The sequence below is a fragment of the Eleginops maclovinus genome, chromosome 5 (assembly GCF_036324505.1).
Source record: "Eleginops maclovinus isolate JMC-PN-2008 ecotype Puerto Natales chromosome 5, JC_Emac_rtc_rv5, whole genome shotgun sequence".
NCBI classification, from domain to species: Eukaryota; Metazoa; Chordata; class Actinopteri; order Perciformes; family Eleginopidae; genus Eleginops; species Eleginops maclovinus.
Window position 1 is genome coordinate 23,338,830 of NC_086353.1, and position 121,896 is coordinate 23,460,725.

The window sequence follows — 121,896 nt, forward strand, 5'->3', positions numbered from 1 at the left end:
TAATTCTAGCTTGAATTGGCTTTGAATATTGTATAGACATCTTGTGAAATCAGGAAACATGTTGCAAACTTAAGCTTGCCATTAAATCATGTCCCCTTCAGTTGTATTTTTGGGATCTCATCACTTTTACAGCAACCTAAATTCAATTATTTTATTTGTCCAATACTTTGGTTTAAAGGGGCCCTTTTATGCATATTTTCAGGTTCATATTTGTATTTTGTGTCTCTACTGGGACATGTCTCCATACTTTAATATTCAAAAAGCTCTTTATTTGTCTCATACTGCCTGTGCTGTAGCACCTTTGTTCACCCTCTGTCTGAAACCAAACCAGAGCCCAGTCTGCTCTGATTGGTTAGCTGCCGGGCTCTGTAATGTTTGGTCGACTTCTAAGCAATGTTATTAGCCTATTACACACAATGTTTTAGAGCACTAGCCAATAGAAGCACGAGTGTCATTATGTCGCGGAAGTAAACAAAGGACTAAAATCGATGTGTTTCAGGCAGTTTGTGGGACAGAAATGGGACCTTCTGGATTTTAGCCTTTGCAAATCATTTACATGCACACAAACCTAACACACCACAAGAAAGCGAAAACCCTCAAAAGGATAAAAGGCCCCTTTAAGACGAAATACATGTGGGACGAATGGCATTGCATCAGCCTCAGTTGTAGATTGTGTTGCGCTAACTTGCATGCTAACTCGTTAAACTAACATTGTGAACGTAGTAAACGTTATCGCCTTACCTGCCAATGTTAGCAGTAAACCTAAAACTCTGCTGTACAGACTCACAGAGATGCTGCATGGCGTATGTTATCTAATGTTAGCATGCGTTAGCATTAGCACTGTCCTGTCATAAACTGGACCGTTACCAATAGACAACCTCCAGTTCTTAAAAAGGGAAAGCAATGTAAAAGCGCCATCAACTTGCTAGTCTGTTTGTCTAAAGGTCGATGACAAAGTCCGATTGTATAAAGGTCTATTACAAAATCACACTAATAATAACTTCATTTAATAAATATTTCCTTACTCCTTATGGTCTCAGTTCATAGTGTCAAGCCTTCCTCTACACAGCATTATGATCAGTTAGTGAATTATGATCCCACTTAGAGAAAATAAGACGATACAGCGGTGTATGCTCTAGGGTGGGACTACATGTTGCTAGAACGCTATTCCCTTCACAGGTTCTTTCATGTCATGAAGATTAATAGAAAAAAATATTCTAACTAAATCCTTTTGTGTCAGTTGTTCTGCCCCCCTCTCTCACTGCATCTTGCCGCAAGCAAGATGGCAGAGGCCAAACCTTAAAATTGTAATACACAAACTCACTCTCTACAATGGTCTTGTTCACAAATGTAATCTATTAAAATCCCTATAAAATAACTAAAAAGGTCATAGTCTTACATGCTGCATACTTTATTGAATGTAGAGGTTTGTAACCCCCTAACCCTAACCTTAAACGCCTGAATTTCCCAAAGGGGATAAATAAAGTTCCACCTTATCTTATTTTAATTGAACTGAAACATTGCACTTTCATTACACACATTTTATCTTCTCATGTAATCAAATGAGGATATGATCACGCAACAAACAGAGGCTATGCACACTCCCTGCTCTGACAAAAATGTTTTAATACCTGTGGTTTATGTGCTGAAAGTGATTTATGCTGCCTCTGTGTGTGGCGGCAGTGCAACGTGTGGCCGTGGTTCTCCGGTTTGCAGCTAAGTATGAAATGTGCATGCTTTTGCAAACTGGTGTATCTCTACTCAAACTAAAAGTAATCTTCAGCTTTATAAGATAACATTTACACATATTTTAACCCCACTGCGGAACAATTGATTAACACTGTGTCGGTGACAACGTGCTCGGCAATGGCATGTGAGGGAGTAGTACCAAGTGGCACCCCAAATCCACTTTTCATGTGAGCAGGAATGAGTTCTCAAACTGAAGTGAGCCTATTCAAGTCTGAGTTCGAAGTGCCTCGCTGACTCAAATACCTGCAGCTTGGGGTGAAACGGGAACGGTATGTCTGAATGTGTTGTGGCATGAGAAATAGCCCGGAGAGATTTTACCTGGGTGTGTCACTGTCATTTATGAGCCAACATTGAACAATATCTCATGAGGAAGGAGGTGAGATGACTCATCACAACGTGAGCTGTTATTTGGCAATGCTACTCTGCACTTGTGTTTATTTTATTTCAGGCTTGGACTGGTTTCTGCTGCATCTTGCAAAGCCCTGCAGGTATCAACCACACCCTTTACAGCTTCCTGCAAATCAAACCTAGCGCCTCTGATTGTCAGATGTAATGCAGAGGTCTGGAAATGTACTGCCAAGAATTCCTGTCTTTGAGCAGATTCACAAATTATATTTAGCATTTCTAAATAAAAAAGTAACCCAGATCTTCATTGTCTCTTTGATTTTCTTCTGAAAGAGCCCATATGCACAAAATGATGCACTTAATTGCTTGTGTGTTGGTATTAATCAAAATAACTGCACTGAGTTGAGAGAAAATGTACATTTCCTCATGAGATTTCCTGTGTTTTCTATGTCTGTGAAACAAATTTGCAGAGTTGATGCAAAGGCAATCAGGTTTCTTTTACAATTTGGCATGAACTTGACTGCAGGAGGGCAAATTTAATGTGAGGATTTTTCTTAAAACTGGACATTTTGTTGGAGCAAGTTGCAAGGGTAAAACAATGTTATGCAAGGTTGCTTGCTGCTGATTTTGTCCTGTGTGTTCATGGAGGTTACTTTCAGGGAAAAATAAATCCAGTCCTCTTCGCTTAAACTCAATATTTCTCTGCTGCTCAGAGCTGTTGCAATATAATGATAATAAATCATGGTTGAAATTACGTTTAATAACACCGTTGACAAATAGCATCGATGTCTCAATAGAGTGGTGCAGAAAAGCAGTGAAAGGAAGGGAGACTTTCATTCTGAAAACAGAATTAATTCTAAGGTGGAGGTTTGAAAGTCTCTGCTTGGTTCAACTCATCCCAATGATGCAGCTTCTGTTGACCTCACAGAATTAAAAAAAATACAGTATTTTCTTCTCTGCATGTTCTGTGAATTCATACTGAATGTCATGCATGGGTTAGGGTAATATGTACTTTTCCTAGAGTGTCCAACATGGCTTCAACATTCTGTCTTATTCTGCGGGCTAGTTTATAGTAACAGTACAAATAATAGTGGCTCTAAATGTGTCTTGTGCAGCTAAAATCTGTTTCCACTTTGAAAAATTACATTACGCAACACAAAAAGGTCGTGGAGGTCTTCCCTCGGAGAGAATAGGAGAATGGTGACATCTAGTGGCCATGAAGGAAATTACACTATCAACATTTTCATTTAAATTAGTCCGATTTTGCTTTATTGTGACGTATTGGGTTAATTTTAAGCAGAAGATTCACACAGTAAAGATACAAAGAAACCCTACCACAAGTTGGGTTTTAGTTTTAATAGTTTTTTTTTGCATGAGCTAAAACGTGCTCAAATCCTGACACCTCAGTTATAAAACAAAACGTTTTTGAATTTTAATACACATTTGAGAGGAACAATGCATTTTTTCATCTTAGCTTTTTATGTATGTCATATTTTGGTGTGGACAGTAACTAATTACATCTACATCAAACACAATTTGAATCACTTGTTCTCTAGTTGACTAGCTGTCTATTTCCTACTACTTTATACTTCTACTCTATTGCAAACTATAGGCAAATAATGTATTTTCTACAGCAATACTTTGATTGAATAGCTTTGGTTACATTCAAGATACTGATTTATAATACAGATATAATCAATCATGTATTATGTTAGGTATAAGTCAACCTTCTTAATCCATTGGTGAAATTCACAAGCTACCCAGGAGTATACATATAATAAATCCCCCTTTTTTAACCAGCTGAATCATTAAAGTAGGAGGAGCATGATTACTTGCTACATCCCTGCTATATAATTGCAATTAAAACAAATCAAAATCGACTTAAAATGCGAGTTTACTGTCAGCAGAGGTGTTACTGAATCTCTACTACCTCAGTGTCCATAGTGGAGGACACCACCTTCCCATCGATTATTTCCTCCGTGATGGTCTTCGTCCTCCTCTCGATATGGGGTTTGTGCTCTGCAGAGGAGAACAGGCATGATGCATCATGGGACCAGTGGTAGAAAAAGCACTCAGATCTCGTACGCAGGTAAAAGTAGAAATACCAAGAACAATTCCAGCAATCAAAAGGTAATTCAAGTAAAAGTACCAAAAGTAAAAGTACTCAATACGCAGATTGGTCCATTTCAGGATAATATATTTATATGTGTTGACTTTAACTGTTGATGCATCAATGTGTTCATCAAAGCTCCTAAAAGTGAAACAAATTTTAAGACGAGACGAAGCAGTCAACATTCATCAGTCATAAATCCTTATATTATTGCACAGGCTTTAATCCCTGCTGAAATCTGAAAATGCATTATCAGATCCTGTTTCATTTCTGAAAATTGAGGATTACTAGTGAGATTAGAATGTCACTTAAAAGTAAAAAAGAGCATATTGTGTTTGTTGTAAAAGCAGCAGATTTAACTTCTATTTTGTAACTGTACTGTTCTGTAGGCTAATACTTTAAGTGTGAATCTATAAACCTACTGCCTGAATCTGCTTTATGGTTGTTTTTATGGTTTCTATTATTCAGCAGGTGAACCTATAAATTCATAAAATAGTGAGTGTGAGCTTAGCTGTGTGTATTAAACCTAAACGGAGCATTTTCTGTCAGCTCAGATTTAATTTTGCTTTTTAAAACTGTAGTATGTGCTCATGTGTTTCATTGTTGGTGTGTTACTTAAAGTCTGATTAGGTGTTGATTATACTTCACATCATTAATCCAAATCTGCAAAGTAACTAAAGGTATTACATAAATGTAGTGGAGTAAAAATACCTCTTTTACCTCTGAATTGTAGTGCGGGAGAAGTACAAAGTAGAACAAAATTGAAATACTTGAGAAAAGTATTAGTCCCTTAAAATGGTTCTTAAATGGGAATACAGTGCAATGCGTCAATGATGTTGGAACAGGATCAGAAAGTTAATTTACAGATCAACAAAAAACTAAAAGAACATTTAATGCACTTTATCACGTGCCATAAAAATGGAATATAAAAGTCATGGTACAGTGTGTATGTCATAAATTATAATGTCCTTGTTAATAATGGGATTCTTACCTTCCACTTCCACAACCTCTTTGATAACGTAGGCCCTGTGGAGAAAAAGAGGTCACTATAAAACATATTTTTTCTTTAAATTGTATTCTTCTACTTTCCACTTTAAAGAAATGAAACCCCTCACCTTTTCTCCTGAATCAACCCCCTCTCACGCGTCTCTCCGTCCAGCAGCCTCCTGTACTCCGCAATCTCCAGCTCCAGCCTCATCTTGATGTCCAGCAGGATGTTGTACTCACTCTTCTGCTGATCAATGGACGACAGCAGACTCTGCAGCTCCAGCTCCAGCGTGTTGATGTGGAGCTGATTCTGGCTGAGCAGGGTGTTGAACCGGATATTTGACTCTTCCAAAGTCCTCTGTCTGCACTGAATCTGCAGGGTGGATGGGAACCATGTTAGGAAAGCTATGTCATTTCCATAAAATGCCGTTATTTGAAATAATAAAGACCTAGTTGAATTAAAATACTCATTTAAAGCTCTACCCAATCAAATGCATGTACAGATTCCTGGTAAACCACATGGGGGCAGTATTTGTGCCAAAAGATAAAATGGTACTGTAACTAAGGGAAAGCTCTCCTGAGGGAGGGTCAGTATTAAAATCCATTGTGTAGTGGTAAGAAGTCTGATGAGTCTTTAAACACATAATCTATTACTCCATCAAATTTCATCCATCAGATTGTATTGTCTGCTCCTTTTCAACAGCATGTCACCAAGTCTCGGCACTCAAGTCCTAAACAGTTCAGTTTTGAGGCCTTAACAACTAATAATAATGTTAATGCTAATAATAATAATGCTAATAATAATAATAATAATAATAATAATAATAATGCTAATAATAATAATAATAATAATAATAATAATGTGCTTCTGTCCAATTTCCACCCAATTTGGGAACAGTTAAAATATACATGTGGGCATGTGAGTGTTGTTTTAAGACAGACTTGAGAAAAAAGTGAACCTACCCTTTAATCCAAGTGGGATCATCGAACTGCACAGTGAAAAGGAGCTTTTGCATTTAGTGGGTCTACGTCTTACCTCTGTGAGGATGCCTTCCAGACTTATCTCCAAGCTCTGGTAGATCCTCTTCTGTTCTGACAGCTCCGTGGAATATGAAGTCACCTCTATGGTAGAATCTTTGACTTTCACACTGAGTTCGTCCACCTATTTACACACAAACACACACATTTAGTACATACACAATAGATCTCATGACATTGCCACCTTTTATCATCATTATTTGTATTGCTCTCCTGTCTCACCTTAGCTTGGAACCATTTCTCCACTTCCTGTATGTTCTTCACCATCAGGGCTTCATACTCCTCCCTCGTTTCCTTCAGCTCCTGCGCCATATCTACAGACTCGGCGCTGTCGACCCTCACATCCACCGAGCCACTCTGCTGCTCCCTCATCACACGCAACTCCTGCAGCATAGACACATTTTTATTATCTCTTCCCTCTCACAGGATCAAATGGCTTTAGTGTCTTATCCACAGCTAGTGTAGATATGCAATTAAAAATTAAAGTCAAAGGCTTCTCCAACAATACTACACAAATATATATAGATGACAAAAGAAAAGAAAATAGTGCAAGAAAAAACAGAGTAGAAATAAAATGTGGTGTGTGACCCCCACCAACCACCAGACAGCACCATTGGGCATTAAAACAGAGCATGAAGTGAACCATCCTCTACAACAGAGAGGTGTCTCTGAATGGGTCTCACCTCCTGGTGGCTGCTCCTCATGTACACCAGCTCCTCTTTCATAGATTCTATACTCATCTGTAGGTCGCTGATGCCGAGGGTCATGCTGTCCCGGACCCCTTTGAGACGATTTACATCAGCCTGCACTGTGGAATACATGCTCAGCTCTGTCTCATACCTACAGAAGGAAGCCATGTGTAGGTCATAAATTAAATTAAACTTAATTCATATCCTTGACCTAAATTCTGTTCCAGTTTCTTTTCTCCTATTTTTTGGAGGGTGCATGAAGGGACCGGAGATGGAAAACTTACTTTACTTGAAAGTCTTCCACAGCCAGTTGAGCATTGTCCATCTGCAGTGTGATGCGTTGGTTACCTAAAAATCTCTGCAAGATCTAAGTGGGAGAAAACGTTTTTCTAACATTATTCCATTCATATTTCAGCATTTCACTACAGCACAGACTCATCAGTACAATGATGTGTCATTTTTGTACAGTAGCAGACACCAAAACATGTGAACGCTACCTGGGCACGGAGATCAGTGATGATGGCGAAGTACTTTGTAAAGTCAGCGGCGAAAGAGGGAACTCTCTTCTCACAGTACTCTCTGATCTGCAGTTCCAGCGTCCTATTGGCGGACTCCAGGGTGCGTACCTAAACACAACCATAGGGTAATGTCAAACCAACTCTCTCTAGTGATGCATCACACAGTGACAGGTGCATCCATTCATAATAAATCTTGGCTCAAATCCTATGTCTTGCTGGCGGGAAGCTATGTGTAACTATTATTATTAGTAAAGTGAATCAACAAAATGTACTTAAAATGAAAATTGCTTCTTCGGAAGGCTCCCTGTCAGTGGAGTATTATTACCAAAAGAAATGTTATACGTAGTGGTGTAAAGCAACATAAAGTACATTTACTCAAGTTCTGTACCTCTACAATTTTGAGATAGTTGTACTTTACATGAGTATCTCAATATTTGTGTTACTATGTATATTCTACTCCACTACAATTCAGAGGTAAATGCTGTACTTTTACTCCACTACATTTATTTAATCCCTTTAGTTACTTTACAGATCTGGATTAATGATGTGTAATATAATCAACCCTTAAATCAGACTTTAATTCACCTGGAGTAAATCCAGCAGCTACCCTGCAGTATACAGAGCCATTAAAACTAGCTGCACCTTTACCAGCTCTGAGAACACTTTAATGATCAATACTTATAAAACATATCAGAGATATTATTCTGAAATGGACCAATCTACAGAATAGTATGTAAGTATGTTTTGATGCTAATACTTTAGTACTTTAACTTGAATACAATTTTGAATGCAGGACTTTTACTCTAACAGTTTTCCTACTCTGATACTTTTACTGAAGTACAAGATCTGAGTACTTCTTCCACCTTGCTACTTGCCGTTTTGAGGTAAAGGTTTATTTTACAATGATTTCTACCTATTATATGTATTAAATGTCATAATCTGCAAAGTAACTCTAAAGCACAGTAATTATGTAGAACCATATTAGCCTTCAAAACACAGTTGCATGCAGTAAAAAAGTGACAATGTGAAAAATTCTGTCCAAACTGATGTAATAAAGAAGTCATTACTTTACTTAATTAATTTGATTTGTTTGCTACCTCTGCTAATCCACCTTTAAAAAAAGGTTTGGCACAGAATGATGACTTTGAATATTTTCCGCTATCACTTACAGTGCAATTGGATCTGTTAATGGCCATTGTAAAAGAGGAAGTCATTCCAACCATAATCATTTATATCAATATCCATATCTGACTATTGTTTTAGGACCGACAACAAACATTGTGAACCTCTCCTTTAAAGTATCATCATCGTCCTCATTCTCATCATCATCATCCTCATCCTGGCTCACCTTCTCCAGGTAGGATGCCAGGCGGTCGTTGAGGTTCTGCATGGTCAGCTTCTCATTGTTGACCACTGCGCTTTCATTGTACTGGTTCACTGACCCAGAGGAAAAGATTGAGTGGGAGATGCGGGTCCCATAACCCCCGGCGCCCCCATACACACTGGGCGAGCGGCCCTGCTTCAGTGACCCGCCGTTGTAGAGGAGGAAGCCCTGGCTGCCTCCGGCAACCTGCTGCATTCCTCCGGCAACCTGCTGCATTCCTCCTCTCAGGCTCAGAGAGCTGCTGGTCATACTCTGAGCGCTGTAGCTCTGGCTTCTTTGGCGGCTGAGTGAGACAGACATGGTGGAGGTGAAGATGGAGGTGGAGTTGACCTGGAAGTGATGAGCAGAGATGAAGAGTCTCCGAGGAGTACCTGAGCCTGCAACAAGTGGGCTTTTTATAGAGAGTAGGAGACAGGGCAGGGATTGATCCCATGCCAACAATGTGTGGTATGCAGATGACTTGTGTTTTTAATCCTAGGTGTGTTCTGTAGCACTGTAGCTCTTTAGGGGACAGGTTAAACATGTAGTTGGGCGGCTTGATGGTAACTGATATCGTGCCTGCAGCCTGGTATGTAGATAATGTTTTTTGCTTCAGTGCCAGTCATGCTGACTGGAGCTCAGGTGTGTCTTTTTTCTTTACATTCAGTGTTTTGAGAGGGTTTTCCATTTAGTGCAGCATGGTTAGGTTTTTGTGCATGTAAATGGTCTGCAAAGACTAAAATCCCAAAGTTCCCCCCAGAGGGAGTTTCTCTCCCACACTCCCCTCCCCTGCCTGAAACGACTCCTTTGGACTCCTTTGTTTACTTCTGCAACATAATGACATCACTATGAAACACACATGCTTCTATTGGCTAGCTCTCCGACACATTGTATGTGATAGGTAAAGGGGCGGGACATCTCTAAGCAGTTGACCGAACACAACAGAGCATACCAGCTAACCAATCAGAGCAGACTGGGCTCTGGTTTCAGACAGAGGGTGAAAAGAAGAGCTGCAGCACAGGCAGTATGTGAACAATAAAGAGCTTTCTGAACATTAAAGCATTTAACGGTCATTCAAATACATTTCTATAGTATACTATTAAATAAATGTCCCCAAGGCAGGATTAGTACCTCCAGGGGCCCCTGGGTACTGAGAGCTCATGGGCCCCCCAACCCCACCCCAAGACAGGAATGTTTGCACACATAATAAGTCTGCACTATTGAATAATTGTGTGTGATTCTTACAGTGAATGCTGCACACAGCGGCTTTATAGTATAAAAAGCTCCTTCACTGATCACTTCAATAATTCCCTCCGACTGAAAATAAAAAGATAAATATAGTTGATACTGTAGTGAGACCTTATCAGAGACAGTTTAGAAAGAATGCTTGACCTTATCGAAAAGCAGAGTTATATATGGGGGTGAAGAGTGAGTTTTATTTAAAATGTTTTATGATGAGTGAGGTTGTGAGGCCCTTTTGGTCAAGGGCCCCTGAGCACTTGCCCAGCTTGCCCATATGGTAGATCTGGCCCAGCATGTCCCCACCACTTTTGGAAATGGTCAATTTTGTCTCCACCACTTTCACACTTCTTCTGTGTATTTCTGGTAAGTGGTGCAGTTTGGACCTGTGACACGTTTAATATCAGTCATAATTGAATAGAGAATAGCTTTGCAGCAGCGTGGCTTGATAACTGCACTAGTTGTCAAAAAAAGTATTGTAAGCACATGTGTATGTTGTGTTTATGAGGGTGTCCCAAACATATACAGTGGGGCAAAAAAGTATTTAGTCAGCCACCAATTGTGCAAGTTCTCCCATTTAAAAAGATGAGAGAGGCCTGTAATTTTCATCATAGTTACACTTCAACTATGAGAGACAGAATGGGGGAAACAATCCAGGAAATCACATTGTAGGATTTTTAATGAATTTATTGGTAAATTCCTCGGTAAAATAAGTATTTGGTCACCTACAAACAAGCAAGATTTCTGGCTCTCACAGACCTGTAACTTCTTCTTTAAGAGGCTCCTCTGTCCTCCACTCATTACCTGTATTAATGGCACCTTTTTGAACTCGTTATCAGTATAAAAGACACCTGTCCACAACCTCAAACAGTCATCCTCCAAACTCCACTATGGCCAAGACCAAAGAACTGTCAAAGGAGACCAGAGACAAAATTGTAGACCTGCACCAGGCTGGGAAAACTGAATCTGCAATAGGTAAGCAGCTTGGTGTGAAGAAATCAACTGTGGGAGCAATTATTAGAAAATGGAAGACATACAAGACCACTGCTAATCTCCCTCGATCTGGGGCTCCATGCAAGATCTCACCCCGTGGGGTCAAAATGATCACAAGAACGGTGAGCAAAAATCCCAGAACCACACGGGGGGACCTAGTGAATGACCTGCAGAGAGCTGGGACCAAAGTAACAGAGGCTACCATCAGTAACACACTACGCTGCCAGGGACTTAAATCCTGCAGTTCCAGACGTGTCCCCCTGCTTAAGCCAGTACATGTCCAGGCCCGTCTGAAGTTTGCTAGAGGGCATTTGGATGATCCAGAAGAGGATTGGGAGAATGTCATATGGTCAGATGAAACCAAAATAGAACTTTTTGGTAAAAACTCAACTCGTCGTGTTTGGAGGAGAAAGAATGCAGAGTTGCATCCAAAGAACACCATACCTACTGTGAAGCATGGGGGTGGAAACATCATGCTTTGGGGCTGTTTTTCTGCAAAGGGACCAGGACGACTGATCCGTGTAAAGGAAAGAATGAATGGGGCCATGTATCGTGAGATTTTGAGTGAAAACCTCCTTCCATCAGCAAGGGCACTGAAGATGAAGCGTGGCTGGGTCTTTCAGCATGACAATGATCCCAAACACACCGCCAGGGCAACGAAGGAGTGGCTTCGTAAGAAGCATTTCAAGGTCCTGGAGTGGCCTAGCCAGTCTCCAGATCTCAACCCCATAGAAAATCTTTGGAGGGAGTTGAAAGTCCCTGTTGCCCAGCGACAGCCCCAAAACATCACTGCTTTAGAGGAGATCTGCATGGAGGAATGGGCCAAAATACCAGCAACAGTGTGTGAAAACCTTGTGAAGACTTACAGAAAACGTTTGACCTCTGTCATTGCCAACAAAGGGTATATAACAAAGTATTGAGATGAACTTTTGTTATTGACCAAATACTTATTTTCCACAATAATTTGAAAATAAATTCATTAAAAATCCTACAATGTGATTTCCTGGATTTTTTTTTCTCATTTTGTCTCTCATAGTTGAGGTATACTTATGATGAAAATTACAGGCCTCTCTCATCTTTTTAAATGGGAGAACTTGCACAATTGGTGGCTGACTAAATACTTTTTTGCCCCACTGTATATATATATATATATATATATACAGTGGGGCTGCAACTAACGATTATTTTAGTAGTCGACTAGTCAGTAGATTATTTTTTCGATAAATCAACGATTAACCCTCGCATTCCACGTTGACATTGGCCTCATGTCGTAGACCAGCATGTTTAGAATGCTCTCAGTGGGGAGTCTGGCCATTTGAGGGGTGCAGACGCCTCTCCGCAGGACGAAGTCATCCACACGCCTTTGCTTTGAATTTCTAAAATGGCAAAATGAAAATAGAAAACTATTAGACATAGTTACCACACATTTTAGACTTAAATTAATCAAATGTATTGATGTTATCTGACAAATGAATGATTTATAATTAGTTATGTATACACTTATTTATCTACGGTATTTATCTATCTTCCTATCTATTTAGCATACGTGCAGTCATGCAGAGCTAGGTAAAGTTAGGTAGGCGAGGTGACCGTGTGAGTTTACAATGTTAACATGAGGGAAGAGGGACACTAGACTGTAATTCAATGTTCTTATGCAATTGGGTTAACACATTATCTTTCATGAGAGGGCCTAAAAGTAACTGTCACTCTGGACTAGAGGATGCGTTTTCCGAAAGGTAAACAAAAACCGGCTAACTTACCCATCCGGAACTTCGGGCGCTAGACGTCCTGGTGTTTGCGTTTAAGATGCTCATGCATCGCCGTTGTACTGCCGTGATAGGTCAGCTCTGCGTTGCAGACAGTACACTTGTAGCTGACGCTTTGTCTGATTTTGTTGAATTGTTGTGAGGTCACTTCCTGTTTGAGTGACGTCAGCTGGGAATTGTGGGAAAGAGACGAGAGAGAACTGTGTAACTGTCTACTACTGGCTAACGAGGCAAATAAGAATAACAAAAAACAAAACAAAACAAAACAAAAACAATCTATTGAATGCTCTGATAATAACTGCTATTGTTTTGTTGTTTGCTGAAAAGACTGTTTAATGTTTATTTGATTTCAATAAGTTGGCAAAGTTAATCTCAGGTGTTATTTGGCTACTCACTGTTAATTATAGACATTATAACTTACCTTTCTTACCTTGCTTTCTCCATATGATAATTATTGAAAGTTCAAAATGTCTCAAAATGGTGATAGTCAGTCTGATGTCATGTCACAAGTGCAAGATGCAGGGGAGCTAGATGAGGGAAAGAAAATCCTCTCGTGAAAGACGATTAACACCTAAAATGCAAGAACTGAAAGAGTAAGAATTAATTCAAATGGATAAGAAGCTTAAAGTGACATATGAGAAATGGAAAAATAATGTAAGAGGCATTCGTACAAGGTTGAAGCAAGTGTGCTCTGAAGGTGACATGTATAACATGATGGATGAAGCTGAGAAGCTTGACTCCGAGTTAAAGGAGCTGTACGATAGCATCCGACTCCAAACTGCACCAAGTCAAGAACTTCGGAGAAAGGTTGATGCATGCTCAGCTGTGACAGCAGACTTGCTGCAATTGATGAGAGTGCGTCTCACTAAAGAAGGAGGTGAGTTTGATGCTGAGGCAGAAGGATAAAGGTTACGCATGCTGCTTGACAATGAATATGCTAGGTCCATATATGGATCCACAGTCTCCAGAGTTACTGCACGCAGCTGCCACCATTCTGACCATCTCTCAGAATCACCTAGCATTTCGGCTAAGAGGGCAGAAACAGCTGCTCAGTTGGCGGCAAAGAGAGCTGAAATTGATATGGAAGCTGCCATTGAAGCTCAACGTCAGCAGCTGAAAAAACTTGAAAACCAGAGAGACATTGATGTTCTTCAAGCAAAGCTAAATGTTTACACTGAAGAAGAGACAAAGGGAAAGGATGGATCATGCAGTCATGTATGCAGCAAAGCTAATGATACAAACCCATTCACTCACTCCATCCCAGGTCAAGAAGGGCAAGCTGCAAAAACTGAGACATCCTTAGTCCAGGCATTACAAGAATCATTAACTCTCGCTCGCTTTCCAACCCCAGAACCTACCGTATTCTCAGGTGATCCTCTGAAGTTCACAGAATGGAGCACAAGCTTTAAAGCTCTTATAGAGAGCCGATGCTCCAACCCTGCAGATAGGCTGTTCTACCTGCAAAAGTACATAGCAGGGGAGGCAAAATCCTTTCTTGAGGGCAGCTTCTACAGAAAAGACGAGGAAGCCTATCAACAAGCAGGGGATAGGTTGAATGCCAGATATGGCCATTCCTTTGTAGTGCAACAGGCTTTTAGAGAGAAGCTAAATATGTGGCCAAGGATTGGTGGAAAGGAGTATGTCAAGCTGAGAGAATTCGGCGATTTCATCCAAACATGTAGTAATGCCATGTCTCATATAAAGGGTTTACAGGTTCTGAATGACTGCGAGGAGAACCAGAAAATGCTGTTCAAGCTTCCTGAATGGGCGACATCCAGGTGGAACTGCTACGTCACAGAGCAGTTGGATCGCGGCCATGACTATCCAAGCTTTCATGAGTTTGCTTCATTCATCTCTAAAGAGGCACACATTGCATGTAATCCAGTGTCATCCTTGCACGCTTTAAGGCCCTTTGCAGAGACACCAGGAAGAGAGATGAAGCGCTCAAAAGCAAACACATTTGCCACAAATGTGAAGGCCCCAGTTTCATTGAGCTCCACATCACCAGACCTAGATGAAATCAGGTCAAGAGATGCTGAAAAACCAAGCAGGTGGCGCACACCATTACAAAACTCAGACATAAGCAAGTGTATTTGCTGTGGAGAAAACCACTCCATACACAAATGCAAAAGGCTAACAGAAATGTCTGTAGAAGAAAAGGAAAAATGCATGTGAAAATAAGCTGTGTTTCGCATGTCTGAGAAAAGGTCACAATGCTAAAGACTGTAGAAACAGAGCCATGTGCGGCATATGCAGAAAGAGTCACCCAACTCCATTGCATGAAGATTGTTTCCCAGCAGAAGCAAAGCAGAGTGCAGTTGAAGAAAGTACATCCTCATTATCATGCTGTGTTAATGGAGGAGAAGGTGGGAGCACGTCTATGATTGTGCCAGTGTGGATTTCAGCACCTAACGCTCCTGATAATGAAACCTTAGCATATGCCCTCCTGGACACACAAAGCAGTCACACACTTGTTGATCAAGAGGTGTGCGAAAAGCTTCAGGCCGCAATGGAGCCGGTGAAACTGAAGCTCTCCACCATGATGGGGAAAGATTCAATTGTGAAGAGTCAAAGAGTATGTGATCTCAAAGTCAGGGGTTTCTCCTCAAACATTTCCATCAACTTACCTCCAGCCTACACGAGAGACTTCATTCCTCTTGACCGCGCGCATATCCACACTTGTCTAACAGCCAACAAATGGAAACACCTTGTCAACATAGCTCAAGAGATACCCACATTATTGGACTGTGATGTTGGATTATTGATTGGCTATGACTGCTCCAGAGCGTTAATTCCAAGAAAGGTCATCTCTGGGGGTGACTATGAGCCCTACGCCATTAAAACTGACCTCGGTTGGAGCATTGTGGGAAGCGCGCCACAGCGTGTGAATGCTAAAGATGTGACTGGTCTTTGCCATCGGGTATCTGTCAGAGAGCTACCACTTATAACACCATCTTCTGTCATTAAGGCTCTTGAGTCTGATTTTGCAGACACAAAATCATGCGACAAAAGCATATCTCAAGATGATATTTCCTTCCTGCAGATCTTAAAAGGAGGAATCCAGCAAAACGAGCATGGCCACCTTGAGATGCCTCTTCCCTTTAAAGCAGGGGTTTTCAACCGGTGGTCCGCGGACCCCTGGTGGTCCGCGGCGGCATTGCATGTGGTCCGTGACAAGAGCCTATGTTGATCAGTTCACCATTGTTTTTTTTTAATATAAATTCGCTTTGATATTTCAACACATTTCCAGAATACCGTTACATATCGTGAAAAATATGTTTAAAATAATATAAAGGAAATTCAAGCTGACAGAATGTAGCCTTGCGCCTATCCAGTCTATGGTAGCCTGTGATTCGCTAATGGTAATGAGTTGCGTCGCTAACCTCACTTATTATTCATTACGTACAGTCTTGCGAGCAAAGTTGACACACATTTATAAGCATAGCCGACGAGAGTATTTTAAGATAGGTTGTAGTACAGCAAACATTTGTTACATATGTACTAGTCTAGCTATATATCTAGCACCAATGGATCGTTTTGTAGTGAGGAAAGTGCCAGAGGGACAGGCTGCCATGACAGAGGGTCAGGCTGCCACGACAGAGGGACAGGCCGCCACGATAGGGCAAGGACAGGCTTCCGAAGCGTCAACTTCGCAAAAAAGACGAAAAAGAAAATACAATGAGGAATATGTTAAATATGGATTCACAGTGACGACAGACAGAGCAGGAGAGGAGGTACCACTGTGTTTCGTATGTTCAACAATTCTCTGTAATGAAGCTATGAAGCCGTCGAAACTTACGCGGCATATGGAGACGCATCACGTCCACTTGAAGGCCAAACCCGTTGAGTACATGCAACAGATGTTGCGTGATTTCAAAGGACAGCAGGCTACCATGAGGAAGAGTGCAAAAATAAATGAAAACGCACTGAAAGCATCGTATCTGGTCGCTCTCAGGGTTGCAAAAAGTAAGAAGCCCCATACCATTGCAGAGCAGCTTATATTGCCAGCAGCCATAGATATGTGCAGAGCTATGGTAAGCGAAGAATGTGCCAACAAATTAAAAACTATTCCGTTGTCAGACAACACAATCGGAAGACGAATTGGGGAAATGGCAAATGATGTCAAAGACCAGCTGATGGCAAAACTTCAGACAGTTCTGTTTTCCCTTCAAATCGACGAGACGACAGATGTTACTAATGATGCGCAACTGTTAACATTTGTGCGATACGAGGACAGTGGCACTATGTGCGAGGAATTTCTTTTTTGCAAACCACTGCCCGGGCGAACTACCGGTGTAGAAATATTTAAAGCACTGGACGATTTTTTCACGGAGCACAATATCTCGTGGCAGAGGTGCGTTGCATTATGCAGCGATGGGGCCCGAGCCATGAGTGGCAGCAAGACTGGACTGTTTGCGCATGTAAGGAGGGTGGCTCCGGGGGTAATTTGGACACACTGCCTGATTCATAGAGAGGCTCTCGCCTCCAAAGATCTCAGTGTTGAGCTCAGTGGTGTGTTTGATGTCGTTGTCAAGACGGTCAACTTCATAAAACGAAACGCATTGAATACACGCCTGTTTTCATCCCTATGCCATGACTTGGGAAGTGAACACAGCTCTCTCCTTTATCATTCAGAGGTGCGTTGGCTGTCTCGCGGCGCTGTGCTCGCCCGTGTGTTTGAACTACGCGGAGCTATCTACGAGTTCTTGTGCGAGAAGCATTCTGATCTGGCTTCCAATTTCAACGATAGTTACTGGTTAACTAAGCTGGCGTACCTCACAGATGTTTTTGCAGAGCTGAACAAGTTGAACAGCTCCATGCAAGGGAGAGATGCAAACGTCATGCAGCTCTACGAGAAGCTCGACGCATTTGTGAAAAAAATGTCAAAGTGGATCGAACGAGTGGAGAGCAATAACTTGGCGATGTTTCCTTCAGTTGAGGAATACCCTGACAGCACTGACATCAACGACACTATATGTGAGCATTTGAGGAAGCTTGTGCGTCAATTCGCAAAGTACTTCACTGATTCGGAAGAGTGGCGCCGTGACAGCAAGTGGATCCTGCTCCCATTCAGTGACGATGCATCAGTAGGGTCAAGTCTGACGGCTGTGGAAGAGGATAAGCTGATTGAGATGTCCACAGACTCTGTCAGGAGGCATATGTACGACACACAGCCCCTTGTTAAATTCTGGATAAGTTGCCAGACAGAATTTCCACAGCTTGCTGCAAAAGCAATGAGGTGTCTTTTGCCCTTTCCAACCACATACCTGTGTGAGAGTGGTTTTTCTACACTGGCGTACTTAAAGAATAAGTACAGGGCTAGGCTTGATCCAGAGAATGACATGAGACTGTCTCTGTCTACCATTTCGCCACGAATAGACAGGCTGTGTGGACTTCACCACGCCCAGATATCACACTGACAGGTAGGCCTAATTCTCCCATGTTTTCACTGTTACGACCCTGGCGGGTTTAGGCCCCGCCCTGTGTTAATGGTAAGCCTGTTCTCTCTCCCTGCTTTTCTCAATCTCTCTCTGCTTTTCTCAATCTCTCTGTCTCTACAGCAGGTGATTGGTGACAGGTCTGTCCTGGCTGGGTTATAAAAGCCCTGACCAGCCAGCAGTTGAGGCTGCCTTGGTCTTCATTTGTTGGATTTTGGTTCTCCGGTGTTGTTGGATTTTTGTTCTCCGTTGTTGTTTTGTCACACACCTAGACTGACTTTGCATGACATTTTTAGTTACTTTTCCCAATACTGAATTGCACAACACTTTATTATTCTTTATTCTTTCTTTAAAATAATCTTTAATTTAATTTAATTTAATAAATCTACTTTTATTATTATAAAATCTGCGTGGCCTCTCTTTCATGTTTCATGCATTGAGCTATGCATGTAACACCAAATACACACGCGCACGCGCAGGCACATCAGTGGGCCGCGGATTGCTTTCTAGTCCGAATGGTGGTCCCTGGGACAAAACCAGTTGAAAACCCCTGCTTTAAAGTACGTCCTCACCTCCCAGACAATAAGAAGCTGGCCTTGGCTCGGCTGAAGCACCTCAAAAGGAAGCTGGACAGAGATCCCAAGTTCAAAAACGACTATGTGAGGTTCATGGAAGGTGTTTTCAAGGATGGGGATGCAGAGAAAGTAGACACCCAACCAGAGCCTGGGAAAATGTGGTATATCCCACATCAAGGGGTTTACCACCCGAGGAAAACAGACAAGATCCGGGTGGTTTTCGACTGCTCTGCAAAGTACGAAGGCACCTCATTGAATGATCATCTGCTAACAGGACCAGACCATAGACTGTATATATAGATGGACAGAGTGGCTCCATTCAGCTGTGTTCTATAGAATTGAAGCAACCGAGGCGACGCCATCTTTGAAAATTTGGAGCCAGTTCGAAGTACGCTTGCGCAGTAGAATCTGAAGCATGCGCAGTGAAGAGGAGGTCGCGATCAGACCCGCCCACTCATCGAGTGAAACACGCCCCTTATCGAGTGAAACACGCCCCCTTCTCCGTCCGTTCCCCACCACACACACAGGCCGAGTCCGACTCTCTGGGGCTAAACTGGCTGAAACTATACAACATCGTCTTCAACATACAAATCTATCTGTTTTTCGTTGGTATATGACCATAATCCTTTCAAGGATGTCCGAAAATCTATAGATTACTGTCAAATTAAGTTAACTTTCTAACGTTAGCGGCTAAGCTATCGCTACCGTCATTTTAATGAGTTCGCTAGCTAATATTAAGTTAATATTCACTTACCGAAAAAACTGCACAGAGCTCCCCTGAGATGGCCTGTTAGTACAATCAACAGCACAACACGACATGACTGTCAATATATAAATGTAAAGTAATAACAGCAAATAAAACAAATATGAGTTGCCTGACAAAAGAACAGCACTACAGCCGAGCCTACAGCTACTCTGAATGAAATGAAATGTTGAAGGAGGTTGCAAGCGGCTGCACTGTCAATCAAAGTGTAACCACGCCCCTTTTATATTTATTAAAATAACATTAAAGAAAATAATTTCTCGGGAAAAAGAAAAATGGTGTGATGTGAAGCACCTTGAAAGCTATTTTTTCGAATAAAAAGTTGTGGATGCAAAATTTGTTTTAGGTGAGAAAAGTGACATAGAAAGTTGGTTACTTGCCCATTGAAAATACATGGGAATGGGCGGAGCTACGCATTGTACTGCAGCCAGCCACCAGGGGGCTCTGGACTAGCGCTTGCTTCACTTTTAACGGACGAACCTCTGTCCAATATATACAGTCTATGGACCAGACCTTACAAATGGTCTCACAGCTGTACTGTGCCGTTTCCGTAAACATTCCATGTGCGAAAAATGTTCCACAGGTTTCATGTCAGCAAAGAAGATAGAGACTATTTGCGGTTCCTCTGGTGGGAAAACGGGGACACAAACTCAGAACCCACAGAATACCGCATGAAGGTGCACCTGTTTGGAGCATCATCTTCTCCTGGCTGCGACAATTATGGCATGAAACACCTTGCCAGTCAAAATGAGAAAGAGTGCCCCTCTGCGGCTAGCTTCATCAGGAAGCATTTCTATGTTGATGATGGCCTCATAAGCGTGAAATCAGTTGGTGAGGCAATTGAGTTAGTGAAGGAAGCCCAAGCTGTGTGTGCTAAAGGAAAGATGCACCTCCACAAATTCCTTTCCAATAACCGAGAGGTAATAGATTCCATCAATATAGCAGAAGTGCTATGGAGGTAAAGAATGTCGATCTCAATCATGATGACTTACCAGTGCAAAGAGTGTTGGGTATAAGATGGAACATTGAAAGCGACAGCTTCTCCTTTAAGGTGACACTTGATGAGAAACCAGCGACACGAAGAGGGATTCTCTCAATCGTGGCCTCTTTATACGACTCTTTGGGGTTTCTAGCTCCATTCATCCTTGATGGAAAGAGAGTGCTGCAGGAGATGTGTCAGAGACGTACGGGGTGGGATGAACCACTGCCCATGGATTTGAAGCTAAGGTGGGAGACTTGGATAAAGGATTTGGAAAACCTTCAGAAGATTGAGATTCCAAGATGCTTCATACCTGATAACTTTGAGGTTCAGAGATTTGAACTGTATCATTTTTCTGATGCAAGCAGCCAAGGGTATGGCCAGTGCTCTTACATCAGGTTGTTGAGCAAAGAGAAAGTGCACTGCTCCTTGGTCATGGGCAAAGCGAGAGTCGCGCCAACCAAAATAGTCACCATACCAAGGTTAGAGCTAACTGCTGCAGTAACCATAGCAGCTGGGAGCAACATGTTAAGGGAGGAGCTAGAGCTCAAGATTGATGAGGAGTATTATTGGACAGATTCTTGAGTGGTTCTCGGCTACATCAACAATGAAGCGCGAAGGTTTCATGTCTTTGTTGCGAACCGTGTCGAGAGAATTCGAGAAACCACTGACACAAGGCAATGGCACTACGTCGACACAGGAGAGAATCCTGCTGACCACGCCTCCAGAGGCCTCAAGGTGGCTGACCTCATTAACTCAAATTGGCTCTCTGGTCCTAAGTTCTTATGGGAGAGAGATATAGCCACAAACCAGGTTTCATCAGAGCTGCTGGTGGGAGATCCAGAGGTGAGGATTCGAGGACTGAGGCCAGTTTGACATCCAAGGACACCTGATACAGTTCTCAAGATGGACCACAACGGTCAATGTCATTGTTCGCATCCAGCGGTTGACTAAGAGGACCAAAAACACAGAACCTTTAAATGTGGAGGAGAGGAGGCAAGCCACACTGACTCTTATCAAGCTTGCACAGCAAGATGCCTTCAAAAAGGGTGAACGCCCCAACCAGCCATCCATCGTTCAGAGACCCATCCAGAAGTTATTGGTTCTAGTGAAGAGTAGCCAAGAAGGGGGAAAAGGTTAGACATTGATTGAATGTCTCATTTCTGAGCTAAAAGTGGTCCTCATACTGTGGTTCATTCTCATTTGGGTATTCTTTATGTGTTGAGAGATAAATTCTGTTGTTTATCTGTGTTGAATTTATTTGTTGTGGAAATCATACGGTTCATTTTCAAATGTCGGAATGTTAAAGGAAACAACAGACCAGAGCTTGGAAATTATTATTTAATGTGGAGTGTAAGTGTATTCCACATCTTAAATTGCACTAATCAAAGGTAATTTGGTGGGAGTGTAGCTGATGCTTTGTCGGATTTTGTTGAGTTGTTGTGAGGTCACTTCCTGTTTGAGTGACGTGAGCTGAGAATTGTGGGAAAGAGACGAGAGAGAACTGTGTAACCGTCTACTACTGGCTAACGAGGCGCACACGGTAATTATTTTGAATACTGAAACTTGTGTACGTTTGCATAAGAAATCATTTCTGATCAATTGATGTATGTGAAATGTGTGTTTTACAGTTTTCACGGTGTTCCGTTACTTGGAGGAGAAAATAAAGTCGTTGTGGACATCAGTAGAGGCGTGTTCATTATAACCAGTCCAGAGTAGATACACCACTTGACTTGTTTATTAGCTTTATTTTCCTTAAAAAATGCCCAGACTTTAGATAATCGTGGTCTCAATTTTACTGCAGTCTGCTCACGCTGATCCGGATCCTCTCCCATGATTCATCTCTGTTAAACTTCGTCAGTGGTTGGTTTAGGACGCAGATGGTGCAAAGACGAAGCTGCTACTTCTTTTTTTATTTTATTGGCGGTTGGCATCCAACTCGGTGCATTACCGCCACCACCTGTTACGGGTGTGGAGCATCAATGGGGATTAGACACTTTATAAACAAAACAATGGGGAAATTAATGGTCCTTTTGCTTCCCCTTCAGAACCGGAAGCAGTAAAATGCGAATCCGCAGCAAAATGACGGTGGTGGCTTGCCAACTCTATTGCAATTTCATTTGCGTGTGTTAATGAGTCATGAGTTAAATGCCTAGGTTGTGTTTCATTCTGCCCTGTCTCTACCCGACACAGAATGGACGATTAAAGCATATTCCAGTTTGCTTACACTGTTTATTTCAATCCATCACTGGCTCACAACATAGTACCTGCAACTCTGAACAGCTACCGTTCCTAGGTGTCACACTCTAACATGTCCGTGTTGACAAACAAACACTACATAACAATACTATTGTTACATCCTTTTTCTTTTCCTTTTGTAGTGTGATATATTATTCAACAGTCTTACCTCACTAACACCACCTAACTGTAAACCTAAACCATGTCACTTTATTTGTATCTTCTGCTAACAATAAACACATTACCAACTAAAAATGTGTTCCTTATCAATGTTGAAAATAACTCTTCTCTCTGTGACATCACAAACAATATTGTACAAACAACATTTAACAATGCTTTCCAACATGTCCTCCTTTTTTTTTTTCTTTTATTATTTTCAGAGTCCTTATACCACAGTTCAGCCTGCATAGTCCTTCAGGTACCCTGGCCTAACAACTGCTCGACCAGATTTGGTAGTTACAGTCTGTTGTGTGTCACCCACGACTCTGTCAGGGGTTGCAACAGTCTCTGGTGTTGTGTGAGTTTCTTCAGTCACTGTGTGGTTCGCCACACTGGGTGCTGTGCCCTGGTCCCGTCTTAGGTGACGTCGATTCCTCCGAAGAACACCTCCAGTGTCCAGCTGTACTGCATAGGACCTGTGGTCCACAGGATTCACCACCGTAGCCTTTCTCCAGACTGTGTGGGGATCAAACGGCTGTATTCTAACACGGTCTCCCCGTTTCAGTGTATCCATGTCCTTGGCTGTCCTGTTGAAGTATTTGGCTTGTCTCCTTTGCCTGTCAATCAGTTCTCGTGTTGTTTGTTTTACCTCTGGCTGCAGAAGACTATCCCTTGTTGGTAGTAGGGTTCTGGTTCTCCTACACAGCAGTCTCTGAGCTGGGCTTGTCTTTAGTCCTTCAGTTGGTGTGTTGCGGTGATCCAACATTGACAGGTATGGGTCCTCTCCTGCAGCTTTGGCTTTCCTCATCAGTCGTTTTGCTGTTTTCACAGCAGACTCTGCCTTCCCGTTGCTTTGTGGGTATCCAGGAGATGAAGTTCTGTGCTGAAACTCCCACAGCTGACAGAAACGCTGGAACTCTTGGGAATTGTACTGTGGCCCGTTATCCGAAACAACTACATCTGGAATACCCTGACGGGCAAAGTGAGCCTTCAGCTTCCTTATCACAGTACTTGATTTTGTATCTGGTAAGTAGTCGATTTCCCAAAAGTTGGAATAGTAATCCACTGTAATTAGGTAGTCTTTGTTGTCATAAGTGAACAAATCTGTACCAACCCTGGCCCACGGTCTACTTGGTACCTCATGTGGATGTAATGTCTCTTTTTGTTGTTTTACATCAACTGATCTGCAAATGTCACATTTTGCTATGAATGTCTTAATATGTTCGTTCATTCCCGGCCAGTAGACACATTCTCTCGCGCGCCTGAGGCATCCTTCCACCCCCAGGTGAGCGGAGTGAATACGGCGGATGATCTCATTGCGGAGTGTGTCCGGGATGACAGCTCTCTCTCCTCTGAAAATGATTTCATCCTGAACGCTCAGTTCCTCTTGGAATGAGTAGTAGTGCATGATGTCCATTGGTGTGTCTTTCTTATTTGGTGGCCATCCCTTTGAATGGTCTTATTTAGTGTCTGTAGTGTTTTGTCTTCTCGGGTAGCAGAGCGGATTGTGCTTAATCTCTCTTCTGAGATTGGTAGGTAGTCTACCATGTTGATCGTCTCAATCTCCGCTTCCACTGAACCTGTAGTGGAGCTCTCCATCAAGTATGCTCTGCTCAAGGTATCTGCAAGCAACATGTCACGTCCAGGGACATAGTTCACATCTATGTCATATCTCTGAAGCCTGAGCAACATTCTTTGGAGTCTCTTTGGTGCGCTCAACAGCGGCTTCTTGACAATGTTCTCCAACGGCTTATGGTCACTCTGTACTGTCACTTTTCGGCCATAAGTATATTGATGGAATTTTTCCATCCCAAAGACAATAGCCAAACATTCCTTTTCGATTTGGGCATAGCCCCTTTCCGTCTGTGTCAGTGCTCTGCTCCCGAAGGCTACAGGCTCCCCTTTTTGTGTCAGTGCTGCTCCTAGCCCCGTTTCTGATGCGTCACACTGCAATGTCAGTTCCTCTTTTGGGTTGTAGTATTTAAGTACAGGTGCTTTGGCTATCTTGTCCTTTAGCCTGCAGAACGCTTCGTCATGCATCTCTGTCCAATCCCACATATTGTCTCTGTGTGTGAGCTGTCTCAGTATCTCGCAGTCGTCCGATAGGTGTTGATAGAATTTAGAGAGATAATTCACCATGCCAACAAGTCTCTGTACGCCTTTCACGTCTGTTGGTCTCGGCATGTCCCTCACTGCTCGAACCTTATCGGGGTCAATTTTCAGTCCATCGGCTGTCAGCAGGTGTCCGATGTATGGTACTTCCTGTTTTCTCAGCCTGAACTTGTCTGCGTTCAGTTTTATGTTCTTTTCTCTGCATCTGTTTAGAAACTGTCTCACTTTCGCATCGTGGTCTTTGTTGGCCATCTCTTGTGTATGACCTTCACCTGTGATCAATACATCATCGGCTATGATGTATATGCCCGGCAGCCCCTCCAGCGCTTGTGTCAGCTTCAGCTGGAAAATCTCAGGTGCTGGGCTGATTCCCATAGGCATCCTGAGCCACCGAAATCTGCCAAACGGTGTCGAGAATGTAGTCAGATAGCTCGACTCCTCCTCCAGTTTGACGTGCCAAAACCCATGTTTTACATCACATACTGTAAACACTTTTGCTCTAGAGAGGTCTGGGAGGATGTCATCGATGGTAGGAAGGGGAAAATGGCTGCGCTTCAGTGCCTTGTTGAGTGGTCTGGGGTCGATGCATATCCTAGGCTTCCCATTAGGTTTCTGCACAGTGACCAGACTGCTGATCCACTCCGTGCTTTTCTCCACCGGTGTGATGATCTCTCTCCTTTGAAGATCCTTTAGTTCTTCCTTCAGTGGAGTCATCATGGCAACAGGGACTCGTCGTTTAGGAAGTTTCACTGGCTCCACCCTCTCATCGATCTCAATCCTGTACTCTCCTTCCAGGCAGCCATCACCTGTGAACACATCTCCGAACTCCTTCTTTATTTGTTTGATAGTTAGTTCACACTGAGATGGTTCCTCTTCAGTTACGATGCTGTCTATAGCTAGAATGTTCTCATATTGTACTTTGATCAGTTTCATAGCTTCACTTGTCTTCCTGCCAAGCAGTGGCAGTTTGCAGTCCTCATTCACTACCACAAACTCCAGCCGGTATAGTTTGTGGTTTCTCGGGTTCCTCACCTTCACCTTGCATTTTCCAAGTGGATGCAGCTTGGTTTTGTTGTACATAATCAGCACTTTCTTTGTGCGTTCCATCTGAGTGTCTGGATTCAATAGATTTATGGGGATTACATTACAGGTAGCTCCACAATCTATTTGAAACTTCACAAGCTCTTTGCCTACCAGCATCCCTGCAAAAAGCTGGCTGTTCTTGGCTTTGTCATCTCTGGTCTCATTGCCAGTCTTTGTCAGTATCTCTGTAGTATTGACAGTCATGACGTCCTCATAATCATCACTGTCCTCTTCAGTCACATAGTGTACCTGTTTTCCTCTTTTCCATTTCTCTGTATTGGATTTGCACCTGACTGCAAAGTGATTTTCTTTACCACATTTTTTGCAGCGCTTTCCAAAGGCTGGACATTTGGCCTTGTTCCTTTCATGTGTCTTCCCACAGAACATGCATGACACAGTGTCCATGTTTTTATCTTGCCTTGCTATCTGTTTCACTATGTGTACTTCTTCCACTGTGCTTCCTTCAATGGTTTTGCTATTTTCACGTGACAACTCTGTAGCTCTGCACAACTGTAGACACTTGTCCAATGTCAGCTTTCCCTTTCTGAGTAATCTCTCTCTCAGTCCTGAGTTGTTGTTGCCACATACTATTCTATCACGTATAAGTGAGTCCTTTATGTCTCCAAAGTTACATGTGCTGGCTAACACTCTGAGATCAGTTACATACGTATCAATGTTTTCATCCCGTCCTTGATTTCTCATGAAAAAACGATACCTTTCTACTGTCTCGTTTACCTTAGGGTTGCAATGTTCATCAAATTTTCCAATCAGTTCACTGAGTTTCCTCCTGGGAGAAGTCACATCGCTCATCAAAGTTTCACAAAGTTCCCTACCGGTCTCTCCGATCAGGTAGTAGAACAGTTTCACTCTTACATCCTCTGCCGCCTCAGGCATGGAAAGATCCATGTATAGTGTAAACTCCTCCTTCCATGATTTCCAAGCCTTCGCTATGTTGCCGGTGTCCAAACACAATGTCGGTGGAGGTTTCAAACCTTCCATTTTTCACTGCCGACCAGAGGTTGCGCTAGACTTTTTCATTGTCCGTCATTTTGACGGGCAGGGTCGTAAAAAATCCGTCATTGTCCATTATTATCTGTCATTGTATTTTAACTTTTAAATGGTTATATTAGGCCTAAGCCATAATGCTTATATTTAATAGCCTCAATTGTTTTTTATTGACTTATTGTCATAAAAAAAATAATTCACAGAACAAGCGTGTTTTAATAATAATTATTTATTATGCATTTCTTTTCTGACGATCCGAACTTTTTCAGCTGTGAAAACATAGCGGCTGTGCCTTAGAACGATGGGCTATTTTAGCCGAACGAAGTCAATTATAGTGAAAATACAAACAGCTCAAGCAGCTCAAACTTTCCTTCTTGGCCGCATGGATTTGAACAGTGCGCTTGCCTGCGTGTAATCAAAAGTGTCAATGGATTCTGCTGCCGAGGCGATTGACATTAAATGCTGCGCCTTTGCCTCCGACAGACGACTTCTCGTGGCGGTTTTTATTTTATTTTGAAGGCTGAACCCCCGCTCAGCTGCAACACTAGACACTGGGATAACCAGCGCCACCTCAGCCAACGCTCTAAAATCGGGAAACATTTCCTCTAGCGAAGTGATGAGCAGCCGACAGGAGCCCCTGAACGAGGGATTTCCCGACCCTGCCAGCACTCTCTTCATCGGGAGAAAATCCCTCTGCATGCGGTACAGGAGACAGCGAAGTGACACAAACGACTCAATGCATCTCTTTTAAATAGCAAAATTACGCCCACATGCTTTCTGCAGATGATTGAGAAGGGGAAACAGCCCACTGAAACAGGTAGATAGCCTACACTACTGCAGCCATAGGCTACATCTCAGACTGTGCTAATGGCACAGACCGCTAATGGTTTTAAATCGGAGCATGGCTTTGAGTGCGATGGAGCTGAACTTGCGCAGCTGGCTTCAATGTATCGACCCACTGAACACCAGAACAGCCGTAACGTCGGCTCAGATTGAAAGTTGGTGTCGGCAATGAAGCTTATGCAGAGTAAGAAAACTGTCACAACTTGCCTGGTATTTCAATTGTGATTTTTATTGTTGTGTTTATTATTGGTAATGATCATTGTAAAAATCTGTCAAAATGACGGACGGCCTTCAGATTTTTCCGTCATAGCTAAAAAATATCCGTCAATGACGGACATTTGTCGGTTAACGCGACCTCTGCTGCCGACTGACTGGAGCGTCCTCTTCAACTCCCGCGATTTTCTTGTTAGCCGGCCCGCTAACGATAGGTAGTTAGCGGCACCGTAGAAGTCCGTTTTTCTGCTCCGTCCTCTTTAAGTTTCCGCTGCCACCATGTTTCATTCTGCCCTGTCTCTACCCGACACAGAATGGACGATTAAAGCATATTCCAGTTTGCTTACACTGTTTATTTCAATCCATCACTGGCTCACAACATAGTACCTGCAACTCTGAACAGCTACCGTTCCTAGGTGTCACACTCTAACATGTCCGTGTTGAAACAAACACTACATAACAATACTATTGTTACAGGTTGCTTAAATAATACGACGCTTCGACAACTAAATTTCGCGTCGTTGCCGACTAGTTGCTGCAGCTCTAATATATATATATGTATGGTATTATTATCATGTATGTATATATACAGCTCTGGAAAAAATTAAGGGACCACTCCAAATTGTTCTTTAATCTTTGTCTCTACTTGTATGGCAGCCATTCCAGTGTCTGTTGAATTCCAACACAGAGAAATGTTGTCAGCAGTTTATAGAATACAATAAAAAATAAATAATAATGATAATAATAATAAATGAACTCAAAGACATACCTATAAATAATAAAATAACAGAAAGTGATAATGCTGAAGTGTTTTTTTTATTTTTTCCGCGGCTGTATATGTCAAAAATAATATTAATAAACTAATGAGACAGAATGACAAACAAAGGAATGACAATATGACAGTAAATTATTTCATTCAAAGGTTTGTTTTTTAAATGTTGAAAATAATGATATACTGTATGCTACATAAAATGTCATAATATATTATGTTTTAAAAATTAAATAATTAAGTCGGAGTATAGTGTCGTAAAAAGGCAAAGTAAAAACCAGAAGCCTTATTTCCATTGTGGTCCTAAAATAATACCACAGCACAAGATGAAACAACACAACAACAGGGCGGACAATGCAGACACTACATGATATAAATATAAATAAATAGCAGATAGCAGAGTTGAAAATCAAATGAACTGCTTTGTAAACACGTCATCCAGGTCGCTTTTAACGTGCTAATACTCAGTTGATGAGCTTAGCCCAGAGCACACCAGAGGATCCACCTGCACCCTCATTACTGCATCCTCAAATGAATCAACCTGAGAAAGAACCTCTCTCTCTCTCTGTTCCAGGAGCCATCCAGGCCCAGTTTGGTTCGGTACCTGGCTACAAATTGCACACACCTTACCCTCACAGGTATATTGTATTGCCACCTGTTGTTTCCTGTAGCTGTGTCCTGATGACTGGTGGAATATAATAAGTGCATGGCTAACCACTTACCTGACTTGTCTCCTCTCTTTTGTCGCATTCCTTCAGCCGGTTTGTAACAACCTGCACCCTCATTCCTGCATCAAATCAACCTGAGAGAGAATTGGCAGGGACGCCACAACGCTATTTAACAACCAGAAATTGTTTTTATGTAATGGCTTTCTGTTTTATTTGTAATGTTATTATTAATTACTTCCCTGAGAAGCAGATGGAGAGGAACCACGGACCCAAACACACCCTACCACACAAACACACACAGACTGCCACACCTTTTTCACAGGAATCTAACATTTAGTCAGAGTAAAATGTGGTTGATGCCAGGCTCTTTAAAAATGTTTAAATCTGCTGCACCACATCGTCAGGGGAGAGTGACAGCAGGCTTTGTGGCTTTCACTTACACCCAGATTTAAGGTCATTTAAAGACCACCATTATGGATATAATTTATAGGTTAAATGTGTATTTAGTATCATAATCAAAGGCTTTCCAAAGGTTCCTTTTGATTGTTTTAACGGAAAGCCTCAAAAAAATTCAACTGAATTCAGCAAGTTTTAAGCTCAGGGTTTTATTATTAATTTGGATGTTCAAATGTATTTGTTGCAGTCTCAGTAAACCAATAGCCCTTCTTTTCATCCCTTTGAGTCAGGAGAGAAAAAACTAATCTAAAGAACAAAACTTGCTATGATTGTTCACTTTATGGGATATGATCAGAACCAAGAAAGTAGAGGGATGAGCAGCTATGGCAGAACGAATGATGAAGACATTTTGTTTTAAAATGACTATTACACAACCATATCTTTTTTTATTTAGTAATTAACAGACTAACTGAAAGCAGCCAGCCTTACAGGTCTAGCAGCTTAACATTCCATGTGTGAAAATGAACAAAAAGCAGCGATGAGCATCTGCTGCAGCCTGCTCTGATAACGTGGTTGTCTACAGTGTGTGTTTATCAGATTTCAGTCGTAGGTGTATGTTACCTCAGACTATATATCAACCTGAGAACTAAAATATTGCAGCGGTCACCAAAGGTTCCCAAATATCACTCCAACATCATGCTGGGTGTCTGTGGGCCAGGGCAACGGTTCAGATTTACTCATTAGCTAACAGATCCCTGATGCAGTGTCTGCAGGTGAACATATGCATGCAGATTCTCAGCTTTCCATTGTGTTTCTATCATTGTACTCATAAATCAGTATAAGTCATAAAACGGCTGCTAGGTGATGCTTTCACTGCCTGGTAGAAGATATTGTAAAGCTCTTTCCTGTTTTTCTCAACAACACATGCTGTCAGTGGCAACTGGATACACAACCGCCAGGCCGCTTGTAGAAAATCTATACAGCATGTAAACAGGCTCCGTAGTATTTTCACTTAAAGGGTGGAGTGCACGTCATCTGGAAAATGTCATAACATCCACCTGCACCCCCATTACTGCATCCTCCAAACAACACGAGAAGGAATTGGCAGTACCGCCAAGACATTATTTACCACCACAAATAGTTTATTATAATGGAACATGTGAACTCAACAACCTAAAACCAGCACACACACACACACACACACACACACACACACACACACAACACACACACACTCCCACACCTTTATCATCTTAAGCATATCTTACATTTGGTCAGAGTAAAATGTGGTTGACAACAGACTACAGAAGGTATTTAAGTCTGCTGCACCACACCCATCAGGGGAAAGTGACATCACGCTTTGTGGCCTTCACTCACATCCAGATTTAAGGCCATTTAAAGTCCACCAATATAGATCTCAGCTATAATTCAAATGTGTATTGATAATCATAATCCAAGTCTTTTCAAGAGTTCATTTTGTTAGCAACTTAAAATTCAAGTGTGAAAATGAACAAAAAGCAGCGATAAGCATCTGCTGCAGCCAGGTCGGATAAGGTGAGTAAGTTGTCTACAGTATGTGTTTATCAGATCTTAGTCATTGCTGTATGTCACATTGTATATCCACCTCAGGATTATTAGAAATATTGCAGCGGTCACCAAAGGTTCCCAAATATCACTCCAACATCATGCTGGGTGTCTGTGGGCCAGGGCAACGGTTCAGATTTACTCATCATCTAACAGATCCCTGATGCAGTGTCTGCAGGTGAACATATGCATGCAGATTCTCAGCTTTCCATTGTGTTTCTATCATTGTACTCATAAATCAGTATAGGTCATAAAATTCACTTTCCTGCTTTTCTCAACAACATATGCTGTCAGTATTGTAAGCATATGTATGTATATATTGTTTGCAAGGGGGTCCCCACCATTTTTTCTAAAGTGATGCCCATGATGATAATACAATATATATACAGTGCAGTGATTCTTGAGACAAGGGACAAAACAGGTTTTCATTTTCAAAAAGAATATTTTGATAATTTGCTAAATATATGAATACAGTTTTGTTCAATTATTTATTGTCTATCCAAACATGCTTTGGTTCAACCTCCCAGTTGTATATTTTTAATATAAATTGCAATTTTGCTGGATCAGCACTCGTTTTTTGTCAACACCGTCAGAAACATAAAAATACTTTTATAAATTATTTTAAATTATGTTATCACACTGATTTTCACTCATCAGGTTTCCCAGTTCCCCTAGTTATGCACAAATATTTTTAAATCAATGAAATACCAGTTTTAAAGCCAGAGAAGTCAATGATTAATTACTATAATTGAAATTGTACATATCAGATACATTTGTCTTTAACCTCCAGACTTAACAGTGACATTTTTAAGCATAAGAAATACACATGAATGTTGGACATGTGTTAGTCTCTGAACATATATCCTTCAAGGAATAAAACACATGCCCTTTTTAAAGAAACAGTAAAAAAAAAGTGATCTGACGGAGTTGACAGGGCACTGATGGAGTTGACAAATTAAAATTGCAGGAACGATAAAATCATCACCAACTGGAAAAATCTCATCCAAAATGTCTTTCTGAACTTTCACAAAACTCTAATAGCCTACTCGAAGACACTTGATATATTGAATTATTTTCTTGAATAACGGCTAAGAAAGGGACAATGTATTCAGGAACAGTTTACTAATCAGGTAAGAGATGATTAACATGTTGTCACGAATTGGCAGACGACACAAAGATAACTGTGATGGAAGTTTTAATAGTACTGGCAGTACAGGGTTAACAGAGGAAACACGAGCAAAAACAGGCAACTCAGAATTCAAAACACAGGAGATGTTCACAAATGGGACTCAGAATTCAAAACACAGGAGATGTTCACAAATGGGACTCAGGATTCAAAACACAGGAGAAATGTTATAAACAGGAAAGCACAAAAGATACGGGGGCTAAACTAAGAACTACTGACTAAACTCAAATGCACTGTTGCGCAGGAAGAAACTTGGGACCTCACTACGAGAGTGAGGCAAACAGGACTAAACAGCGCAGTAAGGCGCGAACAAACTAAAAGTCCAACAATCTGGTAATCCTGGCAAACTGTGAGCTATGACGAGATGTAGTCGTGGGGAGGACTGACGTGGCTGCAGAGGTCAGGGAGGTGTTTGAGTGTCAAAGTGACGAGAGGGGGCGTGGCCAGAGTTCGGTTCAACACAGACGTGACACATGTTCCCCCTCTATGTAGTCCATTACCTCAGGAGAAATCTGATATATCTCCCTGGTGCTGCTTAAGCGAGCCGGTGAAGATGGTGCACTCAGCTTCACCAGAACATCCGGTAAGGGAACAAAGCAGATATCTGGGCTTCCCTTTTTTTGTTGAAAACGGACATTTGGCCCATGAGGATGAAAACATTCGACTTCAACATCCTGATGCTCTGCATCAACAGATAATGCTTTTGCAAGCCACCAGTAGGCTACTGGTCGTTCATCGCAACAAGCCAATCTTCCCTCTGGATATCACTGGGGCCTATCCCAGTTGCTGTGCCCTCAGGCACTCCACTGGGTTCATTTTCCATGGACTCCATCAATATTGCCAGAGGACTCTTTGCAGCAGTGACTTGAGGGATGCAATCCCAAGCATGGGTAACTGGACTGAAGCAAGGACAGATGCGTGGTACATTGCAAAAACAGGAAGTGTGCCTACAATAGATGACACTGCCCTCAGCCACAACTTGATGGATCTTCCTTGTTCCAGGGATAGATTTCAATGGTTGGGTAAGGAGAATGTCATAAGCCTGGAAATCATCACTGGTGACAAGTTGAAGATGGATGCCACTTAGGCTGTTGGAGACCTTCTCATAGAAGTCTTTTCCATCAACGATGTTCTGACCTCTAAGAACTATACTGTCAGCACATCTCTTCACTGTTGCCCCAATGCCATCTGGGGCACCCTTCCCATGTGATGTTGGAAAGAAATTCCAGGTTGCATTCTTGAATCCCAGCTGGGGAGGAACAGCACAGACAAGGAAAAAGTTCTTTCTGTTTTTATATTGTTTGCTTGGGCCATCTGACCAAAAGTGTGCTGTCTCAAGATTTGGAAATCTTGCACGAATGTCTGTCAGGATTTGATGCATATGTGTCCAGATGGCTGCAGCATCCTGGCGCTTGGACTGAGAAACTGTGCAAAACCCTGCCTTTTCGTGCTTGGTGTGGAACATGATTCGTAATATCATGTTGGCGGTAACAGTAGGCTACGGTACATCACAACTAGTTTGAATGGGATACATGAAACTGCAATAATGGTAAAAATGCATAGGATATTGGTATAAATTACATTGAAATGCTTACATTGGACACTAAAATGGCTTTTGTCAACACCATCAGAGAAAGTGTCAACACCGTCAGACACAAATTCTGTGTTGACGTCTGATGGTGTTGACAAAATAGCACATTTCTTCTTATATCATGCATGATTCTCACAGGAGCCATTTTGTTTTTCACATGTTGGTTATCGTCCTACCAATCTATATAAATCAAAGCTATATTGCAGAAACTTTTAAACAGATGTTGGACTTTCAGACACTTTGGAGTTGATACTCTATGGTTGTGACATGTGCGCATTAGTAAAAAGATATGAAATATAAAGTATTTTAAAAAACTTACCAGAGCTCATGTTTCCTTGTGGCGCCAGCAAGACCAAGAAGGCGGGAAAGGGATCCTTTGTCTTATAGCTGCCCTAAATTATTCCTGATTTTTCCCCCAATTTAAAAATGTCTGACGGTGTTGACGAAAACTTCGGACACATTTTCACTTGACCAGAAAGTACATTAAAAACATTTTAAATTAAATTTTCTTTAATGTTAGTGAAATAAATACTACTTTATTTGCAAATAATATTAATAAAGTTCAATTTTATATAACTTTTTGGACTTTTTAAAGAATTAAAGTGTGGTGAGACCTGCTTCCGGACATGGGTTTTTCTAGGCACTGGTCACATATCATATCATTTAAAATGAAAACAAAATGTTAGACAACTTCAAAACATAATTTGTTGTGCTACCCTTGTCTTGTTTAGTGTTTGGGTTCATTTTTAAGTATATTTATTGAATATTTTAGCCAAAAAACTGTGATTTATGTCACGGACATGTTTTGTCCCACTTCTCAAGAATCACTGAGTGGGGAGAACAAGTATTTGATACACTGCCAATTTTGCAGGTTTTCCCACTTACAAAGCATGCAGAGGTCTGTCATTTTTATCATAGGTACTCTTCAACTGTGAGAGACGGAGTGTAAAACAAAAATCCAGAAAATCACATTGTATGATTTTGAAATAATTAATTTGCATTTTATTGCATGACATAAGTATTTGGTCACCTACCAACCAGTAAGACTTCCGGCTCTCACAGACCTGTTAGTGTTTCTTTAAGAAGCCCTCCTGTTCTCCACTCATTACCTGTATTAACTGCACCTGTTTGAACTCGTTACCTGTATAAAAGAGACCTGTCCACACACTCAATTTAACAGACTCTAACCTCTCCACAATGGCCAAGACCAGAGAGCTGTGTAAGGACATCAGAGATAAAATTGTAGACCTGCACAAGGCTGGGATGGGCTACAGGACAATAGGCAAGCAGCGTGGTGAGAAGGCAACAACTGTTGGCGCAATTATTAGAAAATGGAAGAAGTTCAAGATGACGGTCAATCTCCCTCGGTCTGGGGCTCCATGCGAGATCTCACCTCGTGGGGCATCGGTGATCATGAGGAAGGTAAGGGATCAGCCCAAAACTACACAGCAGGACCTGGTCAATGACCTGAAGAGAGCTGGGACCACAGTCTCAAAGAAAACCATTATTAACACACCACGCCGTCATGGATTAAAATCCTGCAGCGCACACAAGGTCCCCCTGCTCAAGCCAGCGCATGTCCTGGCCCGTCTGAAGTTTGCCAATGACCATTTGGATGATCCAGAGGAGGAATGGGAGAAGGTCATGTGGTCTGATGAGACAAAAATAGAGCTTTTTGGTCTAAACTCCACTCGCCGTGTTTGGAGGAAGAACAAGGATGAGTACAACCCCAAGAACACCATCCCAACCGTGAAGCATGGAGGTGGAAACATCATTCTTTGGGGATGCCTCTCTGCAAAGGGGACAGGACGAGGTTTCAAGGTTTCAAGGTTTCAAGGTTTTATTTGTCATAGGCACAGCATATACAACGTATATGTTGGCAATGAAAATCTTATGTCCCGTGCTCCTCCAACAACTCAACATACATGGTGCGAATAAGATAAATAAAATAGTGCAAAAAGAGAGAAGAATATTTACAATAACAACAATAAAGATTTAAGGATGTGAAATATATACATATGTGGAATACATTGAAAGTATTTAAATACTTTACACTGTTGAATGAGGAGGTATGGACAGATGTATATATTACGTATAACAGATGTATATGGCAGATATGTGTAATATATAGATATGTGTACTATAAACATACAGTATATGTATGGCAGATGTGTATAATATATATACGTATGTGTGTGTACTATAAACAGATGTGAGTACATTCACAGAGCTCAGGAGTTCAGTAGTCTTATAGCCTGTGGTATAAAACTGTCTCTGAGTCTGGTGGTCTTGGTCCGGATGCTGCACCGTATTGAGGGGAGGATGGATGGGGCCATGTATCGCGAGACCTTGGCCAACAACCACCTTCCCTCAGTAAGAGCATTGAAGATGGGTCGTGGCTGGGTCTTCCAGCATGACAACGACCCGAAACACACAGCCAGGGCAACTAAGGAGTGGCTCCGTAAGAAGCATCTCAAGGTCCTGGAGTGTCCTAGCCAGTCTCCAGACCTGAACCCAATAGAAAATCTTTGGAGGGAGCTGAAAGTCCGTATTGCCCAGTGACAGCCCCGAAACCAGAAGGATCTGGAGAAGATCTGTATGGAGGAGTGGGCTGAAATCCCTGCTGCAGTGTGTGCAAACCTGGTCAAGAACTACAGGAAACGTCTGATCTCTGTAATTGCAAACAAAGGTTTCTGTACCAAATATTAAGTTCTGTTTTTCTGATGTATCAAATACTTATGTCATGCAATAAAATGCAAATTAATTATTTCAAAATCACACAATGTGATTTTCTGGATTTTTGTTTTACATTCAATATATTATGTTTTAAAAATTAAATAATTAAGTCAGAGTATAGTGTCGTAAAAAGGCAAAGTAAAAACCAGAAGCCTTATTTCCATTGTGGTCCTAAAATAATACCACAGCACAAGATGAAACAACACAACAACAGGGCGGACAATGCAGACACTACATGATATAAATATAAATAAATAGCAGATAGCAGAGTTGAAAATCAAATGAACTGCTTTGTAAACACGTCATCCAGGTCGCTTGTAACGTGCTAATACTCAGTTGATGAGCTTAGCCCAGAGCACACCAGAGGATCCACCTGCACCCTCATTACTGCATCCTCAAGTCAACCTGAGAAAGAACCTCTCTCTCTCTCTGTTCCAGGAGCCATCCAGGCCCAGTTTGGTTCGGTACCTGGCTACAAATTGCACACACCTTACCCTCACAGGTATATGGTATTGCCACCTGTTGTTTCCTGTAGCTGTGTCCTGATGACTGGTGGAATATAATAAGTGCATGGCTAACCACTTACCTGACTTGTCTCCTCTCTTTTGTCGCATTCCTTCAGCCGGTTTGTAACAACCTGCACCCTCATTCCTGCATCAAATCAACCTGAGAGAGAATTGGCAGGGACGCCACAACGTTATTTAACAACCAGAAATTGTTTTTATGTAATGGCTTTCTGTTTTATTTTTAATGTTATTATTAATTACTTTCCTGAGAAGCAGATGGAGTGGAACCACGGACCCAAACACACCCTACCACACAAACACACACAGACTGCCACACCTTTTTCACAGGAATCTAACATTTAATCAGAGTAAAATGTGGTTGATGCCAGGCTCTTTAAAAATGTTTAAATCTGCTGCACCACATCGTCAGGGGAGAGTGACAGCAGGCTTTGTGGCTTTCACTTACACCCAGATTTAAGGTCATTTAAAGACCACCATTATGGATATAATTTATAGGTTAAATGTGTATTTAGTATCATAATCAAAGGCTTTCCAAAGGTTCCTTTTGATTGTTTTAACGGAAAGCCTCAAAAAAATTCAACTGAATTCAGCAAGTTTTAAGCTCAGGGTTTTATTATTAATTTGGATGTTCAAATGTATTTGTTGCAGTCTCAGTAAACCAATAGCCCTTCTTTTCATCCCTTTGAGTCAGGAGAGAAAAAACTAATCTAAAGAACAAAACTTGCTATGATTGTTCACTTTATGGGATATGATCAGAACCAAGAAAGTAGAGGGATGAGCAGCTATGGCAGAACGAACGATGAAGACATTTTGTTTTAAAATGACTATTACACAACCATATCTTTTTTTATTTAGTAATTAACAGACTAATTGAAAGCAGCCAGCCTTACAGGTCTAGCAGCTTAACATTCCATGTGTGAAAATGAACAAAAAGCAGCGATGAGCATCTGCTGCAGCCTGCTCTGATAACGTGGTTGTCTACAGTGTGTGTTTATCAGATTTCAGTCGTAGGTGTATGTTACCTCAGACTATATATCAACCTGAGAACTAAAATATTGCAGCGGTCACCAAAGGTTCCCAAATATCACTCCAACATCATGCTGGGTGTCTGTGGGCCAGGGCAACGGTTCAGATTTACTCATTAGCTAACAGATCCCTGATGCAGTGTCTGCAGGTGAACATATGCATGCAGATTCTCAGCTTTCCATTGTGTTTCTATCATTGTACTCATAAATCAGTATAGGTCATAAAACGGCTGCTAGGTGATGCTTTCACTGCCTGGTAGAAGATATTGTAAAGCTGTGTCTGTTCTCTTTCCTGCTTTTCTCAACAACACATGCTGTCAGTGGCAACTGGATACACAACCGCCAGGCCGCTTGTAGAAAATCTATACAGCATGTAAACAGGCTCCGTAGTATTTTCACTTAAAGGGTGGAGTGCACGTCATCTGGAAAATGTCATAACATCCACCTGCACCCCCATTACTGCATCCTCCAAACAACACGAGAAGGAATTGGCAGTACCGCCAAGACATTATTTACCACCACAAATAGTTTATTATAATAGAACATGTGAACTCAACAACCTAAAACCACACACACACACACACACACACACACACACACACACACACACACACACACACACACACACACACACACACACACACACACACACACACACACACACACACACTCCCACACCTTTTTCATCTTAAGCTTATCTTACATTTGGTCAGAGTAAAATGTGGTTGACAACAGACTACAGAAGGTATTTAAGTCTGCTGCACCACACCCATCAGGGGAAAGGGACATCACGCTTTGTGGCCTTCACTCACATCCAGATTTAAGGCCATTTAAAGTCCACTAATATAGATCTCAGCTATAATTCAAATGTGTATTGATAATCATAATCCAAGTCTTTTCAAGAGTTCATTTTGTTGTTAGCAACTTAAAATTTCATGTGTGAAAATGAACAAAAAGCAGCGATAAGCATCTGCTGCAGCCAGGTCGGATAAGGTGAGTAAGTTGTCTACAGTGTGTGTTTATCAGATCTCAGTCAATGAGAACTATTAAACGTAATCACATCGAACAAAAGTTTGTCATTAGTTTAGCCTGACGTTAAGCTAGTGACCGTGCTGAAGTTTTATAGCTAGCTTATTACTTTCGCTGATTGCATTTAAATACAACACAAGTTCTGATCATTTGGTAGGATTATCTTGCTTAACAAAACAGGAATAAAAAGTTGTTAGCCACCAAGCTTGTTTTGTGCAATAATCCAAAACGCCATGGAAACTACCCGTTATGTTTTAAGAGTGATGCTAACTTCTGGGTTGGCTAACAACATGTGGCACTCATTGCGTTGTGTTTGGGTTGAAATAAAGTCAACTGTATGATGCATTGAACTGGAAATGATCAAATCTCTTGTGAATGTGAATCGATTGACTACTAACTGCTAAGAGGAAGCTAGTTTTCAATGGCTACACAGATAGGCTACATGAGCTCCTCTGAATGGCTCACAAAAAGCTCTAAAGTAGTATTGGATTTCTTATGTTAACACATTAACTGGTTTTATTGTTACTGCAGTGGTAAGTGAGAAACGTAGTAATAGATTTGTGGATGAGGGGGTCCATTACTTCCCTTACGCACATCCTCCCAGTGCTTCCGTCTACCAATCGATGACTGCTATCTGTCTTTGATTTTAGGCCACTTCACGTGCACTAACATTTTAGTATAAAAGGGGCCGGGATGCTCTGTGTGCACCAGTATCGCATTTGTTGGATTTTGTTTTGCACCATTTTTTATAAACCCATCAGAAGGTAGCAGGTAACTACTTTCAGTCATTTTTAGATAGAATAATTGTGTCACCTTAAAGAGAGACACTTTCGGCAACAATTTCACTTGGCTGTTTTTCTTTAAAATGTCATCTTTTAGATTTGTGGTGATTACTTTTGTCCATTTGCTCTGTAGATTTCTCACAAACTCATAACAAATAACAATTAGATATAGTCATATGCTATTTTTAAACATAACTTTACAGTATATAACATACTGTATGTATATTATAATATTTTAAACATATGGATAACTAGTCATTAAAAAAGAAGTCCTTTTGTAAGTAGACAACGGGGAATTCCACTGTAATATTTACAAAACAGGTTTGCTTTCTAAAAAAAAAGTTTTCTTCCTTGTGAGCCATTATTCTCAACTTCAGTAGCATAAAATGTCATAGTTTCATTTCTATCTATATTTGGTAAGTTCTTAGCAAGAGGTAAGTGCGTATGTCATTCATAGCCTGATTTATAGTACATACAAGATATATTCAAAATTCTCTCTGTAATAACCTTTCAATTGCATGTGTCAACTAAATGAAACAAGAATTTTGAACTGGGTACATCCGATGTTCATATTTTTATTTTGGAGACAAATTAAAATAGCACATATTAAATAAGATAGTGCCTCAGTTGCGTACTTAAACATAATTAGGGTTCAACCAAAAATCATCATACTAATTTAAGTAATCGACTGAAGAAGCTTCTGGATGATAGCTTTTTGTTAAGAAATGGTTACCCTACTACTTGAAGTGTCTCCCTTTAAGTAAATATAACTCCTGATTTGTCTTCTTCCTTTACACAGTCATGTCAGGGAAAGTCCTCGTGGTGTTTGCACTGTTGGTGGCCCTGCTGGTATCGTCTGCAGCCGGAGAGGCAAGAGAGGCTCGCCTCCTGCAGCAGCTGTTGGCTAAGAGAGGCTCTGCGGGCAGACAGGAGCCGGCGCCGCAGGCTCCCCCTGCACGGCCGGAGAGAAGGGCACACCTATCAGAGGATGATAGGGAGATTATGACAAAACAAATAATGCAAGCAATTTCAGGTATGCTGTGGGTCGGGGTGTGAGCATTCCTCCTCTGATTGTTTGATTGTATGAGTGGACAGGGATCCAACGAGATGCTCAGATGTGTGTGTACTGAAGCCTTGTGTGTGGTTCATGTAGGAATGGTTTGTTCACAGAGATGAACTCTGAGTGCATGGCAGACCGGGACTACCAGGGCTGGCTGGACTTCGGACGCCGGGACGCAGAATGAGACACAACAACGCCAACAGCTACCGACAGCTCAGACTCACCTGCTCTTTGTTCACATTTTCTATAAAGTCAATGTTCTGCTTTCACTGCAACTTTATAAATAAAATCATTCTGCTGAATAATCAGTCTTCATCACTGCCGCGAGGTAAAAAAGAGACCTATAGAAATATGAAACTGGATGGAAATGCAAAGTGTTTATTCACAGGTGGGTTACACACACTGACATTAACAGCGGTGCTGCTAACAGGACAGAGCAAACACTAGTGCAGTTTGGTTGATTTAAGTCAGAACACACATTATAACGATAACCTGTGTTTATGATTTCTTCCCTTTCCAATCCACAGTATCCTATGCCTTGTTGATTGTTCGGTCAGCTTTCAAAGAAACATGCCCTTTTCTTCTACTCGTCTTTAAATATTACCCTTACAACACAGGGAGTTCACTTTGAATGCCCTTTCCTTTTAATTATATCCTAGCAATTTCAAAACTCTGACGATGTGAAATGCAGCTGATTTGTACAAGCAAGATTCTCAGTCAACGCAGTGCAGTAAATATACATATTGCTTATAAAAATCCCTTTCAACCTGATATATTTTTGGTGAGGTTTTGCTCATGATCAAGTTTAAAAAAGTCAATACTCTATGCAGCCAGAACAGATAACTGTGGAGCAGATGGCTGGATGTTAAAATCATCAACATTGTATATTTCAGTCAGTGCATAATTCCAATGCCTCTTCATCTGGTTTATCTCAGAATAAATACAACATGCTCTGCTCAGTGTAGCAGCTAACAAGCAGGAAGACCAGAGTGTTCTCAGTGGTTATATTTTGAAGGTTCTTCAGTGTGACAGCATCCGTTTGGTTTGAGGTTTAAACTCAAAAAGAGAAAGAGAAGAATATACCCTTAAATGTCCCACAGAGGGGACATTTACATTCTGTATTTCACCCATCCTAGTGTTACGAGCAGTGGGCTGCCATTATGCACGGCGCCCAGGGAGTAGTGTAGGGAACAGTGCCTTGCTCAGGGACACCTCGGTAGCACTTGGTCTTTCAGGGACTTGGACAAGACCTTCCAGTTCCCAAGCCAAGCCCCTATGGACTTCGACACCACCGCCCTAACAATGATTTACTGCATATAGTTATTTTAACTTCCCAAAAGACCATTTTATACCAATATATACACAAGTGATGTTCCACTTTGGGAAAAGGTTTGTTTTTAAAGGGGACATATCATGGTGATTAGTAGTTGACATACTTGGGTTTCTACTCGATCATGTTCAATTGCTTGAATGTTCAAAAAATACATTATTGTTTTAATACTATCGACTTGGAAATACTTTTATTCACTCCATGTCTGAAACGCTACATTTAAGCCAGTGTCTCTGTAAGGACACCTCCTAAAAAATCCAGTCTACTCTGACTGGCTTTAGGGAAAAACTTGCTAAATGTAGTTCTAAGTGAGATAGGAAGGGGGGGCCATGTTTAAATGGCTTTTTTAAATCTCATGTTTTCTGACCATGGCAGCCCAAAGTGTTCTCTTATTTTACAGTTTTTGGGCTGGTAGGCACTCCAGATACCCAAATGAATGTGCACCAGTGTTTTTACATGATATGTCCCCTTTAAAACCAGTGGCAGGCAAAAATATGTAGAATGATAATCACAAAACACAGTATAAAACTTTTTTGTCTTCATGATTATTTTGTGAAAGAATCAGCTGTTGCAGTCAAACAGACCGATCAGGTGATGCTCCTGAGATGAATGTCACAAACACATACACACAGCTACTGTACAAACATTCATACATAGGAATATAACTGTACACTACCAACAAGTTTAAATATGGCTCTAGCACATTCTGTGGCTTCTGTCCTCGAGGCCTCAGAGCTGTGGGGTCTGAACAGCACACAGCGGGGAACACATGGCTGGTTCTAAAGTGAATACGCTGAGAAACAGTCCGCTTTGAACTCTTCAGAGGATGTTTGACTGCTTCACTCTCCCACTGTGGCCCGGCATCCCCAAAGCTGCCACTCTGTGCAACCCCAGACCTTGAAGTTTCTCCACCAAGTTCAAACTGAAAGTGTACCCTCTCCCCTCTCTCTCTTTGTCTGATTGCAACCCTCCACCTTTGTCTCTCTTTGTGGGTGGTGAAGGTTCTGCACTGTGGCTGCACTGCAGGTAGTGTTGAGGATGAGGAGAAGATGAGATGCCGCGCTCTTGCAAAAGCTGCAGGAGTCCCGGCGATGAAGTGGTGGCGGTCCGGCCTCCCGGGCCAACGTGCTGCTGCTGGGATGGCGATGAAGTGCTCACATGCTCACAGCTCCTACAAGATGGCAGGCTGAAAGAGCGAAGGCTGCAAACAGATATATAATAACAATCATTAAAAAGAACAACACAAGAGGTAAGATACATGTTTTGTTTTTGCACAAACATTCAAACTCACATACAAATAATAAAAAGGCAAGACAATGTTAAAAATAAACAGTTAATTTGTTGTGAGTGTCTGTTAGCCTTGCTGCTAGATGAAAAAATATGATGTTAGTGAGTCAGTGGTGATCAACCAGGATCTGATGGTTATTTGAGACGAGAACCTAGAAAGGTCAAACCACATTAACTACAGTACAAACCAGTTAGTGCAGTGTTAGGAGAAAGAGACAGGATTACAGTGCGTGATGTTATTGTGTTAAACTTGGCACCGTGCCTTCCTCAAAGCATTTAAATCCAGCATCCATCAGTAACCCTTCAAGTCTTACTTTGCCCCGAAGGCGCCTTTTAGAGATGGAGGAAGAGCCTCGACAGGCGCTTTCTGCCACTGTGGGGAGTAAAGAACAGATGGTAAACGGGGAGGAAAAACAGCATCGAAGGAAACCAGGAACCTCCACGCTTATTCAGTGAAGGTCAGGCTGTAAACAAAAGTTAAATGAACACAGGTACTTCACAACATGTCAAATTCTAGCTCAAATTCGACTTCAGGGCTTTAAACCCTATTATGCTTTTGGGTTTTCCCTTCCTGTAGTGTGTTGTGCAAGTAAATGGTTTGCAATGGCTTGAATCCCAAAGTTCCCTATGTAACACTTGCACTTCTATTGGCTAGCGCTCCAACACATTGGACATGATAGGCTAAGGGGCGGGAGATCTCTAAGAGGTACACCAATAAAAACAGAGCTGGCCCGCTAACTAATCAGAGCAGACTGGGCTCTGGTTTCAGACAGAGGGTGAAATTCCAGGCAGTATGAGAAAAACAAAGAGCTTTTTTAACATTAAAGCAATTAAAAACATGCAAAATACAAATATGAATCTGAGAAAATGAGCATAATAGGGCCCCTTTAAGAAAACACACAAAAACAACACAGCACGCCACACCACAGTATGTATACTCTTACCTAGTGGAGAAGGAGGACATGAGGAGGGAGGGTTGGAGGACTTGGCAGGTGGTTGTTAGATGAGAGGGGGGAGTCTGAGGGAGGTTGGGACCTGATGGAGAGACTGCGAGGTCATGGAGGGAGAAAAGGCGCATTAAACTACTTGTGAAAAGGATGTTCAATGAGAAACTACCAGAGAATGAAGTTGTAAACTACAGTTATACTACAACTAAAGGGTGGAAACAGCTTCAAAATGAAAGAGAAAAAGCAGCATGGATTTGAAGGGGTTGGATGTTGTTGTTAGTGGAGGCATTGTCTGGTGTGTGGTGTCTGATGTGTGGTGTGTAGTGTCTGGTGTGTGGTGTGTTTGGGTGTCGTACCCATGCCATGTGCCCCGGAGAGCTGCGACAGGTCAGGCTCGTCCTCCTCCAGGTCGTTCAGACTGTAGACGTGCTGTATGTCCACCTCCAGCTCCCTGAAGTCTTTCGTCAGTACGCCCGGGCGGGGGTGCAGGATGCCCCCCAGGTTCGGTTTGGCCAACTGCTGCCACTGGTGCAGAGTCACCGAGCCTGAGGAGACAGTCAGAGAGGACGCAGTTTTCAGCACTTGATGGCATTCTTTTATATTTGAACGTTTTTGCTCGATCTATGTTGCTACCTTATATAGCTTATTTTGTTTGTTTATATAACTTCTGTATGTGCTTATTATGCCTATCCAGGTAATATTCTTCCAGTGAGCCAAAGGATTTCTTGTGTGTTGTTGTGTTTCAGCTGCTGAGTTTGAAATGATCTCTTGTAAAACCATACAGGATTTTTCTGAAAACATGTGCCCACATTTGTTAACGTTTGTCATTAGTAAAGCGTGGGTAGAAACATCCCTTATTTTATCAGCAGAGCTTTTTGGCTTAATGGGTACAAAAATGATAAATACATTTTATTGGAAGAAATATGAAATCAGGAAAGGCGCGAACCAACATCACAAACTATAACGGTTGTGGCATAAGAAGGCTTATATTAAAATGTAATCATGTTATGTAATATAATGTTGGTTCAGTGGTTAAAGGCAGACTGCTCATATGTTTTTGTATACAAACAAGAAATGTATATTTGTATCTATTTGTGCTAGCATTTTTCTTTTTCCCTGAACTATTGATGTACACATCACATTTCTGTGTTACTGCCACTATCTGTTGTTACTTAGCTTTCTGTGCTATTATCAAATATAGATACAGATCACATGATAAATAGTGTTACTTTTTATTGAGTAACTATTGTTTGTTTCCCTTAGTCTTTAAATAACACATTTTATTCGTAGGAGCAGGGCACATTTCTACCTGTGCTTTTAGTATTGTATCACAGGTGTCAACAAAGAGCATTTATTGTCTTGTTTATTTTCTCTTTGCTCCATTTTGACCCCACATAAGCTGGAATAAACTCAAATATGCTGACACGACGCTGCATCAAGCTGAAGTGTTTACCTTCCAGTGGTTTGACTATCTGTAGGCGGTCGGGCAGGTAGGACCTGGATCCTCCTGAGGAGCCACAGGACTGCCGTGAGCTGCCGTTGGAGTAGTTGGTGCCGGTGGATGTGGCCGGGCTGGATACCAGGCTGTCGTTGGGCGTCAGGAAGCCGCTGGAGCCCTCGCCCTCCTCGCAGTCTGCTGCCAGGGCGTGGAGTTTACGCTCGCGCTCCACATCAAAGAACGGCCGCTCAGAGGAGTGGCTCTGCTGGCGGGCGGACAAGCTGCGCAAGGCGGCCTCCAGGTCCTGACCCCCTGGGGTGCCCGGCTGGCCCAGACGCTTCGGCCCACTACCACTGCAGAGGATATATCAGTGTTCATTTGGTTAACATAATCTATGACAACCAGTTTTTATATGACTCAGACAAGAGGAGGGCAAAGCAAACGTCAGTTAACTGTGACCATAATGAAGAATAAAGACGGAGTGAAAATATAAACTGAAATATTACTGTTATTCTTTTCATTGCATTTAGTGACAGTTTAATTTACAACAGGGCGTGGGCAAAAGAAACTAGGGGATATTTTGGCTAGACTAGATTGAATGAAATGAAAAAAATATTTCAACTGTTTTAATTTACTAACACTTTAAAAAATATATATTTATATATATATATATTTCCTTTGACAGAGATAAGATTAAACGGCCAAGACTTTTAGTTAACTAGAACTTAATTTAAAAAAATGTGATGTCAGTGACTAAATATCATTTTAAAAACTAGCAAGGACATGACACATTCAAGGAGGTTTCTAAAAGTATGAAATATGCATATAAAATGATCATAATTAGAAGTTTAATTTTCCATATGATGTAATCTTATGCACTTAAACGCACCTTTGCTCTTCTTTCTGAGCACTAGTGCAGTTCGGCTTGTCCTCCAGGGTAAGGCTGGCGTTGTCGGAGCCGTAGTAGCTGGTTCTGGGCGTGCTGGTGCAGCTGGCGCGAGCGGACTGCGGGCTGGAGCCGGGCAGCCCGGGGGAGGGGCAGCGAGACCGCAGCCTCACCGCCTTGTTCACCACCTTCACAGGTTTCAAACACACGCCACGGGTGAGTCCTGGGGGGAGAAACGGGGCATGAGCGGCCATGGAAATGATCCAACACAATCTATATGATTTATTTCAGCTGCAAACCTGAAAAAATATCTAGCTGCAGTAGGATATCAGAATAAGAACTAAGGTTTATGCCAAGTGGGTTTTTATAACAAGAAATAGTTTTGGAGAAAGGTGCATAAATAAAGACAGAAAAAAAGAAAATGGAAAAATACAAACAAATATTGAAAAATAAAAATACTGTTGAAATATTACAAAGACTCATTTGAACAAAACAAATTAACAGAAAAGTAAAATACAACAAAAATATAACAAGTTGCTGAAAAATTGTACAAATTACTATTGATTTAGAAGCTACAATTGGAATGGCCAGCTCTGTTGAGATTGGTCAATCACTAAGAGATGTCCCGCCCCTAAGCCAATCACACACAATGTGTTAGAATGCTAGCCAATAGAAGCAGTGTTACAAAATGATGTCACTATGTCACAGAAGTAAACAAAGGACTTCAATGGAGGCGTTTCAGGCAGGGGGGGAGGAGAAAATCCCTCTGGAGGGAACTTTGGGATTTGAGCATTTGCAGACCATTTACATGCGCCAAAACCCTTAGACCACACAACAGGGAAAGCAAAACCACCAATTAAGCATAATAGCACCTCTCCAAACTGAAAGCAACCCTCCATCCTGTCAGTCACCCTAAGTCAGTAACCTAGACGACTGCAGCTAGGAAGAGTGGGAGGTCACCACGACCTTCTGGCCCCTTTGTTTTTAAAGTTGCTACTTTATATTTGAATCCAAACTCTGAGTCTTTATATGGTTTGTTACATTTGAGCTTTTGAAAATATTTTTTCAAAGATGTCAAAAGAGTTGACAGTTGCCTGGCAACATAAACACGCAACCCCAAAGACTTTGGAAGAACAGAATCACAAATTTAGAAATGACTTATTTGAAACAACCGGACTGTAAACGTGTGTCCATCACTCATATAAGGATGATTAAGTAAGGACTTATCGTCCATTTTTATAAAATGCATAAAATGCCAGACTCACCTGTACTCTGAGGGTGCGGGGGTGTCCAGGCCTTTGCGAAAGGTGCCCTCTATCTCGGCTGCCAGAGAGTCCATGGGGAGGACGGAGGCCAGCGCAGGTGTACCGCTGCACCGTGCTGTTGGGGAGGCTCTTATTGCGCAGGTTCTTTATGTCCCCTCGCGCCTCGCAGAGCATGTCCTCGCACTGTGAGTACTTGTCCTGCAGATCCTTGAGCTGCAGACAGGGGAAGACATGTCTGTCAGACTGCAGTACAAGCAAGGAGCTGAAATATGTACATTATTAATGCTTTAAAGTAGGCTTCTGAACAGATACACGTAAACAGGTCTGTGTGGGACATGGAGAAAGGCTTTCTGGGTAACCGGTGAAGGCTTTAGAGTAGATGATGTAAAGAAAAACTATGATTGTAGACAATAAGTTTTAAGTTAAAAGGTATTAACCTCAGTGTACATACAGTCTGACAGAAGCATTTAAGTTGGGACGGACATCCAACACAGGAAAACAAACAATTCATGATTTATAGTTTGTAGCTTTCTATATACAATTGCGGTTTGGCTCTTGCATATGCTGACCAAAATGTCCTAAAAATTAAGTCTGAGTTTAAAATATAACTCAATTTATTCCTGTGCTGTCATTTCTACATATAAATATAACAGTCTGCAATGAACTGGTGGTCCCCTGTGCGCCCCACCTCCTCCTTTGCACAATTGTACATTTTATGTGAGCAAAGAAACATTTTTTGTCCCTCCCTTAGGGGCTCCGTAGAAAGTAGAGGGACCCTACTCCAGATATTTTGTCAAAGTGATCATAAGTGCTTGCCTCTGATTGAAGGTTTAGCTGGCTCTCCCGGGAGGCACTCAGGTGTTGGTTCAGCTCCTCGTTTTCATGTGAGAGCTAGAGGGACAGGGGGAGAGAGTCAGCAGAGTTTCACACTGATTTGCCACCGTTCCTCCAGAACACAGGAACCCACTCTCACCCCTTTGCAGCGAGCCTGCAGGTCGACCACCTGAGCGAGCAGCGAGCTGATTTCCTCCTGCTGCCGGAAAAAGTCCTCCACCTTCCGCGCCAGCTCCTCTGACAGGTCCACCACCTGCTTATTGACGGATGCTGAAACACACAAGTCCTCGTAAATACACCTCCAGCTAGTGCGTCATTTAAAGAAAACTGAAACAAGGCTTCAACACTTACAGAGTTCTTCCACACACACCATCATCAGCTCCTGCTCTTGCTCCTCGTAGTTGGTTGTCTCCGTTGTGAGATCACTGGCCTGCGGAGATAATCAAAACATCACATGCTCGCACTTTGCACGCTAACGACCGGTTTTGTTCCACTGTAAAACTCTTTGTCAGTGATTATATCTGATATTTACCTGTGTTTCTACATCCCATTAATGCATGGTATCCAGTGTAAAATGAGATTGTATACTGCTCCCTTCCCCTAAGCCACAGCCTTTCAAATTGCAACCATTGCCTTTCCCTGTGTGTGTGTGTGTGTGTGTGTGTGTGTGTGTGTGTGTGTGTGTGTGTGTGTGTGTGTGTGTGTGTGTGTGTGTGTGTGTGTGTGTGTGTGTGTGTGTGGGAGCGAGGGTTTGGTTTGTTTTATTTTGTTGTCTGTTATTATTTTCAGCTTACACATGCATTCAGCATTTTGTAGATTGTGTAAGTACTCTCTGTTATCTCATTCTTCTTTTCTTTTTTAGCTATTTTTTTTACAAGAGAAAAATCTTATGCTTTTGGTTGTACATGTTGTGTATTAATCTCAATAAAAATGTGATCACAAAAAAAGATTCCATACTGCATTTCAAGCAGTTTCTGAAACTAAATATTTGCTCGAAGTATAAACAGAATAAAGTTGTTCATAATACTATGTATACTACACAGACATGAGCATTTAAATGTCCATGAAAAGCATCCAGTGTGTATGTTTCTGTCATTTCAGCGTTACACACCTCTGTTCGCAGCTTGCGGTTCTCATCCTCCAGACCCTTCAGTTTCTGATGCAGGAAGTCGTAGTGGACCAAGTTGGTGAGAGAAGTGCACGACTCGTTTCTTTTTATTCTACAAGGAAGGAAACATGTGTTTACATTAGATATCTTGGCAATCATTGATTAAAGTACAAATATATTATTCCGCTCAATTATATAATATTTAACTTAATAACTAAGATGCTGCAATGAGAATAAATGGACAATAATGAACAGAGATAATGATTAACTGCTGATGGGAAGAGTGTTAGCCGAACGCTAAGCTGGAAACATTTAAAGAGGATCAGAGGAGATGTTCTGACCTAGGTTTACTCTCACAGACTCAGACAATTACCACTTTCTTTTTCAATAATTATAATAGGAAGTTAGGAATTCTTTTGTGAAACAATATGAGTTTAATTGCAACACAAAGGATTGTATTCTGTTAATTTGATCAAAAACGAGGATCGTGAAGCACTTGTTTTCAGCGGTTTGAAAAAGTGTATTAAGAAACTAATCACACTTTTTAGTCCCAATGAGCACTGTGTGTGTGTGTGTGTGTGTGTGTGTGTGTGTGTGTGTGTGTGTGTGTGTGTGTGTGTGTGTGTGTGTGTGTGTGTGTGTGTGTGTGTGTGTGTGTGTGTGTGTGTGTGTACTCACGGGGAGCGTGATTCAGCGTTCTCGATTTCCTCAGTGCTCGCATAGAACTGAAGGAGGTCGTCTCGCATCGTCAGCTCATGGCGCAGTTGAGCGATCTTGAAAACACAATATTTAGGTATTGTGAACTGTATAACACCTCAAGCATGATGAAACAGTTTGTGTGTTTCAGTAGGTGTTAAACTTGTCACACATGTTCGGTTTTTACCTCTTCCTTTGCAATTTCCAGCTGTTCATCCAGCATTTCATTGCGTGCGGTTATTTCTTGGTTCTGTTTCAGCAGGGATTGACCAATCCGCGCCGCTAGCTCGAGATCCCGCTCTTTCTGCAGAGTGATGCAACACTTTGTATTATTTTATAGAACAATGCATGATTTCAATGTATTCATAATGTGGAAGATAGACAACCAGCACTTTGGCCAGGAAATCCCGATCACAGTGTTGTTGTTTGAGTCTTAATTGACTGTGATAGAATCAAGCATGCTGAAAAGGGTGACTAACAGAGACGCTCAGTGAGGCAGAAGACTTAAAGCCTCTATAATCCCGTTCATCTGCTGCGTGTCTCACCTCCTCCAGAAGGTGGGTGACTGCCTTGATGTCATGATACGTCTTGGTGACCTGGCCCACTCTGTCCGAGCACAGCACTGAGGGAGGAGGAGGGAGAGAGGGATTTAATGAATGGGGGACGAGACGGACCGCACACAAAGGATACTGTAACAACAAAGCCTTGCTGTCTGCCTGGGCTCCAATTCAGTTTTTCATTGTATTACAACCATAAAAATAAATAAAAAATGATTAGCACATTCACGGATTAAAGTTTGCTTTGTTTGCCGCTTATAATTACATTAAAAAAAAGCACTGCTGTTTCTCAGCAGTTCGCCAAGAATAAAACTGGCAGCAAATGACATCCCAATATGTCCCCAAACTGTCTCTTTCCCTTTAATTTATTGCACTTTTCTGGTTTTCAATTCCATTTCTGCTCTAATGGAGTGGACTAGGTCTATAAAATTGATCATTTTTCATAGATTATATAATCATGTAAACAAATGAATAAATGCATCACGCCCTTGTCACACATTTCCTTTTCAAATGTGTATGATTCAATAAAGCACCATCAACACAGAGCCTGAAAACAGCTCTGTGTTGATGAGATCCTCGACTACATCTTGTTTCTATGTTTAGTTTCTGCCGCTACAGACCACAACATCTCCATGCAGGCAGCTAGATACTGATCCTCTTAGCTTGATCCCTTTTAGCCCAGATAAGAGGGCAATAAAGACCTTGTTCTCCTGGATACCGATATAGCTCATCAGGAGAGACTGCCTGGGCTGAACTGATGGAGTGTTCACGCCGGCAGGACACGCACAGCATGGAGGTTGGCTAACGACCTGCCACTTTGTTTACATCCTGGAGAACGCTGTGTTTAGGTCCACTTCAAAGTCAATAATGGTGAAGCTCTGACAACTTTTCATGTGTTCGTAATTTGTTTATTTCACAAAATATTTCAGTTAATAAACTATAAGCACAAAACTGCGTAATGATTCTGTGTTTCTTTTTATACTACTCACAATTGTAAGTTTTGGGAAGTGTGCAAAATGTGTCTGGACTAGCGTGCAATTCTGAATGACACAGCACGCATTTAATCTGAAATCAGTTGTGTAACTTACTTTGGTGGAAAGCTTAGCTCAAATATAGACATGGAAAGTTGCCATACTGCAAAGTAATCAGATTGAGGTGCTTGAATTTGGCCGGATAAACTGTGAATGGGCGGCTGTGTCAGCATCTAATCAGACTAATGGAAAGAACCTTGGGATGCCCTGCACAGTAGCTGTATCATGAATTATATACATCATGTCCATCAGTCTGTGGTGATTAACGGTCAGGTAGAGGTCATGTTTCCATCTGTACTTAGTAGATTAAAGAGAAAAGCAAAAACGTTTCACAGGTGACAGTGATTCTCATTAAACTGATCACTAGGTTTTACCAGACAAATGTCAGGGAGGATACATGGGATGTGCAGAAGTATACACCAATATCATGAAGCTGAAAAGGTCATTGATGAAATTAGTTTGAACACTGAATGTCTAATAGAAAGATGAATCCTGTACCAGCTCCACTGCCTCCCAAATGAAGGACTTAAATATTGTCATTTTAACTTATTCAAATCAACCATGAAATGAAAGATCTTGCCAAATATGACAGTCAGATTGACTCTTACAGTAAAATGTTTTGTAATATTCAAGCCAACAACGAGGATGTTCTCCGGAAAAAAATATATTTGATCATCTAACAATTATATAACAACTGGAACATCCACTGCTAACAAAGATGGTGTCATCTACTTAAAACGGAAAAGGTGTCTCTTCAAATTTCTCAACAACCCCTATTCGACGACCTTCCTTCATGGCAGGTATTTTATCTGAAACCCCAATAAGTGCAGTGTGTGAGCTCTTGAGTTGTTCTGAAAATATTTACCAGCATAGTTTTACGTACCCTCTGAAGTGTATTGAGAGTGAACCACTATTAACTTTTAGAGCAACATGGCTACAGCTGTCTCCATCAAGACCTGAGGTACAGGACATGATTTGTCGGTTATTTTCTGGACAGCTGTTCATCTGATGTACTTCACATTTGGCGGGTTGATTGCTCACGACCAAAAGAAAAGCCAGTGTCGATATGAAGGTGTTTGGATGAGCGCTTCTCGAGAAAACTAGCAGCAATGGTCGAGGCCAAGTAATTGGTCCGTTTTGAACGGCCGTTGGACTCAATAGGATACTCGACAACATCTACCATATGGAGGTTGAAGTTAACTGTTTCGGTTTTCTGTTTGGTCGAGACTTATGGGGCTCGGGGGCATCTGTGGGGATGGTACTGGGATGGTCCCAATGGGTTGTGTTGGGGAATATTTTGCTTAGGTGTTTAACCTTTGACCTAGTTCATCATTTTCTCCTTCCTCTGTCTGTATTGCCATGGCACAGTCTTTCGGCCTTGGAGGTGCTGTTATCTTCATTAAGGAGGGGCAGCCTGGGCTTCCTGAGCCTTGTTGTTCCCATACTGGGTACGAGCTCATGCTGACCTAAGATTGGTTTTATTCTTTTGGGACAGCTGGGCGCCAGTTTATCTGGCACCAGGTGCTCTTGTACGCATATTCTATTGACCTAGATGACAGTTTTAGTTAAACGTAGGGTCCATATTTGTCTGGCGACTGAAGAATGCTGATTGTCCATTCTGAACTGGTTAAAACCTCGTATTGTGGTAGAGATCTTCAGAATTGATCAGGCAACCATTCTGGCAACCCGTGGCTGCAGCAAATGTCTTGTCATTCTCCGGCCGTTAACTTCATAATAAACCTTTAGTGTTTGCCATCAAGTTCCAGCTCTCCCTGTGTCTCTCTGAGATTCGTCTCCATTGCTTCAGAAGTTTCCATCACAGGTTGGCCTGGTGGGCTTTTGGGGTGTTTGTGTTCTGTGCCTCATTGGTTTGAGTGATTTATTTTTCAAAGAATGGAGTGTGCACTGCAATGTTATTTTAGCAAACAAAATACTTCTACATTATCCTGTTTGTGAAAGAAGAAGAAGCAGAGTATAAGTTGTTTTAAATATGTTTAGATTATATGGCTCTATTTCAATTGTAGTTAGCAATTGGTATGCTCCCCACCTAGCCAATTAGGGGCTGAAAATATAGGAGCCATACAGTATGATAGAAATGTATCATTTATCTTTTTAGGTTTTTATGACTATGTTGCTGTTTTGCCTTACTTTTTCTTATCCATTACGAACATTAAACAAGAGAATTAAGAATAGATGTCTAATGCTGGTTGTATTGATTGTATTTTATATTTTGCTGTGGGAAACATGCTCTAAAAAACAATAGTTAAAAGCAACAAAAAAAAGAATGAGTTTATAGCTTGACTCAGTTCTCACATAATTCTAATCAACAACAGTGTCAACATGTCTATTTCTGATCATCACCATACTGAATGACAGTTAACTACCGCCTGAATTACATGCAATTGGTTGTGTCATTGCCAAATGACATGATATAAATGAACAATGGTTAATCAGATAATAGACTCCTCAAATCCTCTTGTACTTAAAGTGGATTGAAGCAGCAGCTGGAAGGTCAGCAGGTTTCAGATATGGCCCACACACACACACACACACACACACACACACACACACACACACACACACACACACACACACACACACACACACACACACACACACAATAATATCCATTTCACTACAAAGTCATTCAAATCCTGAAAACGTGCAGTCTAATCATCTGCAGTACAATTTTTAACCTGAGTGCCACAGCGAGCATAGAGCAGATCAAGGAACTGGATGATGCTTTGCCACCTAGAGGTTTTAGGGTTTGAGTTAAGCTAAATCCAGGCAGCTACCCTGAACTGCAGGCCTAATAGTGCACACAGTGGATGAACTCTGCTGAGCTACATATACTTATGACGTCTGTTGTGTTGTGGGGATCAGACAGGCAAGGATCCGCTTCATGAACAAGACTCGCATAGATCCCATATTGATCCGTGTTGTTGTGAAAGGGCAGACTTGAACAAAACTGGCAGGAGGTTTCTCTCACAGCGTTCTACTTTTAAATTGGTATTGCTTTTATTTTAAGTATAATTTAAGAGTCTACACGTTTACTAATGGTAACTTTGACCTAATTATGAACAATAAGGTAATAAATAACATCATTTGTGTCAAATCCATTACAAATAGGTTTAAAATAAGAGCAGTTTTTTTTGCCAAAAGATCATATTAACACACGAAAATCTCCAACCTGAACAAATGAAGTATATGTGCACTACAAATACAGTATATCCAATTTGAAGTCAGAGACAGAGAGGCTGTAAATTAGTTTGTTTGGGTGTCCTGTATGTCTGGATTGGTGCCCGTGTCGCAGTGTTGGGATGCCAACCACGTGCCCATTCAGACAAAGAACGCCTGGTACAGAGGAGCAAGAGAGGAGGCTTTTAACACATTTATGACATACATCAAAAGCCTAACATTACATTACAAGAAATTCAAACATAACTGACAATACTGGTCTGACACAAGAGAAGCAGCAGAGTTAATGTACCGGCACTCTTCAGTTCTTCAGAAGAGGGTTTGGGAACATTTAACAGCGGTACCTTCAAGAGCATTCAGCCAATGTGATTTGATGAATTGAATTCTGGTTCTCATAATTTTCTAAATCAAGATCTTAGGTTCAAAAGAAACTGGAAGCATTAAAATACTGCTCCTTAATTCTATGGCTCTGACTTCCATATAATAAAACAAAGAGAAAGCACTACATTTTCAATGCTGACATGTACACAGAGATGATTGTGCTGCTGCAGCGTACGCACGCACACACACATACACACACACAGGCTCAGTGACCTTCACCACACTGAATGTATTTACAAAACTTTACCCGTCTCAGGGCACTGTCATGTTAAGCCAAAAGGAGTCTAATGAAAAGAGCTGCAGAAGTCGCATTTTGTCCGATGTTAACCCTGATGTGTGTGCTGCACCTTCAATGACATCACTGCAGAACATACAGCCCTCAGATAACACACACCTTGACAACGCAATGTACGACAAAACACACCAGACAGCAGCATTTTAGTCATTATTAACCATGACACTTTATATTTCATTTGATATAACCTCCTCTCTCAGCGTGTCAGGCTCCTGTACGTGTCAGCTCCCTTTCCTCTGCATCGTCCCGCACCACCAACTTATCTCACCTTGTGTCACCTCCCGGCAAAGGATGTCCTTGTTGTTGTTGTTATTATTATTGTTATTGCTGTTAAGACACGTATTCTCCTCGACCACTACTTCATTCACAAGACTAGACACGCTCTTGTTTTCTTCCTCCGCCTCGGATGCAGAGGAGCTCCACACCTCCATGGTGACCGGAGAAAAAGTGCGCTCCGCCTCTCCGTCCATCGGTTAAATAAATCCCTTTCTTCTTCTTCAGATATTACTGTGTATGTCCTGCGCTGTCACACACTAGCTGCGGCATCTTTCTGCTGGCCTGTGTGTTTTGGTACAAACCAGCCTACGTGAGGGAGTGTGTGTATACCTGTGTGTTCCTGTGTGTGTGCGAGAGAATCTGAGCTGCTGCGTGTTAATATTTAATCCCTCAGACTTTAACGGGCCATCTGTCGTCATGCCTGCCTTCGTTCACCTGGCCACGTTGGACTACCGGGTAAGAAAAAAGGGGAGGAAGAGGAGGGGGGTTGAAGGAGGAAGACAAATCTTAACCTGAGCCATAAAAGCTGATATTGATTACTGAAATCATAGAGATAAGTATGGTCAGCTGTGATTTAAAATATAACCCCGGGTAGGGATGCTGACGCAGCTTGAAAGGATGCTGCATTAAGCCCACCCACCCCTGTGGAAGGGGAGGCAGATGGTAGGTTCCGCCCCTGCCAATGGCTGCTCTTGTTCTGTGCACAGACGTAATAGCAGACTCAGAGAGGGCTCTGCTGTGTGACACTGCTGCAGACAGAGCCCCGCCCACTCTACAGGGGGCTGATGGGAGAAATAGAGGGAATACAGTCTGGGATTTTATGGGTTTTGTCTGGGATCATTTTTACTCATTCCTGCTATTCATATACATTTCTTTCTATACTAAAATAGTTATTCAGTTAGTGTTTTAGTAAAATATTTTATGGAATTTAATATATTATATACAGCTCCGGAAAAAATTAAGAGACCACTCCACCTTTATCTTAAATCTTTCTCTCTACATGTATGGCAGTCAGTGTTTGTTGAATTCCAACACAGAGAAAAAATGTCAGTAGTTTATAGAATACAATAACTAAAATAAAAACATTTAACTCAAAGACAAACCTATAAATAATAAAACAATAAAGATGATAATGCTGAGGTGGTCTTTACATTTTTTTGAGAGCAATGGAGAGTTGTGTCCTAGTTTAGTATTCTTCCGAGATTATAAGGGGATCGCTAAGTTTTTCATTTCGATTCAGTTTTATTCTAATCTGTGTTCTTTCCAATTACAGTGAACTTTATCCTGCTGCAATGACCCAAAAGCGTTTGCCCACACCCCTGTCATCATACACACAGTTTTGTCTCCGTCCGTCCGTGCCCTTGCAGATGCTACTCTAGACACAGCAGTTCTCCTACAATCAAATATTAATGCCATCATCAATTTTTCACCCACAAACGGACTCCTTTCAGCACGCGACAGACAGTGGAGACACAGCTTTCACCTCTGCGAAATACCATCACTATGCTTGCTCTTTTCCAGCATTTACAGGATCAAATCTTGGAGAGAAGCATGTGTATGGTTAAAGAGATGACTTCAAAAGTCTAGAGGAATGTTTTTGAACACTTCAAGTTAAAAAGCCAGTGCTGTTTAGATAACATACTGTAGGTAATAACGAAGTAAAGTCTCAAGTACTTAAATATAAGTAGCCCACAATAACAAGCAAAGATGTGACCACTCCCAGGAATAGATCAACAATCTGCTCTGATTCTACTTCCTCCAAACATTTTTCCACCTCAAGCTTTGAAATAGCCCTTATATTAACTAATGATTAACATATTTAACTTGGGCAACTTGTAACAAAACAAACGCATAGCAGTACAGTTCAAATCTTGATAAAAGCAGCTCAACTCACTCCTGTTACTCAGTGTGATGATAAGGGCCTGAAAACTGAGAGCTCATATCGCTGGAGGAAACACCCTTGAAGGTCTTCAGGATTGTTTTGACCCACATTGAAATGCAGCCCTGCACAACAATATTATAAACAGTTATTATTTTTTAAAGATAGGCTCTACCCACAGTCTTCCAAGTATCTGCAAAGTAAATAGCGTGCTGCAAGTTAGATCCCTCTGCTACTCGTCTGAGACGTTGATGCTTCAGTGGAGAGTGATTAATGACATTGTAGGTGTGCCCATGAACTTTGGCAAAAATGCTTCCATGGAATAATGGTTGTTTGTTTGTTTCACAACTAATGATATTATGGTTTATAACTCTGTTACCCCCTGCTTTTGTCAGAGGAAAGTGTGCTTGCTTTTATACCAATTTTTTATCATTAAAAATCACAAGTCTTTCTCTTTCCAATAAATAATTTCAATAAACAAATCCTTTGTGCGACAGATTAAACTGGGAGGATGTTAAAACAAAAAATACTAATTATTTAGCAGACACAGAGCATCTTTAGCATGTATTAGAAGTCTTAGCTTCTGATGGAAATATCTGGCTCTTCAGCTGCTAAATGCTCCACTGTGTTGACCAGCTGGTTGCTACCTTTGTCTGTCTGCCATGTGCGGCAGGAGAGGTAGCACACTGGGTTGATCAGAGCTTTGTCAATGAAATCAGTTGCTATCTGTGGCTGGAAACAAGATCAATAAGCGGTGAGGATGATGAAAACCGTAAAGACAGTACAGTTGGTTGTTTAACCAAAGAAATCTACTGGAAATATTCAGGTTTCATAATTGTAGTTTGTGCCTTGACTATGACATGTGACCATCAAAAAGCTCTTTATTTTTCTCATGTGCTGCACCACCTCTTTTCACCTTCTGTCTGAAACCAGAGTCCAGTCTGCTCTGATTGGTTTGCTGGCCGGCTCTGTTATGATTGGTCAACCACTTAGAGATGTCCCACCCCTTAGCCTATCACGTACAGGGATTTTTCTTCGAAAAATATAGTACGAGGGCGCTAATGTCATGTTGGGTCAAAATTTCCACCCCACCCATTTTCCGGAGAAAATAATGCATTAAAGCGAAGTGGAAAATACTGGTTTCTTCATGTCTTAAGCAGCTCATATATTTTTTGAGTAATTATACAGTATTTGACAAACAGAAATATTGTTTTCTGCCATCACTCATTTTCAGTGGAAAAAGAAACTTAATGGGGTGTGATCCTTAGCAGACCATTTACAGGCGCAAAAACCTATACCATATACTACTATACTTAAAAAAAATAACAATATCAAATGCCACCTGAAAAAGAAAATCAAGCACTGGCTTGGCACGGGTTAGTCTGCCCTGATAGGAACATGTAGCATGGCTTGGTACAGCCTATCTAGCAGACATGTGGACCAGTGCTCGAATTACGTGGGAGCCAGAGGGAGCCGAGCTCCCATAGAGTGATGACTGGCTCCCATGAAAGCAACAAAGTCAAATTTTTGAGGGGGTCTCTCATATCTGAAGGTGTCTGCCATATATTGCATTGTAATTTAATCGTAAACAACACTCATTATCCATCCCTTTGCGGTCTCCAACCATTAAAGACGTTACATTAAAATAGGCTAATACCGGACGTGCTTATACGCTCAAGAGCGCAGCATACTGCACTTCACCACCACACCACTAGGCTACGTGAGCAAACTGGATAAGATCGATTTGACAGCACTCGCAAGTCCGAAGAAGTCACATAAAAATGTGCTTTTGAGGTAAAGACCAACAACACATCTTAAATTTAAATGTAATTGCCAGTTATGCCGCCGAAAAAAAGGCCACCTGCACCGAATTCATATTCGGCCCTGACCAGTTTCGGTTTTACCACTAAAAAAACAAAAATAGTTGCAGATTTAGAATCAGAAAATGGCCTAGCAACAGCTAGTTCTAGCCAGGCGCCTAACTCTACTGAGCCAGAGGACGTTGTGGCTACAACCAGTCATCATGATGTTTTAGCTGGGACACTTACCAATGACGATGAGGACGTTGAGGAGGAATTGGACGGAGAAGAGGCTGCGGAGACGGGGTCGGGGTCCGGGACCGATATGGAACTGAAGCACCTGCGCCACCTGCCTCAGAACTGGGGGCTCACACAGTGGCGATCGTGGAAGGAGAGAAATCCATGGTTGTGTACAAGTGAGAGTGGCCTTGGGTGCGCTCCCTGCCAGGCAGCAAAAACTCTCTTGCTCCATGAAAAAAAGACTGGGGTGCACCTTTCGGATGCATGGGTTAATGGGACCGTCAGTAGCTCATTGCAAAAGCAATTACGTAAGAAGATTTACCTGCACCGGGACAGCCTTGCTCATAAAAGAGCAGTGGAGATAGCAGAATCAAAACAAAAAGATGTTCTGCCCACCAAAGTTGTAGAGCTGAGTTGGCTGCCATCGACGTTACATCAAGCTCATTTAGGGCGGCGTACACTATAGCCAAAGAGAGATTGCCATACACCAAAATGACGCCGATCATGACAGTTAATGAGCTTAATGGTGCAACAGTGGGCCCTGCACACCGCTCCGATCACTCCTGTGCTGCTATTGTGAAACATATAGCAGATGAAATGAAAAGAAGACTTGTTTCCCATGTCTTGAAACTCGACTCACGTATCAGCATAACGTTGGATGAAAGCACTGTGCATGGACGCTCCTATATGATTATCTACATGAGGTGCGATGTAACAGGTAATGGAGACGTAGAGAACGTGTTTTTGGACATTGTTGAGTTGGAAAAAGGAGATGCAGGATCTCTTTACAATGCGTTAAAAGACAGTCTTCAAAATGTGGGGATAGAGGCAGAATTTCTTAAGAGGAACTTCATCAGCATAGCCACAGACGGAGCCGCTGTCCTTACCGGTAGGCATACAGGACTCATTGAAAGACTTAAACAAGACTTCCCTCGACTGCAGGATGTACATTGCCTGGCACACCGATTAGAACTAGCTGTTAATGATTCTTTGAAGGCTGTGGCTGGGTGCAACCATTTTGACATTTTTATTTCAAAGCTTCATAGTCTGTATCACCAATCCACCAAAAACGCACGGGAGCTTGAAAATGCTGCTAGGGAACTAAACATGCAGATTTTAAAAATAGGCAAAGTCTTCACAATCAGGTGGGTGGCAAGCAGTTTCCGGACAGTTAAAGCTGTGGTGAAAGATTTTCCTGTTTTGGCACAGCACTTTACAATGGCCAGCGAAGATGCCTCGCGCAACGGTGTGGAGAGGGCGAAGTATGGTGGCCTACTCAAGCATCTGACATCTACTGGCTTCCTCTCCGATTTGGCAGTGATGAAAGATGTGCTTCGTGAACTGCAGGGGCTCTCATTGAGACTACAGAGAAGGGACACGTCTCTGGTGGATGGCAGCAGACAAATCCATCAAACCATCGAGATACTGTCTGCTATGAAAGAAGATGCCGGTAAAACGGAATCCAAGATTCGCGCAGGCATAGCAAGTGGTCGGTTCAAAGGCGTTGTGCTTAGGGAAACGCAGCCTAAGATTAATAAACCCCAGTTTTATCAGTCCATCCTTGATAATCTCAGATCACGTCTTCCTGACAGTGAACTTATTGCCATGCTCAAGCCTCTAGATCAGCACTTTTGGCCTGCAGAGAGGTCAGACCTAATGCTATTTGGAGAGCGCGAAGTGGGGAGATTCGCAAAACTCCTCTGTGAATCTTCTACCGAGGCTATCGAGGAATTCCGAGATTGGAAGCTTCAAGGTTCTCAGGGGAATACTCTTAAGAAACTTATCGTCGCATGCCGCACTATACTCCCGACCTCAGCGGAGTGTGAGAGGGGTTTCTCGACTTGCAATGACACAGACGATAAAACTAGGAACGGACTGCGTGCAGCGAGCCTCACTGCCCTGCTATTCATTGACTTGAATGGACCTCCTATTGAGAAATTCAACCCCGTGCCGTTTGTCCACTCATGGATTAAGAGTGGCCACCGGACATCAGCATCATGGATTCCTGGGCGCAGGCCCCAGCCAGCTGAGAGCAGGGCAGTTTGGTCTCTTTTGTCTCCGTAAAGCCCAACAAACATGATCAGAGCATCGAACTGAATTGTTACATGATGGGTGAGTTTTGTCTATATATGCGTTCATTGGGTTACATTATTTGACAAGTCCTGAGAATGTCATGTTTGCTGTTGAACTTGTGCTTTCTTCTATGTTGTTTGACAAAGCCATAGGCTACATAATGCATAACAGTTCACAGTCTAGCCTGTCCCTAAACTGAAATTCAAAAGAATATGTTTAATCTATTTCCGTAAAGCCCAACACGGTCAAACATGATCAGAGCATCGAACTGAATTGTTAGGCCTACATGATGCGAGTGTTTTGTCTATATATGCGTTACATGATTTGACAAGTGCTGAGAATGTCTGTTGAAGTTGCGCTTTCTTCTATGTTGTATGACAAAGCCAATATAGGCTACATAATGCATAAGTTCACAGTCTAGCTAAACTGAAATTCAAAAGAATATGTTTAATCTATGTATTTGTATGTATTGCGATATTGGAATGAAATATGGACAATCAATAATATGTTTAAATTAAATGGAACCGATTTCTGTAAAACAAACCCCAAAAAATCTGTCTGTTGTGTTGTGCGTGTGTTACGTGTGTAAGTTGTTCGCGGCTATTTAATTGACATGTTAGGTTATGGGGGGGGGGGGGCGGGGAGTCCAACTTGTTTTTATAAAATAGAGAGACCCCCTTGAAGACAAAAACATAATTCGAGCACTGATGTGGACTCGAGTCACATGACTTGGACTCGAGTCAGACTCGATCGATTTTAATGACTTCAGACTTGACTTGATCAAATTCGGCATGACTTGCGACTCGACTTGGACTTGGAATACTATTAACTCGATACTTGACTCGGACTTTGCCTCTTTTACTTGTAATGACTTGACATGTCTCGAGTCAAAAACTACATTTCCTGATCATGGACAATCCCTGCAATGCGAATTTGCGAAGCCCCGAAGACCGTACAGTGCGAGAGCCGGCAGGCAAGCGCGAGCGATGCAATCATGTGGCGGCTTTTGGCCTTTTGGATTGGATCAGGGACTTAACCAACGTGATTGGATAATCCCCGGCATTCCCCTCATTAATATTTACGATTTCACAGGATTTCACCTGCGGAAAATATGCAATTGCGCCGCGGAAGGGAAGCCTAGTCGAGAGCTGTCCGTCCGGTCTGCGTGTCTCTCTCTCTCGCTCTCTCTCTCTCTTAAAGGGATAGGCGCTCTGCTTCTGTATGACCCTTATTACAGTGTTAAGAGGATGAAATGTTGCTTTACACATTTCAACACTTAATACTGTCACCTTGATTCCAATGTCAGATACCTGTATTTGCCTAACTGAATTAGTTTATAGAGAGAAAAACATTTTGACTAAAACGTTTTGAGTTGTCGTCGACTAAAACTATGAAGGATAAAAAGGACTAAAATGTGACTAAAACTAACAACTATTTTTGTCCAAAGACTAAGACTGAATCTACATAGCTGCCCAAATTAACACTTACACACACACTTATAGAGGCAACACCTCTCTCTCTCTCTCTCTCTCTCTCTCTCTCTCTCTCTGGCAACACCTGAGAAAAAAAATGGTTCACTTTTCATTTTCCCAATGTGGACTGTAAAATAACTGCCCCTATTTCACATCCACTCAGCTCATATGCCTCACTGGTCAAGGCGTTTTACTAACTTTATGGTCACATTGGTGCCTTCCGTGCTAAAACAATTCAAACCCAATATTCACTCTCACTTCTTCTCTGAGATACTTTGAAGGTCTTAGGGTGCATGTGTATATCGTAAAAGATTTAAATACAGAAACATTGAACATATTTCAATCTGTATCTATAAAATTAGACTGTAGATTAGATTGATATGTTCAAATTATGATCCATAGTCTAATAATTGCAATATTAAGTGAAGAGTACATGAAAAAACTTGAAAAAGATTGGGACTTGGACTCGACTTGGCTTTGATGTGACTCGGACTTGGACTCGACTTGCCCTTCTCTGTTTTTACTTGGGACTTGACTCGGACTTGACTGCTAAGACTTGGGACTGACTTGTGACTTGCCAAACAGTGACTTGGTCCCACCTCTGCTATCTAGCATTATGATGAAGTAGCGATACAATCGCATGAAATACTATCAGTAAACAGGGCAAGGTCATTAAGAGTACTGATACCTAAAAACATGTTTGAATACACCTGCATCATGACTGCCATTATTAACTGATGAAGCAAAACAGTAAATGGCCAGGCATACAGTACATGCTACACTTTATCCAAATCACAATATGGTTATATATTATATAATAAGGTTTGTATTTGTAAGAGGAAAAATATCCAAATGGTTCAGCCCAGCAATAGATTCTGGGCTGAGATTACTATGGCAGAGCAGGAGTTTCCTAACCTTGTCAAGTAACAGCAGAGAAAATATGTCAGATATCTTGCACATTCACACAGTGCGCTTAATGTTATGCGTCGCTGACCAAACCACTGTTTAACTAGCATTGCACTTTAAGTGTCAAACTGTTTTGAAATAAGACTTTATGTATATACTATAATCCATTTCTAATACTGTAGGGGTCTGTAAAATGTAAAGTCGAGCTGATCAACACTGAATTTAAATCTGCGAGCAGATCACAGGGTCAAATGAATGAGGCCTCACGTGCACATCCTCTGCATATAAGCAAGCCTTATAGCAGTCAAGGCAAGGACGCACACAATCTCCCATTACCCCACAAGTCTAGACACCTAATAATAAACCCTTCCTGAGCGGCAGCTGGGATGTACCGTCTGCAGCGCTGCAGTGGAAAGAGTTCAGGAAGCCAAGTGGCCCCAGGTTAATTGGCTTGGTGACATTTGACCTCTGTGACTCACAGACGTGGCATTGTGTGTGTGGACGAGAGGGGACGGGAGCTTTCACTAACTCATTACAAACACACACCCATAAGTGTATGCTAATTATTGGCAAGATATGAAGATCAGGTAGTCAACATAAGCTGATACTCACAGAAGTACTTGAGCGTCTCTTGTATCTGCTCGTGTGTGAGTCCCAGAGCGACGATGGGTGTCAGCAGAGGGGTGTGCAGCCAGTCGTCATTGTCGTACCCGAACACCGTGTCGGCTCGCAGAGTGTAGCTGGGCTGACCCTCAGACAGCAGGCTCACTATCTCCAACTCGGGCAGGTCGGAACAAAGGTCTGTGTTTGTGATTGTATGGGTTGATATGATGATAAAGAAACAAACAGAGAAAAAGGACTTTAACAACAACATGTCACAACAAAGAGTCACCCACAATGAAACACTGCCCTCTACTGACCGGTCTACAAACCTACATTGCTTTCTGACTCCTGTGCTTGGTATTTGGAAAATGCTCATAAATTAAATTCTTAATTAAGGGTTAGCCCCGATTTTGGGCAAAAACATAAATAAAATAGGAGTGTCTTCTCATTCATGTTCATGTATTTCTTTCAGGCATTCAGTCAATTGTACCAAACAATGAGAGCAATTATTTGCTAATTGCAATGTCTTCCCTATAAGACTTTAGCAAGATTAATTTAAGACATTTAAATAAAGCCTTTTTTTTTTAAAGATAAATGACTTTAATGCCTTGTGAAGACTTTTTAAATATACCTTGGAATCCTGAATAAATGTTTACAAAATATATACAGTGAAGGAAATAAGTATTTGATCCCCTGCCGATTTTGTCTATACTTTCAAATGGTAGGTTTTTTTTAAACAGTGAGAGACAGAATATCAACAAAAAAAATCCAGAAATGTACATTAAAAAAGATATAAATTGATTTGCGTTTAATTGGGGGAAAGTAGTATTTGATCCCCTTGCAAAACATGCCTTGATGGAGAAAGCCTTGTTGGACAGCACAGAGGTCAGATGCTTCTTGTAGTTGGTCACCAGGTTTGCGCACATCTCAGGAGGGATTTTGGTCCCCTCCTCTCCGCAGATTCTCTCAAAATCCTCCCTCCACAGATTTTCTATGGGATGGAGGTCCAGAGGCTGGCTATGCCCCTCCATCACCTTAATGGGCTTCTTCTGTAGCCACTCCTTAGTTGCCTTGGCCGTATGTTTTGGGTCATAATCATGCTGGAAGACCTATCCATGTCCCATGTTCAGTGTCCTCACTGAGGGAAGGAGGAGGATCAGCCAATATTTTACGATACATGGCCACCTCCATCCTCCCCTCAACGCAGTGAATCGCCCTGTCCCCTTAGCAGAGAAACCCCCCCAAAGCATAATGTTTCCACCTCCATGCTTGACTCTGGGGATGGGGTTCTTCAGGTTATACTCAGCGTTTCTCTTCCTCCAAACACGACATGTCGAGTTGATGCCTAAGATCTTGATTTTGGTCTCATCTGACCACAGCACGTTCTCATAAGCCTTCTCTGAATCAATCAGAGGATCTTGAGCAGGGGACTCATGCGGGCGCTGCAGGATTTTCATCCTTTATGGCGTAGTGTGTTACCAATATTTTTCTTGGTGACTGTGGTCCCAGCTGCCTTCAGATCATTAACAAGTCCCTCCTGTGTAGTTCTTGGTTGACCCCTCCCCTTTCTCATGATCATTGATGGTGGAGCCCCAGATTGAGGGTGATTGATGGTCATTTTGTGCTTCTACCATCTTCTAATAATCAAACCAGTTGTCTCTCTCTCACCAAGCTGCTTGCTGGAGGTCTTGTCTTCAATTCCAGTCTTGTGCTGGTCTACAATCTGGTCCCTGATGTCCTTTGACATTAGTTCCACCATGATCACAAGACCTGTCTCTGGTCTTGCCCATTGTGGAGAGGTTGTAATCTGATTTATTGACTGTGGACAGGTGTCTTTTATCCAGGTAATGAGTTGATATTAGGAGTACTTTCTGAAAGCCAGAGGACTTATTTAACCGCTCCGTGGGAGCCAGAATTCTTGTTGGTGGCAAGGGGATCAAATACTTATTTCCCCCATGAAACACAAACCAATTTATATCTTTTTTTTGATGTACATTTATGGATTTTCTTTTTGATATTCTGTCTCTCACTGTGAAAATAAACCTACCATTAAAGTATAGGCTGTTCATTTCTTTGTAAGTGGGCAAACTTCGGCAGGGGATCAAAATACTAATTTCCTTCACTGTAAATATAAATAAAAGATACCCCTCCTCTGTGGCTCACCTGTTAAAGTTGAGACATCGTGGCAGGCTGGTTGTCCCAGGTCCCCGAGGCTCTCAGATATTTCACCATGGAGAGGCCGGGGGTCCACCCCCAGCGCCTCCCCCTGCCCCTCATGGAGGGAGAACACTGACTGGGAGTCCAGGTGGGCCTGTGGGGGCCAGGAAGGAGGAGAAAGAGGAGCAGGAAGAGGAGAGGAGGGAGGGGAGGCAGGGTGGGACAGCTTGAGATTGGGGCTGGAGGGTGCAGGCTGAAGGCTAATCTAGAGCTGGGTGTCCCGCTGTGGGACTGAGGTCCCCTGCTGGCTCAGGGAGAGGGCGCAGGCTTCCAGGGCATCAGGCTCTGATTGGCTGAGGAGGGAACTAGAGAGGAGAATACAAAGAGGAGGAGAGGGGAAAACAGGAGAAGAAACATTAGGATGTTGGAACTGTTTTTGATTTGTATTATTTAAAAGTTTAACATTTATTAAATTGCTGTATATAAAAAGCAATTTGACATATAACTGTTATTAAGTTAGTTTCAGTAGTTATTCATGGTTTGTTTTTGTTGTAACAGTGATTGCGCACTGAAAAATATATACAGTGGGGCAAAAAAGTATTTAGTCAGCCACCAATTGTGCAAGTTCTCCCATTTAAAAAGATGAGAGAGGCCTGTAATTTTTATCATAGGTATACCTCAACTATGAGAGACAAAATGAGAAAAAAAAATCCAGGAAATCACATTGTAGGATTTTTAATGAATTAATTGGTAAATTCCTCGGTACAATAAGTATTTGGTCACCTACAAACAAGCAAGATTTCTGGCTCTCACAGACCTGTAACTTCTTCTTTAAGAGGCTCCTCTGTCCTCCACTCGTTACCTGTATTAATGGCACCTTTTTGAAGTCGTTATCAGTATAAAAGACACCTGTCCACAACCTCAAACAGTCATACTCCAAACTCCACTATGGCCAAGACCAAAGAGCTGTCAAAGGAGACCAGAGACAAAATTGTAGACCTGCACCAGGCTGGGAAAACTGAATCTGCAATAGGTAAGCAGCTTGGTGTGAAGAAATCAACCGTGGGAGCAATTATTAGAAAATGGAAGACATACAAGACCACTGCTAATCTCCCTCGATCTGGGGCTCCACGCAAGATCTCACCCCGTGGGGTCAAAATGATCACAAGAATGGTGAGCAAAAATCCCAGAACCACACGGGGGGACCTAGTGAATGACCTGCAGAGAGCTGGGACCAAAGTAACAGAGGCTACCATCAGTAACACACTACGCCGCCAGGGACTTAAATCCTGCAGTTCCAGACGTGTCCCCCTGCTTAAGCCAGTACATGTCCAGGCCCGTCTGAAGTTTGCTAGAGGGCATTTGGATGATCCAGAAGGGGATTGGGAGAATGTCATATGGTCAGATGAAACCAAAATAGAACTTTTTGGTAAAAACTCAACTCGTCGTGTTTGGAGGAGAAAGAATGCAGAGTTGCATCCAAAGAACACCATACCTACTGTGAAGCATGGGGGTGGAAACATCATGCTTTGGGGCTGTTTTTCTGCAAAGGGACCAGGACGACTGATCCGTGTAAAGGAAAGAATGAAGGGGGCCATGTATCGTGAGATTTTGAGTGAAAACCTCCTTCCATCAGCAAGGGCACTGAAGATGAAGCGTGGCTGGGTCTTTCAGCATGACAATGATCCCAAACACACAGCCAGGGCAACGAAGGAGTGGCTTCGTAAGAAGCATTTCAAGGTCCTGGAGTGGCCTAGCCAGTCTCCAGATCTCAACCCCATAGAAAATCTTTGGAGGGAGTTGAAAGTCCGTGTTGCCCAGCGACAGCCCCAAAACATCACTGCTGTAGAGGAGATCTGCATGGAGGAATGGGCCAAAATACCAGCAACAGTGTGTGGAAACCTTGTGAAGACTTACAGAAAACGTTTGACCTCTGTCATTGCCAACAAAGGGTATATAACAAAGTATTGAGATGAACTTTTGTTATTGACCAAATACTTATTTTTCCACAATCATTTGAAAATTAATTCATTAAAAATCCTACAATGTGATTTCCTGGATTTTTTTTTCTCATTCTGTCTCTCATAGTTGAAGTGTACCTATGATAAAAATTACAGGCCTCTCTCATCTTTTTAAATGGGAGAACTTGCACAATTGGTGACTGACTAAATACTTTTTTGCCCCACTGTATATATTTACCAGGAAAAGGAGACATAAAAGCCAGTGTTCTTTGTATGGTTTGTAGTTGAAGTTTATGGAGAATAATAAACAAATTCTCGCCTAGACAATGGACGTTTTCCTGAGTAAGATTTGCTACCTGGTGCTTTAGTGGCGGTTTGATTTTGTTTTCTGTTTCAAGGACAAATAGCCACCACAAGAATGTTTAAAGGATGTAGGTGCAAACATTTATTTAATATAACAACGCAGGCTATTATGACAAGCATGTATTGAAAATTCCAATCACATACAGTACTGTATAGCCTGTAATAAGGTGACCACAGTTTGTTTTCAGTCCCTGCAAATCTCCAGCCAACAACTTTAACTCGACGTTGCTTGACTTTTACTTTGTAGCAGTACATTGAACGTTTTTGTTTTATCATCGGAATTTAATAAACCCACAATTTGTCCAATAATAAAGTATATAAGAGCTTTCAAACTAGTAACTGCAGACTCATCTTTTATGACACTGAAACTTGTAAAACAACTCTTCATAAAAGAAGCCATATCAAATATCACAATAACGAAAATTACAATTAGTACAGTTAATAGAGTTAATAGTTTTTCCGACGGTCACACAAATAAAAAAGTTAAAAATGAGAAAAGGGTAAAGACTAATACTAAAATTAAAAATATGTGTGAGTGATGAAGCCCTATTGGTTATATGTGATGAAACAGCAGCAAAGAAGACGTTATCCAGCTGGAAAAAATTAAGACATCACTTCAGCACTATCATTTTCTCTGGTTGTATTATTTATAGATATGTCTTTGAGTTAAAACATTTGTTTTTTATTGTATTCTATAAACTACTGACCATTTTTCTCTGTGTTGGAATTCAACAGACACTGGAATGGCTGCCATACATGTAGAGATAAAGATTTAAGAAACATTTGGAGTGGTCTCTTCATTTTTTTCCAGAGCTGAACATTATTAATAAAACCAGCAGCTCCATTAGTGCCAGTTTCTCATATCCCTTGTCATGCCAGTAACTGAGACTCATTTATTTTTAACAGATCTGAACTCTACCAGCATCAAACCTTTTGTCTGATCAGAGAGCCTTTCAGTAAAAGCACAACAGAGCCCCCTCTCTGTGTTTTAGGGTCACATGGATCGAGTAACCTCCGCCTGAAGCTACACACGGATCAGATTCCTCACGACTGTAACACCCTTTTTGAAACACACACACAGCAGGAGGCAGCACATGATGTATGGATTTCACACAGCACTGTTGACACCAGAAGCTACAGCTGGGAAGAGTTATTGCATAGAGTCTGATCTGTGACGGAGACCGTATGATCTCTGACAGGGTCAAAAGACCTTTGTGATCTCCTGCCACATTATGAACCATCCAGAACTCTCAGGTCCTCTGGGACGGGTCTGTTTTCTGTCCCCAGAGTCAGAACTAAACATGGAGAAGCAGCGTTCAGTTATTATGCTCCAAATATCTGGAACAAATTCCCAGAATCCTGCAGGTCCTCTGCTACTCTTACTACTTTTAAATCCAGGCTGGAAACATTTCTTTTTCCCGTAGCCTTTAACAGAACTGTTCATATCTCACACTGCACGGTTACTTTTACTCATATATTTTATACCTGTGTTATTTTATTAGCTTGTTTTATTATGTATTATTTGAATGCCATTTTAAAATGCTGCACTATTTTAATGTTTAAATCGTTATAAAGTGCTTTGAATTGCCTTGTGTTGAAAGTTGCTGTATGAATCAACTTGCCTTGCCATTATTCTTTGTACCTTTGTTCCTCTCACTAACAATGTAGAAGTTTAAAAAATAGCCAACGTCATATGATTCCAAGGTAAGATCATAAGAGGGTCACATCAGAATACTCTGTCTTCTTAGGGGTCTTAACTAACACTATTTAAGGTCCACCTTGATAACACCAATGCACACAATTTATATCAGCAAGGCTAAATAACAGAGCAACTCTCCGTTTAGTGTAACAAAATACAACAACAAACAACTTCCTCCAAAAATGATCATAACCAGCCTGAAGGGAGGCTGTTTTGTTGTTTTTAAATAGGTGTGCATATTAAACGGCCTTCTAAATGTAGTAACTCACCAACAAATGTAACTGCAGTTCATACAACATCTGACATCAGTGCACCATATCTTCATCCTATAAAGCCAACTATAAATGCACAGGGATTTTTCTGAAAACATAAGTATGAAGGCGCTAACATCACTTAAACGACGACCCGCTCACTTTCCGGGGGAAATCCTGCATGAGAGCGAAGCTGAAAATAATAATTCCTTCATGTCTTTAAGCTGCTGAGTCATACATTGTACTTCAAACAACAAATTAATCCAGAGTTACGGTTTCTTTACTTCCTCTACAGAAAAAAGGAGAATAAAAGAAAGGAAATCTCAGTTTCAGTGTAAGCCTGTTGCCTGCCACTCGTCCACCAGCACACCCACCGGACATCCATCCCATATTTATTCTCCGTAAAGACAAAGCTGTGTCAGCCGTCTGACGAGAGATTTGAAACGATTTTCATATTTTTTTTGTAATTATACACTTCTTTGACGATCAGAAATATTGTTTTCTGGCATCCCTTTAACATTTTATGGGGAAAATCTGCACTTTGGGGTTTAAGGGCACACGCCACAGTAAGAGGGCACAGCGGCCCGGATACCCAGTTTAAAAACCCTGATGTGGTTATACAATAATACACTATAAGCATAAAAACATTAAGTTGTGTGTATGGCAGTGATCCCAATCAATCAAAGTAAAAGTTCACTCAAGTTATTTTGTAGGTGGAAATAATAATAATAACAACAGTGTTGTTTTTATTTAATTATGTTTTGAAGAATGTTTTTGTGTGTTTTGACATTATGTTTGAAATGTATGTATGAAAGAAAGAAACATGTCTTTTCATTATCAATTTTTATTTTTTTAAATGTACAAAGCTATATTAATGACAAAGATTTGCCACGTAATGAACCTTACTGATCTTTCATACATAAAAAATATTCTCATACAGTTTAAAAACCTGCTTAATAATGACACAATACTTCTCTTGTCATGAATTCAAGTCTGACAGTGGCTTCATGCTTTAACCACGTGGGTAACAAAAGGACACTTGATATGGTGACCCAGTTATTGCAGTCAATAAAACATGCAGCCACAGGGCAAAGGGTTAGGCCCAATTAAAGCAATAGCGACCAGCCTGTCACTCACTCACTCACTCACTCACACACACACACCGCTGTGGTCCCTTTTAGATTACACTTGAATTAAAGTAACCCCCCCCGCAGCAGTATGCCTATCACCAGCAGAAGCCCTTTATTTCCCCTTTCCCCTCTCTGTCGTACTCCCCTCCTTTGCTGTCCACAGCACAGTGCATCCAATCAGCTGAGTGTTTTGGTTGGTGGCCAACACCCCCCCATGAATCCTCTCTCTCTAATAGATGTCAAGAGGAGACACAGCACCTGCACACACTTCAGCTTGGAGATTCTCCCCCATCAGAGCAAACGATTTATAAGTTTGTATTATAACTGGGCTACTTAAAGAAAATCATATCCCAACACCCATATCTGATCAAATACCTTCATTGTGATATGGTCACTATATGGTAGGGTCGACCATTTATACTTTCGTAAAATATATGCACAATTTTAATCAGTAATGTGGACTTAATCAGGAAGCTGGTAAAGGTAATAATATAACTAGTTGCAGCTCCACGATGACAGCAGCCTCACGTCTCATATTCATTCATATCATAAAAACAGTCAATAACTGTCTATGTGTGTTCATTTATTGTGTCTAGTGTCTTCATTATTTGCATAAACACCTTTATTTCCAAAGAAGATAAAAACAGTACTCAAATGTTTTAGTTTCTGCATTTCTTATGATACTTGTGTATGTATGACTTGATAAACACACCATTTAAAATGATCAGTAGTCTTTGCATTGTCAATCCCATGATACCATTTGTTTATTATACCGCAAATGGCAATATTCTCCACAATAATGTGAGTTCTTCCCCAAATCATGCAGCCCTAGTTCACAGTGTATATACTTTAGTTTATTTTATATCTGTCACATTGATATATTTATATTATACTACACATGTACTGCTTCTGGTGAGATGCCAACTCCATGTTGATGTCTCAGTACTTGTGCTCTGTGCAATGGCAGGAAGGTTGACTCTTATGTGATCTACAACTGCTAGAACAGTCTGATATATTCATTTGAAATTGCAATTTACTGTAATGCAGACTTTACAACCAGAACACTTGCTTCTAAAATCTAAGACATAAATATTCTCCTATAAAGATACATATCTCACATTGATATATTGCCCAGCCGTAGCTGGTGTATCTTCACTAGAGTAAATATAACAGGATATAGCGCAGTATATCTACAGTATGTGTGTTGTGAGGAAAGTTTAAGTTCTTACACAGACTTGTATGCATGGGAATTTTTTAAGAGTCTTTAATTCACATCCACACAAAACGTCTGTTGTCCAGGCTCTTCACATTAACTCTCCGTCAGTTCCAATTTCGCAGCGAGTGAAACACACTGTTGGTTTGTTAGCCACGCAGTGGAGCGAGACCCTGTCAAACACTTAGGTTTGACACCAGGGGACACGGTTATTAGCCCCCTTTTGTATCCTCATCTTTTTTACTGTGCCAGGCAGGATGCCAGAGGAAGAAAAACACAAACCGTCAGCTGAAGCAGTATTCATATCCAACACAATGGAGCGGCTGAGAAGATCAACCTGTCCAGAAAGAGCAACCAAAACAAACTTAAAATGCCTTCAGCGGGCTTTGTGTACTGTAAACAGTCCAATGTGACATTAATATAATAAAATTCAATGAACAAATGCAACAAAGGCCAGTGTTTTATGCTTCTTTCCCAAAATGTATAAAGTGTTTCTGCTGTGACCTTGAAGCGAGGGAGGGAGAGGGAGTTTAAAGGGCTCTACGTTGGTGCTCTGTGCAAACAATGCCCTTCCAGGAGGGTGTGTACGTGAGCAGAGGCACACAGGAGGGAACGAGAGCTGGCAGGACGGGGGGAGGAAGGGAGGGAGGACAGCAGAAGGGGTTGAACGAGGGGGGCATTTGAGACATGGGTGCAAGGGAGAGTACACAGATAAAAGAGAGCAGCAGGTGACTTTCTTATGATCCCTTCTGTTCCGAACATATCTCTCCTCAGAAAACAAACAAAAAACTAACAGTGGTTCGGAAAAGCAGCCAAATCCAAATCCTTTACTTTAATCGGGTTGGAGCCGTGACATTTTCAACAGAACTTAATGTCAGAAACTCATTAGCAAATGCTTCTTAAAGTCAATAAATGGCAAATAAGTTGGCACTAAACTGCCATTAAATTAAACGTTATGTAGACAAACATAGTCTTTTTTTAAAAGTACTTACTGCAGCTTTGATCCAAAGAGCTGAGACCAATTATTTTTCACTGAGGCAACTTTAATGACTTCTTCATTATTAATGAAACGAATCTCTGGTAGGCAGCATGCCCCTTGGTTCTTTTCGTTCATGTGACCAGGCTTCAAATTACGAGTCCCTGAATCAAATTATGGCAGGAGAGCCTCTGCGTTATGCAAACTAATAAATGTGGGGTTAAAGGAACAACTCAATTACATGTAATTTCAAAGAGCAGCCTGTAAGTGCTTACTTTTACAACTTACAGGGCGGTCTATATTAGTTTTTCGAGTGTTATATAACATGAGATTTAAAGACAAATCCAAAAAATTGTGACTTTCTCCTTCTTCCTCGTAAATTGTTTTAAACCACATCTGTAAGATTAACAAAAGCATTACCTAGGCCCTTGGCTCCAAGGGCTTTAAATCCCTTGTAGTGCAAATAAACATGCTTTCATGCCACTACATAGGACTCTAAGACACATTATGCATGCATGGTCTGGATAATTGCAGCACTTTAATAATTAAATGATGTAATTAAAGAGTTTTAGAGGCTTTGGTTGCAGGAATCTTTGCTTTAGATATTCTCCTCTGTCAAACATAAACCATTGAAGTTCTTCAAAAAGCTCCTGTTCTACTTTTTTTTTTTAAATCAAAATCCCTGACTTATCTGTAAAAAAATGCCAAGATCCAAACCTCAGGCTGGATTTAATATGTGAATCTTATCAGCTGAGAGGATAAGATGACCCAACTGCAGCATGTTACAGTCCAGAGATAAGCGGACGTGCATCAGCTCACAATCTGAACAGTATTAAGTCCACAAACAATACCTGCAACCTGCCTGTACACACACACACTCCGCATCACAAGACATTTATGGACCAATTAAACTGCAATATGATGTGTAACGAGTTATAGAAGTCCATCCCACGTGCCATCTGCTGCCTAGGTTACAAGATCTATGACATTCACACAGGACTGAACAATCACATTGATCCTTTATTCTGTTTTAAGGCAGCCAAAGAAAAGCTAAATAAACCAAATAAGTAGCTCTGGTTGTCATCAAATGGACTTGAGTGGGCTGCAACCTTTGGATTACAATAAAATCGTGTCACGTTTAAAAACTGATCGTCTTACACACACGTTTTAGGACCTAAAAACCAGATAGCAAGAGATATTTCTGACTGGACTATAATGTAACTGTATTTCCCAAAACATTTTCTTGCCTAAGAACCTAAATATTGCTTCTGATTGACAGTTTTCCTACACACAAGTCGAAGTTATGTCAAGCATTATTTGTGATTGCTTGTTAATGTACAAAAAATACAAGTTTTACTGTCTATTTATCCTACATTAGCCACAATGCTACGCTAGCCTAGAGTACATCCCGGAATAAGCACGCCTGTTAAGCAAATTCAAGGTTAATTTAAAATCAAAGTGTGAGTGATCCCAGGAATTGAAATTTTAAAATCGACTCCTGAGAAACCAGAAGATTCAAACCACTATTGCATCAAGTGTACAGAATAGTTTACAGGTTTTCTGTTTCTGTCTTATTACGTCATAGTGTATCTTATTTATTTGTATTACTGTAATGGTCTTTTTAGGTTATTATCATTATTGTTTTGTCATCTTTGTTTATTCTTATCTTACTGCACCTGCATTCTGTATTTACTCCCACTGTGTTATGTGTGAAAAACCCAATAAATAAAGTGTTCAAAAAATAGCTTACTATCTTTTGGCCCAGTAAGATTTAGGCAGAGCTATAACAGCTCCACATTAAAACCAGTGGCAGTTATAACCCATGAATGACATCATGCTCTCATTATCGTAAATGATGCAGCTGGCAATGGGAGGTTAATCATTCACAACTCATACGTTCTTTGCGAAGTTTATTTTTCATTCTGTGATATCAACCATAAAAGGTGGATAAGGTAACGAGTTTAAACTAAAACCAGCCTTTTAAACTCACCACAGACAGCCTGGAGGGATTCACATGAGTCACCTTCACAGATATTCATGCAACATGATATCTGTGCTGATATCTGTTATACTATTAATAAGCCATTTTTAAATATCAAGCTGAGCTCAGCACAACGCAAACAAAGCCTTCATCGTGACAAAAGACAGGATATGACGCAAAATAAATATTGCAGTTGGCCAAATTAAAGAGAGCTGGGAATTGGACTGATAAAGAGAGGGCAGTTTAAAGCATGAGGGTTACAGGAAAGAGTCAAGTGGCCACTAATGCTTATTTATAAATACTGTTTATCCGTTTTTCAAGATAATGTACAAAATAAGGGGGGAAAAAACGTTATATTCAGTTCACAATAATGTGAAAAAATGCCGGAACAAGTGTGTTTTGGCATGACAATGATCAAATGTGTATGTTATGCAGCCACCAGCTATAGTACTAGCAACAATGAGAAGCTGGAAAGTATCCGACTGAGTGATCAAACTGACAAACGAGAGGAAAAGAGCATGGGAAAAAACAACAGGCCAGTGGAAGAAAGACTTGAGCAAGAATGTCGCCCAGCTGGAAGAGCTAAATCTGGACAGCAACTGCACATGAAAAGAAAGTGGTTACAAAAACCAAAATACAAATTACTGAGTCTCTAAAGGCCAACCTGCTCTGTATGCTCAACATGTGGTCCCTTAAATCTGCTATTAAGTCACCAAAGAAAGTTGGTTTAAATCATCAGGCCTGTATTTCACCAAACTCACCCTTTGGATCTTTGAGACCTATGCAGGAATAACTACTTGACTGACTCATGGTTAAAGATTATGCTAGTGTAGGCCAGTGATCCAGTCTGCTGAGTTACTGAATGCCTTGACCTTTCAAACAGAATTGTAACAGCTGATCAAGAGGCAAGGTCGAAATAATCATTCTGTTCTGCAAATCAAAAGCCCTTATGTCAGATGGCGTGCAGGATTGACTTTAAAGAGTGCCCTTATGTTGCTAAAACAACAGATTACAGGGGCAGAAGACTTGAGGTCTTCTAGAGAATGACAACATGCATTTGTTTGTCTGTAATCGGTTGTGTCTTTAAAGATCTTAAGAAGCAAAGTTCCCTGAGTTTGAAAAATGCACAACCCAGAGGTAAATATGACAAAAAAATATTGAGGGAAAATAAAGTAGGTCAATCCAGACATAATATGAAGTGCCTAAAGTGTACACCCATAGACTGTTGAGACACTCTGAAATGACAGAATGCTGAACACATCCTGACATTTCTGCACTCAGCTTCAAACGTCATCTTAGGGAGACACACGAGAACATTTAATCATACTTACTTGTATGATTACTGTTACTTCAAAGTGTGAAAAATAACATACCTTTCACACCTATGTATTCCTAACCTATTAGCCTCTTTAGGGTAATAGATCAAATCAAACAAACTGAAAAAAAAGCGTCAGTTGTAATAGTAGTTACACTAAAAGGTAAAAAGGTCGAACCACAAATGGCAGCGTGTTATGTTTTCAGTCTCAATTCTCTGATCAACAGTGAGGCGTGTTATGATGAGAAACAGTTGTCAGAAAGCAAAAAGGGAAGTTTCTCCCACTTCACATCTGAAAGTGCAAAGGCGATCATAACAATTAATCATAGAGGGAAATTTAATTTCACGGACAGATAATCAGCAGGGTTGGTTCAAGAGTGCAAAGAGCCGCAGCAAGATTTACAATGATTGGAGTTATATTTTCTTTCTGCTAATATAAGTGTCGCAATATGACAGATAAAACATTCATTTATTTGAACTTGTTTTTGTTGGTATGACAACTACCATGAGGGGAGAAACACAAGCAGGTCAAGGCTTCAGATCAGAGTGCAGCAACATTAGCTAAATGCTAATAACAGGGGACATGCCAGCAAGCCATATGATTAATAAAAACAACTGAAACACACTTACTGTGCCCTGGAGTAGGTATCTTAGCAGGGGATGAGGGATATCCAGAGTTTATAAGGGACTGTTTCTTTTAGTGTGCGTCCGTTAAATGAAATGCTCTCTGGGCTGCTTTACCGGCCGGCTTCTGTCCTGTCCCGAGTGTGTCCTGTCAAAGGGAGGGTGAGAGTGAGAGAGAGAGAGAGAGAGAGAGAGAGAGAGAGAGCAACAGTGAGGCGGGATGGAGGTGGGGCTGAAGGGGGAATGAAAGATGAGGAGGAGGAGGAGGAGGAGAAGGAGGAGGGACGTACAGAGAAATGGCATGCTGGTTTATTATGTCTGAGGAACAGACTGAAACTTAAAGCAGAGGTCTGTGAGCCAGGTTTTTGTGTTTCTGCAGCAGGTCAGGATGTCCCACTTCCTCATGGACACGGTTATTTGCATTAACCAAACTCTGCAAAGCTCCTGGCTCTGGTTTTTACTGTGTTATCCAAATAAGATTCAAGCCTATGGTTCAATCTTCATCACTGCAACAATGCCAAGTCTGTTTCCCAGCACTACTGGTCACTGATTTACAGACTGTCATCAGCCAATAATACTACTATCTCTCAAACAGGACAAAACTATACCATTCTGTTAAAGGTCAGTGGATTCCTTACCCTCTTTATAAATGTTTGCTCCTTCTGTTTATTTATAACAACAAAATTCAACATAATGGATACCTTAACTTCATTTAGAGTTGAGTTTATCTAGGTTTGTTCATTATAATCTGGGATGTATCTTCATGACCAGTTAAGGCTACATCCTGGGGATAAAGAAACACGTTTACTTATAGATAAGTTGTTTAGTTAAATCAGTGGTGTGTTTGTGCAGTTTAACCTAAAGCTCACAGAGAGGCCATCGCTATTAATCTGGCTTTACATAATACTGGGGACTACAAAAGGTTCAGTTATAACAAAAATACAAGCATACTGGAAATATATTATCATAAAACAAAAGCTCCACATGCTGTTTGACTTTCTTCTCATTGACAACACAACTAGCACACTGATGCAAGACGATTTTATAGTCTTATTTATTGCTTTCAGTGCAGTCTTGTTCAAGTGTTGCAATGTTACCAAAAAAGGGCATTGTGGTTTCTTTGGGATATTCCACCTGTTCTGAAATAGCTGCAACACAGCCACCTCTTCTGTTATCTACCATGTAACCTGACACAGCCATGATATCATAGAGAACAGCTCAAATATTTCATTACATCACATCAGATGATATCCAAAAAGGAGTGTACATTCCTAACCCATGCTGAACTTTTTGAGCTGAAACTGTACTTGAGGTAAGCAACTCTGACTGTACTTCAAATAAAAAAGGTACTGTTTTCCTCCAAAGGTGTTCTTAACTGTGTGAGAATGATGAGGATACTAATAATGTATACAGCTCCGGAAAAAATTAAGAGACCACTCGAAATGTTTCTTAAATCTTTATCTCTACATGTATGGCAGCCAGTCCAGTGTCTGATGAATTCCATAACAGATTGTTGTTAGTTAGAAAACTGTCAGTAGTTGAGAGAATACAATAGAAAAAAAATGTTTAACTCAAAGACAAACCTACAAATAATAAAACAAGAGAAAAGGATAATGCCGAAGGGGTCTCTTAATTTATTCCTAGGCTGTATATCGCAGAGATTCAATGTCATTTAAAACTGCTACAGACACAGTATAAAGATACATACTGTTCAACACCTACTATACTTACAATAACACAAATCATCAGTGCACTTTAAACATGGTATAATGAAGTGTTTTTTCCAAACATGCATATTTTTTCATATTTGTATTATGATTGTTAAGGCTATGAGATTCACAACAAAGACAGACCACTCAATCTTTCCTCTTGGCTGTATTATATGAAGGGTAATCATGTGCTCCTTCCTTCATAGAATTAATAATACCTCCTTTTGTGTCAGCAGTGTTTTCCTCTCTGCATTAGTAATGCCCGTTGTGTTGAACACAGTGAATAATGTGGGTTTTACCAACACAAGGTGCCATTCATGTATGTGTGTACAGAGGCTGCACCTTCTCTGAGACTCTGTTCCGTGACTGCACAGTAAAACTAGGTTTTAAAGAGGAAAAAAGGTATATATCAAAGCCATTGTTACTTCTGCATGCCCCACACCTGCAGGATTACCAAGGAGGGGGCTTGTTAACCTCATGTACTGGAGGAGGGGTTAAAGATGAAAGGCGACGTTTTTACTCTCACAGACTAATTGCTACAGATAAAAGTGATTTTCTGTTAACCATTTTGCTGTTAAACTATATTTAAAACTCACTACGCCAAAGGCTGAGAGTTGAATTTTGGGTGAGGGTTAATCTCACTCCGTGCATTAACGCCTGCTAGCTATCATGATGATAGTACCATAATTAGCAAAAGCACAAAGTTAGCTAGCTGGACTAATACACCTTTTTAACAACTGCTTTTCACCTGCGGCCAAAACTGTCACATAGGTTTTTGGTAAACTGTTAGTCAAAAAGTTAGTGTTTCGATTTAATATTTCAAAAACAGGACAATTTGAGCCGAAACATTAACACTTGAACGCCCGGAGCAGGACTCCCACCCTGCAGCGGTATGGAAGTTTCCTCTTACCAACTTTGGACAGTTTAAGGAACATACACCCACGCAACAGGTTTACAATACAACTGTTCATGAAAATACAGCAAGACGTATCGAAAGAGGAAAACAACAACTTACATGTTTATTTTGTCTATTCAACGTCGTTTTCGGCACAGAAGTTTCCCCCAGCAAACTTCCAGCTCAGCTGTCACATCGGCTTGTCCGCTCTGTGTTCCATTTGGTCATCTCAAAGCGGGGCATCATGGGATATGTAGTTCTTCGACAAAACGCATATATTTTTCATCAAATTCTATCAAAGGTAAATACTTTTCACAGAGGTGGGATAAGAACTAAGATCTTGTACATATGGACAATGGTGTAGAAAGACGCTGTTACAAGTAAAACTCCCTTATTTGAAATGTTACTCAAGTAAAAGTACAAAAGTTTAGCATCAAATATACTCAAAGAACTAAAAGTAAAAGTAGTCATTGTGCAGATTGGCCCATTTCAGAATGATATTCATTATTTGTTTTGATTATAATTATTTATGCATTAAAGTGTTATGAAAGCTGGTTAAGGTGCCGCTAGGTTTAATCACTTTATTTACTGCATGCTTGCTTGTGAATTTTACTCAAGGTGTAACTAAAGTCTTATTTAAATGTCACTAAAAGTAACATAAAAGTAACTTGAGGTATTAAATAAATATTGTTGAGTAAAAGTACACTATTTACCTTTGAATTGTATTGGGGTAGAAGTAAAAAGACAAACATTGAAATGCTTACAGTACAACTCTGTCCAAATGTACTTGAGTAAATGTACTTGTTTACTTTACACCATTGTCCTTTTATGACACATCATTTTATATAATTGTATATTTTACTTTTTTTTAATATTCATATTTTAACATTTGTTTTAGAAAACAATTGAGCCTGAACTCTGAGAGTGTTTATCAAGTCAATGTAAATAATGACTGTAGTGCTCTGGTTTCAAGTCACAAAAAGAGTTCATTACACTCCTACTTATGTCTCGAGTGTATGTTATACATAAGAGCATGGTGAAATGGTGTCGCATGCAAAGTATTTTAAACCAGAGAAATTGCATCACACCATGATGTTATTTGTAGTTGTCCTATCTGAGACACATAGCCTTTACAAGTGTGTGATAGGTGATGCAAGCTGCTGGAGAAATAGCTTAACAACAAAGGCTTATATACAATATTTAATAGCAGATGAACACTGCTAAGGAATTCAAAAACATAAGAATTCATTCAGTAGATGCAATACAAGTGATAGATGAGTGTGGATGTTCTCACATATCAATGTTCCAATAACCAACAACAACAGCCTTCAGTCTGAATGTCATGTGTTCCATTAAAATAATATACAGTTGGTGGTTATTTTCAGCCGTCTCTCTTACGTTATCTTTCCAAACTAGTATGCCTGAGGACACCCTCATGTGACTGGACCAAATGCTGAGCTATTTAAACCCTAAGAGCCGACCACAAGCCCGCCTGAGAATGTGCATAGACATGGCATGGGCACACTCAAACGTTCACACTCGCAGAAACTCACACACATCTCATCTGACCAAAACAAATGCCTGCAGGCCCGCATAATAGTAGTGTTGGTGGGAGTCTCTGTCTACCTCTAGTGGTACAAGTCTGAATTAAAAGAAAGATTGTAGGCATCTCTTTTCTTTTGTTCTCATGTTCAATCATTTTTTATCTTTGGTTGATATCTTCATCAAATGTTTTGATAAAAAAATCAAATTTACAATCAAGCTGGTAGATTTTCTGATGCTGTATAAATCTGTTAATCCCACAGAAATAAATGTTTCTTTGCACTTGGCAAAATAAAGGTGTTTTTTGATTGAAAGCTCAATAACTAGTTTGTAAAATGATTAAAGGAATAGTTTTGTCCGCTATATCCAAGCCAACATGTAGAACAAGATCTAACAGTGCTAAATAAAATAACTTTTTGGATTTGAGCAAACACTTTGAGGACACTGTGATAAGATCAAAAGCTCCAGAGGTACAGAGTAACTGTTGTTTCAAGGTCAAAGAGTTGCAGTTAAGCTCAGTTTATTTAGGTTTGGCTAATCCTGCCACTTCTGAATCTGGTCCTTTCTGGTTTCCTTGCATTTTTGTTTTACAATTAAATGCTACAGCCACCAAAACACGCATTTAAATGAAAAACCATATTTATTTTCTGGTTCAGTTGGTCAACTGCAACTGCAGGTTAATTGTAACATTCCTCCATTGACGCTAGTGTCTCTGGTCTTCCATTTGTGAGTGATGATAAATAATTTACCACAGTCTCCAGTGGGCTTGTGGTCTGCCCCAAGCCACATCCTCTCACAAGGACAATAGGGCCATTTCCTGTGGGGTGAGACGCAGAGGACCGGAGAGAAAAACAGGCGAGTATTGTAAAGCAGGGACATCATATCAGCGTATCCTGCCCTTGGAGTGAAAGACAGATTCCAGTAAGAAGTGAGATTTATGGTCTGTTTGCTGGGAGGTTACAGGGCAAGGCTGGAACTAACTCTGCAAGACATCAGTATAGGCTTCTTTTGACCCCTACCTAAAGAATATTCAGAAAACCTTCTGACTTTGTAAAGTGACATTATACAGAGACAAAAAGGGGAAAACTTCCTATACATTATCTCATGAGGTAAAGCAAGCATCCTATAAAACCTATTTGCAGTGAGAGAGGAATGTTAAAATGAATGCTATATAAAACAATGGACATCAAAAGCTTGAATTAGTGCTACAAAAAAATAAAAAGCCAGGTGTCTTTGACATGAACTGGCAAGTCCTATCATTTCCAATCTTTTAATTTGTGGCTAGTGTTCAAAATAAAGAGGCTTCTGTGTTCAAGACAATGGCTCCATTTATGTCACTGCTGCACCAGGAATATCTCAGAAAGCAAAAACAAGTCAAAGACATGTAAAATACAAGCTCTGGGAATTATAAGCTACTGTCATGTCATACAATGAATATTCTGAACATCAAGCCCCTCAAGCAACACATGAAAACCCAATATTGTCAATTAGGCCTGAGGCTACATTTAAAGAGAACGTTGTAAGTATGTACATTCAGTGTGAAAAGTATAATAGCTTAGCAGTGTCCCAGCATGCCTTGTTCCGCGCCGTTCCCTGTCTCTTTCATTCTAGGAGGCACAGATGATGACTGTCACAATGGCCACAAAGGAAAGAGCCATGACAATAAGCCCGGGGCAGGACACAGAATACAGCCTGACCCATCTGAATCTGTCAGCCAGTGAGATCGTGTCACATAGGCAGACACTTTGATACACATTGTACTGTTTTTCCGGCATTAACAAGTCTTAAACGTGTAAGCAAGAAAAATAGATGCTATTGCTGCATATAGCACTTGTCAATCATTCTATTTTTAGGAAATTCCTTTTTTTACTGTGTGGAAAGCTCACACCATGATATCCTCAAGTTTTGGACCTCTCAAAATGTCCCATATGCATTCAATGTAAATGTAATTTTCAAATGTTGTCGTTTCTTGAAGCTCTTATGTTACATACTTTGTTGTCATCAAATACTGGCAGTGTCATGTTAACGTTTTTATTGCAATTAGTTGAATCATTTATTAGTCTATTCACAGGACTTGAATCACGACCAGTTTTAATTACAACTGTTTAATAGATTTTTAAGCAAAAGCTCCTTAACTCCAGTATCTTAAATGTTAATATTTGCTTATCTACAGTTAAGGGAATAGTTGGGGTTTTGGAATGATGATTGGACAAAACAAGCATTTTTAAATAATAAGTCCATTTTTCAAAGGATATTTATTTATAGACCAAACAATCTACCGATTAGTCGAGAAAGTAATAAGCAGATTGGTCGATAATAAAGATATATGTTGGTTATAAACCAGTTTTACAGGAACAACTGTAAATCTTGAGATTTTATACAATTACTTTTGAGAGGCTTCAAAGGATCAATCTATCTACATGATATAACTCTCCAATTCTCTCTCTTTCTGTATCTCTCACACAAACACTCTCCCTCCCAACTGACACCTCCAAAGAAACCATTGTCCGACCAAGAAAAAGAACGCTTGTGTCCAACACATGACACAAATATGCATAATCCATTACATGTAGTTTTCTCTGTAAATATCGTGAACAACTCAGCGGATCGGTTCCCGGCCGCAGTGACTCATCGTGTCGTCTGGTTTCGTGTTGTAATCAAGGTGTGGTCGCACAGGTGCTCTGAATGGTTTCTAGCACACAGCGCTGTTGTTGTACTTCTTTTTTTTAAATTAGGAACAAAATCAATTGAAACATTAACATATTAATATCAGTTGTGTCAGGTGATTCGAGTCTCTCAAAAGTGTTTATTATATCCCACTTTGTATCTGTAATACCCCTAACCTGAAGGTCTATTTTTCCTCAAAGTTACTTCGCTCAAACGTCTGCAGTGAACTTTGTACTTTGTTATCACGCTCAGTTGTTGTGAATTGATATTGTCTGTCTGTCTGTCTGTCTGTCTGTCTGTCTGTCTGTCTGTCTGTCTGTCTGTCTGTCTGTCTGTCTGTCTGTCTGTCTGTCTGTCTGTCTAACCATACATTTGGTTAGGTTGCAGTTGCTCCCATTCTCCCATTAATAAAATATAGGAACAACATATGTACACTACAATATAGGACTACAACAACAGTTTAAATAATATTATAAAAACATGTGCAAATTTGACAAACATGTTAATGGATTTATTGAATGTGCAACGATTTTAGACATTTGATAACATTATATTTTGTTTATTGTAGCTCTTGTATGATATCATAAACATAGAAATAGCTTTTTATTTGATTTACTACAACATTAGAGGGCAAGGTTTCCTAAGGCAAGTGTTGGTAAGTAATTTAAATTTGCTGTTTATTTTATTGACTGCAGTTCCCAACAATAAAGCAGGCAGAAACGCCTCCTGTGGCAGGGTGGGGTCAGGCGAAGAGGCGGAGTCTGCTCTGAGGTGACGCTTCTTTTACTCATTTTTGTTCAGAGGACTGTCGGACAGCAGCAACAGCCGCAGCAGCACGGAGAGAAGTGAGGAGAAATACAAGTGTTCCTCCTAAAGACTAGTCCCTGACCTGGAATAATTTGTAACGCTTCCGTGTGCTTCGACAGGTAATATGCTCTTAATTTGTCTTCACTTTCTCCAGCTGCTCATATTGTCTTTGTCACCGACGAGGTTTTTTCAGTGTGAATACGTGGTCAAATAAGTGTCCGTCCTGCTTAAAAGGCGTGTATGCTCATGAAGAATAATGTTTGCTTACTTTTCTCGCATTTTGCTTAGCTTGGTGCAAATCCAATCTTTTATTTGGAGTTCATTTCCGCATGCCTCAAACAAGACGATACTGCCTGCTGTTTCGGAGTAAAGCGTGAGCTCCCCAGGCCCCAAAAGTTTGATTTCTTTCATTAAACAACTTATTTTACAGTTTTATTATCAAATTGACAGTTCTGCATGATCATAACGATGTTTTTGCCCCCAGTATCGATTCTTTAACTTGACGTCACTTGTCAATAGAGTGGTGTCTAATTATGCGCGCGTGTACCCGCGTGCGCGAGAGGCAGGTGAAGAGGCTGGTGAAGAGGCTTTTGCCAAACATTTAGCTTCTTCTTGAAAAAATCTGTTAGAGTTATTATCAAATTAGAGTTTACACAGTTTTTTTTCAATCTCACAGATACAATTTTAAGGACAGTTAACACGCTTGCAAAACGACAACAACGCTTGTATTGTTCCAGCTAACTCCTAAAACAAACTTAGTTGACAGAAGGCGACTCGTCGAGGCAGCAGCTTAATTTATAATCGATGAGTCATTTGACAATTTAAAAATTAAAAGTGTCGAACATGAACTGCTGCTTATCCCTTAAATGTGAAGTGGTTTTAGTCCTCTGACAAGGAGAATTTCGATGTTGTACTGTTGGATTACAACAAACAAGTACATTTTAAGATGTCACCCATCTCATTTAATGGACCACATGTATTCAATAAGAAGTTAATTAGCAGTTTAATGTGTTATGACAATCATTGTTGGTGAACTCACTCAACAACGCTAGCATAAAAATTGCAATGAGGTCATTTTGCATGGGGGCGTAAGTTCCTGTCCCCTGACATCTGCAAATATGAAGGTGAGTAATGAATCATATCCAAATGTGTTGATGTTACTATAGTGCCCATCCACTTGCACACTGATGATCATGCCGGCAGAGATGTCTCCAGGTATTGCCAAATCTTCCATGATATCAGTAGTTTGCAGATGCTTCTGATTGACAGGATGGATATTTTTCAGTCCAATTTAGTGACCTCACCCAGCACCCATTTTCAATTGCTTTTATCTTATCGGCTTTTGTCTTATGTGATTAAGTCATTGGCGGTGTCCGCAGCCCCCTAAACGTACTACATGTCAGTCAAATTTGACACGGGGCACATTTGAAATTGGAAGTTAAACAGCTTTTCTCTCTCTTGCACCATTAAACACTAATCACATTATCTATTGTCCTGTTGGAATAACCAGCGAGTAACTCCATGTGAAAGCGCCAAGCAAGTTTGTAGCATCCAAATTGGTTCTAGCCCAACGTGTCCAGCTGAGACTGTTGAATGTGTGTCGGGTTGATTCGGACAGCATGCCAGAACTTCATGCCAGTCAGGCCGCAGCAGCAGATAGCACCCTGGTTGGAAAGCCGTCCCTGTCTGGCCTCAGCGAGGAGGGGTGGTGGGACGGCTGTGGGAACGGGGGACGACTTACTGTAGATGTCGTAGCTACAGCTGTGGTGGCACCGTGCTAATCCACCCCCCCTCCTGCGTAATTCCCTGATACTGTCCTACATTAGAGGAGCAAGAGGCCTGGAGATCCTTCAGTGCATATATAGGTCTACAATTTGCAAAGGGGATTACCGTATGGCATGACCTCTTTGTTTAGTATTTCTCTTTTCTGTGGGTTCACTTCCCTCCTCTCTGTTCAGCAATGCCTGACTGAGGACTTTATTTCCAGCGGCTCAGTTACAGCCACTCAGCGCCCACGCCGTGTGACCCAGTCTGTTTGCATAGCATCCTGCCTCTGTGTTTGACTGTTCCCATGGAGAATGGGACGCAGAGAGATATCGTATACTATCAGCCATGATAGGGGTCTTGGGAAGTCAAAGGGGAAGGGGGTTGTGACCGAATTTTTGGCGTTGACTTTCACAGGCTTTAGAGGAAATCTTCACGTGACAATGCTGTCGTTAAACTAAATAAAGTTGAGTCGCTTTGTTTAGGGTGAATACAGTTATCAATGAGCTAAAGCTGTGACTGACTGAAATAAGTCAGATACTTCAAGTGGAGCACAGTGGTAAAATGCTAAACAAGTAAAGCTGGCACTGCCCAGCTGAACCATGCCCTTGACATAAATTATTTACCTTCCAACAGTTCCCTCGGTTGGATAAAACGAGGACAAGAAAAATGTCCCTTACTTAAAATGTCAAAGGCCTAATGGCTGTTTCTTCCCGTCAGTCGCACTTAAAAGCCGTGTTAATGTCTGCCAGGCTTCAACTCTTTTCAAAGATCTTTCCCAAACACCCATGCATCAGTCTGAGGACATGCTGGAAATAGCCAAACCCTGCTGCTTTCCTCATGAATACATTACCTTTTGATCATTTTTTCATTACCAAGCTGTATCCGAGCAGGGAGGGATGGAAATGGATTCCAGGGCTGACTCAGAAGACAACGTTTTCACAGTTGGTTGATTTTGCAGAAGTGTACTTCTCAGCATAGTGACTCTGATGACTCTTGTGGCGTCGGTTTTTCTCCTCCTCCTCCTCGCTGTCCCTTAATTACACTTCTATGAGAGATTGAGGACAGCATGGGTGTGGTTCACAGAGAATCACCAGGGAAGCTTGACATGCTTGATGTGCAACATTACGAACGTAAACACCTCACAGAAGTACATTTTGCTTACCGTTGTGTAATAATCTCATAATTCAGTTTTTATTGTTTTTCTCGTTTCGTGGCTTTTGTAGGATTCCATGCTCTCTTGGGTTGAGAAAGTTGTGCAACCCTGGGGCCTGTGCATACTTTACAAAACATTGGATCAACTAAAATATGCATGGGTGTTTAAGACAATTTGTCACTCCTTCGTTTTATTCCTCAGTTCCTTTTTTAAAAGATGAACTTTTTGGAGGGTTTTTATCAAGATAATGATATATGACATGACTGTTGTCAGACTAAATCCCTAAATGTTTTGCAATGCTAGCTTCTTTCTTTAAATATTTAGATTTTATGTTTCTTTTTACCTCTGCCAAGGAGGTTTTTGTTTTGGCCCGCTTTGTCTGTGATTGTTACGTCTGTCAGTAGGCTTAGGAAAAAACTACTGGCACAATTTTCATGAAACTTGGTGTCCGTTGGTGTCAGGATTAAGCATGGGCCAAGTGAAGAATCTTTCTAAATATGGAGCGACTCAGAAACAGTGGGCAAATACGAAGGTTGTGCTTCTGTTGGCAAAAAGGCATTTGTGCAGCATACATGTGGTGTTTGAAGTATGGGTAAACTTAGGTCCCGAATTGGAAACGTAATGTAAACGCCCTCAATTAGGAACAGATCAGAAACAACTATCATGTTGTTTAAACACGGAATAAAACACAACACATCTTCTCTTTGAGTTGCTTTAACAGACTTAAAGCTCATAAACACAATAAGTAAGAATAACATGCATTCCAAATTGGGAAGTGGGACTGTCTGAGGTTTAAGCTTAATGATATGGTTTTCATAAAGGAAGCTAACTGTGAACTGCTTCCAGGTCAGCGTTGTATTCTTAAGGGTCCCTGTAGACTTTTGCCCTACTCTCCAAAGCACCCCCCTCCCGCTCCCTCGTGCCTCTAATCTCCCTGAAAAATTAATCATCTGTCACATCTCCTCAGTGCTCAGCCGCACACCAATGCGTAGCAGTCAGTGGCAGTCCAAAAATGAAAAATCCCAGTCAAGGCTTTTTGAACAGGGCTTTGGATGTGGTGTTGTCCAATAAACACACAGAGCCATCTTGATGTGCTTCAGCCTTTTTGGATGTATCCAATGGAGACACTTGAGAACCGGTTTCCTTTTCACTGTGACTGCAGTCAATGGGACAATGCAGCTACTCTTTTCCTCTCTACCCCAAACAGAGTAACACAGTGGCTCTCTGTGCTGTATCACAGACTAAGTTCATCCTCTTCCTTCCTACCGTCCCAAACAACATGGAGAGAGCGGCAGCATCCTGCCTACTGTAAGACCAAATCACTTCCCCATAAACTATCCTATTCTAGAGACTGGGCTTAAAATGCTGCATTTAAATTGAAAGAATGAGGAAATGAAAAGCCATTTGATTCCCATATCTTTATGGTGTATTTATTGTCGTTCTGACACAGAAGACAATCTTTGGACAGACCTCAGTCCCTCCCACTTTGTCTGATATGCCATGGACAGTTTGGTGAACTTTGTTGGGGGCCTTTACGAATGAGTTTATTGTCACAAAGGGGTACACCCCCTTTTACTCTTTCTCTCTTATGTAATCTGATCCTGCTCTGCATTTAGGCACCTCCTCCGAGACGGCTCACGTTTCCTTTGATTCACAGCGAGGTCCCACAGGGAGTAAACAGTCTCAAACACACAGTACTGCTTCCACCGGCTTAATTCGACTAATTAAAGTCGCTGCAGTGAATCAACCGACAGATCTCGGGCCATTATCCATTCCGCTGCTTATTTTATTCATTGGCATGCTGGCTGTGGCTGACTTGTGGTGTTGGGAATATTTCCAGTTCAGGAAAGGAAGGGGGGGGGGGGGGGGGGGGGGGGTCTGTATCTGCCACATTTAGAGAAAGTGTGTGTGTGTGTGTGTGTGTGTGTGTGTGTGTGTGTGTGTGTGTGTGTGTGTGTGTGTGTGTGTGTGTGTGTGTGTGTGTGTGTGTGTGTGTGTGTGTGTGTGTGTGTGTGTGTGTGTGTGTGTGTGTGTGTGTGTGTGTGTGTGTGTGTGTGTGTGTGTGTGTGTGTGTGTGTGTGTGTGTGTGTGTGTGTGTGTGTGTGTGTGTGTGTGTGTGTGTGTGTGTGTGTGTGTGTGTGTGTGTGTGTGTGTGTGTGTGTGTGTGTGTGTGTGTGTGTGTGTGTGTGTGTGTTCTTTGTGGGGCTCCTGGCACGCTTTTGTGTCACTATGGTCTGGATTTTATCAGCTGCCTGTTACAGTCAATTGACAACTGTGGACTTGAGGTGGTGTTCTTCCTGAACGCAGCGCATGACACGATAATGTAGTTTTGCATCGATAACCACTTTAGTTGGACAATATATCGCACAAGAAATAACTGAGATAAATTATATTATTGCTATTAAGCATTTTTACACTAATATAATAACATAGTAAACCTTTGATTCCTAAGAATGTACCTAATATCCTACATAAAAATAAACATGCACATTTTTTTTATTATTCCAGGATGTTTGGGACATGCAAAATAAAACGACAGGCAATATTAAAATCTGAAAAAAGTCGTGTACATATATTGCACATTAGTTAATGAGGTAACAAAAATGACTATGGTCATCATGCAATTTAATCGTATGTTAGGATGATAACATCTCCATATAATGCATTTAAATCTCACATTAAAGTGATTAAGAGTATCATTTCCCAATATCGTAGGTTGAGGCAATTCTGATACTTTTTTTTTTAGGTCATGTCCATATATGGTATGGTAAGTCCATAACGTAATTGCATTGATATTTCCAGTATGGAGGGACAGCTGTGAAAGTACAGCATCTCCTAATAAACTTCCCCTCTCTGACCAGACGGACCAGCAGTGTGAGTCAGATAATGTTGACCGCCACTTCCTGTCACCCACCACAATAAATCCATTAGCTATGCACCACTTCACATCCTCTCTTTATTGATTTATAACAAACAGTTAGCCCCTGCTGCCTCCATTACACTGCCATAACAGCTATAGTTGGAGGAGTGGGGGATACAGGACTTGTTGTTTTGGGGACTAGGAAGGTTTGCTGGGGGTGTATCCCATCGGGACAGCTGGACCCCACTCTGTGGAGAAGGGATGCAGACAGAGAGCACAATGTCAAGTGTGGAGGCCCAGCTGGCTGCACTGGCCATTTACTGTGTTGGGGGGATTGGGCTGTGTGAGTGCAATGTTGTGTTAAAGTCCTCTGGGAAACGGTTTATAGTGAGGAGTGTGTGTTGCACATCAAGGGACATGCATGTGAAGGGGTGTGTGCGTGTGCGAGCAGCCTACATGTCAAGGAGTTGATCTGTGCAGATGGTGCAGGAAGCTTTACAGATGTGTGGAAACATAATCTGCTTTATTTGCATGTCAGTCTAAACATGACATGAGCAAGCCTGTTAGAAATCACAGACCATCAGACGAGGGCACATTTCTACAACACGGTAGTCATGTTTTGGCCTGGATGAGACTTTGCAACATAGACAAAAAAAAGATAAATATGTTTTTGTTTTAGAGAAGTGGGATGAAGGGAGCACCACTTTTATTTTTAGATGAGTCGGTATTGATACCACTTTCATGTGCACAATAAATATGAAGCTAACACGAGGAAGTAGCTAGCTTAGCTTTTAATAATGACAAGTTAAAGTTGCGCAAAGCTTTTTCATTTAGATTGAACTTTAAAAAATGTTGTACTATATTAAACTATAAATATAATGGGTTGAAGCCGAAGAGGTGCTTTTTGTTTTCACTGGGCAGTCACGAAGCTGTATCTAATCTTTATGCTAACTAGCTGCTAGTTCTAGCTTGAATGACAGATGTGAGAGTGGTATCGATGTTTTCATCTAACATATCAATAATTGTATTTTCCAAAACATCAACACTTGTTTGCAAGCTTTCTCTTCACGAGTAGGCATGTAAAAGCCCACCAGTGTATAGAAAAAGAGCCTGGTGGCATGTTATCTACACCTCTGTGCCTGCCACACAGGCATGAGGCTGAATCACAAATCACTGCGAACCCTGTAATGAATGTTCAGAGCCGCTCTGGGATACGACCAGAGTACATCTCCAGCCCCCTGGGCCTCTTCCCTGACCTGATTCATTCCTGCTGTGATACAAAGAGCAGCTTAGGCCAGCAGAGTAAAAAAATCTGTGAGTGTTTTGCAGTTTGTTGAATAGTTTCTTAATTATTGCGATGATTTACTGAGGAGAGTTGCATGACACAATCTACAGTTTAGCCCCTCTAGCAATTAGGAGTATTCAGCCTCACCCTGTTCACTCATACACAAACCCACACACTGCTGCCACACCCTTGTTGAGAGCCTGTCACTGCTGGGGAGGCACTCCCTGTCTGACTTGCCTGAGGGGGGGAAAGAGGAGGAGGAGGGGGTGAATATTTCCTCATGATTGAGAACAGAGTTTCTCATCCATTGTCACAGCAGTTTTATGCTCATAGCATCTTGTTAGTTTCAGGAATATAGAAGTGAGTAATGAGGGGGTGACAGGGGTTTAGTGTCGGAGGGGTGAAGAAGCGTGCACTTTGTGCAGCGCAAGATTTCTGCGTGGACACGGGACGTATGAATACACTACCTCAGTGTGGAATGTCACACCAGCGTTTCACCATCGGGTGCTCAGCAGTATCCATCGCTGCTATTCTGTCACAACTCACTCACTGGCAGCTTTCCCTGTACACACATTCCTGCTTTACTGTGCAGGTTTTTTTTTTAGAAGGAAGCCCTCTAAAGCCGTCCCCACAGATACTGGAAACTGATGTGTGTAAGAGGTGGTTGTAGCAGCGTAAACAGTGCAGCTTCCATGTTTGTGAGTGTTTGTGTAGGTGGATGGTTAGTGGTACAGACGATTATGGAGCAACGTACAGTGAGAGTGAAATGATGCATCACTCATTAACTGGGAGAGGACAAAGTCCAGTCAGAAGTACATGATACCAGCAACGGCTTTTAGTCAGCACTGAACAATGGAGGAGGGATTGGCAGATAAGCCTTGTTACTCAGTTTTACATATACCAAAAAAAAATAGAAGCTTTTGAGTTTCTTCTTCCACTTTCTTGGCTTAGAGCTAAGTCATGAGCATTGCGGGGAACAAAGGAAAAAACAAAATTATGAGAAAACCCAGGAGGCAACAGCACTTATCAGCCAACCAGCCAGCATAGCTTCATACATCAGATGGGTCAGCAGATAAACACCCCCACAGTGCAGTGCCTGAGCAGAGTTTCGGTAACCTAGGTGATATGCGGGGCGTGTCGCGGCATTGCAACAGTTGGCTGAACCCGCTGCCTCGCCCAGGAACACAAAGACTACACAAACATTGTCCCTGATTTACCGAGAAAAGAAAAGTTCTGTGTAGACACGCTGTGTACACGCTCGAAACAGAAAGTCACGCAGGCTTTCTTTTACATTGTATCTGTGCCTCCAGCAGCAGATCGATAAAATGCTTTTAAGGTTTTTTTAAAAAGCCTTTGTATTACGCTGAACTTAAATCTGGGGTGTGTCAGGTTAAGTGTCATTGGTCGAAAGATAGATACAGTTGCTAGGGATCTTGATGAACAATCCTCCGTGCTTCAGTCAAAAAGAGGCCACACCTTTTTTTTAGTTGGAACTAGCGATGCACAGTTTCTGTCTCATGAGTCAGGGCATTAAGGGGAAGGTAGCATGTAGCTGCAAGCTCAGACAGACCTCTGGGGCCTGGTCCTGCAGGATCTTGTGCCAGACTTACTACTGCTGACTCTCTGCTGCTCCCTGTGAAGGTGGCGTTAGATAAGAGGACATGTTGGGACCAAAAGAACATATTTAGAGCAAATGCCTATTGTAATTAAACAGGCAGGCCTAAAAAAACATGTGTGGACTTGTCTACCCTAACAAAATGACTAAGAGAGTATAGACAACCTAATGAGGAACATGCAGAACACACACTTATTCTCAGGGTTTTCCACCACAGCTCCAAGAAACCCTACGGGAGAAAAAAGTGGGCGGGTGCAGCCGAGGTGCTGAACATTACACAACACGTCCTGATGCAAACCCAGAGGGCAAAAAAGATGAGGGAGTGGCGCCTCACATCATGAAGAGTTCCAGTGTAAAGCTGAGAGACAAAGCCATTCAGCTTTGTACAAATTCCTGTCCTCCAAACCCATCGATCAACTCTGATTACAGCTCTTACCGTGTTGTTAGGTTGTGCTAGTGTGAGTGAGTTTGCATGTAAGCTCAGGTAAAGGTGGTAATTTGGGAGTTTATGGCTTGATTTGTGCCAACACAGCAGTTTGACATTGTGATTCATAGCCCCGACTTGTTTTATTACCCCTTCATATGGGGTTATGTTGTCAGGTTGCTTTGTTTCTCTGTCAGTTAGCAAGATTATGGAAACACTAGAGTTGATTTTCATTGTTAGAAGGGTGTAGCACAGACAAGCGAAAAGAACAGGGGCAGATAATTCCAACATTTTGCTTCATTCATGTGGTGTCAGAAAATGGGTTTTATGGGTAACGCACTATTAAAAACGTAGGAGCAACAACTCTGAAACATCTAATAATGTTTTGTCTGAATTCCTCAGAGCCATAAAACACAACACTTCTTCTTTGTAGCGTCCATGATGTTTCCACATTACAACTTAACGCTCTTGAACAAGTCGTAAAAACAACTCCCCTCCCCCTCAGAATGGTACCATCCAAGGCCTTGTTACAGGCCTTGGTGGAGGTATCTCTTAAAGTTGTTTTATTGAGTACTAAAGAAGGAACATAACAACAGTAGATGCTTGGCCATCTTTACAACCTTTTTTTCCGATGTTTTATCCTTTTGTTTGTTGACCATTTGCATTGCCTGAAGAAACGCCAAACTTGTACATGTACAGTACAAAGTCTCACACAGACACACATCCTGTCATCAACAGACATCTGAAAACACTTGTGACCAGCACAGTGGATGCATTGTGCCGTCTGTCGTATATGTTGCACACAGAGACAGCCGGCCATTATGAATGCAGATTTTTCTGTGATGAGAAGAGGGTTTATGTGTTGGGTGACATTCAGCCTGCAGACGAGCGGAGATACAAAACATGTTCTGTCAAAAGATAATAACAAGGTCTAGGGATTGTCTTCATTATGCCGTTACAGCTTAGCGATGGCAACGTTAGATTACATTTTTGAGACCTAAAAGGAGCAACATGGTTTGCATTATCTTTCAATATATTATGAAAGGTTTGGGATTCACACTCGGAGTTTCATGCATTTAAGAACATTAACACTTAAGCGTGGTGCTCAGAAATACAGTAAGATATCCTGGTGAGGTTTAATACATGAGTTATTAGAAGTGAGGTGGTGCAGAACTTGCACCAGCAAATAGTTGCAGATTGCAGCACTGTTTAAATAAAACTCAACGAGATGCCTGTAAATGAGATCCTGGAGGCAAGTCAGTCTCACAGATAATGGAGGTAAAATCTTAATTTGCAGGAATTTAAAGCGGTATATTAGTGTGAGAAAAAGGACCTTGCTCACTGTGCACACACACACTCCCCAAGCGGTGTAGAAACCTGACGAGCAGGTTCCTCATTGCAATGCGTCAGCAGCAGGCTGCTCCCACGGCTATATGGGCGGGGGCCGGGGTGAAAGGTCACTTTGGCTGGCTAGCATTCCTGACTTACAGCTGTCTCTCTACCCACTCTGCCTCCCTCTCCCATGAGCCTCTGCTGCCGATCCGTGTTGTCATCTTCAGGTCAGGGTGCTAGGCAGGGAGCGGGGAGGCGGAGGTCATCTGCTGAACCGTCATACTCGAGTTGCATTTTAAAACAGCATTGTGGGAGGAAGCAGACGCCTCGCTGGAATATTAATGGAGAGAGGAAGGCGTGAAGTAAAGTTTATCATGACGGAAAAAGACATGAAATATTTACCTGTTTTTGTTGTTGTGTGTTTCAGGTTTGCTCCATCGTTTTTTTGATTACTGGAGGCAAGGATGGCAATGCATAGTAAGTATTTCACAATTCAACATTTGAGTGTCTTTGTGTGTTTCAGTTTTAATTTTATCTTCCCACATTTCTGCAAGAAAATAAATATAGTGATTTAGTGTTGCAAAATCAAATAGTCGATCAATGAGGAATAATCGCTGATATGACTAGTAATTTATCATGCAATAAAAGTAGAAAGTGCTCATTTTCAGAATATCAAATATGTTTTATTTCAAACTGAATATCTTAAGGGTTTGGAGAGTCAACAAAATACATTTAAACAATCACCTTAGGGTTTTGAGTAACCGAAATGGACATGTTACAATATTTCCTATTACTTTTTGTTGATCAAAAGTTTAATCAGGAAAATCATTGGCAGATTATTGGATAGTTAATAATATCAGTAGTTACAGCATTTTCAACTTGATTTGTTTGCCTCATATTACACGGTACTAAAATGAGACTTGTTTCTTTGATCATAACCTTTCCTACTTCCAACTATTGTTTTCATATGTTTATACTGAGGCCACTTCCTCTTCATTCAGCATCAGAAGGTTATTTTTGCAGCAGGGTTCCTTTTTTATTTGACAAAGAAATAAAATCATGGTCCTCTGGCAATATGTTTTCATTAAAACCCTCTGTCCATGATAAAACTTGGAATCTGATCCAACACTTCCCACAATTCCTCCCTTTGTGCAGTGGGTGAGGCCGATGGCTTGTCAAAGGTGTCGCAGTGGCAAGATACGATGTATGGTCTCGACTCGGGCATCCAGTCTGGAGCTACTACAGTGAGAGACGACGGCGAGTACTCCACCTCCAAGCACGTCACCATGACCACCACCACCGTCATGGCGGAACAGCCCGGTAAGAAATCAAGCCATGGCTAAAATGCTGTTCCTCAATGACATGTAGCGTGTGATGTCATCGTCCTATTTACATCTTCTTCTTCTTCTCGATAGTGGATTCTCACTACACCAGGGCCCAGCGTGTGCGGGCTGCGATGTTCCCAGAGACAGTGGAGTCAGGCACCACCATTGTGTCCACTCAGATAGACCCATCCCAGATGACCAACGTCCAGCGGCTGGCAGAACCCTCCCAGATGCTGAAGCAAGCCATCGTCCATCTGATCAACTATCAGGACGATGCTGAACTGGCAACACGTGCTGTCCCCGAGCTCACCAAACTGCTCAATGACGAAGACCAGGTGAGCCGCAGGGTGGAAGTGCCATTTGTTATCATTTAATACATTGTTAAAAATCTAATTATATATATATATTATATTATAATTATATTGAGTTAAATGTATTACTACTACACTTAAGATTCACATTTTAGAAAATGTAAATTCCTCAATCCAATTAAAGCATAATTTATGTTTAAAGGAATAGAAACCAGAAGAATTACCATTTGTGTATCAATTACTAGGCCTGTTGCATCAAATTCTTGAAGCGAACTTCACCTCAACGCTGAACAAAGAGTCTAAAAACGGTTAACCTATGTGCACTTCTTCACAAACACAAGCCTTTTCAAAATTTCCAAAATCTTGCTTTTTATGATGCTTGCGTAACAACAGCTTAACCCTTTATAAACACTGAAATGTTTTTAAAAGAACTGGAATGAATTTGCATGCGTTTGGAATAATTCAGACTGCACAAGTTATTTGAGAGTACATACACGGATGTTTTAAAATAATTTAACTGTACACATTTATTTAAATTCATCAAAACATTTTTTCATTGTGAAGGGATGTGAGACAAAGTAATTTTCCCTTTGAATTCAAGGTAACATGGGTTGAATAACTTACACACAAATGGTTTTTTTTTTGCCATTGGAAATTGAATATTTGTTTTTCTGAAAGGTGATTGTAATTTGAGGCATCCTTTAGAATTTGACCATATTGAATTCATCTTTCTAATAGCATTGAAATCAGACACTTGTAACCTCTAACATCTTTCTATCTTCAGGTGGTGGTCGGTAAGGCAGCCCAGATCGTCAACCAGCTGACGCTCAAGGAAGCGTCGCGGCGTGCGATGATGCAGTCCCCTCAGATGGTGGCGGCGGTGGTGCGAGCGATGCAGAACACCAGCGACATGGAGACGGCCCGGGCCACAGCCTCTATCCTCCACAACCTGTCCCACCAGAGGGAGGGGCTACTCTCTATCTTCAAGTCTGGAGGCATCCCTGCTCTGGTCCGCATGCTCAGGTACTCCCAGACAAAGAGATGCTATTTGACTTCACTCACTTATTACTTTGACCCTAGTTATTGTCTTCAATGTGTTGCAAAAATTATTATATTTCAGTTATGCAATGTAAACTTTTTCCTCAAACACTTTTTTTTGTTTTAGAAAATACCTTTTTGGCAATAGTGAATGCAATTCAGTTTTTTTTATCAAATCTCTTTTCAAATATGCAAACAAAGTGATTGAACTGCATTGTAAAATACCCTTAAATGGCTAAAGTTATAGAAGAGACAAAATCCACTGCCTAATTTTGTTGAAGCATATTCTGTGGAGTGTGGACTGGCATTATGGGCAATGTAGGAGATTGCTCAATGAAGTATGAAAAAACATGTTTCAATAGAAAGTAAACATGAAAGCTACTTACAGTTACTCATTACGTTTAAAGTGATTTTTGATCTAACAGTGGGACATTTTAAAGTCTAAGATACCATTAACCCCACTGTTCCCCTCCCTCAGCTCTCCCATGGAGTCTGTGCTCTTCTACGCCATCACAACACTGCACAACCTGCTGCTGCACCAGGAAGGAGCCAAGATGGCTGTCCGTCTGGCTGACGGCCTGCAGAAAATGGTTCCCCTTCTGAAGAAGAGCAACCCCAAGTTCCTGGCCATCACCACGGACTGTCTGCAGCTGCTGTCTTACGGCAACCAGGAGAGCAAGGTGTGTAATACCCTGCTCACGTCACCCTTCGTACCTGCCAAGTACTGTAATCTGAAAAGTTGCTATGCTTGTTTGGCAATGTGCTTCTGTTTTGGGTGTAGCATGTGAACTGAACTGCTGGCACAGTGAGGGTGTGGTTATTTGTTAGTTATTACGGTGATGATTAACTAATCTGCCCGAACAACTTTTTTGTTGGATTTGTTCGCTTACACAATCCTCCTCTCTCTCACAGCTGATCATCCTGTCCAACAGCGGTCCCGAGGGTCTCGTTCACATCATGAGAAACTACAACTATGAGAAGCTGCTGTGGACCACGAGCCGTGTGCTCAAAGTGCTCTCTGTGTGCCCCAGCAACAAACCCGCCATTGTAGAGGCCGGTATGTAACACATGTTCCCTGTGTAGACGCACGCACACCTGTGTGTAGTCATAAAGGTGTGGCAACCAAAACTAATGAGATGCTGCTGAGAGCTGAGGGATCTAACTTGTGTGTTCCCTGCAGGTGGGATGCAGGCTCTGGGGAAACACCTCAATGGCTCCAGCCAGCGTCTGCAGCAGAACTGTCTGTGGACGCTCAGGAACCTTTCTGATGCCGCCACCAAGCAGGTATGAGTCCACATCCACTGAAAGTTAACTCGAACCTGAACTGCCGCTCAGGGCACCAGAAAGCGATTCTTGAAAAATGTTTCAATACCAAGGCAAGAGTATCCTTTGATGCATTTATGTCGTTGTATGCAAATAATACAGAACAATGCTTTCCCCTATGGCTTTTTCTATGTTTTCCCCGGTTAAACAACCCTATGCTCATGCTTGTGCACTAATCCCACCACCACCTGTGTGCAATGTATACAATTATCACCAGGTGCCCTTCAAAATGAAAGCATAAAGAATTACTTAACTATAATAATCTCACTAAATAATTTTAATATAAAACAAATAACAGCTAGAAAATAAATGACCAATTATTAAATGACATAAATCCATGTGTAGCTCCAAACGTCTCATATTAACTCTAAGATCTTCCTCTTCCTCTTTCCAGGAGGGCATGGAAGGCCTCCTTCAGGTGCTGGTGGGTCTGCTCAGCTCAGAAGACCTCAACATGCTCACTTGCGCCACAGGCATCCTGTCCAATCTCACATGCAACAACACCCACAACAAGACTCTGGTCACCCAGGGCAACGGCGTTGAGGCACTGATCCACGCCATACTGCGCGCCGGCGAAAAGGAGGATGTGGCCGAACCTGCCGTCTGCGCCCTGCGCCACCTGACATCACGCCACCAGCAGGCAGAGATGGCGCAGCACGCCGTGAGGACGCACTACGGCATCCCCGCTATCGTCAAGCTGCTCAACCAGCCCTACTACTGGCCCGTCATCAAGGTACAGAGGGAGGAAGAGTGTGGGGTGAAGCGTGTCAATTATTTTTCAAGGATTTATATTCTGTATCGTTTTTTTTTTAAAGGCTCAATCTTACCAACCCTTACTGAGCCCATAGGTTAGTCTGGGTTTATAGAAAGTGCTCCAGAAAGGAAAGTAGAGGTAGGCAGGCGGTTAGAGGGAATGTAAGTTAAGGACTGTGAAACAAACAAATGGAGGAGGTGATGAGTTTGGTCCAATGAGAGAGAAAGAGTCTGGGAGAAATGGCGGACAGATGGACAGCGGGGATTGCCGGTCCGGCAGACGGCCAGAGTGTCAAGCCTGAAGGAGCATGAAATGACATAACAGCAGGAACAGTATGTTTTACAAGACCAGGCTTCAGGGGAGGAAATGTTGTTTTTAATTCACATTTCTTATATAATACCTTGAAGTTCTTGTTTGTATTTGCTGATTTTTATAAAGAGAACAAAAACTGCTCAGTATCATGACCGTTTCTTCCCCTCTCTTTCCTCTTTCCCTGCAGGCTGTGGTCGGCCTGATCCGCAACCTGGCCCTGTGCCCGGAGAACCAGGCCCCTCTGAGGGACGCTGGAGCCATCCCCCGCCTGGTCAACCTGCTGCTCAAAGCCCACCAGGACGCCCAGAAACATGGCTCCTCCACCCAGCAGACATACCAGGTGCGTGAGGGGCGACCTTCCAACGGGTTACTGAATAACTACGTGTGGGTCGTGGATATGAGTAGCTGTGAATTATTATTTTTCTAACTGAGTAACATTTCCTCTTCTAATCCCGCTCCTCAGGATGGTGTGAGAATGGAGGAGATTGTGGAGGGATCCACAGGAGCTCTGCACATCCTGGCCAGAGACCCCATCAACAGAGCGGAGACTGCCAACCTGCAGACCATTCCTCTGTTTGTTCAGGTAACACAAGACACAGAATCTGTCTCACTACCTAGTCTTGTACATTTTCCATTTCCTTCTGTCAAGGATGGTCCAGTTAATCCTACGCTAAAGGAGAAAACAGGGAATCCTTTCCTCAGCATTTAGACGGCTCTTATGGTTGCCACTTCGGTACTTTAGAATCCTTTCACCCATTTAGGAACTCAAACTTTCCACCACAGACTTTTCCAGCGCAAACTTGGTGTTTTATTTATAACGTATTGCCTTTCTTTCCCCTTTCCAGCTGCTATACTCTCCAGTGGACAACGTGAAGCGCGTGGCGGCGGGCGTGCTGTGCGAGCTGGCCCTGGACAAACAGTCGGCCGAGCTAATCGACAGCGAGGGAGCGTCGGCTCCGCTGATGGACCTGCTGCACTCCAACAACGAGGGCATCGGTAGGACACCCCGGATAATGCACTGCGATTAGCTCAGCGTAATGTAGCATTTAGGCAGAGGTGGAAGGAACTCGGTCAATTCACTCAAGTGCTGTACTTACTCTAAGTGCGATTTCCAGGTACTTTACCCCAGGAGAACATCTCCTATGGTGCTGTTCTATAACTCCACTGCATTTCAGAATGACAGATAGTTCACAAAATGATTCAATCCCATCCTAAAATATTGTGATGTGGAAGATTTGAAACTACACTTTTGCTCAAGGTGTTTTATTATAATTTTATGTGTGTACGAGAGAAACCTTAGACAATTGTGAGACTTTTAAAATGATTAAAAGTCTCTATAAGATTTCCCAGTGCTCATAGGAAGATGTTGCTATTTTGGACAGAGCCAGGCTTGCTGTTTCACCACACACCTCTCACACTCAATATTTCTGGAATTTTGGATTTGTCTGCCTTTTTTTTTTTTAAAAACACACACTTAAACACAATATTATTATTATTATTATTATTATTATTATTATTATTATTATTATTATTATTATTATTATAAGGAGTGGTTGTTCTTGTACATTACTGAATATTTCCCCTTTTTTTCTTTTTTTTTCTTCAGCTACTTACGCTGCAGCTGTGCTCTTCCGCATCTCCGAGGATAAGAACTCAGACTACAAGAAACGAGTGTCTGTGGAGCTCACACACTCTCTGTTCAAACATGACCCCAGTTCCTGGGAGATGGTGAGTGTGTGGCGCCCTCCACTGACCACTTGACATAAAGCAGAGTTCTTTTTTCTGACATTTATTTTGAAATCCTCCCAACTCTTACTCATCTTGGCAGCTTTTATAAAATGCTGATATCAGTATTAAGAAACATTCTGCAAGAAGTTGGGTTAAAGGAACAGTTTTTTATTACGTTATCCTAATAATACCTTAAGGACTAACAATAACTGTCCATGTATAAAAGTATTGACTTTATTTGACCTGTGCCCTCTCGTTACTGCCGCAGGCCCAGAACAGTATCCCCATGGATGGACCGTATCCAGAAGGTGAGTAACTATGCCTGAAATCTGCACATGCAGCACATTCCTCAGCACTGGGTCACTCCACAGGGAGCGGCCGCAATGTCAAAATGCTGTCATCTGCCAACGGGACGCCTCCACATTCACCAGCATCAATCTGAAGCAAAATTATGAAAGCCCATTGCCAAAAGTAAAAGGATAAACATTTAAAAAAAGAAAAGCATCTCAGAATAAAGACTTAGTATCTCAAGATCATTATTTATGTAAGTAATGAAATCTGATTCAGACAAAATCTATTGCATAAAAAAAATATATAAATGTAAAATGATATTAAATAACTTAAGAATAACAATTTCCACAAACAGTTTGCATATTTTACATTTAGTAGTTCTTTCTTTTTCACCCCGAACATTACTCAATGCCAAGCCAAATTGTAGCGTTCTTACCTGGTAATTCACATCTTTGTTTGCATCTTTCTCTTCATTCCCATCCTTGAATTTGTGTATGTTTTTCGGTATCCTCTAAGAGAGTCTCATCTTCTCCTCTCTCTCTGATCACTGTGTTCCATAAGAGTGTTAAATTATTTCCACTACATGGTACTTTGCCTATGTTGCTCTCGTGACCACAGCAGTACCTTCATGACATAATCTGTTGGTCCATTGTGTAACAAGAAACGTGTTGTATTGTTTTGCAGACATAGAGCCTAACTTCCAAGCCTACGGACAGTATCCAGGTGAAATGACCTTGGATATGGAAGGAGGGATGCCGGATGAATACTTGCCCTATGACAGAACGGACTATAATTAAAGGTCAGTAAATGCCAATGTTACTTCAGCCGGTCAGGATCTGTTGTTTTAGAATCCCCCTGAGAGATTGGTTTTATCCGAAATGCTTTTTTTCTTTAACAATGAAAACATAAGGGGCTGTCTTCCTGATAGGCATTTGTGAGACCTAAAACAGAAATCTGTCTCATAATTGATCTTCTCATGTCTTTTTTTGCTCTTCTTATAGTTCCTAAGGAGACGGAAAGGTCTTGCGTAGGAGCTGACACGGTGACATACTTGGACAAAGAAGAAGATCTAGTCGTCCGTAGAGATTATTCCCTCTGCGCTCAGCCTGATGTAATATATGCAATTATCACCGAGTACGGGACTCATAATCTTAACAGGGCTCAACTTTGTTTTATAGTATAATTTTGCTGATTATAACTCTAACGATGCTTTTAGGTTTCTGTTAGAGAACCTTTTTAAAAAAGACTGTGTGCATGTGAGTGCGTCTGTGAGTATGTGTGTGTTTACGCTTTTGGGTGGGTATACTATGCCAAAGAGATTTTATTTTGTGATGATAATCGTGTAGCTTCCTCCAGTTTTTTTCTTAAGAAAAAAGAATAATAGTTGAAAACACTGCCGGAGGTGGCTCAACGTGCACGGTGCACCTGCTCACCGTTTCTTTCTTAACGCCTTTGTAACGGACACTGCTGTCTACGCTGTAGTTTTGACATTATATACACTGTCAACCTTCTCCCGCTGTGACCCAAAAAGAGTTATTCTACACGCGCTCGCTCTTTTGTTGCGGCACTAATTCAGTAGGAATGAACAAAGGAGTAAATGTGGAGGTCTGAGAGCAGTGTGTAGGCCCCCCCCGCTGGTTGTTTGTTTTTAGGAATTGTTTCTCATGTTTTGTAAGTTATTCACTGGGAAAGGTTCACATTATCCGGCATTACCAGAATATTAACAGGTGTCTTTAAATTTATGACGCGATTGTATGTGACTGTAATCATTAGACGGAGAACAACAATGGATGTGGTTTTGCAGATGTTTTAAACTAATTTCTAGTCAACATGTTGTGATGTAGACGGGGGCGGCTATACCGCTGGAGCAAACTACTGACAGGGAACATTTTGTCTTTCAACTTAATAAGAGTTTTTACTGAAATTTTGTTTAATAAAAATAAAGGATATATTAAACATATTATGGTGTCCATGTTTTCAATGATTTACCAGTGTTCCAATCCATCAAAACTATTTGTCAATACATTGTATGTCGAATAAGCAGGGTCCTTGCAATACATGTTTACTCGTTAAAAAATATCTAGCTATTTATCTTTTTCTTCTTCTACAAGAATAATTGGGTTTTATTTTGAAAAGTCCAACAGAGAACGTCTTTTTAAAAAACGTTTACTGGCTTATAACGTCTAATTGACATGCTCGATTAGTTCCACATAAAGTCTTGTCTTTGAAGCAGCTAAAACTGAATTTTAATATCAAAAGAATCAGAAAACGGAACGTATGTACTCTTTAAACCATAAAAATACAAAATGTTCTCGGATTTGTTCAGAGTATTATCATTTTTTTTATAGGGATTCTGTTAGTCTTAAAGTCAAACTATTGTTTTATAAATTAAGGAAATTAGAATATGAATTGTGAATTTGTCTTACTTACTTTTGGTTCATTACATTTTGCAAAAGAAACCCCTCTAAAATGGTACATGACCTGAAACTGGCTGAAAAACCTTTGACAAAAGTAAGGAGGATTATAGCTGCGTCTCAGTTCTTATAATTGACATCCTTGCTTCCCTCCTCTGTAAGAAGAGAGGAGCAAGGAAATTAGTTTTAAGAGCGTGCTTTCCTCGGAGCGCTACTTGAAGCGACGTCCGTTTGTGATGACGCCGACACAGCTGGATCGTCTGACAGCATCCGGCTCCGTCCCTGTTTTATTCACACACAAACACAAAATGATTCCCTTGAGTTGAATGTGTTATATTCACTCTGCTTTAAACTGCTCTCATGTTAAGAAGCATCAGATCACTGGATGCGCTGCAGCGTCCAATGAGTGAGCAATACACAGTAAGGGGGCGGGGCGAGTGGCTGAGGATTCAGTCGCCCCTCCGTTATCGCTCCTTGATTGTCGGTCCTCGGTGCACAGATAATGCTGCAAATTCCAACTGGAACGCTCCTTGAGGTCAGACTTCCTACTCGGAAACTCGGAGATACCTCGCCATACCCCAGTTCAACTTTCAATTCGCACACAACATGGCTGCCCAGCGCCTAAACACTAAGTAAACACGTTGATCACCTAACATTGGTAGCTCTTCAGTATTATTTTTGGCGCATTAAATGACCTGTACATAAAGTACCGCTCATCTTCTATCTGAAGATATGTTGCTACGATATTTGTACGCACAAAATATGACAGGGCCGCTGTTATCAACCGGTATTGCTAACAATGGCTAACCCGAGGTAATTGCTAAATCTGTAAACAAGGCGAACGTTCAAGGTTTGCTTTGTTGGAATACTTAAAATAGTCTAGTGTAAAATACTGTAAGGATGTTCCAAATAGTTTGCTATATGATACTGAAAAAAAATATGACATACATACATATTTTGACTAGATTCGGCCTTAAACATTGGTATACATGTTTCAAAACAGTGTGTTAGGTCTGTAGTTTTCTATTTATGTGGACTTTTTAAAGTTTTTCAAGTGGACTGCGTATTTGTTCTGTAGTTTTTGGTATTCCGCAAGAGCAAATACAACAGCCTTCCTGCGAGCGTCCACTCCCAGTTCCGACCTCCGACCTCCGACGTAAATGGAACGCGGCATAAGCACCATCGGACGCTCCTTAAGATGTCGCACCAGAATAACTTCTGGTTTGAGCGAGGAAATGACAAATAAGAGCTATGAGATTGACCATATGACATTATTGGCTGTAATGTTTCCCATGGACATTTAAAAAAAACACTTTTAAACCACTTTTGCATAGCAACTGTGTCGTTTTATTCAACCTTATCATTCTTACCAAAATATATCAACATTTCAACAGTCAGACACATCATGCACACACAGTATACGGTATTACAATAGATGTGATTGGTGAGAACAGTCATATCTCAGGAACAGTGAGGACAGATGTAATAACATGTTACTACTAGATTATTGCTTGTTTTTAAATGTCATCCCTTCATCAGAGCCGTCCATAAAACTGTAAGTACAAAAAGTGAGTGATACTTTACATTTTCTACAACATTTTGAGCATTGTTCAATTTGCTCTTGTGTTCACACATTCATTCATGCAAGAGAGGAAGTATAAGTTAATAAGTAAAGAGGCCCTCTGCTTGTTTACATCTGTTCATCCATTGTTATTGTTATAGCTGCTTTTCTTCTGCATTAAATACGCTTGTTCATATCGTTCTGCTACCAGTCTACTGATGTTAAAGCACCAGTATCCACACCTTTGATGCCTTCCTGTACACACACTTTTGATAAACACATTTCAGGAAAAGAGGTGTTTTTTGGGTAGATATCCTCAAACATGGCACCGCTCTGTTTAGGATCCAGGAGCACCGATCACTCCTTCTGGGGGCTGAAGAACTGTAGATGACCTCCACGCAGAAGAGAAAAAACGAATTCCTACATTTAGATCACATTGTCGAACATGTGCATGGACTGCATGATGCTTTCATCCTGGATAATGAAACAGGGGGACAAGGTTAAACTCCGGAAAAAGCTGCAGATGGAAATTCATTAAGTGTGCATTTGAAATGATTGGACGCAGCAGACCTTTTGGCATGTGTCCAAGAACTCTTCAATGGTGACCACTCCATCTTTGTTCTTGTCCATTTTCTAAAAAATGCAACAAACAGGAAGAGGTTTTTCAAAGGGAAAGGGAAAGCGTTCCTGTTTTCAAAGAAAACAGGAACGCTTTTAGCCTTGCCACCGAGCGGAAACCTGAAAGTGAAGCCAATACATAGGTGCCTTAATTTTTCCTTTCCTGGTCCGAAATAAGTCTGATTCTATAGAAGTCTATCAGAACATTAGCCAATCTTTTACTTAATATATTACCTCAGTAGACTTTTTATTATTAAGCTTTTAAACATTAGTTTGAAGTCTTCTTTAATACAACATGATGTTCATTTTGTAAATGAATGTCCCATTTTTAGTATTAAAGACAATTAAGCAGGTTATGCTTTAGGTCATGGGTATCTTTTTAAGTCCCTCTCACAGCGTTGCTCAGCACTTTGTTGTTTAAAAGACGCTCCAAGGAGCTGGCTGTTCGTTGTCGTCATATTAGCTATATTTGGTTTTAAGCATGTTTATTGTAAGACAAAATTAGCATCCTGATCAATATTAGAGTTAACGCAAATTACAGATGAACTTTGCTAGCATTAGCTATGTGATAACTTTAGCTCCTTCCTGGCTCCACCATCTTTTGTCACTTCTGGCTTTAAAAAAAACCTCAAGATGGCGAGGAAAAAATCCCAAACTCAATTTCTGGAGTAATCCACACCATGTTGTACCAGCATATTACAATGGATTTATGTGAAATGCTTAGCAAAATAAGTATGGTGGGAAATAAATCAGTATATATAAAGTTTATAAACACATTTTTTGTTAAAACCATTGCTATAATGAATTGCAAGTCCAACATTGCCAAAGGAACTCAAGGTGGTGGTGAACAGGTTCTTTTACCTGGAAGAAGTTGTCCACATGCTCTTTGGAAGCATTGTCCTTCATGCAGGGGTAAGTGTACTTCCCCATCATGTCATAGATGGAGCCCATGATGTCTGTCATCTCCTGGACAAACAGAAGGGAGGGAAAGTTTAGCTAATTAAGCGCCACCCAGAGCTGCAAATATAACACGAGAGAGACAGAGAGAGGTTCATGTACCTCTCTGGTGATGCAGCCATCTTTGTTGAGATCGTACAGATTAAAGGCCCAGTTGAGTTTATCGTTGATGGATCCTCTCAAGATGATGGACAGACTTATGACAAAGTCCTACAACAAGAGAAAAGAAACCAGAGCCATGGTTGAGATCAGAAAGTGCTTGTAGGAGTGATTCAAAAGGTAAATATAAAATCAGGAGGATCAGGGAAGTAAAATAAGGAAGAGGGATATGAGAAGTTAAATAATAAAGTAAACAGTGTTCTTGTGCTGTTCTTTGTCTTGCTAAAGAAATGTGTTACAGTCATCATCCAAAACTAACAAATGCTTATAAAGATTACACTTTTCTTGGTCTCTGTACGTTTTAATTTACTGTGGGGCAAAGCCAGTGAATACGTCACATGAACAGGTGTGTTTAGGTAGAGATTCAATTCAGTAGACCTATGGTAGTATAGACTCTGAACTAGAAAACAAATAACAGTAACTAAAAGAAGTTACAATGTGCTTAGCAATACATTAACAGAGTTGTAAGCCTTTTTTGAAGTAGCTATCCCTTGTGATATATTTTTCCTTTAAAAGTGCAGAGTTGTCACAACAGAGCATAAAGGAGGGAAACACAGAAGGGGAAAGCAAACTAATGGCTGAAGCATGAAGGGAGGGAGACGTCACCTCAAAGTTGACCGATCCATTGTTCTGGGTGTCAAAAGCTTCAAACAGGAAATGTGCATACATACTTGAATCTGGATGGAAAGGGGAAATAAAGTGAGGAATTGAATCAAGAGTGATCCAAAGAATGCAATTTAAGAGTATGGAATAAAACAGGGATATATGGTGTTGTGTTTCAAAATTATTACCAATGAAGCTAGAACATGGAAGATATTTTACATTTGATATCAGAAAAATACTGGTAGAACCTTGGAAAATAGATGTTGAATAAAGATTAAATATATGACATAGATGAAGATGACCTTATGGAAGGTCTTTTCTGCCAATTTGATGAACAAAAACTGACCCTAATAGTCATTATGATGAATAACCTTTACTGTAACTCACAATTAGAGAATGACCCATTTATTTTTCTATTCTAAGTAATTCTTTTGTGATAGGCAAGTCATTCTTTTTAGAAAAACAAAGCAGTCTTTACTTTCACCAAACTCCTAGTTTTCAGCTTTTTTTTCATTGGCAGACAAGGGCCTCCATAGCATCTGACTGACCTCCATGAGGGAAGAACTGGGAGTAGATGCTTTTAAAAGTCTCCTCATTCACCACACCACTGGGACACTCCTGCGAAATGAAAAGGAACAGGAAATTATATCTGTAAACGGAAAACACACCGGCTTTCTCATTCATAAATATAATTCAATATCACTCCATAAGATATGGTCAGTAAAAATGCATTTAAAAAAGAGTGCACAAATCAAACGTTGACACAAATCTTTGACTGACGTTTTTGAATCCCCGGTAGAGGACCTGCAGCTCTTTCTTGGTGAAGTTGGTCTGCTGCACGAGGCGGTCGAGCCCCTCCGGTCGGTAACGCACTGTTGACAGTTCATCATCATCACTTATGTTACCTGCATGAGAGAGACATTAAATAGTTACTCCCTCACATGAGACGCCTGAAAAAAGTCGTAAGTGTAAGGTAAACTGTTTATTTTATTAAAGTGATACTGGAGTGTGTGTCACTTGCTTTGCGTAATGGAGGAGCTGGAGCCGGAGCGACAGCAGGGCAGAAGTTTGAGGAGGCGCTGCTTTATGGTCTTTTTGTTAGGTTTGGATGGTGGATTACCTGGAAACAACCAATCACAGCACAGATTAGAGGCGGATAGAGTGGCCAACATTAGGAACACCATGTTAGATGGATAAAATGCTGGCCAAGCTACAAGTAAATATTTTGAATCACTTTTCCACACAACTTAATGCTCACAAATGAGTTTGCTGACCTGACTTGGATCAAAGCTTTGTGACAGCTTCCATCATGTGATGGCTGAAGAAATGACTGGAGATACATAGAGTGTGACCTACATGTTTCAGACAGGCTATGGAAAGTTAGAAGGTGTCTTTGAATACAGAATCACTATGTAATTAATTATTTTTTAGTTTTTTGTGAAGTGAAACTACTGTATGCTGACAAAAGCTTAAAGGGCACCTATTATACCCTTTTTCAACAATATCTCATATGTCTCAGATATTTACAGAGAATCACTGTGTTTGGCTCTAAATACCAAATAGATCATGCATTGTAGAATGACATAACCCCCAAAGTGCTGATTCTGTAGCTTTAAATGCTAATGAGCTGCCGCTGGCCACGCGCCTTTGCAGAAGTGATTGGTTTAAAACAACACAATGCTGCTAAAGGAGGAGATTCAGGTGATAAGGTGGGCAGATGTTACCATGGTTGGTTATTGGCTAATGGTTGCACAACCCCAAAAAAGATTGTGACATCACAAAGTGGCCAAAATGTGATCGGTTCATTTTCAGACAGGCTTCTATTTAAATGTTCAGGACAAATAGTGAGATTTCTTGAAACGTTCCGACTCTATACACACATTTATGTATAAAACACATGAAAAAGTGATCTTGCATAATAGGTGACCTTTAAACAAACATTTTGCCAAGTCTGGACCTGTATGTGTCCTTTTCTGCCACCAGAGGGCAGTGTTGAACTACAATCGGAGTACAGTTCTCCAACTTTTAAAGCCTCAAAGTCACAGGAAGGAAAAGAAGATAAACAGACAGGAAACAACTATGTATGGAAGCGATTTCCACCAATGTAATGGGAAAAAGCATGTTATTATTTTAAGAAAGTTTCTCATTATAAGTTCTCAGAGGTTGTTTTTCTAATGACAAGGCTATGTTTGCAAGTTTAAGGTCTTTGTAAGGTTTCAATGGTTTGGAACCCTTGCAACCGGAGTGAATCAGGAGGGATTTAAGTGCAATGAACAGATGAGAAGCTCAGCTACACAGGAGCCACTTGGCCACCAAAATGACATCCTCTCTGTGACACTGAACCACGAAGGTGTTACCAGGTGAAAGCCAAATAAACACACCCAGAATACATTTAGGAAATATTTTTTACATTAAATAAATGTAAATAAAATGCATATTTAACTAAAGAAAAAGCTACCAAAAGCAAGCAAACTCTACCTAAAACCCTTTCTACAACAAACACACAAAAGAAATAACACACCACCAGCAGTGTTAGAAACTGTGGTGGCTTTCAACTGTTTTAGTCCAAAATATCTGTCAAGCAACTTTGACAACAGACAAATTTTATTGGAAAATGTTCATCAGCAGAGGAGGAAGAAGTACTCAGATCTTGTAATTAATTAAAAGTAGTAGTACCAGAGTGTAGGAATACTCTGTTACAAGATAAATTCCTGCAATCAAAATGTTCCTCAAGTAAAAGTAGAAAGTATTCTCATCTAAATGTACTTAAAGTAAAGTAAAGATAGTAAAAATAGTCTTTGTTTGATTGGTCCATTTGAGAATAATATCTCTGATATGTTTTATAATTATTGATCATTAAAGTGTTCTCAGAGCTGGTAAAGGTGCAGCTAGTTTGAATGGCTCTGTATACTGCAGGGTAGCTGCTGGATTTACTCCAGGTGAACTAAAGTCTGATTTAAGGGCTGATTATATTTACCATTAATCCAGATCTGTAAAGTAACTAAAGGTATTACATATTTGTAGTGGAGTAGAAATACACCATTTATCTCTAAATTGTAGAAGTGCAAATAACATTAAATTGAAATACTGAAGTACTTAAGTACAATACTTTAGTGAATGTGGTGAAGCCTGCAAGCTAGTTCAGGCAGTCAACTCGAGCATCAATGATACATTTACACGTGGCGCACCTCATCCCTACAACCAACCAAACACAATTTCCTAAATCTGCCACCCTGTTTAAGCTGCCAGATCTGGCTCTGCCTCGCTGACGCTGCCTCCACGGTGCTGCTGCGCGCCTGCCCCACCACCACCCCAGCATCCAGCTGTAGGCTCGGGGGGCTAGTTCTATAATCATCACTCAATGAGGCTCCACGCCAAACTCAAACCATATGCTGCTTCTGATAAACATATCAAGAAACACGTGAGTTGTCTGACAGAAATGTACTTAGTTACTTCCAGCCTCTGGTCTTCAGTAACTTAAATAAGGACTACATCTTACTTACAACAGCAGCTTTACTACAGGTTGAAACACATATTTACACATAACGTCTGAACAGCTAAACAGCTTGAGTACAGCAACACAGGGAGACAATGTTTCGCTCAAGGTCATATAAAAAAAAATAGCTGAAAAACATCTTTGTATGTTTCTCTGCTTCTGTAAATAACATAATTTATTGATGTGATTTCCTAATGTGGGAACAAACCAGTTGCTGCTCTGCCTTTATGTGTAGGATATGTCAATCAAACTAACAAATACAGCAGCTGCACAACTAGGGAAAAACAAACAAAGCCTCTCTCACACACACACACACACACACACACACACACACACACACACACACACACACACACACACACACACACACACACACACAAATAGCTGATGATGCTGACACAAACAGCCTTTTTTTGTAAGAATAGAGAACCATTCTGCAGGACGACAGAAACAACATCAGACCTCCCTGCTGTTTTATGTCTTTCTAGCTGATATATTTAGACGCGACCAGTGTACAAAGCAGATATAAATATACATATTTTCCAAGTCATGAAAAAGCTCTCTTAGGGCAGCTGTTTGATGTGACATCTTTGCAAAACATTTAGAGCGAACCAGGCATTATTTAAAGATCCCCTATGATGCAAAATGCACTTTTTGATGTCTTTTATACATAAATATGTGTCCCCGGTGTGTAAGGACACTCACAAAGTATCAGAAAGTACAACCCTCTCTCTTTTCCTCCTTACCCACATCTCTAAAAACGGCGGTACAAACGAGCCGATCCAGATTTGCTTCGGTTATGACGTCATATCAGAAATGTGGGCTGGCTTTACATTGAACTCCTGGCAACATCCCGTCTACGTGACACGTCCCAACCTATCGTCCCCCATATACAGTCGCGAGCTGAATCCCCTCCACAGCAGCTCTGTGTGTCTCTATGTGTTCAGCAGGATGTCTGCAGGAGGGACTTAGAGTTGTTGTTTATATAACACATATAATGTCTCTGTTCTAGTGGTAAACACTGAGAAGTGTTTCAGAAATAATGCTGGATGTGCTTTGGAACATCATATGGTGTTTAATCATGGCAGCATTTAGCTGAGTTTCTCTGTTAGAAACATCTCTCTTCAGGCAGAGATCATGACGCTCCAAAGGGGCGTGGCCAGCTTCAGCTCAGCTCAGATTTAAAACGACAGTCCCAGAATCAGCATTTCTGGAACAGGGCTGAAATAGAGGGGTATGAGGCATGCTGCAATGGGTGATCTGTTTGGTTTTTTGAGCAAAACACTTCACAGACAAGTTTTGTAGAGATATTGCCCTACAATATATTGCTGAAATATAGCATAGGAGACCTTTGAAGCGTTATATAAGATCATAAGCCAGCTGGACAAAATGTAAATATGCACTGTCAGCCAATACAAAGGACTTTGTGCATGATGTAACAATGCAAACTATGTATTGTGTTTTACTCTGTGTGGCAGATAGTAGCAGTCATTTCAGCTGTCCCACTTAACAGATCATTGAACGCCTCTAGGGTTGAACTGATGGATAACTCTGACTGAGTTATTTGAGCAGGAGCTGAGATCCTTCTTCAGTCCTGGAGACCCTGTGGGTGACTTTGATCATCAAATCAATTTCAACAAATGCAAGCCCTCTGAGTGGATCAATACGCCCTTCCCTGCTGTTATTGACACATTCAAGACACTTTCATCCACCAGTGCAAACTAACTTTAAGCTTGGAGGGAGTAAAGTGAAAGGCACTGAGAGATTTTAAGAAATGGGCTTTGAAGAGAAGCAGCACATCATCAAGTTACACAGGAACTAAAGTCTGATATTCAGTCCTTTGGCAGATCTTCTTTAAGAGACTGGCATTGCATTTCAGTTCATGTTGAAGGGAGAATTAATCAGTCAGAGTATTTACGGACTTTCCTAGACCTCAAATTTCTTTGGGCTTTCAATAAGGCAAAACTCTAAAGAAATGAAGTGTTTGAATCTCGAATTAAGGAGATTTAGTTAATCACAGTATAAGGATTAAAGATTCTGAATGTGACAGCTGGTGGGGTTTTATTTTCTTCTCAAATGTAAGCACATTTCTCTCAAAACCATCCAAATCCACAGTGTAACCACATCTTGCTGCCGTCCATAGTCCTATAAAACAAAATACTTTTTCCCAAATGTTCCTGACTATGAGCTCATAAGAAAAATCAAGCATATTTTAGCAGAGAATTAATAAATAAGGAAATGTGAAAGTAATAGTGGTAATAATAATTGTGAAAGTAATAATCGCAAGAGAGGACATTGTTCAGATTATATATTCTTCTCTTCCACTGACAGTGAGCCTCCCAGTGATGGACACAGATTATTTTCAATTGGGCCTCATGTGACACTGGTTGGTTACAGCACCAGCCCTGATCATTTGTTATACAACATTAATCTTAATACACTCTTCCTCCATCCTGTCAATTCCCTTTGGCATCTGCAACATTACATTTAGCTATGGTACAATGTTGTATAAATGCAGTATTGTCAGTGCTGACGAGTTTTGCAAACAAGTCATAATATAGTATATCAATATATATATATATATGGTATAGTAAAACATCAGTATCAATACAGCAAGTGAAAACATTTGAAAAGACAGTCACACTATAGTGTTTACAAAAATGAAAAAGGTCATAGTGTGGTTTGTCAAACCTGTATAAAGGCCTTTGAGTAAGATCAACACATGGCAAACATATGAGAAGGGTTAAGCAGGAGCGTGGAGTCCCACATATTTAACAATTTAACATTTAGTTTTTACACAGTTTTGCAGTAGATCGAAATACAAGACATGCCAGAGCCGGGAAATGTCCACCTCTCTCCACTAAGCTAAGCTGTCTGAGCACGTAGTTTGCATAACATGCTCAGACAGCTTATCTACGAGTGGGATAGATGTCATATGATGACTTGATGAATTCAGTCTATAATGTATGAACAGCCAGGAGTAAACAAGCAGCTTTACTGCAGCAGTGGCTCAGTCTGTAGGGACTTGGAGCCAAAGGGTCACTGGTTCACGTCCTGACCAAATCGAAAAATAATAATATTAAAGAGTGTGGACTAGTAGCTGCAGAGGTGCCAGTTCACCTCCTGGGCATTGCCGAGGGGCCCTTGAGCAAGGCACTTGACCGACTGGCTGCCTCTCCGCTCTGGACCTCTCTAAATATGCATATCCCATTAATCTCCCGCCCCGGACACACAAAGCAAAAAAGCCCGCTTTCTAGACATGACTGCTGTACAGATACAACAGATATAAACAGCAAACATTGCAGTTACACATTTTTATCTTCAGGTTGTCTACTATTGCAAAAATGGACGCCGATTTGGTAGCTAGGATGGCTATTGTGTATGAGTCGTATAAAACCGGGTGATTCCCTATGCAATTATTCGTCTTGCGTCTCATGAAATGACCCGCGCTATGGCTCTCCCAGCATATTTACATTCACGCGGTTTGATTGGCTAGCACTTGTACTGGCATATTTGCATAAGTGGGATTTGATTGGCTGGCGCTTCCGTCAACGCTTGAAGAGTTGAACTTTTCTCTACTTTCACCTCGAGCAACGCAGGCAAAGCGAAGCAACGGAACCACGATGCAGTTCGGCAAAGCTTGACGTCACCCCATTCAAAGTGAATGGGGAGCATCTCCGTTGAAGCTTCCAACTGAAGCGTGTGGACAGGCCGTTAGTGTGGGATAAATAAAGGTTTATCTTCTTCTTACAGCACAGCCCGCTACACCACTCACTGCTCAGTTAAATGCAGCTGATGAATCATTAAATTGTATTTTGGAAAGCCTTTCTCCACCTTGAGCTCTGTTGTTGCTTCCTTCATCAATGCGTTTGACATGACTGCTGTACAGATACAACAGATATAAACAGCAAACACTGCAGTTACACAGTTTGTGTCTCAGGTTGTTGAACACCACAGCACCCATGCGTTTCCCTCCATAATAAAAAGGCGTGTTTGTGTGAACGGCCCCTAAAGCCTCACTGTTCATGCACCTGTTCACTGTTTGGTTAACCTGTTGCTGAATGGATATCTCGCTGGCTATTGTGCCAGCTACACACATCAGCCAATAAATACAGCTGTATGCCATCTGTGCATTCTAAACAGTGGTGTAGGAATATCCTGCAAACTAAAGAGGAACAGAACTGTGCCGCTCTTAAGTGTTTTTACATGTTTATTTTTAAATGAATCAACTTTTTGGGGATGTGTGACAATAAAGACTAAACCAAGTGATAAAAACAGACCAATGGTGTGTTGCTTAATCCCTGAATAGACTTCCTAAAGCACTCATGAGGAAAATAAAAGACTGAATAGTCTGATAAACAGAGAAGCCTTACTGATCCAATTATACTTTAAACACACACACACATACACACACACACACACACACACACACACACACACACACACACACACACACACACACACACACACACACACACACACACACACACACACACACACACACACACACACACATAGTTAAAAGTTAAATTTTAGAATAAAAGACAATACATTTTTTAGGTCTTATCTGTAGTTTTTTTCATCTTCATGACTAAGAAACATGTGAAAAGGTTTTTGTAAAGATATATTTTTTAAAGAGATTTAAAAGGAGAACATTTTGAAAGTTATTATTATAGTTTGTTGTTGTAATAATCTTTTTGGCCACAAGGGTCTCGAGTACACCACCACTTTGCGTCTTTAACGGACTGAAAGCAAGATCCTGTTTTCTTCAATGTGAGCTTTGAAGATGAAAGGAGAAGTTTTGGTAGGTGATTGTTTGTCTTTGTCAGAGTCCTTTCCGCATGTGTTTGTTGTTGTAATAATCTCCTCAGTAGCAAAGGGCACAATTTCTCCATGGGCTAGTAGGACTAAAAGTGGCAGATTAGCACCGATAATATGTTCATAGCAAAAAGATGTTATTACAGTTATTTTATGTAGGTGACTTACTCACAATATGTGTGTATTTTGTGTTTAGTGTGCACGAAGATTTTCAAACTCATTTGGAAGAAAACATGAATGGCCATGGCCAAATGGTGTATTAGAACACACCATTAAGAACAAAGATTAACCTGGCATAACTTTGTAGCAACTTTTAGTCATCATAAGCACAGCAGTAAAAACGTTTTACCTCAGACTTGGATCACAAATTATTAGTTTTTTTTCACCAGCTTTTATTTTATTTGAGTAAGAGCGTTTTCCCCTTTAATATTAACTGTTGAAACAGTGCATTTGCTCATTCTGTCTCAGGTTAGCAAGCTATTTTCATTTTATGTCTTTTTTTCATCTTGAATCATTTATTTCCCAGACTCTGATAAGTACTTCTTAGGTAAACTCAATATTTGAAGTATTGATATTGCATGTTGCTTTGTGCAGAAACTCAGTTTTACAGATCAGTTAATGAAAATGATGAGTTTTAAATAATAATAATAATCAAATCATATTTATTTTAGTCAAGGACAATCCTACTTTTTAGAGCATGAAGAACATTTTCTTTTGACATGACCAGCATTAATATCATGGATTTGTGATTTAGAGCTGTGAATTATGATCATTTTCATCAGATCGAGCTGTTTAATATTTCTTACAATGTATTATTCATCAAAGCTATTAAATATCAGGAAATAAAAATACAAAAATGGAAATTCCAATCACAACTTTCCTAGTACCCAATGATATTGATTTAACAGGTTAAAGCAAACATACAAAAATCATATTAAACAATAATTCAACAATGGTGGCTGTTTTTTGTGTTTATTTTTGTTTTTGACAGAGCAAAGTCATATTAAAAGCTATTAAAATGACCCGAAGTCGTTTGCTGTCCTTGCCAGTTAGGTACTGTTTGGAAAAACCAAATCAAACTCTCATGAGCGCACACTGAAACCTCAGCCAGGTCAGTAGAAAGCAGTGAAGAGGACAGACACTGATACCTGTGAGTGGGTCGTATGATCTGTCCAGCTCTCTGGAGTCAGACAAACTCTGGTCCTGACTCCTGGATTTCATGTTTGTTGTTTTCGTCTTCTTCCCGGAGCACCGCGCTTAGCCTGCGGGACACGGTGCGTGCGTGCGTCGGAGCCGCAGCTCGTCTATGAATTCACTCCGGTTTGCATGTCACTTTCTGCAAGAACCAGCCTTTGTTTGAGATACAAACCGGCCTCAGATAGATGCAGGGCAGATGAGGGTAACAAAAAAAACCTTGCAAAAACGTAAATATCCTTTATCCAAACTCTGCTGCTCAGCAACGTCACTTAAAAAGACTTCTTCAGGCAGTGTTACAGATAATGTTGATTTACTGCAGAAATATGAGGATTCTACTTTTATGTTAGTCCAAACATCCAAGAGCAATAACAAAGAGTCCTTTTGACAGCTGGAGCATCTGCATCTGTCGAGCTGAGAGGGAGAGGGAGAGGACTGTGAGAGAGAAACAGCTGGGAGGAAGAGAGTGATTAAGCGAGAGGGAGTGTTCAGACAGACAGACAGACAGACAGACAGACAGACAGACAGGCAGACAGACAGACAGGCAGGCAGGCAGGCAGGCAGGCAGACAGACAGACGGAGGGATGTGAGAGAGTATATCTGCTGATCTGTTCTCCCTGATGGACGCTCTCACCTTGGCTCTGCAGGAAGGAGTAATACCTGCGGATCGATACCGTGTCAGCTCCGCGTCCTTGGGCTGCTTAAAGAGTGACTCACTCACATTTCAGGTAAATCCAATTACCAAGGTCAAAGAAAAAAAATAAGAATTTCAATAAAACATCCAGAAAGTATGGAAGCCGATTCCTGCCACTAAGAGAACCGAATTCCTTGTAACTCATTATAATAATAACTATATTGCATTGATGAGACTTTCTAACTTATAATTATGACTTTCTTTCTCACATGACTAATTTATCGAAACGATAAGGTATTAAGTCAAAAATAATGAGCTTGTAAGACTAAGTAAGCCCAAGTCAAAATGTTGAGAACGTTTTTCATAACTGTGTGATGATAAGTTATTATTTGCAGAAGTTTTGTCCTTATAATGACTCACATCTATATATATATATATATATATATATATATATAATCGTGTTTTGGCGGGAACTGGCTTACATAAGGATCAAACCCTATAGTGGAGACAGATTAGGCTGAGAGCTGATTTATGGGATAAACTTTGAGATTTCAACAAGCTTTGTTTCCCATCAT

At 41.1% G+C, this 121,896-nt stretch overlaps 6 protein-coding genes and 1 long non-coding RNA gene across 9 annotated transcripts; 3 read left to right on the forward strand and 4 right to left on the reverse strand.

Annotated features, from left to right (window-relative positions):
- Nucleotides 1–3,334: 3,334 nt before the first annotated feature.
- LOC134865021 (keratin, type I cytoskeletal 19-like) lies at nt 3,335–9,206 on the reverse strand. Its single transcript, XM_063884403.1, has 9 exons — nt 8,785–9,206; nt 7,416–7,544; nt 7,203–7,285; nt 6,913–7,069; nt 6,452–6,613; nt 6,228–6,353; nt 5,320–5,564; nt 5,196–5,230; nt 3,335–4,113 (listed from the first exon to the last, which is right to left on the reverse strand). Exons 1-9 carry the CDS (start codon nt 9,118–9,120, stop codon nt 4,007–4,009), a joined length of 1,380 nt encoding a protein of 459 aa, XP_063740473.1. The 5' UTR covers nt 9,121–9,206; the 3' UTR covers nt 3,335–4,006.
- A 6,690-nt stretch (nt 9,207–15,896) lies between these two features.
- LOC134865019 (protein FAM200A-like) lies at nt 15,897–18,784 on the forward strand. The gene is made up of 2 exons (XM_063884401.1): nt 15,897–18,220; nt 18,359–18,784. Exon 1 carries the CDS (start codon nt 16,136–16,138, stop codon nt 18,215–18,217), a length of 2,082 nt encoding a protein of 693 aa, XP_063740471.1. The 5' UTR covers nt 15,897–16,135; the 3' UTR covers nt 18,218–18,220; nt 18,359–18,784.
- Nucleotides 18,785–39,480: 20,696 nt separating this feature from the next.
- On the forward strand, nt 39,481–41,852 carry LOC134865031 (gastrin/cholecystokinin-like peptide). Of its 2 annotated transcripts, none has more exons than XM_063884415.1 (3): nt 39,481–39,680; nt 41,298–41,531; nt 41,669–41,852. In XM_063884415.1, the coding sequence occupies exons 2-3, from the start codon at nt 41,300–41,302 to the stop codon at nt 41,740–41,742; spliced, it is 306 nt and encodes a 101-aa protein (XP_063740485.1). In that variant the 5' UTR covers nt 39,481–39,680; nt 41,298–41,299; the 3' UTR covers nt 41,743–41,852. The 2 variants fall into 2 exon arrangements, with proteins under 2 accessions (XP_063740485.1, XP_063740484.1); XM_063884414.1 differs by lacking the exon at nt 39,481–39,680 and adding an exon at nt 40,438–40,487.
- A 68-nt stretch (nt 41,853–41,920) lies between these two features.
- hap1 (huntingtin associated protein 1) lies at nt 41,921–72,673 on the reverse strand. Its single transcript, XM_063883444.1, is given in 18 exon segments — nt 41,921–44,089; nt 45,120–45,210; nt 45,479–45,667; nt 46,576–46,913; nt 47,450–47,640; nt 47,642–47,669; nt 48,712–48,806; nt 48,808–48,924; nt 49,528–49,602; nt 49,685–49,815; nt 49,897–49,975; nt 50,657–50,765; nt 51,332–51,426; nt 51,537–51,653; nt 51,895–51,971; nt 66,069–66,257; nt 68,223–68,469; nt 72,653–72,673. Coding segments are annotated over 18 exon segments (2,571 nt in total). The 3' UTR covers nt 41,921–43,707.
- Nucleotides 72,674–73,793: 1,120 nt separating this feature from the next.
- Nucleotides 73,794–82,543, reverse strand: LOC134865032 (uncharacterized). 2 transcript variants are annotated; one of them, XR_010165888.1, is made up of 3 exons: nt 82,454–82,543; nt 79,736–79,961; nt 73,794–75,170 (listed from the first exon to the last, which is right to left on the reverse strand). It is a non-coding gene; the product is annotated as an uncharacterized LOC134865032 (long non-coding RNA). The 2 variants fall into 2 exon arrangements; XR_010165889.1 differs by having other exon boundaries at nt 79,736–79,877; nt 82,454–82,538.
- Nucleotides 82,544–87,305: 4,762 nt separating this feature from the next.
- On the forward strand, nt 87,306–106,827 carry jupa (junction plakoglobin a). The gene is made up of 16 exons (XM_063883751.1): nt 87,306–87,468; nt 98,213–98,262; nt 98,941–99,105; nt 99,201–99,445; nt 100,206–100,444; nt 100,938–101,139; nt 101,372–101,516; nt 101,640–101,743; nt 102,177–102,515; nt 103,036–103,188; nt 103,312–103,431; nt 103,694–103,844; nt 104,455–104,576; nt 104,845–104,884; nt 105,552–105,666; nt 105,869–106,827. The coding sequence occupies exons 2-15, from the start codon at nt 98,250–98,252 to the stop codon at nt 105,662–105,664; spliced, it is 2,151 nt and encodes a 716-aa protein (XP_063739821.1). The 5' UTR covers nt 87,306–87,468; nt 98,213–98,249; the 3' UTR covers nt 105,665–105,666; nt 105,869–106,827.
- Nucleotides 106,828–108,605: 1,778 nt separating this feature from the next.
- On the reverse strand, nt 108,606–121,105 carry LOC134864786 (Kv channel-interacting protein 2-like). The gene is made up of 9 exons (XM_063884028.1): nt 120,642–121,105; nt 112,201–112,299; nt 111,960–112,084; nt 111,728–111,797; nt 111,183–111,253; nt 110,520–110,627; nt 110,322–110,426; nt 109,413–109,475; nt 108,606–109,316 (listed from the first exon to the last, which is right to left on the reverse strand). The coding sequence occupies exons 1-9, from the start codon at nt 120,712–120,714 to the stop codon at nt 109,269–109,271; spliced, it is 762 nt and encodes a 253-aa protein (XP_063740098.1). The 5' UTR covers nt 120,715–121,105; the 3' UTR covers nt 108,606–109,268.
- Nucleotides 121,106–121,896: the final 791 nt, after the last annotated feature.

What these genes read in the sequence shown, in the direction of transcription:
- LOC134865031 (XM_063884415.1), top strand. Translation starts at nt 41,300, where the DNA reads ATGTCAGGGAAAGTCCTCGTGGTGTTTGCACTGTTGGTGGCCCTGCTG. An exon ending in AATAATGCAAGCAATTTCAG is followed by an intron (nt 41,532 to 41,668) that starts GTATGCTGTGGG and finishes GTTTGTTCACAG; the next exon opens with AGATGAACTCTGAGTGCATG.
- LOC134864786 (XM_063884028.1), bottom strand. Translation starts at nt 120,714, where the DNA reads ATGAAATCCAGGAGTCAGGACCAGAGTTTGTCTGACTCCAGAGAGCTG. An exon ending in CAGCTCCTCCATTACGCAAA is followed by an intron (nt 112,085 to 112,200) that starts GCAAGTGACACA and finishes TCTCTCATGCAG; the next exon opens with GTAACATAAGTGATGATGAT. An exon ending in TCTACCGGGGATTCAAAAAC is followed by an intron (nt 111,798 to 111,959) that starts GTCAGTCAAAGA and finishes TTCATTTCGCAG; the next exon opens with GAGTGTCCCAGTGGTGTGGT.
- LOC134865021 (XM_063884403.1), bottom strand. Translation starts at nt 9,120, where the DNA reads ATGTCTGTCTCACTCAGCCGCCAAAGAAGCCAGAGCTACAGCGCTCAG. An exon ending in GTGGAAGACTTTCAAGTAAA is followed by an intron (nt 7,070 to 7,202) that starts GTAAGTTTTCCA and finishes TTCCTTCTGTAG; the next exon opens with GTATGAGACAGAGCTGAGCA. An exon ending in TGGAAGGCATCCTCACAGAG is followed by an intron (nt 5,565 to 6,227) that starts GTAAGACGTAGA and finishes TCCACCCTGCAG; the next exon opens with ATTCAGTGCAGACAGAGGAC.
- LOC134865019 (XM_063884401.1), top strand. Translation starts at nt 16,136, where the DNA reads ATGGTAGCCTGTGATTCGCTAATGGTAATGAGTTGCGTCGCTAACCTC.
- jupa (XM_063883751.1), top strand. An exon ending in TGCTCAATGACGAAGACCAG is followed by an intron (nt 99,446 to 100,205) that starts GTGAGCCGCAGG and finishes TTCTATCTTCAG; the next exon opens with GTGGTGGTCGGTAAGGCAGC. An exon ending in ACCCGCCATTGTAGAGGCCG is followed by an intron (nt 101,517 to 101,639) that starts GTATGTAACACA and finishes TGTTCCCTGCAG; the next exon opens with GTGGGATGCAGGCTCTGGGG.